We start from the raw sequence: 121,896 nt of genomic DNA on the forward strand, positions 1-121,896 counted from the left end.
ACGTGAAGGAAACCTATAAAACACATAGTCGTTCCGCTGGCCAGGCGCAAACTCACGACTAAGTACATGTGTTTAACGGTTTTATCCACTTAGCCATTGGTGTGCAGTTGACTATTGATTAATTTTTTTCATAATTGATGCTTAGTATAACTGATTGCCTCAAAATTTACTTCCTAATAAACCTTTAAAATCGATTAACTGATTCTAAAAATGAACTGTAAATCGATTTTAAGTGTTTTAAATTTGTATTTAATGTGTAAAACAATTAAAATTAATTATTTTAGGTGTTAGTCCACTCTAAACTATTCGATTTTTTAAAATTTTTACAGTGTATTTTATAGCATTACAAGGACATAAAAAGCATTATAAAAGACGTCTATTGTCGGGGCTAATTATTTTGTTAGGTGTCACCAAGGTAAGAGTCCAATACTTTTTGGAGTGGCATCCTCATCCTTCAGCAATTTTCAGACTCGTTACAGACTTCAAGAGAATAAATGATAAATTGAGGTAAAATTATTTAATGTATAGGCTTAATAATCTGTTTAATAATTATACAGTGCATAGATTTTACAATGATTTTTCTATATCGTTGTTTCAGAATGCATTAAAATTAATTATGAGTGTGTGATAATGATTTAAAATGTTTACCTTCCACTTTCTGTTAGTAGAATGAATCAAATAAAAATGTCAAACTTAATTAAACTATAGGATATTTCATGGTAATAAAATCATAATTTATTGTTTGAAATATGTTTATTCTTATAAATTACTCATTATTTCATGAAGGAATTTTTAAAATTCAAAACTGCTCACAGTTATGGAAGACGTGAGTCAATATAATGGACAGATTCCCAGAGTAGCACCAGCCTGACACTGGAGATCCGGGTTCGAGTGCAGATCTGTTAATAAATTTTCACGAACGCATAGACAATCTGCCAAGGGAAGACTTTTATGGGAATTTGTCTCCTGTTCAGGTGTTAGACGTGTGAAAAATCCCAAAAAACTTTACGTGACCACCACCCCGTTGGGGAGACACGACCCGCGACCAACTGTGTTCGGTGATTTTTACCCACTAAATCACTGGTGGGCGCAAAAATGACCAAAGTGAATTATTTCTTCGTATCATAATACTTTTAAAGTTCTATTTTTATTTTATTAAGGATTGATAAAACCGAATCAATAACTGAGATTTTAAGTGAAAGCTCAATTTTACAATCCCTGAAGGTCTTTTGTATTATTTTATAACTAGGATGATATTTTATCACTAGAATTTCTGCATCACGTATCAGCTGTCTGATAATTTTATACCTAAATATTTCTCTTTATTTTCTGAAATAAAGTAGTTTCTGTCCTATATTTATACTCCATACAAAGGAAAAATTCAGAGTTCAAATTATTTATCAAAGGAATAAAGGTCATAAAACCAAATAAAGACTCATCTAGTACACTCTTCCGTTAAATTTATTATTAAAATGTAAAAAATTTATTAATTATAATTAAACTTTATTACGATTAGTTATAATTAGTTAAATATTAATGTTGTAAATAATTTTTATTCTAATTATTTATTAATTAATTTATTTATAAATTTTATAAACACATTTAAACTAGTAAACAATAGCATTTTTTCCTATCAGTAAAGTATTTTGTACAAAATTTTATATTATTATTTATATATTTAATTTATGTACAGTACAAGATTAAATAAGGTATAAGTACTGATCTTATATATACAATAATTGTCATAATTTGAATAAATTTCAAGTATATATTTGTTAATCAATCCAGAGAGTGGCCCAAAGTCAGGTAAGCATAGAAAATAGTTCGGTCTTTTACAATGGTTAAATGATTTTTGGATTACTTACATTTAAATTAATATATAATTTGGGATATTAACATTAGGAACTATTTAAAATATAAACTATAGGTGTATAGATTTTTATAGTTATAAAATGTACTGTAAAGTATATATTTAATTTTTTATATATAGATCTTCAAGTGATTAAATAAGATATAAATTAAGTTATTAATGTAATAAATGCAGTCATTTATATAACTGAATAAAATTATTTGCTATTTATTTAAATTATGTACAGTTCTCTTTACACTTAATCATGGTCATACACAGGTTTGGACTTGGACTTGTTGGCCCTAAGTTATAATATATAACCGGCCCTTCTCTTCCACCTAAGCTATAGAATCATAGAGAACCTAAGCTGCAGCTTGTTTAGCTTATGTACAGTACAGATCCGGTTTTGATCATACAGTTTGTATAGGATTCTATTTAACACAATTACATTCTTTTACGTTTAAATTTAAATATAAAATAATTGAAACTAAATTCATAAATACAATCGAACCTCGTTTATACGTTTTTCAAAGAAAACCAAGAAAAGTACAAGTGAAACTACTTTCGAATTGATATCAGAGTGAGAGCGGTACAAATTAACACTGTACAACTGAATTTCTAAACAATAACAATAAAGTTTTAATTTACTATGCAGTATGTGCCACACTGTAGGATACATTTGAACAACATATAAAAGGGTGTGAAATTGAATCATATACACTATAAAAATTCATAAAATTTTGCTTGTTTCCTGTAATTTTCGATGGACTCGTCACATACTGGTAGCCTATGTAACACCAGTTGTCTCCTCCCGCCGAGACTCCAGTCACGTGAAAGAATGGATCCATTCTAAAGGTTAACTCACATTGACCGCTGTAAGGTGAGCCAACGATTTTTATTCTCTCAGTGAAATCGGTTTACACTACAAAACGTAAAAAGCGAAAATTTTCAAGGCGTTGGTGTGGCAGAGCGATTTGCTAAACAGGAAAATTTTCTGGAAACTGAGTCGCGTGTTACTTATTATTATGCTTTTTGCTGGCAATTCGCTGTCAGCATGGAACGGAAATAAATACATAATTTGCATAATTTACAAGATATTTAACGTATACCGGCTAGAAACGTACAACCGAGAAATGTATAAACGGAATTCGACTATAATAACCAATATTCTTCGTACGAATTCGTAACGCATTTGGCAAATATCCGATCGAAAACAAAACAAAAAAAATTATTATAATAATAAATTAAGTTTACTACAAATTTCTATTTAGAAGCTTCAAATCAAACTGACAGAAATCAAGAAAATAAACAAGAACTTTTTAAGAAAAACGGTAATTGTTACGCTGGGTCAAGTCAATAGAAGAACCAGTAAGAAGGAAACTTCAAAAATAAAAAAAGGGGGAGCGTTGCCATCTAGTGGTTGGTTTGATTGAATTAAGTATCTGGACAACGTTTACGAACCAAACAGCTGCAATATTTTCTTTTTCGTCAAACTGAACACGGCAAAGTAAACATCAATTTAGAAGAGGACAGCTAGAAGTGATAGTTTTTCATTCCTACCAGGATCCACTGATTTATTTTTATCAGATATTATTTATATATACATTATATAGTTCCTCGACTGTGAATAATATAAGAAAGATATATAACTCAGCACCAGTTTATGATTTACTTTGTCATTCTGAAGTTTTTCTTTTACAATTGTCGCATATTCCACAAGAGAAACTATGGAATAAAACTTGAATGACAAGACCAATAGTATGCCTGTTGAATATTCATTTACTTATTCGAGAATGTGATTCAAATTGTAATGTTGTTCACAAGATTATTGGACTGCAATTTGAAAAAATTGCAGATTTCTAAATTCTCACTTTTGTCCGTCCGTCTGTCTGTCTTTCCTTAATCTCGAGAACGGAGTTAGATAGATAAAAGATGAGACTATATTTCGAAACTTTGGGGACAGAAAGCCCCGATTAACTATATATTAACTTCCTATTTGTCTCAAAAGTCATGTTATTTCAATTCAAAGATTTTCTCTAAAAGAATAACCGGCACGACTCTGTTGTTAAAGGAAAAGTGTGATATACAGGAGCAAGCCACTACTAATTTGAAGTGGAGAGCATATATTTTAAATTAAATAAATTTAAAAAATATGATTAATAATTGCAGCCCGGCATTGTGACAATGTCACAATAAATAATTACTCGTTATCTAATTAAATATTTCGAGAATTTCACTCCCTCCAGATAAGCCCAATTAGACTTAATTGAGCTTTAAGTCCATTTCTGGAAAGATTTAACGATAATTTTAAAAAATTTTCTTGATTAATTTTTATTTAAGTTACACCCTAAACGTTTATTTAAGTATAGAAACAATACAACCCTCCTTGAATCTTCTACGTCCTCGAAGGAGCGCCCACTTTGAGAATCACTGATTTAGTCAAAGAAAACTTGCCTTACATTAAAATTTTTATGGATTTTTGGAGGTCAAAGTAAAAGATATAGCTTTCACCATCTCCAGGTATGCAGCAAACCACATTCTTTAGTAAGATCATAGAGTTTTGATACTTTAGTATAAGTATATCCATAATCCGGTCCAATGCGTTCTTAATCCTGTGGGTAAAATTATCCATTATTCTAAATTTCAGCTGGGAAACCCCCAGGAAACTTTTTAGCACATATATATATATATATAGAATATCCTGTGAATCAAGGCCGGATTCGCACACAACTAAACGCTAGGGCCTCTTATTGTCTTATTGTCACACGTATTATTATTTGGTGGAAGAGAAGGGTCTCTTATATGTTTAGGGCCACAATAAGTGTAAATCCAATCCTGCGTGCCACTTAACTTTTTGAGGCCTCACTATATTAAAAAAGAACAAATCAGCATTCAGAATATTGTATTGTATTTAAATAATAAAAATTTGACAAAAAAAAATAAAATAATTTTTATAATAGACACGAAATAGAATAATAAATATTTTGAGGCTCAGTAAATGTCGGGCTCGAAGCAGTGTGGTCTTATAGTAAACATATCACGTGACTAGATACACCCTAATTACAACACTACTAACAATTAACACACGACTGAATTTCTTATTTTTAGAAAAATATACCCACTAAAAATTGCAACACTAAAGAACTAAAGAAAGTATGAGATTCCACAAAATTAAGGCGATTTTCTTCTGTAAAGTAAGCTAATATAATTGACTTATTGAACCTGTTGCCTGCTTTATATCTTCACAAAATAACAGTTAACACCCTTAAGATCATTTAATAACGTTGTAGATTTTAAAAAGAAAAAGAAGTATTCTTTAATCTTACTCATTGCCTCGGTTCTGATATTACGTCATAACTCACTGTTTGCAATTTTCTTACTTCCGCTGCCGGAAGGAGATCGTCATTGGAGGGAAGTGATTCAATTAAGTACGCAGTTCGTCATTTCCTGTGACTTGTGGCGTGTTGGTCGTTATGTTTCCTCGATTTGTCAATTGTATCGTTTCTATCGTCACTCCATTCCATCTTTGTTTATTTTATTTACTTGTAACTGATGGAGTAATGAAGTCCCAAATTAGACCCAAAGATGAAATCCTTTGATAAACATTGCGGTTTGTGTAGTAACTTAACTAGAAATTTTAGCCCCATAAGGAAATTGTATTAAATGGCCCTCCCGTTCTAGGGTTCGTGGTAGTACAGGAATTTTAACATCTTTATAATAGTTATTTGTATAATAGTTAAATCTTTATAATAGTTAGTTGGCTTAATGATATATAATATAAACATACGTTCTAGTAGCGCGTTACAGCTTCATCGGGCTCAGGAAAAATTGAATTCGGGGACCCCATGCCCAGTGTTGACTTCAGACATTTCTCTTCGGGGGAATGTTTTCATATAAAAGATTGGTTTGAGATCTCCTGTTGATGGGGCCTCTGGAAATTGCCCTTTTTTTGCGCACAGGATAACACGCCACTGATATGCCCCATGTCCAACAAATAAAAAATTTCAAATTTATTATTTTTATCAAAGTATATCTCGTATAATCATGTCATTGGATAATATATTCTATATTCTGTTTCTACGGAATAATGTGTTGTTTCGTAAAACAGGAAGTGTTCCAGGAACAATGTATTATTCTGGGTACTGTTTCTACGGGTCTACGGGTCTGAAACAGTACCCAGGGCCTAACCTGGAGCCCTTTATTTATGGGCCCTTAAGCGTCACTTAACCGCTTAAGGACCCATGAATGACGTAACTACTTAACAGTGGTTACGTCATTGGGTTTGTGTTAAATTAAATGACGTTTAAATCGAAGACACGTGAAACTAATATTTATCATGTTTTATTAACCCAATAAAAATGTCCTTATATTTATTTTGGAATTAAATATTTTAGAAAAATAATATTTTAATGATAAAATTACTTGTAAAATAATGTTTATAAAAGAAAATATTACTCACAATTTATTACAAATGATTTCATTTATCTGCTATTTAAATGACCCATAATGTTTAGATAAAGAGAATAATAATTAATGTAACTTGTGTAAATAGGCCTAATTATTCCAATTATGATTTTGACATTATAACTAAATTACTTTCTTAAATACAACAACAGTATTTAATATATATTGTATATAGATCTAAAGACTTTTAGAAAAGCTATATACGTAGGCATGTATATATGTAATCCTATCTATTTTATATAATACTATGTATATAAATTTCTAAAGGTATTTTAATGTTTATTAAGCAAATATACTTTATATAAGTCTATATATATTGTGTAATATATAATATACATGTATTTGTGTGTGTACTTAAGGCCTCTCATCTGGACAAGTATTTTTCTGAAGTCCCTAACATATATACTAAAAAGAGAGAACAGAATGTAAAACTGCCTAAAAACTAGAATTTTTAGAAAATTCAATATACAAAAAAACACAACGGAAGTATAATTTCTAATAAATGTTCTTGAGTTTTTGGTAAATATGAATCCCAGGCCTCAATGACCTGCTTCTTCATCGTAGATGAACCAACAATGAAATTTCTCTCCTTACATTTTTAGAGCCTTATGATGGAGAACCAGCAGGATCCATTCCTTACATTTTTAAGGCCATATGCAGGTCTAAAGAGTAATATCACAGGCGAAAGGGTAAAGAGTAATATCACAGGCGAAAGGGTAAAGAGTAATATCACAAGTAAAATTACCTATCGCTAAAATGTCACTAGTTTTATATCTTATATCAAAGGAAACTAATTTAGCAGAGAATTTTTAATTAAATTGTTTATAGAATCAGCTAAACATATGTTAATTAGTTTATTTCTTCAAGAAAATATCCAATTAAAAAAAATTTATTTGAATTTTTTAAAATGGATATTTAAATTCCTCGTCATAAAAATACCATAAGATTCAAAATAAATAAATTAAAATCCATGAATTTAATTCCTTAAAAATTATGTTTATTATTTTATGTACCGGTACATAAAATAAATAAAATATAGGTTTTTGAAGTTCCTTAAAATAAAATATAGATTTTAAATATGGTTATAACATATAAGTGGCCTTAGTTTTTTATCATAATAATATAATAATAAATTGAAAAGTGTAAGGCCTTTAAGCACGAGGCCCTAACCTTTTGCTTATTGAGGTCTCTGATTGAGATTTAATCTATTGTAGTAGTAATAAATGAATTTATTTGTAAGTAAAATCAAGAAACCAAAGAAACATTTTAAAAAAAATAGTTTAAAAATCAATAAAATAATAATAATAAAATCGTTAAGTTTATTGAAATAAATAACCAATTTATTTTATTTTAAATTTATTTTTAAATTATGTAAACTTTTCTGGAGTACATATACATATTTATTTATTTTCTGGCTTTTTTAAAAATAAAAATATGAAAAAAATAGTAAAAAAATAAAAAAATAATACAATTTTTCTCTTTGGTCGAACTTTATCGGTTCTTACGATATCTTGAGAATATTTTATAACATACAAAAATATTTAAAATTTTCGAGGAGTGTTCCTGCAAAAGAATTTCTGTTCTAATCTATTAAATTTTCTATTTCTATTCTACAAAAATAGAAAACTTAAAAGTTTAGTTGTTCGATCTGCCATTTTATGCAGAACTCATATTTTTTTTCTATTTGAATATTTTTAAAGAAAACTTTTAAAAAAAGAAATAAAGAATAAAATTTTTGAATAAATTATACATTAAAGTTTTAAATAATTTATTTAATTTCACCATAAACTCATTAATTATTTTCTTTGCTTATCGGGCAGAAATTATCGAATTGCTGGCCCATACATTTTTATGTCGTTCACCTGTCTGATATCTGTCCTTCGTCAACCTCGAGACGGAGTTAGATAGGTGAAAATCGAGACCGGATATGAAAAGCGTCTGCTTTCTTTTCCGGAAGTCACGTGATTTCAATTCAAAAATTTTCCCCCGAAAGGTTTTAGGTAGATGATCGTCACGGCTCTATTGTCAAAGGAAAAGTATGATTTACAGGGGCAAGACAATTGATAGCATTAAAATTGAGAGCATATATTTTAATTTATTAATCGCGATCATATATTTTATTTATTATGACGATGTCACAATAAATGATTGCTCGTTATTGTTGTTTGTGTTCCCTTTAAGAAGAAATTATAAAATTTAATTCCAATAGTAGTTATTTTTTAGAAAAACCTAAAAATTCTGACTCTCTAAAGAAATAGGTTATTAAAATAAATATAATTCATTAATAAAATCGATGTTTTACATAGGAAACAGCTTTTATTTAATAATTCGTGCCACTATTAATCTAAATATTATTGGAATGGTTTCAAAATTTATAATTGTCTCTTGAATACAATGGTGACATATTAAAGTTACATAATATTGCATCTCTATACTTTCAGGATCATCTGAAGATATTTATTCAGGGTTTACAATAAACATTGGAAACCTAATCAAAATATCTATTCAGATAAATAGTTTAAATTACACTCTATTAAAGTAACAAAGTGTAATTTTCACTATTTATTATTTGGTGTGAATGAGAATGTAGCACGATTTTGTTTACCCATTTTAAAGCTTAATAACTCTTGTGCCTTTTGTCGAAGATTTGTGAAATCTCACAAGGTGGTTCGTGTATTAGGGCATTGCTTCTGTTAAATTTTGGTGATTAAAGGTCAAGAGGGTGGGGAGATAGAGAGAGTCGTATCGTAGCTTAATGAAGATTTTACTCGTTATTAGCATTTGCAATTTTTTATAACTCTTCTCTACCTTCAAAATTAAGCTTTTTGCTATTTTATAATAATTATTAATATAAAATATTTTTCAGATATGTTCATAGAAGGCCCTAAGCTGTAACATGCATGTTATATATAGTGAGCCACCATATACAATTATAATAATACGTGTTATATAGTGGAAGTAGTGTATATATATATATATATATATATATATATAACTTATATATATAATTATAGTGTATATATGTATTAAATATTATACACATAAAATTATATGTCTATTATATTATATACGTGTGTATGTATGTGATGGAGTCTCTCATATATATGAGACTCTCCATGACATATATCAATAATACTTAAACGCATAAGGTCCTAAACTTATTGCCTGTACACCATACATTTCCTGTTAACAGTATAGTCATGATGGTTATCTATGTAACACTATTATGGAGAAAATATTTGAATTTAAATAATATGACTTAAGGTCTAAATTAGAAGTTCGATTATACCTTGTAGTTAATCGAACATCCTGTTCCCATGCTTTCCATATTTGGTCTCGACTTTCATCCATCAGATTTCGTTGTCGAGATTTAGGAAGGACAGACAGACAGACGCCAGTGAGAATTTGTCTGCAATTTTTGAAAATTAAACGTAATTCATACGATTTCTTATAACTTTAATAACGCGTAAGTGTTTCTATAATAATAAAAAAATAAAAGCAAATATCTTTCTGTTTACTTCATAGTATTTTACTTTTATGGTTTACTTTTATTAATTCATTTCTTTTTATTTTTCATTTTTCAAAATATTTACTTTAAACGGCTTCATTTTTATACAAAACAGATGAACTGTTTATGTTTTGTTTTCTTCAACAAATATATTAAATATACATCACATTTTTTGTTTTATTCCGTGTGTTAAATATAAAATAATAAAATATAACTTTATAAAACAATGTTTTCTTAATAATTCATTCCGTAGATTTGTAAAAAAGATGTTTTAAATTAATTAATAAGCGCAGTAAAGGGTGGCCCAAGAGTCAGTACCTCCGTATCACCTTATTCAACGTATGGCTAACCGACTTTTAGGCCACCCTGTATTTATTTGCTACTTCTATGTAATAAGCATACTTAAGAGTTTGAAATACTCTTCCATTTTAAACAATTTATGAAAATATGTAAATATAACAGATGTTTTTTATATCTATGTTTTCACTGTTGTAAATATACAGATTATTCATATCTAGACATTCAGTATTTTTGAAAGAACACACAAAGTTTTTAATGCATTTTTTATGCATGTCTTACAGCAACTTGCAACTCAAGCTACTTGTTAAAGTGCTTTCTTTCGGATAAATATTTAAGCTTTTACATAGTTACTACAACAAATATAATGTAAAAATCTATATGTATTTCTGAACGTGTACTTGTCTGTTCACTATAGAAATTAAAGGGAAACTGTCTACAAGACCAGAAAGGGGTCCAATAGACGTAACTTCTCTGATGCGATTTAAAATTACTGAAATGTCGCTTCTACCTTCCGGTCCGTGGGCAGCAAGAGGATCTTTTTAGCAAGCCTATTATAGGTTCGGCCAGGTCCACAATGAGTCGGCCGGATGATGAGATAGGGGTCTGACTAATCTGAAAAATTCTTGGGGTTTATCGACCTGTCAGTCTATAACCCATTAGTCTCTTGCAAATTGTAATGCAATACGCATATCCTTCTAGAAGCCTACAAAGGAAAGTCGGATTGGGTCGAAGAGTGGTGAAGACTAGGGTTTGAAGACTAGTGTATTTAGACAATACTTATGTGTCGATATTAACCAATGATAAGCCACGTAAAAAGTTTGCTTGCTTTCTTACTCGGGCAATGCCTGGGCTGTCTTCTCTTACAGTGATATAAAGCAGATCAACTGTTTTTCCCTTTTGCTGTGATATATTATGATTAAATTTGATAGAGAATTAATGGCTAAGCATTTCTATATTAATTACAATCAGTATATTATAAGAATAAATAAATGATGTTTAAAATTTTTACGTGTTAATGAATCGAATGATACGTTATTAAGTTTTGTACAAAGTTTCGGCTGTTAACCTCTAGCCACTAAAATTTGCTTGCTTTCTTACTCGGGCAATGCCTGGGCTGTCTTCTCTTACAGTGATATAAAGCAGATCAACTGTTTTTCCCTTTTGCTGTGATATATTATGATTAAATTTGATAGAGAATTAATGGCTAAGCATTTCTATATTAATTACAATCAGTATATTATAAGAATAAATAAATGATGTTTAAAATTTTTACGTGTTAATGAATCGAATGATACGTAAATTTAAAATATTCTTTAATTCTCCTAATAAAATAAGCTTAGTCGTTTGGCAGGCTCTCACAATTAAGGTGACCTTCTGGAGATTTTGGAGGAAAGTTATTAGTGGGACCCTAAAATTTTTACAAAAAATAATCTTTTTTATCGAATTTTCTTAGAAATTTGAAAGTGTGAGGCTCCTCTGAACTCGGGGCCTCGGTTCGAGGCCCGAAAAACCGACGTCTGAGCCGGGCCTGGTCTGAGTGTCAACAACTAATGTCATTACTGCTTACATTATTGTATCTGTATTACCACGTACAGTACGTTACTATCAAACTCTACGTTTACTAGAATCAGACAATAGAAAGCGATCACAGGCCCAAGAGCTACCTTCTGCGTCACCTATGCACTTAAAGTAGAAAAAATTAATTAAAATTTATTATACAAATTTTGGTTCGGACGCTGTACAGGCCGGAGTTACTTCCATTGTTTGAGATAGTTCAATTTAGCACCTCACTGGATTTAACGTGAATTTCAGAAGCCAAGAAATGGTAGCGCTAAATCAAAATTTGACTGTATTTTATAGGCAAATTTCCAAGTTTAAACATTTCTTTATAAATTTAATAACGTACGTTTTCATTTATTAATATTAATTAAATTTTCTAGTCTGTTGTCTGTCCTTTCTTAATCTCGAGAAGGGACTAGATCAAAGTCGAGACCAGACGTGGGAAGCTAAGGGGCAGGAGGACCGATTAACTATATACGAACTTCTGGTTTAGACCGGAAGCTACGTTAGTTTAATTCAAAAATTTTTCTCCTGAATGGAGTTACATAGATAACGGACACGACTCAATTGTTGCTGATGTACTGTACAAGAGCAAGACACTACTAAAATTGAGAGCATTGTGACGAAAAATTGCGGCCCGCCCTTCTGACGACGTCACAATAAATAACTCGTTCATTAAATAAACTTCTTTTTTATGCGAATTCCTTTAATTTTATAAATTTAAAATTAAATTTTCTCATTTTGAATTTCAAAAATATTTAATATAAATTTTATTACTTAAATTTAACAATTCTTACTAAAATTTTTTCATTTTTAACAATTTAATTTTAAAAATTTTATTGTTTTTTTAAATTTTAAATTAATTTTTAAAAATAATTCTTATTACAATTATTTTTTTCTAATTATTTTAAAAATTAAAAATATATACTGTATTAATAAGTATAATATATATATACATATACCGAGTATATGAAATAAAATGCATGATTATACTCGAACAAACGGACAGACAGTCATCAGTTCAATTTATTTATAAACTTTATCTTCATAACTTGATTAAATTATAAAATTATTTTTAAAAAATTAAACGCATTTTAATCGTTTTTATTTGTATATCCTGTGTCCGAAAAGCCTGTTAACCGAGAAATTTTTAAGAATGCTTAAAATCAGCTTGACTTTTGTACCCTTTGAATATATAAATGAACAACTATAGAATTTACGTAGTTTTGTATAATATTTTGTTTCTCTTTTAATAATTACGTGCAGTATATATCAGTTATAATTTTAGTCCGTTATTCAGTAATCAATTCAACTTTGACAGCTCGTGCGTTCTCAAAGAGTGTAACGGGTACTTGGCCCCTCCCCTGAAATCGAGAAAAACATTCCATATATTTTAACCGTAAAAGTGATTGAGATATGCAACCTTACACCCGGCCCTACGAAAGGGAGGTGCAGCCCGAGCGTATCTCCTGAGCCCACACGAGCTTTACGGGCCCATCAGAGGAAAAAAATTTTTAAATTGTCATTTTTATGATTATTTTTTCCGAATAATGAAACAACTTTGCCCGTGAGCTAATATTTATACTAGATTATTTTTACTTTTTATTTGTAAAAGCAGAATCTCCAAAAGGGGGCCCAAGATAGTAATTGCGCCGACAGGTCTGCATCTTCTCGGGCCCTGCTTACACAGCAGGGCCCTCGACATTCAGACGCTTAATCGTTTTTTTTGTATTAATACAATACTGTATTCTACAATCTACCTCTAAATAAAAAACACCAAAAAATGAAATAAAAATGGCTGCCCTTCCCCTTGAAAAATTTTCTGCAAACGCCGACGTTTGCCAGTATTTAACCCCTCAAATTCTTAGAAAATCTCACAAACAATACTATTATGGCCGTATTCACAACTAAGAATTTGAATTAGAAGTTAACCAATTATCATTCACTTTACTTTCGGTACGTGAAAGCTCATTGGTTAACTCGCAACTCTTAATTCTTGATTGCGAATACGGTCGCAATTTAATTACTTTTTAAAAAATTATATTGTTTTTTTAATACAAAACTATTGTTTGAAGAATAAACTTCCATTTTGTAATTGAATTTGATAATTTTATGTAATGCTCGGCCGGTTCACTCCATCAGAAGGAGAGCACACTCATCTTCAAGTATTAGTTTAAACCGGATAAGCGTAAATAACTTAGAGTTAATATATAAAATTAAGCAGAAAAGAAACAAAGAATCTCAATTATACAAAAGATTATTTCGTTTTACATATGAAGGTATTCATAATTCTTTTATATTTCATTTAAAATTTCATTGTTTAAACTTGTGCCTTTCCTATCAATACTGATAAACGAAGAGTGGAAGATAATACAAGTGCCCAAAATGCATTTTAAATTATGTATATAGAGGAAGAGAGAATTCTTTTACATTAAAAATTACTCTCATACCGGTCCAAAATTATAATTGATAATTATATACTAAACTCCAAATGTACCCAAAGAAGTATATGAAGCCATATAAGAGGATATATCAGAGCACCAAATTTGTCATGAATATTCTTTGATAAAGTAGAGAAATATTGTGAAATCTCCATCCCAACCACCCCTCTTAACTTAAGCTCGAGCAAGCTTTAACATAACACTAGTTTCATTATTGTAAATACACAGAAGTCAATAGGTCAATAAAATTACATTCTAGTTACTAAGACCGTTGTTGTTTTTATCACCCTTACCCAACGCAACCCTCAATTTTTCACCCACTTAAGGCCCCAGCAACATCAGGTACAAGCAGCTAGTGTATATATATATATATATAATCATTCAGTACATTTAGATAATTTCTACGAAAATAGATAAATTTTCATAACATTTAATTAATTAAATTCAAGCAATTCCATTAAAATTTTCTATAAAATTATATTAACAGCCTCTTCGTCTCTATCAATACATTAATTTAAATATTATTTTTTATAAATAATAATAATAGATATTTGATATTTAAATTTATTTTAATCACTTCTGGAAGTGAGTAATTGTCACTTCCATCCATTTCAATTTAAATCTTGTTACTAATTACCTTCATAATTACAACATTTGTCTTTCAGGCCATATGAATAATAACAGAACATAAATATTGAATTGAATCAATAAGCAAGTTAGAGCAGAGAGGAGGAAGAGAAAAAAATATTTTACTTTCCAACTAAATGAACCGTTTGTGTTATCGATAATTATCGATTTTGTTAAATATATTATTTAGTCGATAAAGATTTTTACACAAACAAAGCATCTTAAATTTCTTTTCTAGGAAATTCTATGGACAAATATATATTTTTCTTCTTGTATTCTCTTCCTTCAAACATCACTTGTCATACAAACCGATCGATCCTTATCTCTTGGTGTTTCTGCATTATCAATGAAGTAGTTTAACTGAAACAAGCTTTATCTTGCTTTGCTAATTTTTTTTTATTAATTCAAATAACATATTATTGGCCGCAATTTGAAAAATTGTAGACTTATAAATTTCCACTGTCCGTCCATTTGTCTGTCTTTCCTTAATTTCGAGAACGGAGTTAGATAGATAACGGAACGACTCTATTTCTAACAGGAAAAGTATGACGTACAGGGGCAAGTCACTAGTAATTTGAGGTGAAGAGCACATATTTTAAGTTAAATTAAAAATATGATTAAAAATTGCAGCCCGGAATTGTGACGATGTCACAATAAATAATTGTTCGTGTTTTTATTATTTATCTCTTTTTGACGATATAGAAATACGTAAGAATGTTTATCTTTATTAATAAATAGCAGTATTAAAGGTTTTACTTTTTGTAGTAAAAATAGATTTAATTTATGGGATAGGAACCACTACGAGGCCCTAAGTTTTCCCAGTTCCGGGGGAAAATGCTCAGATTCCTATGAAGGCTTTATCCACAGGGAAAAAAAAGTAAAGTATAAATATTGAAATTCTAAAAAGGTTCGTTCGGTACTACCTTATAAAACTCTAATTTCTTAAATCACTTTATCGGATGGATTTAAAAGATATATTAGATACTTGTACAATAAATCTTTTAATTTTTAATACAAAAAGTAGTATTTTGTTTTATTCTTAAATTTTTAAGATTTTATGATTAAAATATAATAACAAAAAATGGAAATTTTCATATCGAGAGTGTATGTTAAAGTCAGTTTACCAGTGTATGAACTGAACTGTTGTCTTATTCAAAATGCTGTACATTAACGCTTAATCATGTATTTTTTTTGCAGTTTTTCTATTAACTTTATAAAAGAAAAAAAAACATTATTTTAGACTCAATTCGTATCTATAAGTGTACCTGCAACATACCAAACACAGTTAACAGACTTTTGGGCCGCTCTTTATACCGGAAATTTCTTAGCATCTGCGGAATGCACACGCTATGATCAATTTCTGGGTGCCCATGTCATGGAAATACCAGAACATTAAACAACTTCATAAGAAAGGCCCATGACCATTGCTGCTGATCAGCGGTGACACTGATCAGCAGCAATGATCATGAGCCTTTCTTATGAAGTTGTTTAATGAAAAAAATGTCAATGCTTCTAGCGCGCTTCGAGTTACAACACTTTAAGAAAATGCTCCAAGTTTTTCTGCAGTTCTCAACACCATAAATTCTCTTAGTGATATATTTTTGGACTAAATTTGGCCTTTATATTCTAAACAGTTAACATTTCTAATAAAATTCTAAAAATAAATAAATAAATAACATATATTGATATACAAATTATATTTTTAAAAACTTGATAACGTGCCCAAGATATAAACTCGAAAGAACTGTGCTTAATGAAATGAAATTAATAATATAACAAAGAATTATGTATTGTGACATCGTCACAATAAATAATGCCGGGCTGCAATTTTTCGTCACAATACTCTCAATTTTAGTAGTTCCTTGCTCCTGTACATCATACTTTTCCTGTTAACAATATAGTCATGCCGGCAATCTGTGAAAATTTTGAATTGAAATAATATGACTTTTGGTCTAAAGTGGAAGTTCGTATATAGTTAATCTGGCCTCCTGCCCTTAGCTTTCCATATCTGATCTCGACTTTCATCTATCTAATTCCGTTCTCGAGATTAAAGAAGGACAGACAGATTGACAACCACCAGTGGGAATTTATAGATCTGCAATTTTTTAAAATTGCAGCCCAATAAGCAGAGAATAGAACCACTTTATGGTAACTAAGAGGACATAATCATAACACATCATGGATCTGGTCAGATTCACAATGGGACAGCCACGTGATGGAAGACGAGGTCCAACATAACAGGTATAGTCCACATCTCGAAAAATCCCGAAACACCAAACCGAATGTAAAACAAGAAGGCAATATCCCGATCTCCGTGCCTAGTTAGAACTAATTAGAAATAATACCCGGGAGGAACACACATCTACAAAGGGTTAAAGTTACATGACAGCCATATTCCAATAATTTAATTGCTTTCGGTGTTATTATTATTTTATTCTTTATTTTTATTTTTTGGCAATATTTTTGAAATAGCTCCTTAACAATCGTACAAAGAATTTTTTACTTTCCTGGCTATTATATGTAACAGAGGGAAAGTATGACGTTAGATCAAAAAATGACTCTCCCCAAGATTTTTACATTTTTGGACTCGGACAGACTTTGAAACGTTGAGAAATGAAAAAAATTGAATATTATATATATATATATGATGTTTGTGTGTGGATGGCACGATTTTGTTCACCCACCTTCAAGCTTAATAACTGCTATGTCTTTTGTCGAAAATTTCTGAAAGTTTGCAGGAAACTTTCTGTATTAGGAGCATTGAGGCTATTAAATTTTGGTGGTTAAAAGTTGAGGGAATGAGAAGATAGATGAAAGTCAAGTGTTATATCTCCATTGGGATCGGACTTAAATAATTTTACTCGTTATTAGAATTTACAACTTTTTAAATATAAAACTCGTCTCTACCCTAAAAACTAAACTTTTTGTCATTTTATAATAATTAACAACATAAAAAGTTTTTCAGAATAAAATCTCATAACAGATAGTGCAAAACAAAATTTTTATCTTTATTGTCTTGTTGCTGGATTTTTGAATCTTGTTTGCCATTCATTCTATGAATATATTTTTTATTTGTCATTTTTAATCAATATTCTCTCTTGTTTTACTATTTTTAATCTAGATATTATCCTTAATTCCCTTCACATATATATTTATATATAATATTGATATATATATACTTTAACATTTTGCTACACCCGATCTATAAATATGTCTTTCTGACTTGCCAACCCTGGTCAATATATTCTCTCCATCTTCCATCTTTATTCTACAGACCATGAAGTATAAATATCCACAAATAAGTTAGACAAACTGTATGCACCAACAGAGACAAACAGAAAAATATATTTTCCTATTTATTCATTCCTTATCTATACAAATTGCCTAAGTTGTCTGTACATATTTATTCTTCTTGGCTACTTCTTTCTTCTTACGGTGTCATTGACTCTATGTTATTTTAAATTAATTTGATAATTAACGAAGTAAGTAGAATTAAACATCAATAAATAATTCAATTTATTATTATTATTATGATTATGACTTATTTTCTGTAATTATAAATTTAAAAAATTACAAATAAAATAAACCCGCGTGTAAATCTCGTTAAACACCAGCTTTAATTGTATTTAATGGTATAGATTTTAATTATTAATTCGTACCGAATAAATTGGATAGAGATATAAAGTACAGCTTTAAAAATCTCTCGAGTGTTTCACAGTATACACAGTATATAAATGTATATAACACAATATTATAGAGAGATAAGCTTAAAGCTGGTTAATTTAGAAGCTCGCTTATCGTTCTGTTCTCTGACAGTGCAATCAAGGAACCTCTTCATGATTAAATTGAATTTATTAAATGGAATATTTTCTGGGTAAAGATTAGTACAATGTTGATTTAATATTTGGAATTGCAGAAAGCCCATTACAATATAATTAATCTTTATCTGTTTTGATAATTAAGATAAATGAGTGAATAGAAATTAAATAATCTAAAGGTTGTGTGGAATTGTATAAAATTGTTTATGATAATCGGTTGGGATGCATTTTTTTTAAATTTTTAAAAAAGTGTGTATTTTTCAGGTTTTTTCATCTGTAGTTTGGGAATTCCGAACGTGTTCATTAGACTTGCATGCCCCATCTCTGAAACTAGGCCCCTGCGATAGGATCTGTGACCTTTCTCGTAATGTAAGCTGGATAGTTTATGATTTAGTCTCGTTGCTACTCTGTGATAGGGCCTGTAACACGTTTTGTAACATGTAAGAAGTGTTTCTGAGGCCCTGGTATATAAGGAGCATCAAATCAGCTTCTATCAGTGGCGCGTTATCCTATGGGCAAAAAGGGCAATTGCCTGCGGCCCCCACCAACTTAGGGGGTCCTAAGAAAATAGTTTCCTCAAAAAATTTTCTAGAAGAAAAACGTTTGAAGTCAACCCTACGAGGGGGTCCCAAATTTAAATTTGCCTGGTCCCCATAAAGCTATAACTCACCACTGCCTTCTATTAGGATCAACATTCTTTTTGTGTCTTAAGAGAGAAACCCTTTATATTTTTGTTAAATTTTACTATTTATAAATACAGTACAACTTTTTAATGCTTATATTATTATTATTTTTTATTTTTTTATTTTTTAAACCTGTAAACTGACCTGTAATGACTTGTAAATATATCTATGTTAATTAAATATAAATTATGAAAATTCTGCAAAATTTAACTTTAGAAAATGAACGAAACTTTTCTAAATTAAGGAATGTCAAATTCCTTATTTTATTAGAATTTGACATTTCCTTAATTTATGATTATTCACGTTGTTACATTTCTTGTTTTATTATTAAATAAATAGTTTCTTGATCATCTTATATCGATAATAAATTATGTGTATGAATTTTGCCAACTAATAAAGTTATGATTGATAGCAGTAATATATTTTTATTAATAAACTAAAACAAGAAATTCAATCGATGGATTTCATTCTTTGTGAAAATTATTGTGAATATTTTTATCTTGTAATTATATTAACTTAAATAACATTAGAGAATTTTATACAGTTTTTACATTATAAAAAATATAAAAAAGTTTATATAACTTTCTAAGATCAAATTAAACAATTTTTATACTTAGTAGACATTAAATTATTTACAAATATTTGAAAATTATATCGAATACTTTACAAAAAATTACAATTGCCCACCGGTAGTCGAGTGAATAAAACCACTAAACCCCGATAGATAGTCATGGGTTCGTGTGGAGTTTCGTGGGTTCTCTTAATATGTGTAGGAGCCAATTTCCATAAGTTTCCAGGTTTTATTCACGTATGAAGGAGCCAATTGCCCATAAGTTTTCAGGTGTCTAATACCTAAATAGGGACCAGTTTCCCATTGAATTCCGCCCGGCAGATCTACCATGTCTGTTAGTTGCATTATCTCATTAATCTGATCTGATATATAAATAGTTTGTTCAAATTTTAAACGAATATTTCTTACGAATTTCTTATAATATTGAAAAATTGTTTTTGCATTATTCCTTTTCATAAAGTTGATCATTAATGACCTTATCTTGAACAATTAATTATAATTATAGTATAATTACAAAACAAATTAAATGTATTCTTAATTAAAAAAACAACATTTGAAATGTAGCTTTTTGCATAAAAACCATAAATCAATTGAAGGAAAAAACTAAAATTCTTAAAAAACTATGCTCGTGACATTTGAGCCAATTACTTTCATTACAAATAAGATCCTTCCGTTCTGGTTCTGAGGGATCCGGGATCATATCACGGGAATTTTTTTTAGGGAATTTTTTGTCTTGGTCTGTCCAGTGCCGCCATTATGAGTGAGCCTGGATGATGGGCATAATTAAAAAGGCCCTCTTCGTGATCATATAATAAAAAAGCGAAAAATATTAATTGGAAACAATTCTACTTTTTATTGTTTCAAGATTAACATTAAATAAAATTTCAATTATTTTTTAATTATTAATAATTATTATTTTAATTATTAACATTAAATAAAATTTTAATTGTTTTTTTATTTTCTTGGCTATATTTTAAAATCAAATTATATTTATTTTTATAATAAGCCATTATAACAGATATAGAAATTAATTAAGAATAAGTAAGAGTATTTTTATTGTTTTTTATTGATTTTGAAAATAATTTCTATACAACGTTTCGTACATAGCAACGAAGAACCGAATTTATCCAAACTTCTATGCGAATTTACGTATAATTTATTATTATTATTATATTTTTTTAAAAAATTCTTGAAAAATATGATATTTTGCTGTTTTTTTAACTGGAAATTCATGTAACAGACCCTTGTTAGAGAGAAGACAGAATACAAAACTGTTGATGCCAAAAAAAAAAAGAAAAAATTGTGTACATATTTTAATGTTTTAGCCGTTTGGAAGGTGGAGATAGGAAGCTTCGACCTTTTATTTTCTTCCAAAAATAAATTAAATAGAAGTTTCACACTCCTCTTACTTTTAAATAATCATTTATCTAAGTCAGTTTCAAATCTCTCTGACACAGCTTAGTGAACACAAATTCTACAATTAGGCCTTATACCATTTGTAACTTTGCTTACTTTAAACATTTATAACTTTCCTTACTTATAATTCATTGCTTTATTTTTATTTATAGGCATACAATTTTAGAAATTCTATTTTCTTGCAAGTTACTAAGCTTTCAGTAATTTATTTTTGTCATCTGTTGATTCTAAATATCGCCTTAAAATATATTACAGGGTATATAAATTCTTATAATTTCTTTCTTTCTTTCTTTGTAAAGTGATTTGTAATATTTTGAATCGATTTGTTAAGAAGTTACAAAAACATAACAAGAATTTACAACATTTTAAACGTGTTTTTAACAATAAATTGAATTTTAATTTTTAAAGAAGTTACAAATACGTACAAACTTTATTTATTCTTGAAAACAAATTATAAAAGTTGCAAAATCTTGAAATTTCTTTATCCTCTTTGCGAGTTTCCACCTGTGGTGAGTGGATAAAAGCACTGAAAACTGGCAGTTCGTCGCGGGTTCGTGCCACGTGAAAATTTTTCGGGTTTTCTTCACGTGCCTAACGTCTAAATATGGGCCAGTTTTCATAGAAAGTCCTCACGAGAGGCACCCCATTGGCAGATCGCTCATAGTTATGTTGCCATCTCACGTGTCTAACACCTAAATATGGGCAAGTTTCCATAAAAGTTCTTATGGCAGACATCTTTTCTTAGGAGATGACCCATCAATTCAATCCAACATTCGAAATCATTCCAATTTGCAACTTTATAGCAAATTAAACATTGAAAATATGCCACAAAACTTGTAAATTATCGTAAATGTTCACCTTTATAAATTCATTTTCAACATTTGAAATTATCATCTCTTAACAAACTAACATTATTTATTTACTCAAATAAAGAAAATTAAGTCTTTGATGAGTGATAATTTTTGGAAAAATAGAGAAAATTCTTAAAATTCAAATGGTTTAATTTTGAATAATTATTCATTAGTTTATTCGAAAATAAATATTCCTTTTAATTTATTTAATTTAAATTTAATGTTAAAAGTTTTTAGTTTACAAATGATTAATTTGACATCAGTGAAATTAATTAATGAGAGTAATTTAAATTACACAATTTATAAGCAAAATTTTACTGGGAATGAGAAATTGTTAATTATTTTATAAAGCTAATATCTTAAGTTATAATTATTTATAATTTTTATTTAATATTTTAAGCCTTAGGACTGAATAATAAGGCTCATTAATCTGGCCTTAAGAATAAGGTCTAGCCGAATAAAGCATGAATGTTGGATAAGGTAAGACGACTTCGGTCTAACATCTGATTTGATACGTCTTAAGCTTGATAAATTAGACGTTAAAAAAATTAATAAAGAGTTAAGTCTGATTAATCAATATTAAGACAAAGTTAAACAATCAGGGCAAAAAAAGACCTAAAAAACGTTATTCAAAGGCTGAACAATCTTGGATTAGAAAACGATAGCCTAAAATCTAATGAATCAGGCCTTAGGCTAACATATCTAATCCAAACTCATTTTGGCAGAATGCCTGGAAGCTAATTAATCATTTTACAGGCCTTATTAATCAGACTCTATTAAAATTGATTATAAATACAATCAAATCTCGATTCAGCGCCCTTCTAAATAACGCAACTCTCGTAAAGCCAACAATGAAAATACACTTAAAATGAATCTTACCCTAAATATTAAATAGAGAATCCTCCAATATGTGTAAATTGCTAAACAATGGGCACGTCACCTCTTTCTTATACAGCTGTATTATTTCAAAGTTATTGTGATTGAAGTTATGTGATCAAATCACATCTTTCAAACTCTCAAATTTGACCCTATATACAGTTACTATACATAATTATTACTGTTCGAGATACTTCAGTTTAGCGCTATACTCGATTGAGTGCCAGTTTTAGAGGCGAACAAATAAATGGCTTAGATTTATTTACATTATTTAGGAAATATATAAGAAAAAAATTTATGTGATGTTTGTGAATTATCCTCGTGAATTTTTATCGGGTTTTTTCCCTCTTCTATTTTTATTAATGGTTTGGTCAGATCATTTAAACTATAAAATGATGAGCAAAAAATCAATAGATGCAGGAATGAAGAAAATTATTGAAGTCAACCCTCAATTCTCTTAGGCCAATTTTTAAACTCGGCTGAATTATTTTTCCAATACAAGAGTAAAATTAAGAATAGAAGTCTAATAACTTTGTTATTTTTCTTTCCTTTTTTTTCCTTACAATTTGTTTTTTTTGTGTGTGTGTGTGTGTGTTCACTCTAAAATAATGCTTTTTTTTTTATTTAACTATAAATAAATAAAACATGCTTCTATTTAAATCAAAGAATTTCTGTTTATTTAATTTTTAAGAAAATTTTGAATATGGAAGTAATAATTATTATATATTAAATACATTTACACGGTTAAACTACCAAACAATATCCATTGACGAAGCATAACCTTCAAACAACAGCTCTAATGGGAACATAACCTCCAAATAACGGCTCTGACGGGAACATAACTTCAAAACGACGGCCATTTTTTATTTTGTGTGTATTTTTGTTTTAAAAAGGTTTTGAAAAACTGAAAGCTGTTTAGAGGTGGCTGCTATTGGAGGTTCGACTGTATGCAAGTTTTGCTTTTAGAATGATTTACTAATATCAAATTTTTTAGTTAGTTAATATTATATTAATTTGTATATATTGACGATATGCAATGTTATTGTCTGTAAAATATACAAAAAAATATTCAAATTATAGCAAAAATTCCAAAAAATTCAAAAAGTAACATTTTTTTTCATTTATTTTTTTCTAGAAAGTTTTATTAAACTTTACTCATAAAAATAAAATTAGCTATTAAATGTGAAAATAAATTAAAATTACTAAAAAAAACTCAAATAAATTATAAATTTTATTTAAAAAATAAAATTTTAATATATTTTCTATTAAATTTAAAATTTTCTGTTAACATGATTTTATGGAAAATTATAAATTCTTATGAAGTTATAATTAATTTTTAAGGAAACAATATTAAATTATTTATTATCTTATATAAAATTTATTAAATAAAAATTTAACTTATATTTATTTTTTAATATTTATTCTTTTTATAATAATTTATAATAATTTTAATCAAAATATATAAATTATTTTAAAATTAAAGTCGGATTTTTTATATTTTCGGCAGACTTTCAATATCAAAAAATGTACTTTTTTACTATTTTTTGTATTAAACTTTGCCATTTAAAAAGTATTTACATTTTTATATATTTACAACATATTTTAAGGCAATATTTTAAAAGAATATATTAATTTATTGAATTCTAATAACTTTTCTTAAGAAATTTTTTGACTGAAAGTTCCTTAACATTAATTAAGATAATTTCAAAATTTTAATTTATTGATTAATTTTGAAATGAAAACATTAATAAATTCTGCTGTTTTATGATGCCGATTACGTTGAATTGATTGAAAAGAGATGCGACCAATCAATTGTCTACAGGTACGCCTATTTCTGTTTTCAGCCAATCAGAAGAGCAGAAATAATTAACTTTTCAACTGCCCAAACTAAACGTAGAAATCCACAACCGAAAAACTTCGAATAAAGCTAAATAATTATTTTTAATAATGTTTCACGTCTCAAAACATGGCATTCAATTCTGTTACGTCATTTATATCAATTTTTATTAAAATAATTCCGTAATATACAATCAAACATCTGGACAACGTTCACTGAAGGGAAAATGAAAATATGGCCGCCATTTACAGGTTTCACTATATTAAAATTAATATTTACTTTAAAACATTTTATAATTTTACAAGCTTTTTACCATTAAATTTTTATGATTATTTGAAGCCATGCAGGGTTTTTTATTATTAAAATACCATAAAGTATATTTAAAAATTAATAAGAATTATTATTATTTGATATATTTTCGTAAGATAAAGGTTATATTTTACGTATAAAATCACATTTGAAGATTTAAAAATTTAATAGTGATATAAATTCTCTTTCATTAGATTTTTCAGTCACAGAAAAATTTAATTTGTAAGAGAGAATTCCTTCTTTCAATTTTACTTTCATTATCTACTTGACTCGAGTATTGCAATTAAAAGTTTGCATTTCTGAAATTGTGTAAAGTTTAAAACTAAAGAATTAAAGAATCTTCCAGTCATTTAATGATACTAATGACTAATAATGAGTATTAGTCTTTAAATTTCTGATACTAAGATATAATTATTTCACTTAACATATAAGATGTAACTATAATAGAATTACTGTTCTGTATTTAACGCGACTTGTGACTTCTAAATCCACAGTTTTCCAATATTCTTTAAATCTTTTATTGTTTACAACTGGTGACGAGTGGTTGAAACTACTGAACACTGGTAGTTTCAGTAGTCGTGGGTTCGCACCCGAGAAGAGCCAGTCACTTGCAGTTTTTCGAGTTATCTTCGCGTGTCTAAAATCTATATAGGAGTCAGTTTCCCATAGAAATATTTTTTCCCCTTTGGTAGATCGTTCATATGTTGCGTTGCCGTATACCATTAATTCAATCCAGTTCGATTACTTTTCAACTTGTTTACTGGATTATTCTGGCCAGGAACGAAGGGTCAAAGTAATCTGAAACCACGTAACTCGGAAGGTACATAAAAGAACAATAAAAAGTCACAATCTTTAGAAACTTCCTCATATTTTTATAACTTTGACAAGTTAAAAAAAAAATCTGATTTTTTAATCGAATATCAGAAAATTTTTGTATATAAGAGGAAATATAGGGCAGACGTTTATTAATTAGTTTGATTTTATTTGTATAAGTACACTTGGGCGATGCCTCCTGGGAGGTCTTCTATGGAAAAGTGCACCTTATTCATATTTTACTAACGTGAAGAAAACCCGAAAAATACCACGTGGCCAAGCTCTTTGGAGAGGGTCGAGCCCACGACCATCTCCAAAGTGATTTTATCCACTCGACCACTAGGCCAGAAGAATTTTGAATCGTTGTCCAGCGGTAGCGCATTATAGCTTCATGAGAACCCAGACAAATTTGAATTAGTGGTCTCATTGTAGTGTTGACTTCAAGCATTTTTTTTCCGAGGGAATTTTTGGGGAATCTCCCTGACATGCCAGTTCTGCGCTGTGACAATGCACCACATTGGCAATCTAAAGTCCCAGATATGGCCCAACATTAAGTTTCGATATTTCTACTACAGTAATGTATTTATAAAAGATTGGTTTGGGGTCTCCTGTTAGTGGGATCCCAGGCAATTGCTCTTTTTTGCCCATAGGATAACATGCCACTGTTGTTCATTTTGTCTCAATCCTCCTGATTCTAGCTATTAATAAATAAGTAGGAAAATGACTCATAAATGAATATACATATTTCTATATTTAAATAATTGGAAATATATAAAATTATATAAGTTATCTAAAGAAATATTTAATAACCATGAATTCAATTTAGATATTAGTATTTGAAATACAGTTTTATCTTTGAATTCTTTCCCTTCTTCAGTCGCTAAGAGGGCCTTTTTTCATATCCAACATTGATGTGGTCAACATCACAATAAAAATGAAGAGTAGTAGAGAGGAAGGGCTTACACATTTAGGGTTCACTTATAAAAGTTTCTAAACCGACCTAGACTCGAATCCGAGTCCTGCAGAGTAGCAGACTGATGACTTTACCGCCTCGTCCATTCGGCCATCATCGAAGTTTTGCATTATATATTGTAATATTAAATATGGCATAGTTATATTTCTTCTGTTTATATTATTTCTTCGATGTTTTATCAGATGCAAATTAGACAAAAGATAACATTTTCTCCAGTGGTCGAGTGGATTAAACCATGAACACTGAAAGTTGATTGCGGTTTCGCGCGCCTGACTATCGGCTAGCCATTGTGCCCTTTCGTGTGCCTAGACCATGTAGAAATTTCCGGGTTTTCTCGATCTATCAAACACCTAAATACCATAGATTTCTCGGGTTTTTTTTTTTCGCTTGTCAAACACCCAAGTAGAAGCCAATTTTCCATAGAAAGTCCATCAGGGAGACATCAAATGTTGCGTTACTTAATTCCATCAATTCATTTCAATCCAGACAAAAGATACATTTTATGTTTATGTTAATTATGTATTTTGTATGAACTAATTAAGTACGTAATTGTGTCTCTGGTCATCTCGTTTTAATTATTGATATAAGTTTGTATTTCATTGATTTTATTAATAGTATCGAATCAACCTAAGCATTCCCAGACCTTAAAATACGTGGCAATATTATTATATAATAAGTTAATTGACTTGTTAGTTAATAATGAAACTAAAATAGACTCGGTAAACAATTAAAAATTATACAAAAATACTATTTTATTTTCTCTGCTTAAAAAGAAATTTTTTTAAATAAATAAAAAGAATAAAAATAAATTTATAAAAATAAAAACGTGTATTTCTTCAGGATAAGAGCGATTATCAAAGACAATAATTTTTCTACTTCGAAGATTTATTTGTCTCCAGTTTTAGGAAGGACAAAATTTACGTTTCGAAAAATATTGATTGAGCAAATAAAATTCAAGCAACGAATTTTTTTCTGTTATTTTGTACACTTGTACAACGGTTTAATACATTTTGTACAGAGTTTAAAACAATTGTAGTGTCTTATAGTAGACACTAAGCAAATTCGTAATTATTTTACGTTTCTTTATTAAAATACTTAATTATTTATGCTATAGAATTAAATCTAATTATTCTAGATATAAATGATTCTGTATGAAGAGGTGAATATAACTTACAAATTAGTTTGTTAGTAAGCTCTTTCAAGTTTTTACGTATTCTATTTTGTACTCATTACACATCATATATTGTCATGTATTGAAGTGAGAAAAAAAGAGGAATAATATATATCATACACTTTCCTCCTCTTCCTGTTGATATATAGGCCTATATATATATTAGAATTTAAAAATTGTTTATTGATTTCTATTCTAATTGATTATCTTAACTCATTTTTTCACCCTAAAGTTCCGAATTTGCTCTTTGTTTTAGGACAGATCACAGGTGATTAATGATATCAGAGGTTGATAGACTAGTGTATGAGATGCTCATGAGTCTGGAAATTATATCTGCTCTATGTTTGTATAAATTCAACGTGTTCAACGAAGACACTGAGTTAACGTGTTCTTACCCCAAAGCTTTTAATCGCTAATATACACTATATTTTACAATATACTGGTATTTTATTATGACACTTTCATTCCAATGTTCTATAACAACAGCTCTCAACCTTTCTTCACTCGCGTACCACCCGAATATCTGTGTAAAGATTTGTAGCACTAACGAATCCTTCTTGCGTACCCCCAGAACCACTGATTGGTACACGTACCATCAGTTGAGAACTTCCGTTCTGTAAAGGAAATAAATACGAATTTTTCTTAATCTTCACATGCAAATTGTATATTTTCATTAAATGAGCCATCAAATTAACCATAACTGAGTTATGAAGTAAGACAATTGCACATATTAACATAATTAATTAAAATATAATTCCTGTTTAATTTTCTAGTACTTAAAAAAATATATTAGCTAGCAATAAACTTCATTAGAGTTTTATTCATTACTTTCAGTTCATTTTTGGATCTATTAATTACCAACTCATTCTTTTTAAATAACCTGAATAATGAAAATAGATTTCAAATGTAATTTAACTGGTTTTTATCTTTATCTATTCATTCATCCATTTATCCCGGATCCACAGGGGCAGAAATCTACTCCTCCTGTCTTTCGAACAAGTTTTTTACTTCATCTTCATCACCAGTCCAAGTGTAATTAGTTATTTTCCAACTGGTTTTAGGTCTATCCCCTTTCCTTGTTCCCTCTGGCATCCTCCCAGAGGGAACGAAGAAACTGGGTAGACGGGTCTTTAATCGGGCACGTGCAGTTTATTGTCTTAATGCCCCTTTATTCCCCTTATTTTTAATGCTCCATTAAAATATGTGTTAAAAAAATCATTATTTACTAAATTTAATAATGAAAATATGCTTTATTAATTGGTTTTTAATTATTAACATAAAAGTTATAATTTGAAATAAATATTTAATAATTAAAATACAGTAAATTGTCTAAACCGAAACGCGATGATACTGATCAGAATTTTCCGTTTTGGCAGGTTTCCATTTTATAGAGTTTTTACTAATGCATAAATGAGAAAAGTAAAAAAAAAAAAAAATGTTACATTTAATATTTAGTTCTGCTTTTCCAACAATGTAAGTGGATTTAATAGGATTAATGGAATAAGGCAACGCAACGCAACACATGGGCAATGTGCCAAGGGGTGTGCCTCCCAAGAGGACTTTTAATGAGAAACTGGGCCCTATTTAGGTGTTATACACGCGAAGAAAACCCGGTAAACTCCACGTGGCAGTCCGTTGGTCAGGCGCGAACAGATGTGCGACTACCAGAATCGAGTGATTTTTATCCACTAGGCACTGGAGGACACAACGCTATCGATGTTTTAGGTTTCAAAGACACGTTTAAAACACTGAAACGTGTACACGTGTACGCGTATGCGATGCACAGAATAAAAATCTGCGTAAAAACCCAAAATCCTTGGAATTTTTTAAAATTATAATTTAGAATTTGGGTTCTGTAACGCAGTAAACTTCCGCTTTATTCGTGTTATGTTATACAATCGGTATCAAAAACAAGAAAAACAAATTTCCGTTTCCGTGTTAGACAGAGTTCAGGCTTATGACGTTTTTTTTACACGTCATAAGCCAGAAATCTGTCTAACACGGAAGTTCCGTTTCGAGATTTATTTTTCATATAGTCACGTTTCCGTTTTATACAGTGTCTGTTATAGACAAGTTTTACAGTATTATAGTAAATCATTTATATACATAATATTTTAATCGGTCAAATTTTGACCCTCTGGAGTTTATTTGCCTGTATTTCTCGAGGTTTTCAGATATCTGATTTGAAAAATATTAAAAAAAAAAAGAGTAAAACAATTCTATTTGTGTGCGTGTATTAGTGTATTAGCCTATATTTTGCTCTAAATCTTCGGTTTCATGGACCAAAGATTTTGAAATTTGGCAGGAATATATGTGGCATTGACTGTATGTATGTACGGAGCATTTTGGAGGTTATAAGACAAGAGGGAGATGGGGTAGAGGTCATATCTTGAGTGGGATCAGACTTGAGGAAAATTTTACTCGTAATTGATATTTACAATTCAAAAAAATCTTACCCTTACCCCAAAATAAGGCTTTTCCTTATTTAATACTTGAAACACAATTACAATAAAATCATATTTTATTTTAATTATGTTTTAATGAATCTTGTTTTGTAACAGTACATTTGATCAATAATTGTGGTAGGATAAAAATGTTAAAAACACTTCAAAAATAAATGAACTAATACACTTTTTATTTAAAGTATGTTAATTTGATAGGAGTAGGCAAGGCAACACACGCCTCTCAAGAAGACTTTCTATTGTAAACTGACCCCTATTTAACATTTTACCTCTGCCCACACCAACTTGAACTTTTAAAATATCTTCTTGCACCCTCCAAGAGGTCTCATTTTCTCAGGTGAATTTACTCTAACTTTAGATACATCTATACTTAAATAGCATGAAGATTTAGGCTAGAGATTACAAAGAAAAAACACGTAATTATGCATTTAAATTTGGTACTGATACATTTTAATTAAGATTTTATTTTTAAAAATGCCCAGTTCTCAATAAAATAGGCAAAGAAAAGATTTTAAAAGTTAAATTTTTTTTCTTTACCTATTACCAATAAAAAACTTTTATCCTCTAGAAAAAGTATCTGGAGAAGTCTTACACCCCGGGGGTTCGTGTATTCCATGTTGAAGTACAAGTGGATAAGAAGTCTTCGCAAACAGGAGTTAGAATTTCTTAGATTTAATGAAAAATAAAACAATTAGAATTTCGAAATCTACGAAAAACTATAATTGAGTTTAAATATTAAAAGCAATTCGTCTGATGATAATGTAATTTGTAAAAATTTATAAATCATATTTTATTGTGATGAAATAATTTGAATTACAAAGGTTATACAAGTTCGAGTCCTTATTTCTTTATTTTCTTTCCTTTATTCCGATCAGGAACCACCATGCAACTTGAAGTCAAAAAAACTTCTAAAATTAACGAACAAAACACTATTAGACGACATACAACACAATTAAAAAAGATCTTCGGCGCCGACCTGTCTTTATAGGCTACGGCGTCTACAAAGCATTAAAAACTGTTAGTCTTCCACAATAGTATCCGTGTTATACAATTGCTTTTAGTTGCGGGCCCTCTGGCGGATTCGAGTAGTCTCAAAAAATTTACATATTTTCGTAAAAAACTCGGGAATTAAAGTTCTTTAATTCTTTAACTTTAACTTTAATTCTCGAGTTTTGTACGAAAATGTGATGAAATAGTAGGATCTTATTTTTACATGATTATCCAAGTTAGAAGTCAGAGATGTTGTTATCCATGCTTGAGTGAGGTACAAATGGGTGAGCCTCGATACCTTTTAATGTTGATATTTACCTAATTATTCTATGAACTATTCAAGAAAATGAATATTACATTCCATATTCTATGAAGTAATCAAGGAAATGAATATTTGTCTAGACTTTCGCTGAATTACAGTCCAGATGTTGTATTACTTTGCATAAAAATTAAGAAATAGATATATGAGTGATAGAGTACAATACCTCTTCCTCTTAAAACTTATAGTGACTACAATGTACCAATGTGTGTTGGATTTTGCTTATTAGATCAATATGTAATTGATACATCTAACACGTTTGTTGGGCTGAAATTTGAAAAAATTGTAGACATAAATTCCCACTGTCGTCCGTCTGTTGTCTGTCATTCCTTACTCTCGAGCACGGTGTTAGATAAATGAAATCCAAGAAAAGATATAAAAACATAGGGGCAGAAGGCCCCGATTAACTATACATAAACTTCCGATTTGCCTCGAAAGTCACGTTATTTCAATTCAATCATTTGCCCTAAAATAGAGTCGTGCCGGTCGTCTACCGGCACGACTCTATTGCTAAAGGAAAAGTATGATGTACAGGAGCAAGCCACTAATAATTGCAGGTGAAGAGCATATATTTCAAATTAAATAAATTTTAAAAAAATATGATTAAAGATTATAGTCCGGCAATGTGACGATGTCACAATAAATAATTGCTTGTTTTATTTGTATATGGGCGATCTTCCGAGGAGAAATGCCTCCCGGGAGAAATTTTTAAGGGAAACTGGCCCCTATTTAGGTGTTACTAACGTGAAGAAAACCCAAAATCTTCCACTTGCCAGCCCGTTAGCCAAGGCGCAAACCCACGATCAGTGTTTAGTGGTTTTATCCACTCGGCAACTGGTGGGCACATCTAACACGTAAAAAGAAAGTAACGTACACTATTATCCAAATTTATATTTAAAAAAATAATATAATATTTTCATCAGAAGTAAATTTATAGTGGAAACTTTATGTTGTACGCATTCCTTGTGCTTTAGTCTCTCCGCCCCGTGGACATTAAGAAGGTCTTTTTTTTATACCAGTGGCGTGCCGTGACATTTGATGATAGGGAAACTGTGTTTCCATAAAATTTTTAAATACTGGAAATGACAAAATTGTATATTCGAATATACAATAGCCATCTTATCGTTGTTTTTCGCGTGTATAGAAATTTGTAATAAAACACATAATTCGGTTATAATAAAATATAAATTTTAAGTAATTCAAAGTACGATAAAATATTAAAATAATCGCACCATATGTATTTATATTTTAAAAAATAAGGCGTTTCCACAGCTTTCATGGACGGCACGACACTGTTTTATACTAATTTTGGGTTCGGTCAGGCCCACAATGTGGGAATCAGGCAGTGAGGGACATGTCCCGACATATTTGGGACGACCACCCATAAAAAATTTGACAATCATTCCGACGTACTGAGCATTTTGGCTAGTGAAAAATGTTCTCACCAATCTGAAGCTCTGTGAATTCCGGGACGTCACAGAAGTGACGTCAAAGAGGGGGAATTTCGAGATGGCTGCGATAAAGTTTACGCGTTCAATCTATAATGTTTTACGGAGATGAACAAAGCTCCATTTCTGTTTGATAAACACGACATTCCGGATTATTATAAAGGCGTTGGTTTAAAGGAAAATCGATGGGAATTGATCGCCCAACGATGTCATTTTACTTCGAATATTTTTAAAAAATTTTAAATTTATTATATTTTAATACGTTTATGCTGCTATATATATAAAACAAGATGATGGCTGACAAGAGCGAGTTGATGTTAACTTCTCAACTTCTCGTATTTATTTAAATACACTAATGTTAAAGTTAATATAAGTCACAATTAAAATATATTCATATATATATATATTTCATACAATTCAATAACTAACATTAATGTACCATGTTAAGTAGCGCGCTCTAAAAATCCTGGAAATATTCTCACTTTAACGAATATCATTGCAAAAAATATTAATTTAACATAACATAATTTCGTTTATTTATGGGAAAATATAATAAACGTAGCAATTTTTTCTTTTCTAATGTTAATCTGTTAGACTTAATTGACAGTGTCAACATTCCTTTTGCTCAGCTATTTTATTTGTCAATTATTCACCTTCTATTTGTCAGTTTGTCCTCTTCCATTATTTTCTCAGTAAAATTTGATTCTAACCTGTTGTTCCCACTCTTTAATTTAATTATCAATCTAAATTCCATTTCCCAGTTGAAGTTGTTAGGTACATTTTAATAAATCGTATTGAAATGAATATTAAGAACGACATTTTGATTTAACCAATAACAGAATATGAAATTCTGGCCTCATGGAGTTTTCCGGGTTTTCTTCATGATAATAACACTTAAATAAGGGCCAGTTTCCCATAAAAGATCTCCCGGGAAGCACCCCACTCGGCGGATCGCCCATGTGTACGAGTAAAACCAAACAAAACCTGAATAGTGTACCTTATTCAGATAAAACGAATACGATAAAATATACAATATGTTTATATTTAGTTTAATCTTCGTGCCAATTTGTATTTATCTTTCTTTAATTTTATATTCTTGAAGATAATAATAATAAGTAATCGAATGCGGAATCCATTATCAAAGAATATGTGTCATTTTCTAAATGTCTTAATGGATAGGCATCATTTTAGATATCAATTGAGATATTATGTTTATATAATACTCTGGTTGTTGTCACATGCCAGTTACATTTATCCATTCATAAATGCAATTAGACAATTATGCATTATATACAAACCGGATTTATAATATTCGTGTAATATTCCATAATGAAATCATAAGGATCTAACACAATGAATTGTCGTGACCCACTAAACTGTGAAATTTCCTATCATTAAACATTATACTAAAATTTATTTTACAGGTAAAAAGTGTGGCATGTTTATGTAAATTCCCCGTTTGATAATTAGCAATAAATTATCTTTTTTTAATTATTAAAAAAATTAAATTTAAAAAATATTTATAAGATAACACAAATGGGCATGAAATTGCTTTCAGAATGAATATGTTTTAAGAATATGCAAAGTCTAATGGCGGTTAAGGCGTCAGCCTATCACTCTGGAGGACCCGGATTCAAAGCCTGCGGAGTTGAAAGATCCACAAGATTTTTTTAAATTTAAAGAGACAGGGTCTTGCCGAATCCACGAAGGGCATGCGGAAGAAGAATCTCTTAGTGTCCACAGGATGGAAAGAATCAAAACTGAAAAAAATATACTCTCAACGAAGATTTTCCTTACACGCCATGGTAATTGAAATCATGGCAGTTGGTTTTGGAAACTATTGGTCTCGTAGAACTTTTGTGAACTGTTGCCTTTTCTGATGTAGAAATAATTCGAATCTTATTTATGCATAACTGCTAGAAGACCACTTTTCGTTTTAAAAAACTAAAAATATTATGTTCAGGTTTGCATTTATGTTATATTCTTTAATTGCCCTAGAAACATAAAGACGGTAACAGAAATTGTGTTGTATTTTCGGAATTTCTTTTGTCAATATCTTTCTTTGTTATTAAGTTTCGTCTACCGTTTTGTAAGAAAAGTATCGAAATCTCTTTTGATTACTGAAAGGAAATTCTTTATAGCTGTAAAGACTTTTTCTTTGCAAATACAAAATACGAACAAACAAAAATTAGCATATTGCAAGAAATTTTAGCGTAAACCATTAAATTCTTAATAAAATTAAAAATATTGAACAAACATTTATGGATGCCATCAATAACCATTAGAAATTTCACCAAAGTGCTAATTCGTAATTTCAGCAACTAAAATTTGGCAGTAATAGTGAGAAAGGACGACAGTTATTTCCGTAAAACCCACGTTACTTTTAACGGCTAGGTGCACTGTTTAAGGAACATTTCAGCCATTGAAAATTTGCCATTGCTTCCGGAATTCATTGTCACTTTATTGACTACTTTCAGAATTTACTATCGTTTCATTGACTTTAAAGAAGTGATAATATACGTTTAAAGTTTGATTCGATTGAATTGAAATCATTTCAAACTGGCTAAAGTTTGGACGTTTCTTATTGATTCTTCTTTCTTATGATAACAAAGCTTCTAAGCCAATGCAATTTCTAGTAGAATCAATTTCTAAATTTTACCATTGAATATTAATCAATTCCATCTTTTGCTATGGGATTTGTCTAGAAGCTATAGGGTTTAAACCGTTTAGTAAATGAATTTCATCAATTGCCATTTATTTTCGTTGATTCATTAAGATCGATTCAAACTTCTCCAGAATGGAAAAGAGAACTTGTCTGTCCTCTTTTCCACTATTCTCTTGTCACATGCATTCATAAATCGAAAGAATGAGGAAAAAAAAAACCTGCAAGCCCTAACATCTAGATGGCGAGATGGTTATGGCGTTAGCCTACCGCTCTGGGGATTCGGGAGAAAAATTCCCAAGGATTTTTCATGGGTGATCTTTCCCGGATATATTGGGCCTGTATCTAAATACCAGGTTCGGCTCACTGCTACCCTTGCCGAATTCAAAGAAAAAAATGGCTTCTTTGTGTCCACAGAGAGAAGAGAGCCAAAAATGAAATATACAAAAATTTCAATAACTAAATTTGATTCGATCAGCATATTTTCTATATAAATATTAATGCTAGAATATTTTATAATCGCAGAATATTAGCGAATACATTTAGTTAATAAAGACTATAAGATTACAGAAAAAGGTTTACACATAGATAATCTGCCTCCCGAAAGGAATTTCTAGTGAAACTGGCACCTATTTAGGTGTTAGAGCCGTGAAGAAAACCTGAAAACTCCCATTGGTCAAGCTCGAACCCACGACCTAAAATCTAATGGATGAAACCTCTCAAACGAGTGTTCAGTAATTTTATTCATTCGGCCACAGATGGGTTAGGTAATACGGTAAAACGTCAAATTAAAAATAAAATTTCCCAGTATTTCTAACAAAAGTCAAAAATTTGTCAAGTAATTGACCAAGGAATCAAACTCAGATGTTTTGTAATAGATATTCTTAATTAATATTTGAAGGGTTCGGGCGTGAAAGATGGTAAGCTTATGCCGTAATGAAAGTTTACAGAAAATGGAAAACTTAAATGTCTTAAGAGATTTTCTGTTTTGTTTCCTTTAATCAGAATAAAAAGCATGTTACAAGTACATATAATATTTAAATTGGATTGCATTGTTATTTAGTTGGTAGCACGCATTATAATGTACTAATAGTAATGGCACTTACCGGAATCCTCCATTTATAAAGCTTCACATGAAGTAAAAATTGTTAAAAATTACAATAAAATATTATTTAAAAGAAATAAAACTTCAATATCTTTCGTTTCAAAGTAGTCTAGACACGTTTTTAAGAGTCAATTTTTAAAAAAATCAGTTAAAGTTTTAACTTTGTTAAGTCTTTTATTTTTATGTCGACGATGTCTACCACCTTTACAAGACTTTAGAATCTAATTTTCAAATAAAATGACTCCTTTAAAACTTTTCTAATTTGCTTTAACAACTTTAATTAGAATTAAATAAAGATTTTGGACTTTCTTCTACAACATTTTGAAGCTTTTATAACTTACGGCTTTATATTTTAAAATAAATTTACAAAGTGTATTATAAAATAATTTCTAGAATTTATTCGAAGTTATTATTGTTTATTCGGAATAATCATAATATATATTATGAATAAATTAAAATAAATATTATACAGAATTCTGCATCATTTAGTAGTTTATTTATTTATTTTTTTAAAAATAATTTAAACCGAAGGTATCCAACCTGATCACCCCAGAGATCAATTTATTTATCCGGGGATCAGTAAATTAATAGGAGTCGTTTAGGGAGTAGAAATAATAAATTATCAAGGCCATAGGTAGTCTGGAAAACTCAAATTTTAATATACTGGAAGTGGTATAACTAAGTTTTACTCTGGGGGTGATCTGGGGGAAAAGCACTATTAGAATTAAGGGAAATTAAGTGTTTCTTTTTTCATATTTTTTTAATTAATTTAATTTAAAATATATGCTTTCCACCTCAAATTACTAGTGGCTCACCCCTGTACGTCATACTTTTCCTGTTAGCAATAGAGCCAGGAGGGTCGTCTATTTCAGTGTTTCTCAAACTTTTTGGTCCGCGACCCCCTTTTGCACTTAAAAATCTCAAAGGACCCCCGAAGAATGACTATGTGTAGGAAAACATCTCGGAGGAAGGGGTTAATTTCATTTGGGGGAAGCTTTAAATTGAAATAACATGACTTCCGGTTTGCATCGGAAGTTCGTATATAGTTAATCATGCCTCCTGCCCTAAGCTTTCTATACCTGGTCTCTGATTTCATCTATCTAACACCGTTCTCCAGATTAAGGACGGACAGACAGCCAAACGGACGGACGGAAATTTATGTTTACAATTTTTTCAAATTTCAAATTTCGTTGATGGATAGTATGAAAGTCAATGGAAACTGATATGCAGTAGACACTCGATTATCTGGGACGAATGAGAAACATATCATCCCAATTAATAAAAATCTTGGTTAGTCTGACACCATTTAAATCTTCTACACCATAAACCTAACAGGTGCATTTTCGAAAAAACGCGAAGAGGACAACAAATTTAACGAAGTGGACACTTTAGCATAGTGTATCACTGCCCTTCCACCTCCTTCTGGCCTTTAATGGCTCGTCCGCAGGTAATTTTGCCATCCCGGTAATCGAGAATCTATTGCACCTTTAGATTTTAGTAAAGTAAAACGAGGGTTTGAATTTTGATTTATGTTTTTATTAGTAATTCCCATTTGACTTTCCATTTCATCGTATCTATGATTCTTGTTTTAATACAAAATGGGCGAATTAAAATCTAATTTTTGAAAGGTCCTACAAGCAAAAAACAAAACAAACAAACAAAAAAATAATGGTTAAAGACACTATAAAGCAATTTTTAAAATAATTTAACTTAATTATTTATTTTTAATTATTTATAAAAATAGTATTTAAAAAATCCATTCGACTCATTTTTATATTCGAAACCTGGTACATATATTTTCTATAAAATATAAATTATATAAAATTTTTATGTAGCACAAGTGGAAAGGAATTTATTAAATTTATGAAAGCATTGCCTCAATTTTTAAAAATTTAAATGCCTCAATTTTTAAAAATAACATAAATTGATGTAAATTAATGTAAATTTTAAAATTTTCATTTGTAAAACGCGTAGAGACTTATCAAGTTATATTCAATGGGATCTTTCTGTGAATTGTAAAGTGTCAATAGAATTCTACTTGAAAGAAATTTTAAAAATATTTAAATTAAATAATAAAGAAATGTTTTCATGTGCAGCAGAACCTGGGTTTGGCGTACATTCTTGGAACCAAAGACTTTGTCCGCTTAGAACAGGTGACCGTTATATTTTACAATATCTCGAGGTTTTTAAACGTTTAATGCATGCTTTTTTTGTAAAATATGTAATAAGACCAGTAGAGCTGTTATAACTTCAAAGGGCCCAGGCAAATTTCAATTAGAAGGCTCCGTGTCAATGTTGACTTCAGACGTTTTTCTTCGAGGAAATATTTTTTTATAAAAGATTGGTTTGAGGCGTTCTGTTGGTGGGCCCCTCAGCAAATGCCCATAGGATAACGCGCCACCGAATAAGACAGAATTCAGCAACAGCCAAACAATTGTATATTTATTTTACGCGGTAATTAATTAAGATAATTTGGTACTAGAAGTGTTAAGCGCCATTATATATTAAATTCAATAATTATAAATTAATGATTAATTTAGTTTGGAGAAATCTAGAAGAAAAGATCTGGCCCGGAGTGAGACAAAACCGCAAACATTGCATGCTAAGGAGGCAACACAACCGATTACGCTATCAAGTCTTCACAAGTAGGATGTTTGCCAATTTTTCTCTACACGATTCATTTGATTAATTCTTCTTCAATTATTCTTTCTTTCTTCAAATTCTCTGAGTTTCTTAATGTCTCCTTTCCGTTATGCAGAAGGAGAAATGTCTGTGCCAATCTACCGATGAGTATCAGAATATTATCTGAAAATTGAACTGTTAAAATTTCGTTTGACAGGTTTTATGACACAAAAAAATCCCATGAAATTGCACCAAGAGTAGGCCTAAGAATGGCATGCTTTAAATCATAAGCCCATGGGAAGCATACAGGTCTAATCCATTGCACTGTACTTTTCACTTAACGGAAGTTTTTGGAGAATAGGAAGAATAGGAAATTTTTGTTACTGTGTAATTCATGATAGCTTTGTCCGTCTAAGACAGTGCACACTTAATAATATATATCAATATTCCCGTTACTGCGCTGGGACCGGACGTTTTGTCTGCTAAATCCAATGTCCGCTACACGCAGGTTTCACTTTATACATCTATAAATAAAGTTATGAATTAAATTTATAAACACTTTTGAATTAAAGCTAACTCCATATTTGAATTTAAAATATTATTGATAAATGTAAAATTTACTAGGCAATTAAGAAATATACAATAAAACCTGTGTAAACCGGAATCTCGCGGTTTCGAATGTTTTTTCCGGTTTGGTAGGTTTTCCTTTTTTTATTCAGGTTCCGTTTTAGACAGGTTTTACTGTATTAGAAATAAATTTACCTTAAATTATGTATTCGTGAAATTTTGTTTGCGAATTTCGTGAATATTTGCGAATTTTATAACTTAATTAATTAATCAATTTTTAACTAATTTTTTTAAAATTCTATATTAAATTAATTTTTTTATTTAATTAAGATGTTAATTTTTGGATAGCCTAAATTATATTCTATAGATTCATTTATTTTATGATTTAGTTACATTCAATTTACTTTATGAAAGAGATAATACTTTACTGTATTATATAAAAGCATAAATCAAATTAATTTTTGTAATATTGCTTAATTTATTAATTAAAACTTTTATATTTAAACATAAACTATCTTCCTAATTTACTATTTCAAAATTTTTGGAGTATAAATGGTATATAACACACCTAAAAAACCCTTATAGCGTAGCTCTATAAGTATTTTATTTAAATACTTAAAGCCCTGGGAGTGTCATTTGGAATTACAAAGTGCCACGAGCCTCCCACCTCATAGGACTTCTGATACACCTTTGAAATGTCCCAATTGTTTTAAGGAAATTAACACTAAGTAGGTAAATTGTGGAGTTTGTAATGACTTCAAATGCATTTCTACACTCTTGCAACAATAGTAACAATTGAGATCCTCCCACAATTTTTCTAATTAGAGCAAACTTTTTAAAAAATTGGGACATTCATATTTAAATAATTATTTAATTTTAAAATTACAAAAGATATTATTATTATTATTATATACTATTAAATCCTTAATAAGTGAAAGGACATAACAAGTTGATAAAAATAAGTACTGCTTAATGTTTTGAAGTGTTTTAAGGAATATTAATCCAAAGATTTCTTTCCAATTATAAAATTAATAGAAATAAAAATTTAATTGCATTTTCTAAATATGTTTTTATTACCTTTTATAAAAATTTTATAAAAATTAAAAGGAAAATGTGTTTATTAAAAACACCAAATTAAAAAGGAAACTTTTATCTAATCTAAAATATAAAATTGCAAAAAATATTTTTTAATAAAATAAAATTTTATTAAATCATTTTAATATATTTTTAAATGTGTTAAGCATTTCAGTAGGAAAAAAATAAATTAAAATAAATCATAAATTATTAATGATTTTTATTTTTAAATAAATAATAAGAGATCTTGTTAATTTTAATGCATTGATTTATCCAAATATTTTTATTTAGGAATCTAATATTAAAGGAAGAAAGAATTTAGAATGATGTATTCAAAATAAAATACAAATCTATTCATTTATTTTTATAAATTGAAGCCAAAAAAACGTTAATAAATATTAAATATTTTATTTTTGTATAATTATATTAAGTGCATTTTGTGAATAATTTATTAATGATTTAATTTAAAAAGATAGAAATAAAATTCTATATATTCTTAGCCTATTGTTAGGAATATTGTATTGAAGCTTATAACTTATCTGAGTGAACTTTAAAAGTTTACATTAAATAATCTTTGAAAAATAAAATTCTTATATAAAAATATGAAAAAAAATTGTTTTCTGATCTTCCACAATGTTATTTATAATATACAAAGCTTTACATATATATACAATGGCGCATTATCCCATGGAAAAAAGGGCAATTGCCTGGGGCCACCATCAACAGGGGCCACAAACTAGTCTTTTATAAGAAAATATTTCCCCAAAAATTTCCCGAAGAAAAATGTCTGAAGTAAACACTGTATATGGGGCATCCTAATTCAAAATTGCCTGAGCCCCATGAACCTATAATGCGTCATTGTGTTGTATGAAGTAACTAAGATTTTACTCTGGGGATGTTCTGGGGATGATCTAGAAAGTATAATCAGTACAATGCATTTAATACCGAATATATATATATTTTCCCGGTTTGTCGGGTTTCCGTTTTGAACAGTTTTTTTTTTTTAACACAGAAAACGCTCTAGTCCTAAGAATATTTCCCGTTTAGGCAGGTTTCCGTTTCATTCAGGTTCTGTTTTATACAGGTTTTACAGTATATATAGGTGATTTATTTTCAATTTATTCTACTTTATAAACACATCGATTGTATTGTGTAGTTAGATAAAACATTATTAAGGACACATTTAATCATGCATAATGTATAGATAAATATTGTCTTTATTTTTATTAAAAGAAAAAATTAAATTGTAACTTGTCATAAATAAAAATTTTACATATTAAAAAGAAAAGAAAAATAGAGAATTTAGGTCACGCTAATTTATATTCTACACAATATTTTTTTTATTTTAATAATAAAAATTGTTATTTTTTTGGTATTTTTATTTTTCTAATTTGGACAAAAACTTAAATAAATAAATAAATAAGATAAATAATCTTATTTAGGTTATCTCTTAGCTTAGTCGTAAAGAGCATCGGATATTTATTGGAACGTCCGGTCTATAATCGTGTTAGATAACGACTATCGATAAATCCAGACAAAGAAATAATCCAACACAACTTGTCTCTGCTACAAATCTCCGTTTTCTTGAATGTTACTAACAAAAAAATAAAAAAAATAAAACTCAATAGTTACTTGGATTTTATCAATTTTAACGAAGCATTTATTTACTTTTTATTTAATGATGCTAACAGAAAAAAACAGGGTCTAAATGATATTTTGGAGGCCAAATGGGTCCAAATAAATAAATAAAAAACACTATATTTTTCCTCTAAACTGTGTTTGAATACAGCAAATAACATGCATGCACGTAAAATTAGGCTAACTTTATATGTACTGTGAAACTTGTAAACCGGACTCGTACGGCATTGAATACTTTTTTCGGTTTGGCAGGTTTCCGTTTTAAACAGGTTTTTTTAAACACGGAAAATCGCCGCGTTGTTAGAATTTTTTTCCGTTTTATTAAGATTTTACTTTGGACAGGTTTTACTGTATGTATATGTATACAGTAAAACCTGTGTAAACCGGAATTATGCTCTACCGAATATTTCTTCCGGTTTGTACAGGTTTATTTTTTTAACACACAGAATCGCTTCGTTTCAAAGATTTTACCAGTTTAGGCAGGTTCCGTTTTGCACAGGTTTATTGTACAGTACATAAAGTTAGCTTCGACATATTTTTATAAGCACGTGAAGTTAATTATATTCAACGACATATTTAATTACATACACATAAAGTACTTTACTCTGAATTTAATTTACATATAAAATTAGTTGCATTCGATGTGTTTGTTTGTGTGTTTATGTATAAATTCATCACCATTTACGCTATTTGCAGGGTAGGTTTTACGTATAAGCTAGTTAAGGGACTTCACCTTAAATTTTTTTTCGGTCTAAGATAATTTTTAGGGAATTTCCTCAGTATTTTTCCGCTTAGAGGGCCGCAGTATACGTAAGTCCCTCTGTTTGTATGCGTAATATAATATACATGTATGTCCGATAACTTGCCAAAATGTAAATAAGTTTTCTGTAATGAAAACTTATGTAATAAATGTAAATCTTTAAACATAATTTGCGTTTAAATCAATTTAAAGAATTCCAAAAATTCAAGAAACTATTCTAGAAATTCGTTTACATTGTTTTATTATAGTAATTAATTTTTATTAGAATAAAATGAATTTAATAGCATAAAAAACAAAATACATTTTCCATTCATTTTATTCTGTCATAAATATTTAATACAACGAAAACTTGCGGAAATACTACTACAAATTTAATTTATAATTGAGCTTACTCATTATCTATTCCTGTGTAATAAAAACTACATTTACATACAGTAAAACCTGTCCAAAACGGAACCAGAGTAAAACGGAAACCTGTCTAAATGAAGAGAAAATCTTCGGATGTGAGCCATTCTCTATGTTAAAAAAGAAACCTGTGCAAACGGAAACCTGCCAAAACCGGTTTTACTAGTAAAACCTGCGTAAACCGGAATATTTGCAGGTTTTTTTTTTTGTTTTAAGTTTCCGTCTTAAATAGGTTTTACTGTATCTCAAAAAATAAATAATTAATTAAAAATATTATTTAAAAGCAAAATCTGTTAATCAACATAATGAATTAGTAAAATATTCAATAAATTTTAATTAAGCAAAATCGAATTTCTGAAAATAACAAGGCATTTAAATTTGTTATTCTCTTAATTATAATTTAAATGTCTGTTTCTAAATTTGTAACAGAATATTTATATACGTTACCTGAATATATAATTTTATACAATTGATAATTATTTATAAACTAAGCTGCTCTTCCAATTAGTTATTCTCGTTATTTGTTGTATGAACGTGTAATAAATTAAGTTACTTTAAACATAATTTACAATATATATATTTAAAATTAGCTATATTTTAAAGCAAAGTAAAACCTGCTTAAATCGGAAAAAACATTCGGTACGGATCGATTCCGATTTACACAGTTTTACTATATTATATTGTGCATGTAAAGTTATTTTTAATATATTTTTGTAAACTTATAAACTTTATTAAAGTTACCTGTGTAAACCGGAATCGCACTCGTACCGAATCCAGTAAAACCTGTCTAGAACGAAACCCAAATAAAGCGGAAACCTGCTTAAACGGAAAAAATTCTTCAGATAACGTTAAAAAAATGCCGAATCGGAAAAAATATTCGGTATCACGTGATTCCGGTTTACGCAGGTTTTACCGTATGCGCAGGTTGTTTTTTTCCCTTAACACAAAGAATCGCTCCGTTCCGAAGATTTTCCCGTTTAGGCAGCTTCCGTTTTACTCAGGTTCCGTTTCGGACAGGTTTTACTGTTAAAATAGTTATTTTTAATATATTTTACATTAAAATTAGTCATTCTTAGTATACTTTATACGTAAAATTAGTCACAATCGATACATCATAAGTAAATATAACACATAACACCGTAAACAATTTTAATGTTTATTAAACTTTAACTGTTGTAGACTAGATTTGAGCTTATACAAAACTCTTAACTTGTCAGATGAGTTTGTTGAGGACATTTCTCTTTAAAAGCTGCTGGCAGGCAGTGAAACGGCTCACACCCCTCGATAAAAGGAATGGTGCCTACCATATCCGGGTTCTTACCGGAACAAGTCAGTAGCCATTGAGACAGAGGAAGAGGAATTTGTATTAGAGATTTCAGTCGTAATCGAGCTTTTCTTCAATTTACAACCGAACAGAGACAATCACTTATGAATATAGATAATAATTGAAAGGATAATTTACCATCCATTTCATTACAAAACGGTAAGGTTCTCTTATTGTTATGCCTAATATTAGGCTTAGCTTAGGGGTTGTGTTTTACTAAAGATCGAGATTTGTTTTTTTTCTGTTTGTTTTTTTGCCAATTTCATCGAGCTTTTCGTTTAAATTTGCCGATTATGGAATTTATTTACGTTTCCCCTCTCGTCCGAACTGGTTTTTATAAACGGGGGAAGGCCCGGTTTTACGTAAAATCGGAGTGAGTAACAATAGGAGTCGTTAATCCCGTGTACTTTACTGTGTTATAGGCGAGAAACTTTACTGTTTTGTATTTTTAAAAAAACACTACTTAAAGTCAAGTAATTCGATATAACGCTGTAATTTAATAAAATCCCGCGTTAAAATGGAGTAATTTCGAACTGTAAACGAAAACAATAGAAATTGTAGGTTTACGTTAATATTGTATTGTTGTAATTGATCCTTTACACATTTGAACTTCGGAACGTGGACGAAATTTTAAAAAATTGGAATTTTTGAGGAATAGTTTTGCTGTGTAGTCGAGTAATTAAAAGCTCATCTCTCTTTTCTGAAAATTATACCCCGTGTCAGATAATGTGTTTAAATGGCATCATTTTCTTTTTTGATTCTTCTCAATCTGAATAAAGATTTAAGTACATTAGCATATACTAGATAGTCAATGGAAAACTATCTTGATACGTAACCAACTTTTCGTAATTACGTTACAGGGCGTGTCGTTTTTCGAATCATTACGTTTTTGGCCATTTATTTTCGCTCGATTCTTCCTAATTGTCGTCATTTACTTTTAGTCTTTCGCCATTCTTTACATCAACATATACCGAATACATTTATGCAGCAAGTGAAGAAAAAAAAAAGTTATTCCTTCTTGTTTACATATCGTATATACTGTGGTTGCTTCGATTCTGACAGGTGGTGTGTTTTCATAAATTATTCAGAAGTTAGCTCTGAATTGTCGAATCATCAGTTAATCATTAATACATTTATAACAACTAAAATAAGTATTTTTCATATACACATAAGTTACAGCTGGAAAAAAAAAACCTATTGTTAGTGTTTCCTAACTTAAACTTATTTTCCATTGAAATTCTCTTAAAAGTTTCTGTCCAACAGAAATTTTCATGTTTCTGTCTGGTTTTAGTGTTTCCTAAATTCTACCCATTATTTTCCATGTGAAATTCTGTCTAAAATTTTCATTATATTCAAATTTCTTATAATGAAATATCCAATTATATATTTTTAATTAATAATTAAAAAATGAAGTATTTAGCTCATAAAGTTTATGACTTAAATCTGTTATTTAAACAGTACTTGAATGGATCTTGCCCTATAAATTTATCAGTGCTTCAGCACTATATTAAATATATTTTTCTTTATTATATTTTTGTAAATAGAGACTAATAAGTTATTTTTATCTTTATGAAAAGTTTTCAAATAATGCTAGAAATTTACTCATGGGAAAGTCTGACAGTATCACGTATTCAAAGCCGCGTGCTTGAATTCTAAATTTTTGCTGGGTAATATAGCTTAATGTAGTTGAAAGATTTATGATCACATGTTTTGTACTTCATCTTTCCAATGTGAATTGTTCATTAGATTACATGACAGTCGACTGTACAAATTTTGAATTTATTAAGATTTATTTTCTGTATTTGTCAATCATTGATACCAGGGAAATATTAATATATAATAATTTTTTTTTTGTCTTCTAAGTTCGATAAGAAATGTTTTTTTTTTGTGTAATTAATTGTGCGGTTGTGTGTTCTCTAACCCAAAATAACGGATTAAATATATTATTTTTGATAAATTTGTAGAGGTAACTATTTTATTTATAACGTAATTAATTTAGTAATCCTTTTTAAGCTTCTGTCTCTACAAATAGATAAAGTATCGTATTGATGAATATTTCAACACAGAGCGATTAGCGATTGTAGTTTTGTTTTTATAATTCGTGCCAAATCATATTTATCACGTTGCATTTCTAATTTGTTCTCGTTACACAATATACCCATTCCCAAGCAATAATGCTGCAGTGTCGAAAGAGTCACAGCTGAATGAATCGTTTGTTGTTACAGATGGTCTTGCTTGTATTCGGTCGTGTTTTTGGACTTTGTGTTTTTCCCTTCAGCAAAAATTCAGAAATATATTATTCGAATTTCTCATGGCCTTATATAGTCTCGTAAAGTCGACCTTATCCGCTTGCTTATATTATGTCTTTTTAAAATGGAGCAAGGTATAAACGGGGATATAATTTTTTCCTTTACGGTCTGATTACTCGTTCGGTTAGATCACTTGTTTTCGATTGAAAGAAACCCGGAAATGATATGTTGACGTTGACCTTCTATATTTAAATGTGCTCTATTTAACGAACGATCTTAAAACTTAACAATGGTGTTTTTTTCCTTCTTGTTTTGTCTGTGATAAGATTTTATCTAAATAATATCGCGTTACAGTTATTAAAATATAAATACACGGGTGCATTAAAAATATTATTTTGGCTGCAGAATTTCCTTGTGTATACATTGTATTTTTGTGATGTAAGCTATTTTATATTAGTAAATGATAAAGATTATATAAAATATTTGTTGGATTGAAATGAATTATGAAATTACTTTTTTTTTCTTTTAGATTTCGGGTTTATCCATAAATTTTATTTTCAGTAGAAAACTTTATTTGAACACGATCCGTTTACAAATACTGTAAATCTTTGTTGTGTCTGTCACACTTGTGTAGTTTATTGTGCTTTTATTTGTAATTATATTTCAGTTTTTGATGTTTATCAATTCGCCTGATTTGTCTGCATGCTTGCAAACTAAAGATATATTTTAAAAATCTTGTGTCATAATTAGTTTTTAAGTTATATTGAGTTATATCACACACAACACACAAAGTGTAGATTTAAATGTATAACTTGAAGTAATTATCACGAAAATTGATTTTTTTTAAAAATATATTTTTAGTAATTAGTTTAAGTGATATAATATATATATATATATATATATAGTGTTGTTATAATAAACTTTATATGTTGTAATGCTAATAAATTAATAATTAATGGAAATTGATAAATTTTAATATAGTATGTGATTAATAATAGAATTTATTATATATAGTTTCTAAATTTATAAATCTTTACAGACTATTTTTATTATACTTATTAAAATTTACAAAATAATAAAATAAGTATAACGATTTTCTCAGAAACAGATTATATCATCGAACTGCATAAATATTGTCTAAATTTAGTAATATCGACCAAAAATGTTTTAATCTATATCATTAGTTAAAATTTATTAATATAGAAATAATCTAATATAAATTGAGTAAATGGTAGATTTATTTATTCATAGTTGTCATCGAATAATATATTTTCACGCGAAATTTATTTGATTCCATAATACTGCGATGATGACGCGTTAGATTAATTAATAAATGAGCCATTTTTTTCTAATAAAATCTTAATAAAAGTGTGAATTGCCCAGCAATTCACACTTTTATAAGTAGATTTTATATTGCTGGATTTATTAGAGCCGCCATTAAAATAAATTTTTCCTCAAAGTGAAAAGTAAACTTTTCACTTTAAGGACTTTTGAGGACAAATTTATAAAGACTTTTAGAAGTTTATTCTGAGGCAATTTCATGGGATCATTCTTGTTTTTCTAGAAAACTGTGTGATATCCTATGAGGCCAAGATTCCGGATCAATTGATATGAAAATTAAATGAATTAAAAGTAATTAAACTTGGCTGTCGTCTTGTTTCTTTCAAGAGAAATTTTGTTCAATAAATTGAATAATTATATTTATAAATTAAATCGAAAGGAATATTTTTGGCGTATCTTAATATATTTCTTAAACCGCGAAAAATCTCGTTCCTATAATTCAATATAACTTTGTATTATCGATATGGAAGGTTATCTTATATAATTTATTGTTAAGTACTGTTTTATAGCCTTTGTTCCATTATCTTCTAATCGAATCGAATTTTTTAGATGTTTTGGAAAAAATGTGACAAATGCTTTTAATGATCTACACTATTTTTGATGCTTTAAAATTACTTTTTTTCGTGGATTTTTTTCCCCTTCTCTTTTTGTCGATTTATAGTTGCAAATGAACAACGGGGAATAGATTCTTCAACACTAGAAGTAAATTATAATATGATCTTGCCGTATTTGGACAATATTTTCTGTCCGAAAACGGCGAATTTGGCGGGAAATGTTTTCATTTACTTGTTTATTTTTATTACCCGCAATTAACTGTTAAATATGGTCATTTACTGTACAACAAACGTGAAAGTTCAGCAAGAAATCTTTGACGAAATTAAAGTGATAAGTAATTTTTAATTTTTGAATAAGATTATTATTTTTTTGCATGGTAAATTGAACAATACAAATGTTTATCTCAATTGAGAAATAAGATTTTGTAAAATTACCCTCTCCTTCTTAATGCAAGTAGTGTTGTGTAGAACCACATACTATATTGAATAAATCTTTTAGTTTTACAATGATCACTGTAAAACAGTTTGAATTTTGTTTAATCATACTTTTATCAAGATGTAGAAACTGCTTCAAAATAAAAATCTTTTGTATTACAATCAATATGTGCATGCAATTTGCTCGAAATTCTTGATTTCTTTAAGTAGCTTTTGTTCAGTTGTAGATCAACATTGTGTTTAATAATAATAATTTTGAATGTCGAAGAATAAGTTTGAAAGTATTTATGAATAATAATTATATAGGACTAAAGTTTTTAAATTGAAATATTGTTTGCAAAAATTCATGGTAAGAAATTCAGATCTGAAGGGACGTTAATGACTTGAAAAGTTTTCTTCCATTATTTTCATAATTATATTGTAATCTACATAGTTTAAACATTGCATGTAGTACATTGCACAATACTGCGTATAAAATACAATATATTGTATGTAAATTTTAAGTGCCACTATGTTAGTTGTTTATCAAATTTTCAAGCGAGCATACTATATAGCAGAGGTGGCCAAATTTTGTCAGAAATCCTCATCTTATATTGGAGTGGTATTTTATATATAATATTATATACTGTATATATTGTATATTAAGGGTAGGGGTCCCATTTACGGAAGCTGCAATAAGGGTCCAGAAGAGCCGCAGTTTGGCCACCATGATTGTATAAGTTTTCCAGAATTTTGTTCTCACTCGTATAAACTTTTGCGTTGCTTGGATATTTATGAAATGTTTACGTTACAAATGTATATAATTAATTTGATTAATTTATATATATATATATATATATATTTCTCTCAGCATATCAAGAAAAATTCGCGATTTTTTATTTAAGAAATAGAATGTAAATAGAAATGTAAATAGATCATTTCTCATTAATGCAAAATGTATGATTTGTTTCGTCGTTTCATGTTTATATTTAATAATTCTCTGCTAAATTTACAGTTAATATTAGTGTCGATCGGGCTGTTTGCACGAATAGCATCGACGTATTCGTAAATCTAATTTAAAAGTCTAGAAAAATTTTTATTAATAATATAGGATGGTAAAGTTTGGTAATCAAGAATAAATTTTTGGAAGCAAAATATTTATTAAGATTTATCTTGTTTATTCCAGAATTAAGTTTTGACTTCAGCACTATGAAATAAGTAGGTTCGTAGAAAATACAAGATGGCTCAAAAAATCAGCATTCAAAATTTCTACTGCTTTCAATATTTATTATTTAATTATTTAATTATTTTAAAGAAGTTACTATATAATTTATCAATTATATAATTGATATAATGTAAATATTTACATATTTGTATCAATTTTCATTTTAATATTTCATCGTTGGTACTTAACTAAGTGGGGGGGAGGAATCGTTCAGTATTGTGACATCGTTGCAATCCGGGCTGCAATTTTTTAACCAAATTTTGTTTATAAAATGACGTAATTTCCGTCCAGACCGGAAGTTCGTATATAGTTAATCGGGGTCTAAGCTTTCCATATCTAGTCCCGATTTCCCATTTAAGGAAGGATGAGAGTGGGAACCTGTTTGCAATTTGAAAATTTTGCAGCCCAAAAATCCAAAAATGGAAGATATAAAATTTCCATTTATATATAGGCCTATATATAGTCAGATGAATATATAGTATTTTGTATTATATACTAAGGCTACTTTATTTTCGATGCTACCTACAGTTGAAGCCGAATCTAGATGACAAGGAATAATTTACCTTCTTCTATACTTAACTTTCATCTTATCAAAAATTTACAGCTTACTTTAATTGTATTCCGAATGTTATATTAAACATTTATTAGGTATTTAATAAATATTTAATTTACCGATAATGTTATAACTTTGCCGTCCGTAACCTTCCCCCAACAATAAATTACGAAAGAATTGGAGTAAAAACCATTCGCTTTTGCAAGCAAAAATATTCATATTATTTGATTAGAATTTATTAAGATGTTAATGTTTATTTAACTAATAGTATAAATATTTAATTTAGTAAAAGATGATTTTATAATGTAAATTATTAATAAAATTTCGAATTACTGAATCACAAAGAATAAATAAACTGTTTACAGCTTTAAGGTGTGTTTTTTCCCCAAGTAATTTTCAAGGAAATAAATAAATAAATTTTTTTTTTCTTGGGAATTAGTAGCAAAAACATAATTTCGAATTGAAGTATTATAATTACATTTGTCGTTATCTTGTCTTTTTTTTCCCCTTTCCTGTAACCTTCATGACTTCTATTTAGTTCATGCTACTGAAATAACAAAAATTGCAAGATGACTTGCATTGATCACATTTCTCATTCTTTTTGATTCTCTGGAATAAGAAGCGATGATGTAATTTCATTCATCAATAGAAGTATTTATAATCAAATTATTTTTAATGGTTTTATTCTAAAATCTTTCTTTACTTGATCCATTATGAATCATCAGATGTAACTTATGTCCGATCGGGTTTCTTATATTAAGTTTTACGACTTTAATTATTAACTTGTACATAAATACAGACTTAATTTTTTTTAATGTATATAAAATTTATTTGTTAGTGAAAGTGGAATTTTTACGCCCCTCAATATAAAAATTACTCTTTGTTTAAGAAATTTATGAGCTTGTTTCTGATTTTTAAACCATATGAATAATTAAATTAATGCATTATTATTTTGAATAAGTAAAAAAAAAAATCTATGTTAAAAATTCGATGAATTGTAATTCTGAAATAAAAAAATAAAAATGGGACGAGTGGCATATGGCACATTGCAAATAGTGAATATGATATCTCGAAATATTGTATACAAAATGATTACTAACTGTCAATAAAAATAAAAATAAATGAAATATCTAGAAATGCATGATTATAAAGCACAGTATGTGAGCATTTATAATCACAGTATATTATTGTTCGTTTGCTTTGAATGTTATTGCTGTTGTATGGAAATATATTATGCGTATTACATAATTGTGGGACATTATATGTAATTTGCATATAATAATCTAACATTTAGTCACGAAAACGCGTACAATTCGAGAAAATTGATTCGTTAAATCTTAAAGTCGCTGAATAAAGATCTGATAAATCGAGGAGATATTATGTAGAATTTGTTTATTAGACTGGTGAGTTACATAATAAGAGCAAAAATTGCTACGTCTGAGTGCGTACAGGAGTACACACGTACTGTACTGTACATAAATTTTGCTCAAGAGGCAGTTAACTGCTCTTTGATTAGTTTGTATCCAGGTTTACAATGAACACGAATCATAAACCGAGTTTAGAACGTCAGTTTCTTTTATAAAATAAGTAGTTTGTAAGCAGTAAGGCAGCAATTTAGTATTTACAACGGTTAATTGGTTTTCGGGCCTATGTATGTATACATAATACAGAAAAAAACCACCTCAAAGTTTAACTTTTAGAAGTTAAAGTATGATTTACGTGTTTTGATGGTTCATATTATTCATGTTTCATTAATTAATTTTTTAATTGTTTTCATGCTTAATTGGTAAATTCAGATTGGCGAATTGTCTGTTCGTTTAAAAATTATTACAATTAAAATTTTTTTTTGTAAAGATCTGCCGAAAATATATGAAAGCAGACATATAATGCCATGCTACAAATTAGAATTATTTCTATAAATATTTATTGGTTTCTTATTAATTTGCATGGCTGATATATATTTTCGTTAGTCAAAAATGATATATGGTAATTTATCCACCGAATTTGTTTTTATTTATTCAAATTCTAAGTGAGGAAAATGCGAATCTTTGTTTTTTTGTTTTCTAATATCTGTGTTGTATAATTTACATACTGTAGAGGAAATTATAAAAATGGTGATAAATTCACAGTTAGGCTCAAGATTGATGATGATGATAAAATTTTCATTTAAATGAAATTTCGAAAGCATTTTTTCATAACACAAGCTTAATGTGTACGTAAAATTAACTCTAATTTATTAATTTCTGCGAGTTATAATTGGATTATAGAATATTAGAGATTCTAAGAGCGAAAGATTCGAATTATATAAAGCCATTGTTTACGAGAAATTAATTATTTAGTGTAATGATAGCATATATTTATTATGATAAATGATAATTTGTACCTTTTTATGGCATTTCATCGCCCGTCTGTCCGTCCGTCCGTCCGTCGTTAATCTCGAGAACGGAATTAGATGAAAGTCAATCGGAGCCTCCTGTCTGGTCTTGATTATCTATTCTAACTTCCGGTCTGGACCGGATGTTACGTGGTTTTTTAAAATTAAAATATGATAAAAAATTGTAGCCTGGCATTGTGACGATGTCACAATAATATATAACTAGTTTATATTTTAAATTGATTCGCTTGTAATAAAGTAAAAATAAATAAAATTTCTATTATTGATATTGGAATTCAAATTAAATTTTATCAGATTTACCGTAATTATTGTAAATTAAAAGAAATGTAATTTTATTCTGTTTATACAGTAAACACCGGAAAATCGAATATTTTAAACCGAGAGTACTTCTGTATTTTGGAAATTGTCGGATTAATGTTATAAATTTCTGCTAGTATATAATAATTTTTTTATTGCAAGAAGAAATATATTAGCTTCTTAAAATCTTTTTGATATTATTGGGTGATATGTCAATGCGTTTTACACGTATTTAAATGATAAAATCTTTAGTATACTGGTAAATGTAAAAGTAGTTGTTTTCCTTGTTTCGATACTTTCAAATACCTTGTCCGGAATTTTTATAGAAGTTATAAGGCATTAATATAAAAGAAATTAGTTGACTTAAGGTTTAGGCTCGATTTTGGCCGTTATGTATGCATTCAGATTTGACAAAATTGATCCACAATACAACTGCTTGTGTCTTTTTAAATAAGGCAACGCGACACGTGGGCGATCTGTCGAAGGGGAATTCCTCCCGGGATGTCTTTTATAGAAAATTGACTCTATTTAAGTGTCACTAACGTGAAGAAAACCGGGAAAACTCTTACGTGACCAGGCGCGAACCTACGACCTACCAGTGTTCAGTGGTTTTACCCACTGGGCCCCAGTGAGTTGTCCTCTTCTATTGGGCAAAACTGGGACTACAGATAAATATCTCGAAAATAATTGAATGTTTCATTGAAGACATTCTTATCAATTTTAAGAAGAATGACGAATCAAATTTTTAATTTATGCTTACAAAATTGTAAATGAATATTTATATGTCAGTACGAACTGTGATTTTATTCAATAATTGATGCCAATTGTCAGTATGTATATATATATATATACTGACAATTGGCTTCAAGATATTGAATAATTTAAGTGATTATATTCGTATAAATCCATCAATTTGTGAACCGTTAAAAGTTTGCCAATAAGTTTACGTTGTATGTTTAGCTACAGTAATAAGACTTTTACACTTATTGAATCGATTAATTAAACCTTCTACGTAGTTGATTCTCAAATTTCGATGAACGGTTTACCGTAATCAGGATTATGACATTGCAATCTATATTCCCTAAAATCTTACATGGATTAATTGTTTTCGGCAATGCGACACGCGGGTGATCTGTCGTGGGGGATGTTTGCCGGGAGGACTTTCAATGGGAAACTGACCCCTGTTTAGGCCTTGTAAATGTGAAGAAAATTCGGAAAATTTTGCGTGGAATTTTCCCGCGACAAACTATTAATGTTCGGTGCGAACCCACGACCAACTCAGTATTATCCACTTGGTCAGTGATTTAGTGTTGTACATTTTGAAAATCGTTTGGATATATTGGAGATTGAAGAACTTGGCTGTATGGTAGATAAAATTATTCATATTTTGAGAAAATATATTTTATATGATAGGTCTTTTAAGAAAAATACTCATTAGGATCAGAATTTTCTGAAAAAGTATTGACGTGGTGTCATTCGACGACTTACGTAGGTTTTAATGAATCAGATTTTTAAGCATAAATTAAAAACTCGATAAGAATGTTTTCTGAGAAACTTTCAGTTTCTTAAAAGATATATCACTGGCTGCAGTTTTTCCCGAGAGTTTACTCCACTTATAATTAAGAGGACTAATCACAGTGTATAGTGATCGGACGACGTGATAAGAAACAGGAAATTAACAAATTATTCATGAATTTTAAACCGAAGGTTTTTATGGTAATTTTATAAATAAATTTTAAAAATGTATTAATGCATAAACGAGCATTTGTATTATTTTTTTGTGTTAAAAAATTATTTTTAAAATATATTAATGTATGTCAAGTAATGTATTCATATAATAATATAAAGTAATTTATAGTTTTAAAATAAACAATTAAATTAAGATAAAAATTAACACCAATGTATATTATTAGCATTTATTGTAATTTGCTTCAAGGTTTACTTGGTTACAAAGGTTTACATGGCAACGCGAGACGTGGTCGATCTGCTGTGGGAATGGCTCCCCGGAGAACTTTTATGGGAAACTGGCCCCTGTTTAGGTGTTACTAACGTGAAGAAAACCGGAAAATTTCACGTGGCTAGCCCGTTGCCAGGCGCGAACCCACGACCAACTACCAGTATTCTGTGGTTTTATCCACTCGGACACTGATGGGCGCAATTTACTTCAAGATAGTGAATAGTTTAAGTGATTGTGTTTCATTATGAAAGTATGCTTAATAAAGAAGAGGCCCAAATTATTACATTGTATTATAGTTCCTTAATAATGATTTCGATTAATATAAACATTGAATTAAAAATGGCATGAAAAACAGTAGTAAATTCTTATTTCTCAAGTACTTGACTCGTAGTTGCTCTGTTTGCAGCGAATATAACGTTTTGCTTGAAGATTTTCAAGTTGTAAATTCAATACTTAATGAAATCCTTCAGCATTATTCTGCCATGAGGAAATACTGACATTTCATTTTCTATATTCTTGCTTCGATAGTAACGACCATTATTATTTTTGGAACAAGAACACAGTTCTATCATCGAAATGTTTGAAAAATCTTTTGTGCCCGCTAACATTTTAGCTAACAGACTATTATAAGAACTAATACCACGAACTAATTGAATCGAAAACATTCATAAGACTGTAATATAGGAGACATAAAAGAGTAAATAGAGGAAAGACACATATAGAAGAGGAAGTAAAATGAAAACATTTTATTGACTCTCTTATTCTCTAACAATTCTAGAAAGAGGTTAAATAATCTGGAAAGAAATCTAATTTTAAAAAAGGAAAGAAAGAAATAAAAAGAAATAAAGTTTTTTGCTTTATATTAAGAATTCTAATACTTTACAGTGCGTTTTATTTAGTAATAAATAATGCAATATTAAGTACTATTAAGCCCGCAGCTTAATCACGCTGCTAATATATACGTGATGTAATCTGAATTAAATTCCTTTTGTGCTTCATTGGGGATTGTATTTGTTTTCGTTACAGGTAAATAATTATAATGTTTTTTAGAAATATAAAGGAATCAGTCCATGAGTTCTTTAGAAATTTACAGGAATCAATCCATAAAGATCGTCCATATGTAACGTTATTTTTATTCTTTCAACTACCATCTCATCCCTTATAACACTCCATAATGTGTTGCACATACTCACCCTCAAAATTTACTTAACACACATTCTTAATTGTACCAAGGAATAATACGCTGCAGGGATACCGAACAGTTCAAATAACGCAATGACATCAACAATATTGTTCACTACGAAACTCTTCGGAAACAAATCATTCTGCTACCCAAGTGTTGTGAGACCCTAGCATTACGTAACGATTTTGTAACCACTCCAGCTCCCTTGTAAGGCATCGTAACGATTATCTGCTTACCCACCGACCCACGTGTGCGTTACGTAATTTATGAACACCCCTATGTTTATAAAACAAAGAAGGATTTAAAATTAATTGCGCCGATTGGTTATGCGCGAGACGGATACTTGGGATTAAAAAATTTATATAATGCAACAATTTTAATTAAAAATTTACTTTCTTAATATTTTAAAGGAAACTGGATCGCCGCCATTATCATCATCCTGAATAGGAATCGTTTTCGTCTCAAGTAACTATAAACACGAAATGAATTAGGAAAATATTTAACAGATATGTGCAGATTAAGATATACTTTTAAATAAAAATGTGCTGAAATTATCGATTAAATTTTCGAAGAGCGAGACAAATCATGACGGCACTTCCGGTTTGCTGGAGTGGCAGAATTTAGTCCACTTGCCTAGATGAAACTTTGATTCTGATTGGATATATGACTTTTTCCGATGCTTATTCCTTTATATATATATATTAAATTGAATGTATTAAAATGTACATATGAAGCTATGCTTTGATTAATCATTTATAACAGAATTTTCAATCACCATATTTAGAATTATGTGGAAATTTATGTAATGTTCGTTAGCATAAATTCGAAATTTACAGCGCTTATACGGGCCATATAATTCGTGATGTCATTATCGAAATCATAATTCCGAAGTGCGATTCTAGGATTCAAATTTTAAAACGTTAACTACATAAACATATATTGAATTATTTTCCTTTATTTTTCAGTATCATCATTAAATTAATGAAAGAAAACAAAGATGTTAATTTATCTGCAGCCATTTTCCTCCACTTTTGATATAATTAATGAGTATTATCTACCAAAATTCTGTTATCTTCTTGTTATATAACGAAATTATATCTAAGATAGCTCGGGTTTTTTAACATTAAAAAAATTAAGATGGATAGACTTTTAAATAAAATTTTATGATGGAAACATGATTTCTAGATAAAATTTATGATAAAAAATTTCTTGACGTATCCTGTTCAAAATCTTTTTACTAAAACCTTTATGATTTATTTTAAAACAAAAATTTGTTTGCTATAAAGTCAGGTATAGAATACACATACCGGCATACCTAACAGGTATACCTGAACAAGCGCGCCTGTTCGGTATACCTTAACGTGGGAACTGACGGTTCTGTCAACCACAGGGCACACTGTTCAAGTATTCTTGATAGGTTCGTCTGTATGCTATACTTGAACAGTGTGCCTGCCCTTAAAGCTGGTACACAGCTTTACGGACAGACTTTAAGAAAATAATTTATCACAAATTTATTGATCAATAAATTTGTAAGATCTGTGTAGCTATTTCTGAAAATGTAAAATTTATTTTAAAAGTATATATGTCTTTATTAATTATAAATCTGTAAAATTTGTATATCATTAGTTCGGTTTTTAATTTATTGTAGAATTATCCTTGTATAATCTACGATATTTAGATCTGAACTAATAAATTTCTATACAAAAAAAAATAATAATAATAAAAAAAATAAAAATAACATATTAAGAGAGAGAAAATTATCTCGTATTTAAATAGTAAGCATCATTTGTTACTTAAAAGGTGCCATAAAATATAATTTTGCACGCATTAATATAACCTTTATATAGATCTTTTATAATGGGATGATAGAGTTGCCAGAAGCTCATCATCATTGCATTATAAAGGATTTATTCCGTCATAAATAATGAGATCGTCGTCACTCTCTCATCTGAATATTTATACTGATGATATCGTATCGATTGTACTTACACGAATGTTTTTACAAAAGAAAAATTAATGGCCGTCACAAATATCGTAAAGAAGATAATTTTATCAACTGTCAAAAAATTGAAATTTTTATTCCACAGAAATTGAAGTAAATTAATGAGAGTTTCATTTGTAATTCCGAATCAATTTGGGGATAATTCTTATGTTTATTTCGAGCCATTTCTAAATTTTCTAAATTAAATTTCTTGATAAAATTTGGATATTTTAATAAATGATTCTGGATTGTAACTGGTATATATAAATGCGCTGCAGCTTTCAAATTGCAGACCCATAGATTCTCACTGTCGTCCGTCCTTCCTTAATCTCTAGAACGAAGTTAGATGAAAATAGAAACTAGGAAAGCTTAGGGACCAAAGGCTCCGATTAGCTGTATACTAATTTCCGGTCTGGACCGGAAGTCAAGTGATTTTTAAAATTAAAATATGACTAAAAATTGTGACGGTGTCACAATGATTTAGGATTAATTTTTCTATATTTAGTATACAAAGCGTGAAATTTTGGCTTAATAAGACGACGATCTTTGCGTAAAATAAGTTAAAATACGTTCGTAAATCGTAGCAAACGTAGTATTTACCTTACAAGAATAGTATCGGGTCTTACTAAATACGAAATTTTATACTTTGTATGCACGTTTTACGTCACAATTCTCTACCTAGATTTGTTCCACGATATCGATTTTAATATAAAATATTTATATATACGGGTGTTACGTAGTCTTCTCTCAAATTCTAAACACATTCGAACTATAATATTTTGCATATTAATCAGTTTTTTCCCGTAATTATGCATTCCTATCCACTTCTTTCGTATCTTATTATTATTATTTTTAATGTTATCTCGAACGTAATTTTGAATCAGGTCATTAAATTTCATTGAATTCAAGGACCTTTCTTTAACATACAACTTACAAAATTCGTAATTTTAGTAGCGATTTTATCTTAAGCCGTCTATATATATATATACATTTTAATACTATAATACACTGTATATTATAATTTTATTGTTTCTTATTTATTCCTTTACGTGCGGCCTTCTCTTATATTTATTCCTTTGATCCTAATTGTTAAAGTTATTATTTATGATTTATTGTGAAATAAAATTGGTATTTACGTCGAGAATCGTGACAGATTCCCAGCGAGGTTGGATCAACCATTATTATTCTATATTAGCTATTAGTTGACACCAATCGAAATTTATTCCTGGGGCTCAATTTTACAGAGTTTTTTTTTCCTTGTTTTTTTTTTATCTCCAGGCTCTTGCCACTTGAAAATTACTTTAAGTTGGATAAACTGGATTTTACTTTAATGGAAATTTATATATATATAGCCTATATATATTTAAAAAATGAATAATATACAGTAATAAAATATTATTTTGGTGTCCATGTTAAGAGGAATGTAGCAAGGAATTCATATTAATTAGCGGATTATTGTAAATGCTTACTGTTTAATTAGCAATTTCTGCATTTTTAATAAAATTTGAATCACTGATTTTTATAGTTAGTGATTCACGATATACATATAAAGGGTGGTCCAAAAATCTATTTTTTGTTTGGTGTATTCTAGACAAACATTTAAATATGAATAATAATATAAAAGTATAATAGGACATTGTTTGCATTAATTTTCTTTAGTTTCGAGTGAATCGCTTCTTTGTTTTTACTATTTCTGAAAATTCATTTTTAAAATAAAAATAAACATTGATTTCTTATTTAAAAATAAATTTTTAGAAACACTAAAACTTGAATTAATTACGTACAAAATAATATATATATATATTAAAACCTCAATACTTAAATATGCATTTAATCTTGCTTACGGTGTCGCTCTCTGAATGGAAAGTATTTAGTGTAATGGTATGTCTATGTGACGCTTCAAGTCTATATAAAACACACTTGAAGGGATGCATTTATGATTCATGTACAGGCATATTCAGACCTGTTAACATGAGTTTGCCATGTCAGGGATGTGTTTATACGCGCATTCAATTAAATGGCACCCACATAGATCATACGCTGCGATTTAGAAGTGACTGTATAATTAGTCCTTTGTCTCATATGGAGACTTTTATAATAATATAGCAGTGTATTGATTTTATTTTACTTGTTATGCAATAACTAATAATGTTAACAGTAAATAGATAAGTACTATATAAAGGGCGGTGTAAAAGTCAGTTAAGTGTGATTTCTTTGGTGTATTGTAGTGTTTTTTTTTCACAAAAAATGTGGTAGAAGCATGTAGAAAATGTCATTAGGTATTGGAATAAGATAGCAGCGTAGGCTTTACAATGATTAACAGACTTTTGGACTACCGATAGATTAGCAGTATAAACAGTGCAGCAAATACATATAGGTCTGTGTTTTTCTACTCTATAATAATTATTTTACGAAAAACTGAAGCAAAAGTTTTGTTTTATACATTATATAAATGATAATATAAAAATATATTCAGTTATTTATAAAGTGTTGATTATCTGCCAGAAGAAAGTACAAATAGTTTTGGGGAAAATGATTATGTATCGGGAAAAAAGAAATGAATTTTTTCCGTACCATCATTATATTTCGAGAAGCTAAACTATGAAAAATCCTTTCGAATGATCTTGTCATTCATATTTAAATTCAAAAGGCGAGAAAGCTTATGTCAGTTCTTCGAATGAAAAAGAATAGATCTATTTAAATAACAATTGAATATTTGTTACGTACACAAACAGGAAAGGAACTGTTTAAAATGAAGTTATGTAAATGCGTCTGGAAGAATTGTATGATCTGTTTTGACGAAAAATTATCCTAGACTTTATAAAAAAAAAAAAAAAAAAAAAAAAAAAAAAAAGAGAGAGAGAGAGAGAAAGAAAGTAAGAATCATTTTTGATGCTTACATGTAAAATATGTTCAGCGTAAATTCGATCATATTTTTAAATTAACAGAAGTTACAGACAGTGGCCGAAAGTCGGTTAACAAATTGTTGTAGACTATTACTCGCGTTTCCACCAAATTACGTTTTTATAACCCAGTTTAACATTTATATTCACAAATCTACACGAAATACGGTTAGCCGACTTTTGGGCAACCCCTTATACCAAAAAAAAAAAAAAAAAAAAAAAAGATTACCGAAGTTAAAAAGCAGCTGTTCTTATTTATATAGAGAAATTTATATTCAAATGTGCATCTCGGCATTGATTTATTGTTTCGAAAGGCAGAGATCAAACGGTTTTATTTCTTTTATTATCTAAAAAAAAAATCCGTATATTCTATCGAACTATTTATTATTATATTTCTTTTTATAAAGTGTCTTACGTTGTTATAAATAACTTAGAGTTGGGAAGTGTATAATAGCTGTAAATTGGATCCGTCGTAATACTTTACGATGAGTTTGAATTTAGCTTTTGACGTCTGGACCTTTATAAATGGTTCATAAATTTATTGGAGATTTATATCCGTTTGACGATAAACAGTAATATGGAATTGACTGCCGCCATCTATTCGAGGCTAGTAGTACTAGTTTACAACTAGTACTGGATAACAAGGTGTTACCGTATTACAAGTATGCGCGTGACATTGATTTTATTTGATATTAAAAACAGGAAACGGTTTTAATTTCTGTTAGACGCGCAGCATCTGTTTTCGAACAATTTTAACACTGAAATTTTATCGAATTTGTCATGAAATATTTCTGTGTACCGTGTAACTTTGTTATGTACCATAACTTATATAAATTATGGTACAGTAATAGATATCACAACTTATTTGTGTACTGTACCATAACTTTTCTATGTATTATACATAGTTGTATGTACTGTGACTTGTTTATGCACATAATTCTATGTACAATGTAATCTTGTTTTCTGTACTGTACATTGTTCTACTGATAATTCTTACAGAACATTGTAGATATCTAATAAAATTTTTATTTTTTTAACTGTTAAACAGAGTACTTATTTTAGACAATTCTTAAATTTTAACTAATGCTTAGAGTTTTTATTGATGTAACGATGGATAGAATTTTAAGAATTAGTCTTTTTTTTTTTAGTGTGTTATAAACATCTTCCTTTTCGTCGCGTCGCTTCCTAGCGCTCTAGGAAGCGACGCGCCCACACGAGGTCGTACACGTGGTGGTGATGAATATAGATAAAGATTGATAACGTACGTTAAGATTGCAGAACAAGTTTGTTATTATAATCTCGACTAGTTATTATCTTGCGAATTTTTTTTTTAAATTAAAAACATCTTATTAAATGCGATGCGTGTTATGTCGCGCGCGTCACGTTTAATCATTTTAATAATTGATTTAAATTAATTTATTCAGTTTCTTTTGTTAAAGAAACAAATTTATTATTTATGGTATTTGTTATTTTTCTCTTTTTTAAGAAACTTATTTTTAATTTATTAGAAAATGCTTTTTATTTAAGGATATTTGCTTGTAGCTGTTCATTGAGTTATTAAATTAAAACAGAAATAGAATTAATTTTATTTTGACAGGAAGAAAAATATCTAAAACTGAAAGCAATAATATCTCCATTGAAAAATGATGTTTTTGCCAAAATATTTTCTACAAATAAGCTTTTTTTCAAGTCATTTTATGGAGTAAATAATGCAAATAGTAAATTTTTCTTATTAGAGAGAGAAGGAAGTACAGTACATAAAGTAATTCATTAATTGAATAACATTAAACTATTTAAATTTTTTACTAAGAATGTGTTCAGAGATAAAGTTTATGTTAAAAAGTAGAGTAACAATTCATGTTTAATAATGTGTAAAAATTTGCTAAGTTGCTTATAAGAATCATGGCTGATAAATTTCATGGATAGTTAGTAGATTCAAGAGGACAATAGTCATGAACTTTCTCAATCTGTTCACAAAATGTTATGAATTTGGAAGAAATTCTATGCCAGATGTATTTGATAGGAATTGTATTTCATACCCATTATTATTATTACTGATTATTTATTTATTTTTTTTAAATATATATTAATAAATGTATGAAATAAATGTGTTTAAGATGTAAAGTTAGCTTATAAAGCAGAAAAAGTTTTTGTTAAAATGTTTGTTTTTATTAATTCTCCATTTGCTGGAAACTTAAAGATGATAGTAGATTCGTTTACCTACAGTTCCAGTTGTTTATACTTTGTTATTGTAATTTATTATTGTGTAGACACAGGCAAATTAGAAAATTTATTATGTTTAAATAAAATTTTAGTAGTGTGTTAGAAGAGAGAAAATTGTAACGAACATAGACTTAATTTGTGTGTTGTTATACTATAATTATTGTTGTTAAAAATAACACTTTTCAATAAACTTAATATTTTTGATACACACAAAATATGGTTTTCAGGAATGTTTTTTGAAATTTAGAACAAACAGATTATTGGATGTTTTATATATAAATTACTAACATAACTGCAATGTTTGACATTGTTTTTTTATTGTGGCCTGCTTACCATAATATATTGTAACAAATTTTTTATTTTATTGCAGTTTTGTAAAATTAGTTATTTTATATTGTTATAAAAATTGTAATTAATTATTTCTGTATATTTTCATGGTGCATGTGATTCTTTTTAATTTGAAAATGTTTGTTCAAAATTTCAAAAGCCATTCCTGAATACAATTGTCTGATTTATACAAAAAATATTTTAACATATAATTTTATTTATGCGTAAATTACAATATGCTTATACAAGGTAGATTTGTAATAACAACAATGTATTTGTTACATAAGTAATAGAATAACAAATACGGGTTTCGTACAACTAGAATATAAAAAATAAAGATGATTTTGGCTTTGTTAATAATTTTTGTTTATAAATTAAATTGGGAATAAATTGAGAAATAATTTTTTACTTCAGATATGTAAAATAGTAATGCAAAATTTAAAATTATAATGAACTAGTCAACCTGTGTATCTGTCTTCCATGTTAGTTTGCTGTTGTGCACGACAGCATGCACTCTGATAGATAACAGCATATACAAAAGAAATAACATTAATTATTATTATTATAAACTTTAAAAATAAAATAAAATTTTTTTAATATTAGCTTATGTATTTTTTTTACACAAATCTCATTAGTAAGGCTTGTTAATTACTGTATTTCTATTGAGTTTTTATAATTGTTTTTATAGTTGTAAAATATCAAAAATATCAATTAAAACAATTTCAATTTGAAATTTCTAATTTTTAACTGTAAGTTTCTTGTAATTCTTTATAAAAATGATGCTTGCTTAATTTAATAATTATTTTAAGTTAGTACCTGTATTTAAATATTTTTTTCAAATCATGTTATTATTATTTACTTTTTCTTCTTTGAGTAAAACTAGTTTTTGTTTTATCAGAATAATTCCGATATATAAATATATGAATAAAATTTTTACAAAAAGGAAGATGTTTTATATAGTTTATCCTTAGAATGTGAATATTTTATAATTAAGATTATTACATGACAGCTTTTTTGCTTAAAGTTTCTGTTGCATGAAATATTTTTTGAATAGATAATTATTTTGGATACTTTTATAAAAATGTTTCAGATATTACCTTCTGATATCATTCATCTTGATTTTTTTAATGGTAATGTTTATTTTCTATTTGAATAAATTCAATGTTATTCAGCTGTTTGCATTAACATTACTACATAAAGCTTCTTTGTTTATAGTGGTTGGATGTTCTTTTTGGATAAATAGCTTCTTTGAGCTTTTTTTATCATTGTTAAATTTTTGATTGGATTTGTTCTGTAGTTTTTTAAGAAATAAATCTTTTTTATGACTAAATATAATCTATTTATTTATAAAATTTGATGAAAAACATAGTTATATTTTAAACAAGAATGTAACAACATTCTGTTTTGATGGAAAAATATATGTATGTATTATATATATATATATATATATATATATATATTTTTTTTTTCCTTTCAGTGTTAAATAATAATATATTAGATATATATTTAAATTTAAAGTTTAAAAGTATATACTCACTAAGAATTATTAAATTTTCCTTCTTATTCTTGTTGTATAAAAGAAGTATAGGACTTTTTTAAGTTAAAAGAGAGTCTTTTTATTATGTCTTTCTGCAGAACCCATTTTGATCTAACATTAGTTCTTTTTTATGTGAAAATTTTTAGCACTTCTACATAAAGGATAAAATGGATATAGTAAATATCTTGGAGCATTCAATATTTATTTATAAAAATTGAATATAAAAACAAACATTTTCAGTTATTAAGTATCAGTAGCATAAGTAGCATCATCAAATTATAAATAGAAAGGAAAAACAATCTAATTCATAAATAGAAGAAAATATTTGAAATTTTATTTACAAATTTCTCAAATATAACATTTTATTTTTCATTTCAGTTAATAAAATTGTAGTAACAAGCTTTTAAGTATTTGCTAGTAAAGTATTTGGTTGTAAAATTATAGTAACAAGCTTGTATTTGGTTATTTAAGTACATACTGTATTTTATGGACTATAAGACGCACCTTAATCTTGCCGTCCGGACCCGAGTTAACTCGGGCAAGTTTCATAGCGTTACAAACAAAACGGTACTTTTGGCCCGGAAAAATTTTTTTTTTTTTTTTTTGCATCTTTGGAATGTTTTCTAAGTCTCCAAATTTTTTGAAAAATTTTTACCCGCGCGAAAAAATTTTATTGCGATTTTAATTAACCTTTAATGACGCACGATTAACGCTCAATTGTTTTTTTATGGGATTTTTTTATAAAACTTCATTCATCCTTCTAAAGTTCTAGAGCGCCGATTTTACTTCGGTAAAGTTATTTAAAGCTATTTTCTGTTGTCAAAAACAACATCCAATAGTTTTTAATTTTTTTAATTAATAGATTTTATTATATATACGTTTAATTAAGTCGGGGGGGTCGAAAATTTCAATTAAAATCGTAATTTTAAAAAAATATTTAGAAATATACCGCCATCTAGTATTCACCCTACTTTTTACCCTTCTCCTCCCGAGAGTTTCATGAGAATGTCCCGCGAAACACGACACCAGCTGTTCTCAAGGTCATCCAGCTGTGTAAACAATGACTCATCAGTGTCAAGTTTCGCACTAAGGCGAGAAAAAGGAAATTGTACTTTGAAGCTTTTTCTTCAAAATTAACACATTTCTTTCGTTTTTTTTCAGTTTTAAATATTTTTTATTGCTTTTAATATAAGGTTTCTAATACATATGTTATGCGACTATAAGACGCACCTTAATTTTTAAACAACTTTTTAAAAAAATACCTATAAGACGTAGCGTCATATAGGCATTTTTTTAAAAAGTTGTTTAAAAATTAAGGTGTGTCTTATAATCTGTACGGACTATAAGACGGACCTGAATTTTGGAGGCAATTTTTCGAAGAAAAAAGTGCATCTTATAGTCTGTAAAATACAATAAATCTGATAATACTTTCTGTGTATTTTTATTGTTTTATCTCAGCAGAGATGTTTTAACAGTGTCTTGAGCTCTAAATACAAAGGACAATTTGTGCCCCTCCCCTATATATCTCATAACTACCCATAACTAAATTTTAAGTGAAGCAATTGCATTTGCTATCAAGTCTAGTTTATTAAGATTTTTATTTACATTTGCAAATTACACATTTACCATACAGCAACATCTAAACAGATCAGAAAATGTGTTTTTGAGTTTTTATATTAACAAATTCTGTTGTTGTTTCATCAAAAGAAACTGTTTTGGTAACATTTTGTTTTGTGCCACACATGTAGTTTTCCACTCTTTGTAAAGCTGAAATGAGTTTTTTCTACTAGCTACATGAGATGGACATAAGATAAATATACAGCAAGATGAACAAGTTTATCTTTGGAACATGGATTCTAATTCAGTCTTTGATGCTCCCATATATGCATATAACTGGTATTGTTTTTTCAACTAATAAAGAAAGAAAAAGATGAGCTTGTACAATTTGACTGGGCTATAAGTTACTTTTTCTCCTCAAAACAAACTCTACAATACAAATTGCAAAAGTTCATCTTGAAATCCTTTTTCCAAGTCATTTTTGTAAATTGTTTTACAAAAATCTGACTGTATGAAGGGGTTATCACATGGATAATTTTCAGGAATGTGAAAGCACAGAAATATTAATTCTGGTTTCCCTACTGGGCTATCTGACAGGCTAAGAAATTTTTAATCTAAATGTAATTAAAATGTACAACAGAATTTCATTTACCATTTTATAAAAAGATTCAATTGATTTTCATAAAACAGTATTAGCCATATTTTTCCATTTCTTGAACTTTCATCAAATGCATAGTTTGCCTAATGCTTACATTAGGCAAAGTAAAACAGCACTATATCTCAGTTAAAATTAATTTTTTCCATTAAATAACTGCTGTGATAATTAAGAAAGGGTTTCGTTGTCTGACAAAGGCAAACACCCAGAAAAAACAACACACAAAGTAGAAGATAAAAAATAAAAGGAATTTAATTTGCATGATAATAAAGTACAGGCACAAAGGGATTCCAGCTGAAGGGGTTTTATTTACAGTCTCACCTGAAATCTGGTGGTTGGTAGCAAAATTAAAAATTATTGCAACTGGAACAAAAGGAACCTGACAATAATAATTACACAAATTTTCCTTAACATTAATTCTTAATACTAATTTATAACTAGAAGGAAATAGAAAGTAGGGAGCAAGAAGTAACAAAAATGGCAGATAGGATAGGAAAGAATACCTGGGTATTGTAAATATCATTCAGTTACTGTGAGGTCCACATGGCAGCTTCTTAAACACAAAATATTTGCTTCTGTCTTCCTTTTCTTCAGTTCTTGAGATTTTTTTTTGTATATTTGATCCCAGTAGCCTGTTGCATGTTTGGATTTGTTAAGCTGACATACTGACTTCAACACACTAACTTCAGCTGGGGAATTTTGAAGTTCTAGTCTCACCAGTCTCTCAGGCACCAGACACTAAAGTCTCTCTCCTTTTTGTGGTCTTCTATCCTTGAGCACCAGCCCAAAAGTGATCTTCCTTTGCCTTGTATGCCTCAGGTAACTTCATGCTTATTTTATGAGGACTCCAGGAAAAGAGAATTAAAAAGATTAGAAAGTTATAGAAGTTGGAATAAACAAAGAACAGGAAAAAATGTCAGAAGGACAAAAGCATACAATATTTCATACAACCACACTACTGCTAAATAGAGGAAAGCATCTGAATGTTGTAATATTAAGACAATTAATTTTTTCAAGATGTTATTGAACATCTCTGTAAAGAACATAATCATTATTTCTGACTTATAAAAAAATATAACTTACATTTTATTACAAAATTATCTAGAAGTGCAAAGATATTAACTTGTGTATTTCATACATATGATTTTACATTTGTGTTTTCATTCTGAAGCTAAATTTATGTACAAATACTAATTATAACCTGAGTTAAGAGTTAAATCTTTGTTAGTTACAGGATTTTGTAGATCCTGGAGGGTTATTTGTATCAATGAACTTTGTTGTTTCTATTAGATAATAAATTAACAGATTGTTCATGTGTGCTTTTCTTTTGTACACTGGCCTTGCTTTTTATATATTCAATGTAAGATAAGAGCAAAAGTTAAGTGAATATTATTTACTTTAAAATGTTAAGTGAGTCATCACTTAAGCATATTGTAAAAATTGGTTAAATTCTTAATATATTTCTTAAAATTTTGCACAAAACCTGATTATAATAATTTTTTGAATGCAACCAATTTAAAGAGACATGAATAAATGAATTATTTGTAACATAGAGGAAAGAAGAATCTTGGATTTTTTATATATCTATGTACTGTTAGATATATAAGAATTCAAAAATGCTAGTTTACACAAGCTCTAGTTCAAGCAAATAGCAATCAAGGATTGCTATACACTTCAACTACAGTAGTTCATTTGAACTGGTATTTTTGTAAATTTAGTATTTTTCAAGACTTATAAGATTAAAAAAATATCATTGTCTTAGTTCCAAAAAGTCTGATAAAAATTATCAGATTCACTTGAACTGATCCAAAAATAGTTAATTTACTTACCAATTATACATGATTGCAGCATAAAGTATAAAAAGGATAATAATTAATGATCATTGTCTGAAAGAGTTAATTATTTATTTATTTATTTATTAGCAATAAATCATGTAATTTATAAAAACAAGATTATAAATTTTTATTTTTAATCATCACAAAAATAAATGCAGTAATAAGTAAAAAAAATCATAAGAATAAAAACTTCTTGTCAATAAAGCACAACTGACATGGCAGGCAAAGATATTGCAATCAAAGCAATGACTTTAATAATGAAGTAAAATATCACCTGAATGTGCATAGTAAGATGTTGAATGTATGTGTGTGATCCTCAGGCTTGTAATTTGGTAAATATTGGATGCCACATATGCATCTTTGGCATTGAAAGTCTTAATTATGATTCTTGTTATTTTACTTCTACCTCATTATATAGTATCAATGCAATAGGTAGAAATATACTGTTGTTCTCGTTTATACTGATCTGGTTCTAAACAGATGGTGGCAAAAAATTATTACTGTTGAAGTTGATTAAAAATTAGTTAATATTGAACAGTCAAATATTTTTAATATAACATTATAAACATATTAATTAGTTTCTAGAAAAAACAATATATTAAACCTGTCAAATTACTAACTTGCAAAAAAATGGGCCAGATATTGAACTCCAATGGAAATATTTTGTTCTAAATACATTATTGGTCATCACATGGGATTAGGATATGTATGTAATTAGATTCAATATCTTTAGAATTTCATTTAGATTGAGCTATGAACTGCAGGAAGTCTTTAACGATACAGTTTCAGTTTTATTCTTTCAAAAGAGAATGATTGTAAAAATATAAAACAGTCAAAAACAGTAGCATATTTGGCATTTAGTAATAAAATATCTTGTAAGGTTTTAATCACTATTTTTGATTTAATATTCTAACTGCAGTGTCTCATAATTTACCAATAAGAATTTGTAAATATTTTTTTTTTTAACTGAAGAGTAAGTGACTTTTCAATAACTGAACATTTTCTGATTTAATGTTTGTTTTTTTTCAGCATTAAAAAATTGTCAAACTTTTACCAGTTTTTGACTAATAATTAATTAAATGGTTTTAAAATAATTGATACAAAGAATGAATTACAAACTATTGCCAATTTTTATGATTAAATAATTATCAAAATATTTGGAAAACTTGTTGGTGTAGTAAAGTATAATCTTTATTACTATATTTCATATTTTTAAATTGCTACACTTATCTATCATATACCATTTTAGTATAGATTTGATTTGTGACTGATGAGAGATTTAATTTGCGAAGATTACAGGTTTGATTTCTCTTGAAATCTTTCATTTCTCAAATTAATTAATTAATTAGAAAATTATTTAATATTAAAATTGTTAATTTGATGGAAACTTGTTTATGTAAGTATTAAATTCTTCGAATTGTTAAATTACTTAAGAATAATGCATATTTATATTTTCTAAGCTGGTATGACACATACAATCTAATAGTTTACACCTAGCATGGCACCAATATAACTTACACTTGTCAGGTTATAAACCCCACATTATGAAAAAAACAATTTTTTAAAACAGCTGAAAACAAAGACAAAAATGTCATGTTATTAAAGATATAAGAGCTTATATAATAATAAGATTTAAATGAAAAACAAAAGATTTATATTATGTTCAAAAAAATAAAACCGTTACTTTCAATAATCAATAGGTGTATAACCTGCTTTATGTAATTTTGTTCTGATGATATTCTCAATAAATACAAAACAATGCATTGTTTGCAGCATAAATGTAATGAAATCTGAATATAAAGAATTTTTTTGTAATATTTTGTTTTACATTACAGATATCAAAAATAATATAAATCTTAAAATTACTTATCTTTCTTAGATATTAATCAAGTAAAGTGTTTTGTGTGTGTGTTTATACATGCTATGAATTACAAGTGAAATATTTATGATAAAAATTATTCTATAATATATAGCTTATGAATTTCAACAATTTTTATTGTCAGTAATATATTTGAAATATTTTCAAATACATTATTTAAAAAGAACAAGTATGGTACAATCAATCAATCAGATTCTTACACTACTATGTTTAAGGAGAATAAAATACAGATTAGTTATTATGTTAATAACAGCATAACTTATTACTTGATTGTAGCTACATCAAGATGCAATATAATCTATTTTCTTGAATTTTCTAAAATTTCTTACATTTATATTATTTTTCAATACATGCAGATAACAGTTAAGTTTTCATTAAATTGTTTAAAGTTGCTGTTAAATCAAGATTTAAATAAATACATAAATTAAAAATATATTTAAATACTAATAATCTTTTCATTACGATCAGGAAGTTTTAAGAGTGTATAATTAATTTAAATTTGTTATGTAAAGAATTTATTTCTATATAAACTGAATAATTTAAATTATTTCTGACTATTATTAATGCAGCAAGATGTTTCAGAATTCACTTCTGTAATTTATATGCTTACAACATTATTTTACAACTTTCAGCTTGATAATAAATCATGACTGAAAATTGCACAAACTAAACTTATTACTGACTCTTTAATATTTGAATAGGTCACTTCTGAATGAGTAATGACTTTACTTGAGAAAATTATTTGTCCTTCAAAAAAGTTATTTTTTGAAGAACAAATCATTTTCTAAGTCAAAGATATAAAAGATGATAAACTTTTAATGAGTTTTTGATTAAATGAGTTTGCGTAGTCATTCAGGAGGAACTTGATCTGAATTAATTCAAAATTAGTAATAAGTCAATATACTTTTTGTTCAGCAAATTATTCTTTACAAAGTACCATTTTTTACAGCCTGTTAGATGCAACTTTTTTCTAAAGAAAAGGCTCAATAATGCTGCTTTGCATCTTTATATGTGAAGTTGCAATCCATAGGCTTATGAATTTTCCAAAAAATCTTCAATAGGCTACAGTTAACTTCTATATAGCCTGACTTTTGTATAAAAATGTTGTTATTTAATTAAATATAATTTTCTCCGTGTTGAAACCATGCCAGTGTCAACACTTCATGGTTTCTAAAAAACATAAACACAATAATTACATTTGTTACGTTTTATTACTCTAAAAATAGTACTACTTTTTTATAAACACGTGTGAAGTTTCATGTAGATCTGTCAACTCATTTCTATATTTGCAGCTGTTCAAAGTTGACGTGTCAGTGTATTTTTTTACAATGGAAAAAATTGAATATCGTGCAGTGATAAAATTCTTATTTTTGGAAGGTGTAGCACCAAAACAAATTCATGAACGATTGGTAAAAGTGTATAAGGACTCTTCACCTTCAATTAGAACAGTAGAAAGATGGGTTGCTGAATTTAAACGTGGCCGTACAAGTCTTGAAGACGATCCACGTGAAGGACGTCCAAAAAGTGCATCAACACCAGAAATCGTAGCAAAAATACAGCATATGGTTTTGGAAGATCGTCGATTAACTGAGAGAGATTTAGTAGAAGCCCTAGGGATCTCATTAGGCAGTGTGAGCAATATTTTGGCTGATGTTTTGGGTTACAGAAAGCTGTGTGCACAATGGGTGCCGCATTCGCTAACTATGGAGCAAAAACACATTCGAATGCAACTTTCTCAGCAACATTTGGAGCGTTTTAGAAAAAATAAAAAGGATTTTGTGCGTCGTTTCATTACTATGGATGAGACTTGGGTCTACCATCATGATCCTGAATCAAAACAAGAGGCTAAGGAGTGGTGTGAACCCAGTACTTCGGCTCCGAAGCGAGTTAGGGTCCAGAAATCGGCCAAGAAGGTGTTAGCATCAGTTTTTTGGGATGCAAAAGGAATTTTGTTCGTGGATTATCTCCAAACTGGTAAAACAATCAACTCAGACTATTATTGTAATCTTTTGGACCAGCTGGATATAAAAATTCGTGAGAAAAGACCTGGTTTACAGAAGAAAAAAATCATTTTTCATCAAGATAACGCACCCTCTCATACAGCTCAAAAAACCATCGCGAAAATCAGCGAATTAAAATACGAATTGTTGCAACATCCTCCCTATTCGCCAGATTTAGCTCCCTCTGACTTCTGGCTGTTCTCACATCTTAAAAAATTCATGCGTGGGAAACGATTTTCATCGAACGAAGAGGTAATAGCAGCCGTGGAAGCGTATTTCGACAGTCTTCCGGATTCTCACTTCAGGGATGGAATCCATAAATTAGAAGATCACTGGAACAAGTGTATTGAAGTTCAGGGAAATTATATTGAATAATAAAATGTATTTCAAACCATAAAATTGTGTTTTTTTTATCGAACGACAAAACTTATTGAACAACTGGTAAATATAATTTTCTCCGTGTTGAAACCATGCCAGTGTCAACACTTCATGGTTTCTAAAAAACATAAACACAATAATTACATTTGTTACGTTTTTTAAAAATTATTCCATGCCTTTGGCACTTGGTCCCAAAATCTTTTTTGCTGTATTCTGGTTTAAAAAGTAATACCGGTACTACTATTGCTACTTTTTAAATCAGAATATAGTAAAAAAATTTTGGGCTGAGTACCAAAGGCACAAGCTAGCTTAAATACACTAAATACTCTTTCCTAAATAGCAAGTCCAAATACCAAATGAAATAGCAGTGCATTTTACATGTGGTAAAATATGGTATATATTTAAACATGTGCAGCAGTCTGCAGTTTTTGGAGATCAAGACTAAAAATTTCACTTAAATGTTAATATCTTTTGAACTTTGCAGCTCATTCTCAGAGGGTCTCCAAAAAGCAAGAATTGTACATGTTTATTGTTTTAAGGAAACTGGAGAAATAAATTTTGGTATGATATTCGTAATAAAAATATAGCATGACCAGTTTTATGATCCAACATTTATGATCATGACATTGTGAATTATCAATGAAGTTTATCAAAAATCAAAATGTATGTATGTACTTGGTAGTAATATAGCACATTATGAACAGTAATTGGTATTGTAATGTCAAACACTTGTGAATTAAATAATTTTTATCAATATAGTTTTGATGTCCATTTTAATTTATTTCTAATTATGCCATTTAAATTAGTTAATGTTTACTATAAAATTATTTAATAAACTACAAAGATATGAAATCTCAATTTTCAGAAATTATTATATTGTTTTATGTCATGAATCTGACATTTATTTTTCCTTTTGTCATTTTCATAGTAATTAGTACACTAATTCAAATAATGGTTTTTATATGAGATAAAAATAGTTTATTTAATTTGATTAAATTTATCTGATATAATGACAGTTGAATCAACTACATTAACAAAATGTTTGCTATCTGCAGTATGAATTATAACAAATTATTCTATAATTATCATTAGATTTTAATTCTTCAAATTCTTAAAAAGTTTAATTATCATATTGTAATCAACTTGTCTAGAATACTATCAAATGAAAATTTCCATTTTGTCAATTTCCAGTATAATTTGATTAATTCAGGATTTTTAAATTCAATATCCATCTTAATTTTACACAAGCATCAGTGCCTAGCATAAGTAATATAACTATCTTAACTAGGTTTAAATTGATAATGCTAACAATAATTTATTTCAAAATTTTCTGATATTAATGACTAATTTTATAAGAAATAAAGGAATAAAATATTTATTAATGCTTTTGAATACAAGTATTAATTATTTTTGGTGATAGAAACAATGTTGTATTTCACTAATGGATCAGTTTCTTGTGTATGTAAACAATAGCCATCATAAATGTTCTTCAGTTACATGTCATTCAGCAAATATTTGATCATATATGTTTCCTATCTTAACAGGAAATGTCCAAATCTTTTGTATAAATAACTTTTATTTTTCATTTTGGCTTAGGAGTATTAATTTTGGTATATATATTCAGCTTAAAGATGTAATGCTAAATTTTTATTGCATTGAGACCTTTACATTTTCACAGAATATTATGAAATTTAATTAGTTGAATTTATTATCTACATATTACAGAATTTCTATTTATAATTATTTGGTTGATGAAAAGGAATTGTTAATTATTTTTAAACTGCAAGCTGCATTTGTATCATTTTTATAATCAGCTTTTTTAATTAGTTTGAATATTTATTTTAACTATGGATCTAATTTTTTTAACGTAAACAAACTTTATAATTAGTTTTTATAAATTTTTTTTATTATTTTCACTAGTATAATTTCTAAAATAAATATTTTGATTTTATTTTCAGATATTTTGTTTTTGCATATGAAGCAGTCCTAGTAATATATTGAATATTGTCAAGGTAAGAATAATGAATATATCATTAAATACTACAATGAATAATACAGCTATATTATTATTATTTATTTATTTTTAATTAATGCTTTTAATAATTTTCTTTCTAAACACAAATTATCTATAAACATTATAAGCAACTTAACTTTTTATAACTTCTATGAAATTTAATATTTTATTGGTCAGCTTCATCCGTGAAGCAACAGCATTGTTTTAAAATTTAATATATAAATGATCATAGTAACACATATGTTTGAAAAAAGATTATTTTTAAAAATAATATTTTTTAAAATTTCTATAATAATAGTAGTAATAATAAAGTCAGTCTAAAAGTCAAAGATGAAAATTGCATAACATTTTTAAGATTGTATTTCAACTTCAATTTAAATTTATAATAGGAAATATAGATTAACAGGATCAAATTATATTCAAAAACAAATACTACATACAAATTAATGTATAAATAAAATTTTTAATATGTTTACACACACATGCAGCTTGAAAACAAATTTCAGAGAATAAAATTTAGACAATTAAAATTAATATATTTAAATTCAGAATAATCTTAAAAACAATGGTGATATAAACTTTAAGATCAATAATATAAGCTTGTATTAAACACAAGGCTAATAAAGTACCTAAGAATAGAAAAATCCTCATTATAAATGAGCATACATATGCATGTTATTAATAAAAGGTTTAGGTGGTAGTTAGCAAATAAAATCATAATTATAAGAAAAATTTGTTAGAAATCATCATCTGATTCATGAAAAAAGTTACTTATACAGTTCAATTATATGATGATTCCAAATTATATATATGTATGAAGGCAAAGTTGGGAATGAAGTTTTGGATAGCATAACTGTAATCCATCTAACAGGAGTTACAGTTTGAGCTTCACTCTGTTTTGATTGTTTTTTTCCAGTCTTAAATTTCTCATTAAATTAATTCTGCTCATTAAAGATTTATTACAAGAAACAGTATTGCATATTTTTAATGCTAAATTATTTGATAATATAATCAAATTTTAGTTATAAAAACAGCTTATAAATTCCAGCTATTTAGCTATACAATATTAGGATATGGTTTCTCATTTTTGACTTTCTGCCTATGTGTACTAAGAGAACCATTATTCCAGACCCATCATGGTTCAGGGCTAAACATATCCAGGTCAGACCACACCAAGAAATTTCTGAGGTTGCTTGTATTCAACCTTGGCTTCTTTAGAGAAGTAATTCTTTTTAAGTTACATTCACTTCTAATTATTATCAAATGTTTTTCCTAAAAATCTTTTAAAATTCAGCATGCATTTGAATATGAGAATGTCTTAAATTGTCCACATGTTGTTATTTCTCATAATTGTGTAGAAATTTTATTATTCATTCCAATTTATTTATTTTGATTAATTTTTGTGATGTGGTCTTTTATTTCTTTAATGTTTTAAGTAATTTGTTTGCTATATTATTTTTCATTCTCATTTGTTCTTACATTCATTAACTTTAATATGTAAAAATTTGATTTACATTTTTATATATATTGTTATGTTGTTCAATTGTTTGTTTTTTAAATGTTCTATTCCTAGCATATTATTTTATTCTATTATCTAATGAGCAGTCTTAAGTGAGTTCATTGAAAGTAGTTGTTCATTTTTAACAAATTGCTTTAAATTTAATTATATTAACGACCATCTTGAGATATTCTTTTATAAATTGCCATTGTTGGACCAATGCTAAAAAATTTAAAATTGAAATTCAACACATTCGTTCTCAGAATAATTTTTTTTTTGTAAAAAAAGCTATCAGAATTTAATCAGTTATGATTTTCAAGTTTTGAGTTTATATAGACCCATAAGTAAAGTTGTCTGACCCGTTTTAGATTTACAAAATATTATTGTCATAGAATTTAATACATACGATTTATTGAAAGATTGTTATTTTGAAAGGAGCTATTTGATCCAAGAAATATTCATTTTAAACAATGTATTTCCTATCATGGATGGTTGAGTTTATAATTGTTAATATGACTTGATTTGTCTGTTTCCTCAATTTTAAAAATCTTATATAATTCCCATTTTTTGCTATCTGGAGAATTTTATCATTGATAAAAGGAAAGAGGAATACCATTTGATTTTGCAATGGTAATTTTATTGATCTATGGCAGAATTTGTTGATAATAATAATAATCCACAAACATAATAATATTAAGTAATTTGACTGGAGATAGGTGGCCTAACTGCCTACCTCTAGTCAAATTACTTTATTGGCTTCTGAAGAGTGTATTGATCTTCCCAAGATCAAGGAAAGAAAATTAAATAGAAATGAGAAGAGAGAGTCTGTTTGCATTAAACCAAGGAACAAATTATTTTATATCTAATTATGAAATTAGCCATATTATAGCCTGATAATTTGGCAAATTGTTTGAATTTATGTTCTAGCATTAAATGTGAGGTCTACATCTTCAAACATTTTTGCTATAAGTTGTCAGTCTTATTATATGGAATATAACAGTGTGTGAAATCACTTTTATCTCATTTCCAAGTGCAGGACTGATATTAAAACATGATTAAACATTACTCTCGTACATATAGTTTTGGACATTTATTTATATTCGCCCTTTTATTTTATGTTTATCAAATATTAACTTTCCTATGAATACAAAAAAGAACAAAGGAAAACTTCTTTTTTCTTTTTCTTTTTTTATATTAATTATTTCTATAACTTTTTAAATATGAGAGATTTCTTCTGTTATGCATTGTTTTTTTATGTATGTGTTATGCATAATTTTATTTTTAGAAAGATTACAAAAAGAAATGAATACATCTGGAATGTAAAAATGTTTGTAAAAAATGCTGCCTTGAAACATTAAGCTTGAATATAGAAAATAGAATTTTATCAATGCAATCAAATGTTTGAAGTCATTCCTCACCAAAGACAAGAAAATTATATATCTTTTAAATAACAATAAAAATTTTCACAAATTGATGAAAAAGTTCCACAAACACTGAGGCGTGCACCTCATAACACATCTACAGACCTTTCTAATACGCTAGTTCTGGAGTTGGGAGATTTTATCCTTTCTAGAGTCGACTTCTGTCAGAAAGGGAAAGATCTGTTGTGATGTATGCGTTTCATTGTTTATGGAACTTTTTCATTAATTTATGAACATTTTTATTGTTCTTTAAAATATTTGTTTTGAAAATAAAATGTGATGAAACCCTTTTGCAAAAATTTTTAAGGAATTTTGTAATTTTTACTATTTTACATTTCAGCATACACTCAAACTCATGAGGAGTAAAATAAAGTTAAACTAGTAAAATGATTCACATCAATAAGGTGTATATGTTATATAATTTTTAGTATTAAAGACAAAGCATTGTTTAACATTGTCTTTTGATTAGCCAAACTAGTTACTTATTTACATCTGGTGCATAATCACAATCATCATTATTAATCATAATCAATAGTTAGGATAAGATCATTGTAGTAAAAAACAAAGAGAGATTTAAACAAAGCAGTTTATTTTACTATATATTTAGCATGGTATTTAATAATAAATTTAATTTTCATATAGGCAGTCTCTGAGATTAAATGGGGAACTGTAAAAGATGCTTCTAATTTAGGACTACTACATTCAGATATGAATCTGAAGTTCTCTGGAATAAAGCTTCAGTAATCATCATTGCTAATATTTTTAAATATTTTAAATACTTGATTTCAGGTTTTGATAATCTCTACTGATTAAGTATGATTATTAAAATATTTTAACATATTAGTACTACTGCAACAGATATTTCACAAAATTTTTGAATTTTTTAAAATGCTAATTGATTATATATATTAAAATAAAAAATGGAAAATATTAACAGCATATTTTTATCAGCAGCTAAAAAAATTCTGTTAAAATGAAATAAAATACAAAATATTAAATATAAAAAAATTAAAATAATGGTGTGAGATCAAACATCTGCATATTTTTTCAAAATTCTTTACTATTAAATAAATTTTTAATTTTTCTTTACTCTTTTCATAATTGATTAAAATGATATAATATTAATTAATTGTTTTTATAAATTTAATGTCTTCAATAAATTTTTCTGTTATTTCTATATAGTGATGTTTTCTGAATACAAACATTTTTAAAAAAAAATATCCTAACCTAACACATAATTCTCATTTTCTGTGTACTGTGTACAGGTTAGAATAATGGTGCCCAGCCAAATATTAATATAGGCCAGATTAATGTGTGGTCCAGGCAGAGATGTATTAATCTGGCCAATATTAATTTTTAACTCAGGGACTGTAGTTTGGGCTTCACTGGAATTAGACCATTCCCCCTAATCTATTATATTCTGAAAAAAATTTTGAAACTATACAGAACAGTGCATTTAGAATTTTAGCCTCTATTATTTAATTGGAAATCATTAACATACACAGTTCCAAATTTCTTCAGATAACATTCCTTTTTATTATATTTACCAGTATTTTGTTTTAAATTTTTTATATCATTGTTATATTAGTATCCCTATGAAGATAATATGAGTAATAATCTGAAAATGAGAAGCAAGCGTCCAATTAAATGTTGCTTTTTATTGTCATTGTTAATTTTTTCTTAGGTATAATATTTGAAAATGTTAATTCAATCCAATTCAATTCAACTCAATTAAACCTTTATTTGTAATAGGCCCTAGCCTGTTACATAGGGAGTTATTATTGATACATAACGTTATAATAGGTCAAGTAGTTAATGATTCCCAACTGGTCACAACAAATTTATTAACATAATTATATAATTTATATATTGTTTCTATCTTAGCAGAATGAAAAAAACTATACATTGATTTTTCCAAAGTAAAATCACTTAAAAAATGAAGACCATATCTCTGTCTTAATCCTTTAGCCTTTTCACAACTACAGATCAAATGAAATTTTGAAAAATTAGCATTAAATCTCAGACATACAATATTAGAGTACACATAAAATTTGTTATTAATCAGTATAACATCTGTGTTAAGTCTAAGTTAAATAAAGAATTTTTTGATGTTAAATGGTAAGTTTGTCAATATATAGTTATTAATGTAAGGATATTCCAATATTGTGCTGTACCAATCCGGCGATTTACATATATGAATATCTTCAATATCTTGAGATAACGAACTTTCCAATACATTCTGGATTAATTGAGTATTTAATTCTTCACTTATCTCCAGTGCATCTATAAACAGCCATATGGAAAACCCAAAACTATTAAACACTCTAGCCTGTTGACTCACCCAATTTCTCTTCGATTCATTTATCAATGATTTATGATATAATTGTCTTAGTAGAATGGATGAAAGCCTCCCACTGTCCCTCAACGTCGTAAGGAATCTAACACATCTTTTTATAAATATAGTATTTAGTCTAAATCTACTCAGCTCCAACCTAAGTGCACTACCAGGCACATTAAACTCCAATGAAAATATTTTATGTATAAATCTATTCTGAATTACTTCCAATTTCTGATATTTAGAGAGATACCAGATTGGAGATGTGTAACACACTGAGTTCACTATAATAAAGTTAAACAGCTTGAACTAAACTTGAATATTTTTTAGTTTAATCCTTGAAAACAACTTCATCACATTATTAATTAGCTTGTTTGCTTTAATCATGTTTATCAAAGGATAGAATGGGAGTTAAATTAATCCCCAAAAACTTAACTTCATTCACCATCTTTAGCTCTTCCCCATTAATATAAAAAGACATATTCTTCCTGGGAAGTCTGGCCCCATTTCTAAAAGTCATTATAAATGATTTATTAAGGCTAATTTTTAATTTTAACTCCGTAAAATATGTCATTAGTGCTTGAATTTTTCTACGTAATGCCACTGCAGTAGGAGCTATTATCACAATATCGTCAGCATAGGAGATTGTGTGTACAATATAATCATCAAATGTGAACCCATTGTCATCTCTATCAAAACAATTGTTTATATCGAAAGTGTAGAAATTAAAATGATGGTGGGGCCCATGGGTCTTCTTGTAGCAGACCCTGATTTATATCAAAAGGTGGCCACTGCTTGCTGTCTTGCTTAATAATCGCCTCATAGTGACCAAATAATGAGCCTATAATTTCCACCATTTGAGTCTCAGCCTGATATTGACACATGTTATTTTGGAAGTCTGTAAAACTGTCTGAAAATGTTAATAATTGTAATATGATTGATCATTTTTTCTTTTGGTTAATTGACTAGAATGTTAAAAATTTTTTAAATTTTATAGAGAATATTCTGTGACATTTGATCATATCTTCAGGATTAGATTGCTTATCTGAAGATAAGTTAAAAAGGTCATATGAATATTTACTCAAATTATAACCATTACTTCAACTACACACAATAGTGCTTGATCAGCAACCAAGTAGCCAGAAAGTAATTTTAATTTCAATTGAAACATGACATATGCTGTTTTGAACATTTGTTATAACCTCCTGGTACTTCATCTCATTGTCTGTTTTAATTTTATCACTAAAACACAATGCATTTGTCTACATATTTTTGTGAAACATCCTTTCTTGTCATCTCAGTTTTGCATTTAAAAGTTACATAGCAGCATTATTATTGTAGTCTAATAAATACAGTTTTGTCTCATCACATCTCATAATATTAAATAACTTAACAGCATATTTATTAATATTTAGTTTTAAAATAATTTTTTAGCATATAGCCTTTTTACTATTATTTTATTTTATGCATTTTTTGAATTCTTACAATTTATGTTCTTTCAATAATAAATTTCATTAATTTAAATAATTTCAATCTGTTTTTTTTTTTAATTGCATCATCACAAACAGATGTAGATGGAATGGCATGTGTCATCCAGTATTTAAATATCAACATTATAGATTGGGATGAAATATAGTCATACATCAGACTGTCTACATATTCAGAATTTTAATATCAATTGTTGTTAAAATGGCTTTTACGTGGGATTTCACTTGCATATTCAGGTATGTTTCTTAGTATTATCTCAAATGAATATTTTATCCTCAAATAATTATTGATCAAACTATTTTTTTACTTGGAAATTTTTAGAAAAAGTTATCACAGTAAAGATGATAAAAAAAATTGAACATCTCTCTCAATATTGAATAATAATAATTATATAAGAAGAAAATGTTCAAAGCTATGAAAGATTTGTCAAAGAAACAAAATTTACATTTGTCTAATAGACTTTCCCATATTTGAAAATTTTTTTTTTTTTTCAATTTTAGGCAATGTTAATGTTGAAGTTTATATATACACTCAAACCTGTTTTTGCGCGGTCTTTTTTTGTGCGATTTTTTATACGTGCAATGTGTTTTGTGCAATTATTTTTGTGCAGTATACCAATTTGATTGAAATTCATATACCGCACACAAAAAATCACACAAAACAAATCGCACAAATAAAAAATTGCACAAAAAAAGACCGCACAAAAACAGGTTTGAGTGTATGTACCTACTTCAATATTGATGCTGTTAAATAGTAATTTTAAATATTTTTGAGAAATGGCTTAGAGTCTGTACGCATTCAATACTGATGAATTATGTCTACGATTTCACTAAAACAGCCAATTGCTAATCAAGCTAACTCTATAGAATGTATAGATAAAAAATTGGGATGAATATCCAAAGTAGTGTTTTACAAATTCTAATTTTCTTTGAGTTCACATGTTGATTTTAAATTCATGTTTGATTCATCCTTTATGCAAACCATATTTATAAGTTATCTGCTATATGATATACATTCATTATATTTTATATTGCAATACATAGGCAAAGAAAAGAATTTATCGTTAATTTATCACTGATTAACACTTCACATAAATTCTCAGTTATAATTTTATTTTAATAAAACCATTGGTATGTTTATAGTATATGTAATAAAAGCATTTAATCTTTCAATAATGTAAATATGATTGAAGTATAAAATGAACTTTTTATGGTTGATATTTGCACAAAATACAAAAAATAATACAATATTAGTATTTATTTTATTTACAAAAATACAGGGTAATGCTGAGAAAAGACAATGGATGACTGTCCTCCATATATAACAACAATAAAAAATAATAATCCAGAAAATAAAATACACATGAGAAAAAAAGATAAAATAGATGTGACAAAAAACAAACAAAATAATCAGTAAAACTGTACTCAAAATTGCAAAATAAAATAAATTCAAAATCAGACGTAGCATTTATGGTACTCAGACAAAAAGATCACATAGATAAATTAAGACATAGAAAAGGCTGAGCACAACATGAATTATTCCTAGTAATTCTATTTGGACATCCAATAAAACAAACAGAAACATTTAAAGTGATTTAATTCTACAAATTGGAATTTAAAAAGTTTAATCTAGCTAAAAATTTAATACAGATTATAAAAGTAAACCAAAATAGAAAAATTCACATAATAATTCTTTGCAGTATACAGTAATTTGAACTGTTGTACAAGGTAATGTATTAACATGTACAGTGAATGCAAGCTGTTTGCAGTAGGGTTCATCTAAATATGTACAGTATAATACTAAATGGAATTATTTAGTATCATAGACAGAATTAATGCTGCAATGGAATCATGCATCCACAAACTTAATCTAACTTTAATCGAATCAATTTGTTTATGAAATGACAGTAAATATTTTATTTAAATATTGTATTTCAACAGGATAATTCAGAATAAAATCATCCAAGAGTCAAAAAAATTGTTAGTAATTTTACTGGATTTTACATTGAGCTCATCAATATTTTTTATTTTTTTTTTGTTCTTGTTGAGTGCTGCAAGTGATGTATCAGGTGATTTTGACCAATCATCACTAATTTATATAGTTATATTTTAAAGAATTCTAATAAGTCAACTCCCCCCCTGAAAAATGAGTTCACACCACACAGCCTATTGTACAGTGTGAACTCATTTTTTCGGGAGGGGAGTTGACTTATCAGATGTCAAAAAAGTGTGAAACAGAAAAAGTATGTTGATTTATTCAGTGGTGACAAGTTAAACGATGTCGAGTAAACCGAGTTTTTTAACATTAATAACATTATTGCCTATGTAAGTCGGCCGGTACCACGAAAACTGACTACACTCAAACCTGTTTTTGTGCAGTTTTTTTTCGTGCAATTTTTTATTTGTGCGATTTTTTTTTGTGCAGTATATGAATTTCAATCAAATTGGTATACCACAGAAAAAAAAATTGCACAAAACAAATCGCACAAATAAAAAGTCACACAAAATAAGACCGCACAAAAACAGGTTTGAGTGTAATTAACCTACGGTGATGAGTTATCCGTGTGTCAACTTATGCGAAGTTGACTGTATTTATATATCTGATAAAGATACACTATTTGAAAATTATAGTAATATATTTTGTAATGAATTAACCTACTAATTGAATGAAAGTAAGACTTCTTTATGTTGTTTAATTTGAATCAAAGGTAAAAACCTGCTAGTTTATCAATAGCTTAAACTAAGAAGTAATATAGGTACAGAATTATTAACATCAGTCTCAATTGTATATTTAACTTACTTTATTTTCATTTTTACAATCTTAGCAACATCAAAGTGTTTGATGTTAATGCTTGTAACTATCAAATATTGACAGCCATTTTATTAAGCAGAGTAATCCTCTTGAAAAGCAATAGCATTTTGGTATTTAGTAATTGAAAGCATTCTATAGCAATTTAGTTCAATTTCATTTCAAGTACTTTAAACAAAATGTTGAGTTTAGGAATTTGGGGTTTTCTCATTCTGTTGGCCACAAAAATGGAGATAAATGTTACTTTAGAACATTACCTTAGCTACTTAAGTGAAATGGTCATTTAAAGTGGTCACCAATACGGAGCTTGATTTATATTAAAATTTGTGCAGTTTTACAAGAGAATTTCAGGGCCATATAAGCAAGGTGGCACAAAGCAAGGCTTTAATTTATTTCTTTTATTAAATACAGTAATATTAATTACATTAATTAATTAAAATCAAGTATTTTTTAAATTCTGATTTCTCATTGCTGTTACAACTTCTTAACATTGTTTTTGTAAGGAGTTATGATCATTTAATTATAAAGAACTTTTATATCAAATAATCACATATTAAAAATTCAATGATTAATTATTAATTTTAGTATTATTTTTGAACAAATTGAGAATTCATAAAATACTTGCTACCATTTAATGCTATTCTCAAAATAGCTATAGCTATGTATATAGTATATACGGGTGTTTCAAAAAATATCGACACTGATATGCAAATAACTCATTATTCTAGATTGTAGTGACAGATTGTCTTCTACTTAGTTCTCCATCATGTGCAAGAAGTCACAATCCAATTGTGGAGTTTTTAAATTTTTATTAAATCATTTTATTATTAGATACTTTGCCATATCTTTGGTCATGGTTTTTCTGAAATGCTATCTTTGATAATATTCCAATAAGATAAAAATTGCAAGTTTTACATTTTAAATTCATTTATGATTACAAAAATTATTCTGCTTTTTTAACTACCTTTGCTTTTTTTTAATAAATTAATGTATATCAATAAGAATTCTTATGATAAATAAAGACTCATCATTCTCTACGGAATATCGAGTGATAGAAAAATAAAGATAATTAAAAGGAAATTAGTTAGGTTTAAGTAATATTCATGAATTATTTTTTAATTTATTACTATTACCAAATAGTTGCTGCCAAGAAAATAATTTAGAGGAGTATTATATGGTAAATTTGATGAAACAAAGATAGTTTCTGATAAGTCGTTTTCTAAATATAGAATTTCAGGAATGGATGCTTTGCAAAAATGTCATATTTATAAGAATATATCAGACTGTTCAGCCAAAACATGGAATAGCAGGAAAAATAAGAATTATACAGAAATTCATAAACTGATACTAGGAGAATAGTTTTGTTTATATTAAAAAAAAAATTTAATATTTTTAGCAATATCTTCAATTTTTCTAACTCAAAACTGAATGTTATTAACCAGTACAATTAGATTCTTTATAAAAACTTCTTCAAAGATATTTGTTTAGACATTTTTTTTAATATTAAACGATTATTGTGTGTGTGTTTATTTTTAAATTTAATTATTCTTTTATTATACCTAAATTATAAAACTACTAAACTGATGGAATGATTACAATACATGTAATATTGTACCAATAATTTACAAATTTCATAATTAACTAATTTTTTTCTAAAACATTTAAAATAAGAATTTAAATAAAGTATAATTTATTTGTGTCTAATTTAAAATAATGCATTTTTCTGTAAATATTTTATATTATTAAATAAAATATTCTATTGACGTAGATTTCTCAAAAACATTAATTCTTCTCTACTCTACTCTTAGGTATGCAATGCAACTTTTCACATATTAGAAAGTACAATGCCGTGGATGCAATTCCATGGGAGGTAGCAGTGGTTCCTGCCAATATATATGGGTTGTGTAGGTTGGTTATCAAAAATGAGAAGGAGGCGATTAAATACGGCTGTTATTGTTGTAATATGTGGATTTCCAGTATTAATGATTTTATACTTAGCAACAACTGAGCAAGGTAAGTGATGATAATGACAATAGTAGTGAAATGTTTCAAATTTACTTCTGTTATACAGTAAAAACAACTTCTAATTTATTTTTAGTTGACAAATTTTTATATAAGTATTGATTTTAATTGTTTGTTTAATTCAGTATAATTTCCATCTCTTACTTTAATATCAAATCATATTTAAGAATTAAAGCTTTAATTAAAACTATAATTAAAATTAATTAGTAAAGCCTTTAACATGATTTAGAACCAAAGAAAAAGTTTAAAGCAAACATTTATTTATTTATTTATTTTATTTCATTCTTTTTAGATTAATACCAGAAATTTATTCTTAATTAAATAAGTATATTAGTAATTTAATAACATAACTTTAAGTAACTTTTATAAAGAATATAATGTAAAAACTTAGCTTTGAAAAGGTTGCTATACAAAATATTCTAGAAGAAACCATCTAAATCTCTTTAAAACATTGCATGTTGAATTAATGCGAAATTAAAATTATAGATTAAATTTACATAAATCACACCCTTTAATAATTTAGGATATAAAAATATCCGTTTTCATGAAATTATTAGTCTCACTAACTCAACTTAATGTGGACTGAGCCAGTGATGAGATTTATGGTATAACGATGATACTAGTCTAGTTAGCAGAATTTTCATAAAGGTATTATATATGCAAGTTCATATACATATGTTAACTATGTACCAATAGTGACTATTTCTATTTGTCATTAAATTTTAATTAAAAAAAAATATAATACTGGCTATTCAGTGGCTGCTTTTGAGTTAGTGACATCTGCATCATGGTGTTTTGCAGTAGCATCTTGGAAAAGGGCAGATATTTTGTTAACATGTGGAATTGATGCTATTATCAAATGTCTTCAGTGAAGAATGATGACTTATTTGATCCTAATGTTAAGTTATAAAGATAAAAATTAGATTAAATGTTTCTTTTTTGGATGACTTGACAAGTTTTACCACTGAACAGTTCTTTACAGAATGTCGAGTTGTTGAGAGTCAAGTTTCTGGGACTCTACTGTATAAAATGGATTTCACATAAAATGGAAATTCTTGCCTAATCTGCAAAAATTTGTTTTATTTGAAGTTCCTTTTGTAAAAATGACTGTTTTGAATATGTGTCATATATATAATATTTTAAGCATTATTTACAAAATTTTATTAAAATCTTTTAACTTTTAAACTTTTAGATATTGCATCTGGTAATTTCTTGGGCTTCACACGTAGAGAGGCAAAATTAGCAGAACGTGTTCGAGAAGTTGAGGAACAAAATCAGTTATTGCGTCGACAGCTTAGGTTGTTGTATAAATTTTTTTTTTTTAATCTTACCTTAATACTTAAATATAAAATTAAAGTAAAACTGTGTCAAATTTTATTTGCTAATTTTAAATATGTGATGTGCTATTTAAATAAAAGTATTATTTAAGTAAATATCATAATTAAAAGTATGAATGTATTATTTTTTATTTTAAAAAAGAGCAAATTTTTAAAATTGCAATTTGATTTTTTGTATGTACATAATATATAAATTTTATTTTTATATAAAAACGGTTTTTAGATGTGAAATAATAATTATTCAATGCTGTTTTCTTTCTTTTTATTATGATTATTATTACTATTTTTATTTTTTAATTGAGTAAAAATTCAGGTTAAAACAATACAAAATAATATAGACATTAACATAATGAAATCTTCTCTAAAAGTTTTATTTTATCTTCTGTCTTTCCTTTTATTAAAGGAAAATGTTTCTAATTCTACATACATATAGTTATGCATTTTAAATTTTTATTACATACAGGGCAATAATTCACACAAAACTTTTCAACTGAATGAGAGAGAAATAAAATTCAAAAAGTACTATATAGTACAATATTTACATTTTTGTTGTCGATTGATTAATGTTGACAGTCATTTTTAAAATGGTAACATTCACTTTAGAACAACAAGTTTATTGTAAAGAATTATCATCAAAATTCTAATTTTTCAATTGGTATGCTATCAGTACTAACAGAGTTATTGGACCATTTGTCTTCAAAAAGAACATTACTTCTGCTGCATATGTTGAATTATTGGAAAAGAAGTTTTATCCCAAAATAACGTGATTGGTTTATTCAAGGCCCCATCACGCGAAGCAAGTGTTCTAAAGCCTTTATAGTATATTTGAGAAGTGTGTAATTGGATTAGATTATGAAAAATATGCTGGAGGTGGTGTGGAGTAGTTGCCTTATAGCCCCAACTTAAACAAATGTGGTTTCTTTTCATGGGGTTATCTTAAAGACAGAGTATATCACAATGCTCCTACAAACTGTTGGTGTTGATAGACACAAATAAAAAAGAAATAATGGTGATTCCAATAAAGACCTTTATTACCGTTATTGAATGTTTCAAAAATCAGTTAAAAACCATTATTGTGAGCAAAGGTGGTCATTTTGAAATCCTAATTCATTAAATGGCAATAAATTCTGTATAATATGCTTTTTGAACTTCTTTTTTATCTCATTTAATTGAAAAGTTATTAAAGTTTAAAGTTTTGCCTGAATTAAAAATCACCCTGTATTTGTTAATAAAATGTTTTAGTGGAAGTCTTTTTTATCTTAAAGAAAGACTTTTTCTTTAAGATAAAAAAGCTTAAATTTGCTAAAGAAAAAAATATTACTTTTTTTTTTAATAATTTATAGTCTGAAGTACATATTAGCTTAAACCAATTATGATAATGCATTCATTTAATGCTACAATACTGTAGATAAATTTTTATTTTATCATTTTTCACAAAAAATATTACTGTAATGCTATTTATTTTTATATCACTAACAATGTGCATGATTTTGTATCCTTTTAATTAAGATAACTGAAAAAGAATAATTTATAAATAATTTGTTCAAAACATATTTTGCAGTCAAACTACTTTCATTTTCAAATTCTAAATGGATTTTGATTGTCTTCACTTACATATACTATTTTTAAATTAACATTTTTTGGAGTAGATTGATTATTGTTTGAATAGATATTGAGTGTTCATTTTTTATACTAAAATGGACTTTTTCCCTACTTTAATGAAATAACAAATATAATAATTACTTTTTATTGTAATTTTCTAAATTTATTCTATGAAAAATTTATATTAAAACATAGCAATCTATTCCAAAAAAATGTATAACAACATATATTAAATAATTTTGTTTATTTCATATTAAGAATTTTAATTGTTTAATATATTAATATGATCAACAAAATCAAATTTTACTTAAGTTTAATAAATAAATTATTTAAGCAGAATATTTAAGTATACACAGCTTGATAGGGAAAAAATTACTTTATTTTATGACTTCTCATTTTTTTTAATTACAATCTTCTACTCATTTTACTTTATGCAGTTGATATTAGTATTAATTAAATTTGTTAGGATGATTCAATTTAAATAAGTAAATAATAATTACATTTTTAGTTTTCTCTAAAAGAATAACATGGCTAAAGCTTGTTCATTTAAAAAATATCGATAATTTTTTGTGATTGCAATAAATATTTTAATACTTGTTCTAATAATCTGTGTTATTTATCTATATGCAATTTTTATTACAGTTTGTCTCAAACACATCTTCTTAACATTATGTCAGAAGCTCAGCAATCTGATGATAATGCATCTGAAAGTGGAAACAGACATCCTACAGTTAATCAAAAATCAATTCTCTGCTTAAATCAAGAACCAGAAGTACCAAAATGCGAAATTATACATATAGCCATTGTCTGTGCAGGCTACAATTCCAGTCGTTCAGTTGTGACTCTTATTAAAAGTATTCTTTTTTATAGGAAAAATCCTTTGCATTTTCATTTTATTTCTGATTCTGTGGCTCAGTTAATTCTACAAACACTGTTTAATACCTGGGGTGTACCTGGAGGTTTGTAATATATATATATATATTTTTTTTTAATATTTAAAACTTATTAAAATTTTCTATATACTTGCAAACGTGTAAAAGATCTTTTGGCTAGATTTGAATAACAGCTGATTCAAATTCAGAAAGTTATTTGCATAAATGTATCAAATGTCAATCATTCTTGGAATAAACATTTGAAATGTTTTTCACGTTCATGAATTTATTTTTAAAAATTTAAATTTTTATATTCAAATTGAAGTGTAACAAAAATTCAAAAATACATTTAACTATCAGAAAAATAAAATGATAAATAATAATAATTTACAAATATTCTTTCTACAATAGTCTGTAAGCTAGAAGATTTTTTATTTTAAATTTTCTAGAATTTAAATTGTGTTGTCAAGTAGAAATTTATCATTTACTACAATTCTTACTGAATTTCAAAGATTTTATTTTACATTTTTCTTTTTTATTTTTCTAGTGGAAGTAAGCTTCTATTTAGCAGATAATTTACAAAATGAAGTTTCTTGGATACCAAATAAGCATTATTCTGGTGTTTATGGCCTAATGAAGCTGGTTCTTCCCAAGGCTCTACCAGATTTTCTTGAAAAAGTAAGTATAAATTTTTTTAAAAAGTAGCATATAATTTACATTATTATAATCCTTGATTATTATTATTAATAATTAAGGATTATAAATGATTTAAATGATTAAGCCAAATAATCTTGATGAAATTATTAATTAAATTAATTTTGGAAAGATAGTTTGGCTTAATTAGTTAAAATTGGGTTATGAGTTGTTGTTTATATATATTTTAGATGATATAAATATATAATCTCAATACAGATAATTATTATTTAAATTTAATAATAATAAATTTATTGACACTTTAATTTAATAGATTATCAATTATTATAATATTAATACATGAAAACACAAATTAAAAACTTGCATCGGTATGCAACTTCACTTATGACAATATAATAAAATTGACATAATATGAAATGAAATACTTAGTAATTGAAATATCACTCATATTTTTTACAAAAAAGGGCATATATTAAAAAATTAAAATGTTTTCAAATTATGTAGAGTTCAGTTTCAGAAGACTTACTTACAATAAAAGAATAAATTGTTTAAAAGATGTTAATTCTTTTATACAGTTCAATGTATAAACTTTTAATATGTATTTTTCTCTTCAAAAGGAAAGCTAAACTTAGATTATTATTTGTTAGAAAATCAAAATATGGAAATAAAATACTAGTTACATTGATATTTTACTTTAAATTTTAATAATAAAATATATTATGCTTTATTGTGGAAAATATGATTATTCAAAGTGCAATAAATTATTGAAAATCTGGGCTAATTGAGACTGGGCCTATCTGGATTTTCAGTTTGTCCAGATTTTCAAATATAAATGTAAATTAATATTGATTTTTCAATGGTCAAATTTAGATTTTTCATGTTCAGATTTTCAATGCTATAATATGCACTATAATATGAAAAAAAAAGAAGTATGAATTTTCTGAAATAATTTGTTGTTACAAATTCAAACTGATCATTCAAATATAATGACTGTTAGAAGAGAAAGAATTGAAAAAAAATTACATTATAATTATATGTATATATAGATTATTAATATAATAAAAGTTACATTGGCCTCATTTGATTGCTTACTCATTCACTGATATCAAATGTTTGAGTGGAAGCAAAGTTCATACAAAAAACAAAATGGAATAGAAAGAACATTATTTGAAAATCCTAAATCTCTCAGGAAAGATATTACAGCAAAATTAGTAGATGACATTCTTGAGAACAATAACAATGTTTATTAAATAGAATTGATGAGACAAATAAGTAAAAATTAATTAAACTTTTAACTGCAAAAGAATGCACAAACAAAAGCAAGGACAGAGTTTTCAGTTTAAGAAAATTCTGGTATGGAATAGTTACACAAGCATTTGATTCTTCAAACAGTGTTTTTGAAATTATGCCATGATCTCATCTTATTAGTCAATGATCATTTAGACAGATATATTTTATGTATTATGAGGCATCTAAGTTTAACCTTTAACTCTTAAAGAAGAGTGCCTATTGCTCTTTAAAGGTATTTTGCTATTAATTTGCTATGAATTATTTTAAATTACAATGGTCTTATATTAATTATTTTTCATTAGAATATATCCTCTCTGCATGTTTTGTAAAGTGATGTGAAATATATAATTGAACACTGAAGACAGTTTAAATGGAGTTATGTTATATGTATTAATATTTATCCCTTAATAAAAATATTTTAAATAATAATTACTCTTACTTCATAACTTTTAGCATTTCAGATAAAATATATTGTATAATTTTTCTTTCAAAATCATTTTTATTTATTAAATTATATAATGATTTAATAACTGATATATACATGTCTGATAATTATTAATTCAAAGAAAAATGGATAACATAGCATATAAGTGAATATAAAATGTATCTATTTTATGGTATTATTACAATATTAAAAAGAAGAAGAAATTTAAACAACTGAAAACATGTTCAACATATTATCATCATGAAATGGAATCAAATAAAATAAGATATATTAAAATTAATTTATTAGCTGCAGTTGGTTGTTATTCATTTTTGTTATCTGTTGACAATAAGTTAAATTTGTTAAATTTTCATATAAATAAGTTTTCAAATATTTGTTTTAAATATTGTCTTTGTTTAAACTGTAATAAAATTATAATATGTATATATATAAAGTAATCTTTTCCCAGTTTTTTCTAGCATACCTGATTTAAATTTATTTTTATCAAAATGTTTTAAAATAATTTCTACTACTTTTTACTTTTCTGGCTGTTATACAGGGGGAAAGTATGGCAATCCAGCAAAAAGTGACCCCTGAGATTTTTACATTTTTGGACTTGGGATACCTTGAAACATTGAGAAATGCAAAAAGAAATTGTGGATAATTTCTGTGTAGGTTTGTACGTGTGTAGGGGCATGATTTTATTCACTCTGTTTGAAATTTAATAACTCTTGTGCTTTTTATTGAAAACTTCCGTAATTTTGCAGGGAGGTTTGTTCATTAGGGGATTGATGCTATTAAATTTTGGTGGTTAAAGGTCAAGGGGTGGCGATATAACGGGTCTTGTCTATCTCCAGTAGAGTCGGACTTAATGACGATTTTACTTGTTATTAACATTTACAATTTTTTTTATAAAACTCATCCCTGAAAATTTAGCTTTCTGCCATTATACAATAGTTAAAAATATAACAAAATTTTTAATAAAATATGATAACAGATGATGCAACCAAAATTTTAAATGTTGCCAGGGAAGTTGAGCAACTTGTTGCTGGTTTATTAAATCTCCTTTTATTTTGGGATTACTTTTATAAAAGACAAAGTTCCAAATTATATTTACTGTAACGAACTACAGCATCTGAAAGTAAAATGACATCTAGTTAGTTTGTTATTACTTTGAAATTTAATGGATTTTTATGAATTCTTTATACATCAACTACATGTTATGCTTATATATAAATTCTTAAATTTAATTCAGTGTGTTTTATTTTTCAGGTAATTGTCTTAGATACTGATGTAACATTTGCAACTGATGTAGCTGAATTATGGAGAATTTTTCATAAATTTTCATCAAAACAAGTATGAATTTGTCTTATTTCATTTAATGTATAGTGTAAAAAACTTCAAACATTAAACTTAACAAAACAGACCCTATTAATATGATTAATTTGTTTAAGTTTCTAATTGTTAATTTATATAAAATTCAGTGAATTCTTTGTATATAAACTCTATCATTAATTAATCTTCTTCAATGATTGACATTTTTAACTGTTTTTAGTAACTGTAATAATTCAACTAAATTGTCTATAATCAGCAATGCAATAAAAATTTTGCATTTTTTTAAATCAGTATACTGTAGAAATACCACAATGTTCAAATTACAAAAACGTAATTTTCAAGTTTTTTTTAAATCATATTTTAGCATCTAAAATGTTTTTTTCAATTGGTTTGTTTTAAAGGCTTAAATCTGTGCTTAAATTAATAAATAATTTAATTTTAATATTTATTTTTATACAATTCATGCAATAATTTTTCCCTAGGCAATTGGACTTGTTGAAAATCAAAGTGATTGGTATTTAGGGAAACTTTGGAAAAATCATAGACCTTGGCCAGCATTAGTAAGTATTATTGCTTTATTTAAAATTGTTATGTCATTATATGTTTATCTGTTAATTTATAGCTAAATGATAGCAGCCTGAAAATTTTCAGTTTAAATTTTCTATTAATGTATATTTTGTTTTCTTATTCTAGTTGATTTTGAATGAAGAAATTCCTTTTCATATATTAATTAATCATAAATGAGTATAATATAAAAGCATAGCTAAACTTAACAGTAATTCCTTGTAAATAGCATGATTCTTGTAAAGTGCCAATGATTGTTTGTGAATGGATTTTCATGTAAATATTAAATAGAGAATCATGGAAAAAATTATTTTTTCCATTTTAATTATTAAAATTTAATTGTACATCATAACCAAATCACATGATTATCAAACATTCAAACTCAAACTTGTAGGTAACCTGATTACTATATATAATTCTTATTGTTTGAAGTTTCTCAGTTTAGTGCCATGCTTAATCTAGTGCCAATTTCAGAAACACAAATAGTAGTTCTAAATTAAAGTGGGACTGTAATTAACACTTTCATTTTCAATCTTGATTAATATCTTCTAATTAATTTTATTAATCTACATTTAAAGCAATATCCTTTTTCACTTTTGATATTTATTTAACAGTAGGACATAATAAGTTTAAGTGCAAATTAAAATTTGTAATTTATATTTCTTTTAGGTAAGATTTAAACTGATGATTTTTTTTAAATATGAATTTAAATACTGTTTTATTGAGTAAGATATCAATTTTACTTTAATTAAAATTATATCAATTATTTTATAGATTTTTCTAAATATAAATAAATACATATAGAGTTAAGTCTCATTTTTTGTATTTAATAGGGACGAGGTTTTAATACTGGAGTAATTCTTCTTCACTTGCAATTGTTAAGAGAATTAGGATGGATGCATACATGGAGAATGACTGCTGAAAAAGAACTTTTTAGCATGTTATCTACATCGTTAGCTGATCAGGTTAAATTTTTTTTGTTTGTTTTCTATATGTTAACATTAGCATTTTTAAACTTAATATAAGTGATTTTAAAATCTTGTTTAATTAATGAAATTAAATTAATACACTTTTTAATGTCATTGCACATATTTAATAATAATTATAACAATTACAAATGTTCAACTTGGAAAAAACTAATAGAATGTTTCACAACAGTGTTTTTCAACTTTTTTCATGTCATGGCACACTTGAACCTATAATTAAGTTTCTGTGGCACACTTAAATTATAATGATTAAAAAAAGAGTAAAAAGAAAGATTATATTTTTCATTATTTATTTATTAACACAAAGCCATTTACTAAAATTTCTAATAAATGGATAATAGTTAAAATTCTAAGTCTTATTTATTTTTTAGTTTATTATAATTGAACATTTAATGAGATATCTGATCTAAGAAAAGCAATTAACACTAAGACTTAATTTGCATTTAAAAGTAGCATGAAAATTGCATTTATAAACCTGCTCACATCCCACTATTTCCAAGTTAAAATAATTTGAACTAAACATATTAGATTATATATACAATTATGGATAAATTTTTCATTTAAAAAAAATTTTCATTTTAAATGAAATAACCTGGTGTTATGCACATATAATTTTGCTTATGAGTATATATTTTTTACTACATTACATATACATTTATTTATTATAACAATGAAAAACTCATATAATCAATTTAAAGAAGTTTTAATTTTTGACATGTACATTTATTGTTCTTTGGGCTTCTTTTGAAAATAATTTATTTAATAAACCTTCAAAAATTTTTGTGACACACCAGTTGAAAATTGCCATTTTACAAGATGAAGCAGATAATACATTTTAGGTGTCATATATTCATCTTTTACAGGTCATTCCATCTTCTAAAAAAGTTTTAATTAAATATCAGTCATGGTTGAATGTGTTAAACTGAAGTAAAGGAATGTATAAACAATATTATGAAAGAAAAACATTATTTGTTTTGTTCACTGCTGATATTTTCCCCCGTCTAAAGTATGGTATATAGCTTTTTTCACTTTATAGTATAGTCTATTTTCTTCTATTTTGAAGGTGGAATTCTAATGATTCTAAAGATTTTTTTCAAAGAACATTTTTTTTAAACAATTGTATTGTATTAAAACAATTGTCAAAATATTCCCGTAAAAATAATTATTTCAATATATTATCATTTTTAACATAAGAAATTGTCTCATTAATAAGTTATTTTACAGGATGGTGTGGTTAAAATATATTCAATAACTGTTTGTCATCACAAGAATGCTAATTAGTTCTAACAAGAATATTCAGAAATTCAAAACTTTTTATACTTAAGTAATGAATAAATTAAACTTTTTAAAAATATACTTAAGGCATATACAAAGTGTTGAATGTAAATACATATACAGAAATGCATGCATGTTTTATATATAATCAACTGCTTATAAAGAATATTACTGAATAAACTCCGTGCTTTTGAGCTAAAGCTCACCTTCAGACCAGATTCCAACATTTTAGTCTTTTAAGCCGTATTTTGAGATATAAAACTAGAGACTAGTTTTAGAGGTGTTCTAAACCAAAATTTTGATATCAATATTAGGCTTGATATCGAGAGTCCTTCAATGTATCAATATTTCAGGTGTTTGGATATTGATATACAGTAAAACCTGTCCAAAACAGAACCTGAATGAAATGGAAACCCGACCAAATGGGAAAAATTCTTAGGAACACAACAATTTTCTGTATTAAAAACAACCTGTTTAAAATGGAAACAATGTTTGATACTGTATGATTCTGGTTTACACAGGTTTCACTGTAGATATTGTAAAGATATATTGATAGTGCTGTGCCAATAACCATCTATCAAACCAATAACTAGTTTTAACTGATCCAACCTCTAAAATAATTCTAAATATTACAAAAAGCTTTATTTTTCTTTTTATTATCCACAAATATTACTCCTTTAAAGGAGTTTATTATATATTTATTTTTGTATTTTATATGCATAATCATCTGTTTTCCACATTCTTCATTGATGCTTTATGATTTGCATTCATTCCATAAATTAGTTATTTGATGAAACAGATGACTTATTTATTTAACTACTCTATTTTATACTTTTTAAAATTCTCCTACAATATTAATTGTCTTACTGTCCTCTGAACTTATTAGTAATATTAAATTCCCAATGGTATTTGAATAACAGTTTTCCTTACATTGTTACTGTAATGCATAATTTATTGATTTAATTTAATTTTATATATGTATTGTTAATATATACTCTAACATATTCATTTATATTTTAGGATATATTTAATGCTGTTTTGAAGCAACATCCTTATTTAATATATCGTCTACCATGTCAATGGAATGTTCAACTTAGTGATAATACTCTGAGTGAGGTATGAAAATTATTAATTCATTATTTTTGATGTCATTTTAAGTTTCTAAATATATTTAATAATGAATATAAATAAATAAATTATTTATAATCATTATTAAAAATCCAAATTAGTGTTTAAAAAAGAGCTATTAAGCATTCATCACTTTAGAAACAACTAAAAGAATTTGATAGAATTAGAAGGATAGCAATTTTGCATTGTTTTACAAGGAAAGTAATTGAAAATTTAATTAAATTATACTTAAACCTCTTGGATAGAATATCTAAAGCATTAAGGTGAGAGTGTGATAGAAAAAAGCAAAAATTTTATTAGTTACAGGAAAATATTTAGCTTCTATTATTAGACTATTTATAAAAGATACAGATTTCAGATTATGCATTAGATTTCTATCAGTTGTGACTATGTTGAGAGCTGTTAAAGACAAATTAGATTTGATAAAATAAAGGAATGCATTGAAGCTATTTAACTGAATTGACAAATAAGAAAGCTTTTATTATAAAGAATTTACTTACTATTCATTAGATAAGAGGATTAAAGAACCTACTATTTAGTGACTAAGAACAAGGAGCCATCTACTTCTTCAAGACAATGAGTAATAGATATGAAAATTAGAGTTGCAGATTAGATCTAGAATAGCTTATGAATTTTTTAATTAGATTATTAGAACAATTATACAGTTGATTCCTGTATATATGTTTCTGGAATTACCATTTTCCCATAATTTGTCATATTTTTCTGCTCCCAATTTTACTTTTCCCAGCTGTTATATATAAGGGAAAATAGTAGAATTGTATCAGATTTGACCCTCTGAGTCTTTTTGCAAATCTCCACGTTTTGAGACCTCCTGAATCCAAAAAAGTCAAAAAACAGCAAAAAAATTTCCACGGAAATGTGTGAAATATATTAAGAAATGAAATTTGGTATGGTGGTTTGCATATGATGGGCATTGATGCTATTAACTTTTTGGGGTAAAAGGTCAAGAGGGTGGGTCATGTATCTTGAGAGGGGGTAGGACATAATGAGGATTTTATTCATTATTAGCATTTACACTTTTTACATAAAACTCATCCCTCAAAATTAAGCTTTTTGCCATTTTATAGTAACTAGTTAAGTAATGCTGTATCAGCGTGTAGTCGGAGCGAGGCTGCTTGCACCTTCATTTTCTAGATTGTGAGGGAAAAAAGATAGAAAGAATCATTCGTTCTCAACAATATATTTGATTTTTATTGTATCATTTAAAGGTACAAATATAAGATCAAAATAAGCCATTAATTAATTGCTATGCCAATGTATCATAAAATTCTGTCTATCACTATGGGCCTTGGACTTACAGATTGACTCGTAGCAATCTTTATTGTAACTGTTTAAAAATACTGTCAGTTATTTTTTTCACTTGGCTGAATGCAACATAGGTAAGACCGATAGCTGTCTCTTTTTCCCCTATATCTATTTTGATTTTTGGAAGAGTTAATCCCTGTGATTTATGTATAGTCATTGAGTATGCTAAGGTAAGGGGAAACTGTCTACGAGATCACATTTATTATATTAAATTATAATAAAAGTATTACGATAATATACTGCCATTGTTTGAAGAGCGTGATATGGGGTTTATTGGCAACAGATTACCATAGATGAAAGGTCCCTTATAGCTATCGAATTCCACTAAAAGAAAGAGAGGAAGAGCTGGAGGGCAAGCATTTGGAGCATATATAATGTAACGTATAGTTCCTAGTGAACCATTGATGAGACCTCCTTGCACCCATAAGTTGACTCTCAGCGTGATTCTGGCATTAACTGAGAGATTAAAATACTTGGAGAGACCAAGAGCTGAGTCATCTTTGGACGAAGGCAGGGCAATATCTGGAGTTTTTCAGATGCTGTGTAAGCAACAAGGCACCCAGTTGACTGCAAGTAGTCTTCATTGCTTTGTTTAACTTGCTCGTTTGTTGGATATAATTCTACTGCCATTTGGAACTGATCAAGTTCATCTCTGGATAAATAGGCTCGATAAATAGACGCTGGACGCAAAATGAGTTGATTAAGGCATGTAGGACATAGCCTTAATCAACTCATTTTGACCTCTAATACTGAAGAAAAATGCGACCTTCGCTTTGACCCCTATCTGCAGTTCTAAAAAAATGGATCATTTTTGAGAGCTGAAATTTTAAATGGTTCATCCTTGAGTGATGATGAGTCGTCCTGGAAAATTTCATCAAGATTGGACAACTCATTCTAGAGTTATGATGTTGACAAGGGATGCATGAAGTCAAGTGTTAGTCGTCACTTAGCTTCACCTCTCTTCAACAATTAAAAAATATAAAAACTTTTAACAGAATCTGATAACAAATGGTGCCACATACAATTTTATTTTTTGCTTAATAATGTAAAAGTTGTTTTTTAAATAAAAACTCATAACAGCTGGGAAAGTTACAAAACTTGTTGCTAGATTTTTTTCCAGTTAGTTTACATATAAATTTTCCCATAGATTAAATTTCAGTGTTTTTTATTGAACAACAATTAAATTTCATGTTTTTACATTTTCTGCAACTTGCATGTTTTTATTGCTAAATCTGTAATTTTAAAATACTTTCAATAGCATGAAATAAAGTTAATGTTTATAGTATTGGTGATGCTACTGTCGCCAATCTGTCAGCTTTTTACAGTTTTGATAATGTTAGTGTGAAGTTTCACTGTGCATTTGTATGCTTTGATTCTTTTTCCTCTTTCCAAATGGTTTACTGTCTTTTTAATACTGTATTTAACATTTTTTTATTTATTATTTTTCTAACTCAAAAAAATTTACATAGGATTAAAGCTATAGTATTCAGTAGTATACAGTATATTAAGTAAAAACAAAATGCATTATACATATGCCCTTACTTTGTAGAGGTTCAATTGTATATCATACTTATCTAAACATATAAAGATAATTATTTCATACAATTTAAAGATTTATTTAGTTTTATGCTAAAAAAATAGTTAAGAGTTTTGAAGAGAGTTAATGAATATTGCACAAGTAAGAAAATTTCTACATAGCTTAAGTTTTTTTCAGTTTTCTTCATTTATGTTTTGATGTTCAAAGTAACAATTTGTATAAATAATACTATTTTCCATATTTAAAACTATATTGGATTGCTTTTATCAAAAATAGATTAAGTGAATTAATAGTAATAATGATAATTGTCTTTTTCTATGAATGTCTTGTAATTAAAACTAATTTTTTTTACTTCCTTCATCTTTTTTTAGTTATGTTATACAGAGGTTCAAGATTTAAAAGTGAGTATAAATCTATTATTTGTAATACTTTTATTATAATTTAATATAATTAAATTACAATAAAATATATTATATAATATTAATTAATGTTGTAATATAATTAAGAACATTTTAAAATATTTATAAAAGATTTAAATAAAACATATTAATTTAACAGATATATATATATATTTATATATATAGACAGATATATATAAATATATATCTGTCTGTTAAATTAACTTGTTCTATATATTTATATATATAATATGTATAAATTAGGATATTAAGATTTTTGTTTATCTGCTATGTGTCAATCATCCATTCAATATAAAATCCACTTAGCAGCTTTTAGCTATTAACTTACAGTGTAAATTTTAAGCATGTACTGATACACATTTAAAGTGCCAAAAAAATAAAAAAGAAGAAATATGAATTGTACTACACAAAAATGTCAGGTTTCATGTATAACCATGAACTATCATAAAAATGACCCTGTTCTTATAACTTGACATATGTAAACAAAGGGTAATTAACAATGACAATATTATTTGTGATGTCTTTACATTTCCAAGTTATACTGTGAAAAATACTTTTTTCTCCTATTAAAGTCAAGTTGCTACATCTAAAGACTCGTAAGGACTGATATTTTTTAGAACAGTATTTTCCTTAAATTAATAAATTTGTTTTAAATTTCTTTTGTATAAACCTGGGTAATGCATGGTATAACAAACTATATACCCTGCATTACAAGTTAATTTAACAGATATTTATATATCTGTTAAATTAACTTGTATCTATGTATTCATAGCTTTTAACTTATATATACAGTTTAACCTGATTATAATGTTATCCATGGGACCAGCAACTTTTTGACATTATATTTGAGTGTTGTTATCTGTGGGGGTCATAATTTCAGTCCCACAAAAAGTAAAAAGTGTGTTTAAGAACCTATTATAAATTCCATTCTAATTTAACATCGTATGTATTATTGTAAAATTATTTCTTAATAGTAATATACTGTATCTATTATGATGATGATGATAATTTATTATTGTATGTATAAAAATGCAAATTACTTGTTTAAATCAACTTTATTTACATTATTATGTCTAAGTTTACATCAATGTAATTAAAAATTTCAAAAATTACCTTTTATAAGTAATTTCTATGTGTCTTAAGTTTCAATAATGGCGAAACTTCTAGTTTTGAGAATAATGTTGCAACGAAAGGTCAAACTAATGTATGCCAATTAAAAATAATTCAATTATTTCTTTATAAACTATTTGATATAATATGTTATATTAAAAATAATAGAATATTTAACAATTTAGCATAAAGTAATTTAAAAATGAGTACATAATAACAGATCATCGTGCCATTTAAAAGTCAGGCAAACCTCACTCCACCGAAGTCAGGTGGTGAGAGTACCACCCACAGTCATTCTATGAAGTGGACTCTGACCCTAAGTTTGAACACGTAGTATTTTCTTTGTTAGATGAAATTTGTAATCTAATGTTGTGAATTTGGGAGTGCTTCAAATATGACGTTAAAACAGAGTTTTATGTCATTACAAGTGGGTTTTTTAACATTATCTAGTATAGTAAAATCGTGGGACCAATAAAGATTTGACATTATATTAGGGTTGTCATTACATCTGATGACGTTATAAATCGGGTTTAACTGTATGTGTGTTGTTTAAGAAATCTTATTTATCGAGACATTGGAATGAAAAGTAATATATATATGTATATATATTCAAAATCTGTAGCTTATATTACAAATTCAATATACTTAATCAAAACACATTTGTGAAACATTTTAGTCACTTAATTAATAGAAGGTATTCATGAATGTTTTTGGATTAAATTTTAAAATCTGATTTAAGATTGAGAGACAGGCGATTCAATGGGTGTCAAAAAATGAATATTTTTGTAAATAAAATAATATCAAAGTATTCTTGTAATGTGTAGTTAAATTAAGATATAAACCAATAAACCAAAAAAAAAAAAAGGTTTTTCAAGTAAAAAACATGAACTGCGAAAATATTTTATGGTAGTTTTAAGAAAATCGTTTGAAGTTTCTTGATATAATTAATAGCTGAAACAATAAAACCTGTAAAAGTGAATAAATAGTGGTGGGTAGTGGAGAATAATGAAGTATGTAATTATTATAATGAAACAGTTCCAAGATTCAGTATCATTTAATCCATTTCTATTTATTTCATTACTTTTGTATCTTAAAAAGTAAATGTTGTTGACTACAGTTTTAATGTATTTAAAACAGATTTTTTGTTTACACATTCTGCAGTTCTTGGAAATTTGATTTGTATTGAAATTTTGAAAAAATTGGCTCTTTTCACATAAAAGGCTGCCATTCTTAGTGTTGAAGTTTTTATCATAACTTAACTCTGATATCCGACATATCCAGCAAGAAAGGCTTTAATGCTAACATTTTCAGTCATATTCAGTGATCATCATCAAGCCATAACATTGTAAAGTACTATTTTTAGTATCTTAGGAAACCGACACTAACTGCGGTTGGTAAAACTTCCGTTAACCTAACGGGTACTTTACGCAGATTTGAGATTAGTTTGCCAGGCCTGGGCTTTTAAGCGTGCACCGAAAAATTAGTAATAATAACGATAAATATCAAGTCAAATCAAAAGTTCAAATATATTTAATTAGTACTAGAATTTACGACATACAAATGTCTATAATCCAAACAAAATTTATTTACGAAATCAACAAGTCAACCCAACAATAAACTCAGCTACTTAGCTTAACTTAATGTTAATTCCCCTTTGAAAATTCGACAAATCAAATACTTAGAAACTATGAACAAAATCTCTTACTAATTAAACGTCTATCCGTCACCTCACTATACGAAGAACCTATTTCCTCAATCCTTTCGATATCTTCAAATCGTCAATCGAACTCCTCTTTAACACCTTGGATCGTCCAATTATCAATCTGGACTTCTATCAGAATATCACCTCACTTTCGAATTCACCTCGCTCTGCACATCACCTCAATTTGGAATTCACCTCCTCCTTCTTCGGTTAACTTACGGGTTTTATACTGTGAGGTGACGTCACACTTCAGTTGGGTTACTCCCCTTATTTACATACTTAGTTGCTAACATTAATTTTCTTTTCTGGCAGCTTTAAGTTTCTGACAAGGCTTATAAACCGTTTACAAAGTAGTTATCATAATTTTCTGGGATGTTAAGACGGTTTATCAAGTATTTCTTTACTAGTGAGTGTGGGGACTCCCCTTCCATTTTTTTTTTCTGCGGACCGTTTACGTCCGCTGGGCAGCGCAAGTGCGCCAGATTTTTCCTACGGCGCTTATTTTTTTTGTTAGTTGTTTTTATCTTCTTTTTTCATTACTAATAAGAGAGTGGTGGGGAACCTTCGTCCTAAATAAACATAAGCCCCAAACAAAATACAATAAAACGAAAAAATAATAATAAAATAAAAATAACGCTCGGACTCAGTTCCTTACAACGTAAAAAGGAATGAGTATCGAATACATTATAAAAATTATCAAATGAATGTTTCATAAATAAAAATATAAAATAATATAATAAAAATTAAAATAATCCAACTAGAAGTTTTCCTATTAATATTTAAACTTTAATGAATATAAATTATTGAGACCTGTTTCAAAATAATTAAGTGTGATAAAAGTTGAAATAATGATCAATTATTTCTGCACATTATAAATTTGAACTCAAAGTGTCTTATTGTTTGTTTGTTAGAATATTTTAGTGGATTAACATTGGGTACTTTGATTATGCTATACACATTTAATATAAGTTAATAAGAATAATTAAGAAATTTCTTAAATAATAGATGAAAAAAGCTTTGAGAAATCTTTAGAAGCAATTTTCCTCAAAGATATTGTAAAATATCATTATTCTATATAATCTTTTTAATTAACGAACAATATTTCTTATAACATTTTTCCTGAAATATAATTTTGTGAAATACAAATAATATTTTATATTTAACTTCATTGAATATCTTACTTTCATAAACTGTCATTGTAATTACATCTTTAGTATTTTTCCGTAATTATGTCTTTTTAAAACATTACAAGAGAAATTGAATATCTTTTAAATGCTTAACTATAAGTAAGGCTACTTCCATAAATAGTGCGTACAGTCAACTACTAATTAGTGAGGTAATGGTGGGTTTACGGATTTTGAATTCTACAGTAAACTTTCAAATTATTTGAAGTTAACTGTGTATACAATACTAGGCGCTCTACTATGTTTTAACATGTCATACAGGAACTAAACAAAGTAAAATGTACAATACAATATGAATTATATAGCTCATTACTAACCACAAAAACTTTACTCATTTAAAAACTACATAATAGCATTTTAAATGAAAATTATGGTTAGTTATATTACTTAACTATGAAAATTATAAAAAGTACAGTAATTAATCCAAAAAAAATCAACATTATTAAATTTAACAACTAGACACTATTGAGAACAATGCAGCAACTACTATGCACGTGCTTTCCTGCAGTTGTTGCCACGATAAATCTGCACCAGTAAATTAGGAGTTGACTGTATATCAGCCATTAGTAAATGCAATTAAATTCTGCAGATAAAAAATCAAAATGCATTAAATAAATCAGTTTATCGGTTAAAATTAAAATTTTTCATAACGTAAAATAACTATTCATTTGTATTAGCTAATAATTTATTATTAATTAAGATATGTTTAACCAAAGTTATTTAAATTTTGGGAACAAGGAAAGCTAAATGCTTGTTTAGAAATTTAAGACTTTAAAAAGAAATTGTTAAAAGCTAATTTAGGGTATATATACTACATATTATAAAATCTAATTTTTACTATATATAAATTCAACCAATAAAAATTATTTCTTTTGTAGGTTATTCATTGGAATTCTCCTAAAAAATTAAAAGTAAAGAATAAACACGTTGAATTTTTTCGTAACCTCTACCTCACCTTTTTAGAGTATGATGGTAATTTATTGAGAAGAGAACTTATTGGCTGCAATAACACCAAAGTCACTCATGTACAAGAAGCTGTAAGAAAAATTATAATTATCTTTTATTCATTTTGTGTGTAAATAATACATCAGTTAACTTTTTTAAATTTTATAATTATAGAACTATTTTATTTTACCATATGAAAGTTTATAAATTTCTATTTTAACTGAATAAACTAATGAAATGAAGAAATACTTTTATCTAGAAAATGGAAAAAATATATAGTTTTTTTTCTTCTTCACAATAAATTAATAACATGAATATTGTAAAATATTAAATTAGTTAATTAGTGAGTAGCAAATTAAGTTAGTTATTTCTGGTTAAGTGCCAGAAATATGCTCAAATACCTTATTACTTTGAATTAAAACCACAGTTTTTGTTCCAGTTTTTAAGATGTAAAATTAGGGTGTGTCTTAAATTCAAAATGAATATTTTAACTTTTTATTTCTGCCAATCTTCCACTCCAACGTTGGGTCTTTGCTTTACGCTCTATGCATACACATAGTATTATGATCGTTGATAGCAGTTTATTCAATGATTTTCCATTTTCACTTTTCTGATTTAATCCAGTTGCTGTTTGATAGCAGCTGCTTAGAATTGAATTTTAAATATTTTTATTACCCATACTCACTAATAATGGAAAAACAGTTTAGATATGATGCTGAATTTGAAAGAAACGTTAAATAAATTGGAAATCGTGCGACTGGTAAAAGATTTATGGTTAACGAAAATAATGCGCGTTGTTGGAGAGCCATGAAGGAAAAATTAGTGTAAAAAAAGACTGAAAATTATTCTTGGGACCTAAAAAAGGAAGATACCCAGCAATTGACATGGCTGCAATTGATGCAAATCATATATATAAAATCATTTTTATTTTTTTTTTATTTTTTCCAATTTTTCAATTTTAAACTCCTACTGTGGCTTAAATTTCGAGGGTGGCTTACATTCAAAGTGATACAGTATTTATATTTTAATACTTATTTATATATATTTATTTATAACATTCCATTTGAAGAAATATTATAAAACAATTGTTTCATTAAATATAAATCAAATATGTAATTTGTGAAAGAATAAGTACTTCTAATTATCATAAATTATGAGAATTAGATTTTGTCACTTATCAAATGGAATTTATATTATTAAAAAATTGCTATTTTTACCAGTTAAATTCCATTGATGAAGATGATGCCTGTTATGAATTCAGACGTGCAAGGGTTGTTCAACATCGTACTCATCTTTACTACATAGAATACGATTATGAACCGGTAAGATGATTAATAATTTAAAAATTATTAGGATTTTAAAATAAAACATAATAAATACAGTTCTAATTATGGAGTCATTAAGTTTTCATTTAATATTTTAATAAAAATTTAATTATATTTTAATCATATATAACAAACCAGTTTATTTGTAAAATTATGATTTGATATAATTGTACAGTAAGACCCTGCTTGATGCTGCCTCGCTTAATGCTGATTCGATATAACACAGTCTGCTCAAAGCCTTAAAAAAAGCTCAAAATTTACATCAATTTAAATTATCATGGCATTTCATTGATTCGTATATAATACGATTATTTACGAACACAAACTAATCAGAAAAAGATGGAAAAAAGTTTAAATCTATTTTTGTTCGGTGCAATTTTAGAAAAAATATAATATCGTGGATGCCATAGGCAATATCAGCTTGGCTTGGCAAGAATTAACTCATAAATACACAAACGAAGATATCCAAGAATTCTCAACGAGAAGAGCCTACTGCTGTGTCGTTAGGTTGACCAAACTCAACCTAATCAATACAGAAGGACTAAGAGATGTAGACGAGCAGGATATTGAGGAATTACTGCAGGTTTCTGGTGAGAGCCTTACCAACGACAACCTTCAAGTACTGGCGGAACAAGGAATTCGTGTAGAACTGGAAAATAGAGATTCTGAAAACAAAGAACCCAAAAAATTTCTCTACAGATTTTCTTAGTAAAAGTTTGGTAACAATAACCGAAATCGTTGATCAAATTGTAGCGAATGATCCAGATTTTGAAAGGAGTGCAAAAGCAAAACAAGGCGTTTTGGATGCGATCTTCTGCTATTGACATTTGCTTAAGGAAAGAAAAAAGAGACAAATGAAAAGACAAGAATTTCAGAAAAGTCAGGACCTTCATCACAAAAAATGAACTTTACATTTCTGTGTGCATATGTTTGTGTTACTTAATGTATATTATTATACAAATTAATATAAAAATAACTTAAAATTAAAGTAAAATTTGTTTATTTTCAGTCGCGTGTTCCCCTATCCCTATTTACTCTGTTAAAATGACCTCGTTTAATGCTGTTTCATTTAGCACTTCGTCGTCTAGGAACACATTCCCCCCCATGTTAAAATTTAGATACAGTAAGACCCCGCTTATGTTTACGTACAGATGTAAAATTCAAAATTCAAATGTTTCTAATATTATATGATGATTTTCAGAAAATTGTTCTAGAAGTTCAAAACAAATTCATACAAAACATCAGAATTGTCATGTATTTTTTTAAAATAAAAATCTATAAGAAATTATTACAGAAAATAAAAATCATGAGATTACTACAAATGAATTTATATCAAACTGAACTGATTTGAAGATTTATGCATTTGACATAAATGCAAATGAGTAGTTTTTATTATAAAGAAATAATAAAAACTGTTAAACTATATTCTAAGTGAACTCTTATTTTAATCATAAGTGGTTCAAAAAATTTATAATTCCATTTGTACCACATCTGCTTACATTGAATACTTTTAAATATCATGTTCAATTCAATGTTGTGCTTCTTATGACATTTTATTTTTAACAAAACTGTACTTTTTGATTTTATAACTATGTAAACATAAAAATTATCAAGAAATGTAAACTGTTAATTTTTATTTAAAAATAAATAACTGTATAATTATTTAGGCTGCCGAAGGAAATGATGTGACATTGATAGCACAGCTTTCGATGGATCGTTTACAAATGGTTGAAGCATTGTGCAAACATTGGGAAGGTTTGTTGTTTTTATAAATTCTAATATGTGAAAAGAAATTAACCGTTTTATGTTTTGAATTTTTAATTGCCTTTTGTACATAATGCAATGCATCAAATAATATTTTTTTATAGTATTCTACATAATTCTCATCTAAACACATCTTGGTTAATAAAATACATATGAGTCAAATTAACTTGAAACTGGTTTTTTCTTCACATTATCATTCTGGGGTGTAACTACAGTCGTTTCCTTTAGAGTATTTTCTTGGAATACATTTCTGCTAGTTCTTGAAAATGTGTTGTAAATCTTTGATTCTGAAAAATATCAAGTTTTATGCTTTAAGTACTAGAAGTGTGAGTAAGAAATGGGTTTCCTGTATTTATCACTGGGCTGGGAATAGGAAAAAGTTGCTGGGTGCCAAATCTACCCTGCATGATGAACATAGGACGAATGAGGTGCTTTTATTGGCCAAAAAAACATCATTAATTATATTAGTAATGTACAGTAAAGGCGTGCATTGTCATAGTGCAGCTTCCAATTTTATTGTATGCAATGATACAACAAGTTGCTACATTAGCCCATGACAAAGAAGAAAATTTGTTCTGCAATTTTTTTTGACCAAATAAAGCTTCATAGTTCCATGCAATTGTTTGGACAGATGTATTGATAACTAATCTCTAAAGCAGGCCTGGCTAACCTGCGGCCTGTCACGTTAAATTGTGTGGTCCGCTAAGCAATATTATATATCTATTAAAACTTTTGTTTCCCGTTATGTGTATACCAAAACAATTAAATAAATGAAAATTTGCGTGTGTCATTGTTATAATGCGCAAGTGCAAGTACGAACTCTTGGTATAACAATAAAATCTTATTCATTTTGTATTTGTTTACTTTTTTGAAAGCATGTTTGCCTAAATTGTGGCCCACCGTAATGTTACGCATGATCAAAGTGGCCCGCAAAACAATTTGGGTTGGCCAGGCCTGCTTTAAAGTGACGTTAAAAAGAAGACACAAGGTTTTGTGATTGCTTCTGTGAATTTCAATATTTAAAGGAAAACTTTAGTCTGTTTGTTTTGACTCATCCACATAAAAGACGTTTATACATTTTTTAGTGATTTAAATCATATAGATAAGACATGAAATTGGGAATTAATATTTATAATAAGTGTAAAATGAGTTTGTTTATTTTCATTTTGTAAATTTAACATAGAAATGTGTTATACGTTATACACCCCGGTGTGTATGAGGAAGATATGTTGTTATACGTTATTTTTATGAAAGTGATTTTGTTACAAAGTTATTTGAGATTTGCATTTTTGATTAATTTTAATCTGTTACCTTCTAAAATCAGTTTTAGTATATTTAATTATTTTAATTTTTGTTTATCTTTTTTAATATAAATAATTTTTACATTTGAAAATACAAATTAGATGATGATGAATTTTACTATATTTTTTGTTCTTTTTTAGGTCCAGTAAGTTTAGCACTTTATATGTCTGATTCTGAAGTTCAACAATTCCTTAGTTATACTCTTACATCAGAAGTATTAAGAAAAAGAAAAAATGTGGGATATCATATTGTGTATAGAGATGGTGTAAGTTTTAATCATACTTATTATTCAATATGTATAATTATCTGTATATATATAAATGAAGATGTTGGTTTGCAATTTGTAGCAATTGGTTGAATGGCCTAGGAGTATAGGCCATTTGACCAATTGCTACAAAACTTGGCAGTCAAATTCACATACTTCTAACTTAGATAATATCATACATATAAATCAGTTAATTTCTATCTACATTTCCTTTGCTGATTTACACACAGTGCCATCTATTGGCAAAAAATTTAACAAAATGATAAACTAAATATAATTTTTATAAAAAAGAATATAATTTTAAGAAATATATATTATATTGACTTAATTACTGTGACAACAATATAGCACAAAATACATGCAAAATACATCATTACTGAGACAGGTAGCACTTGCCTGTGTGGAATCAAAAGTGTTATCCTATTAAAATTCTATAAGTATTTAATTTTCCACATCTAATGACTCGGGTTTTTTCATTTCTGAATGCTACTTTCTTAATTCTAATAAGTGCCCTCCAGTAACTGAGTAGATAAAACCACCAAACTCTGGTAGTTAGTTAGTTGTGAGTTTTGACATGGCCACTGGGCTGGCCACAGAAGGCCTGATTAAACCACTTTGGGGTGCTAGACATTTTCTTCTTATCAGCCCCCCTTCCTCTCCCACAAGAAATAGAGCACACGAAAATATAAAATAATAAATAAAACAAAATTAAATAATGTGAAAAACTAAAACAAATCTTAAATTTTTATTAATTAAAAATATTTAATATACAACAATACAATTTAGGTTTTCTAGAAAAGTTTGAACAGTTTGTTTATAAATTTAAAAAAATTTAAATTTATTTTATTAAATGTCTAACAAAAGTTGTTATACAATAACAATATTACTTTAAAATATTAATTGTTTAATTTAAACTATCTTGGCTTTTATTTAAATAAAGTATATAAATATGAATAAACTTTATTAAAAATTATTACTTTATTTAAAAATTCTGTTTTCTAGTCTTTAATTCAGCAAAATTATCAATTATTTCCTCATAATTAATAATATCCAAAGCATTTTGTTCAATATATAAAACAGCTAAAGAATTTAATTTTGATTCACTCAGTGAGTTTCATAAATAATTTTTTACACATTTTAAAACTGAGAATGACCTTTCACCAGACGCATTTGCTATAGGTAAAGTTAAATATATTTGCAATAATATTTCTACACAGATATACCTCGAGTTATGTCGTTCTTGATTATACATTGTTTGTCAAAAAAGTATATGGAAAAATAAAAATCAAGTTTAAGTCATTTTATTCAACTTTACATCCGTCCACCACAAATATTGAAGTCGTAATATCACTAGAAAAGCATTAAAAAGCACAAAACCATATTAAAATATGTACATTTACAGTAAATGTTAATATAATCATCATAAATCCTAGAGAACGAAACATGAAAACATCTGTGTTTCTGTGTTGTCATCTTATTTAGTGGTCTTTAAGTGCACATTATTGGCGTTTTTGCAGGGTAGTTCCAATATCTATCATTTGGCATTGTTGTCAGCATCACTTAATATTGGTAAATTTAACATAAATTAGTTTATTTTCTACTACCGCAAAATAATTTTGATAACTGTATTTGTTATTTAACCTTAAAAAATCATCTTATTTTATAATGTCTTAGAGAAACCACATTCCCAAATAAAGAGTCCACGATGTACTGTAAACATCACCAAATTGTAAACATGTACATTTACAACAAGTATGTACTGTACGTACATGTATTCGTAAATTTAGATTACTTTTTTTCTGTACTATATTAAAAACTAAATTTATTTGACTTATTTGTTTGTAAGCTTAAAATAGATTCTTATCAACCATATACTATTAAAAATGCATTTATAAATAAAATACAGAACTGAGAATGGTGGTTTAGCCTAGTGACAAGTAAATTTCACTTACATCGTTTTTTGACTTCCTATTAAACCAGCATTATGGTGGCATTCAAATAGGAAAATTACAAAATATAAGGTAACTGGCAAGCACAAAATATGTTTTAAGTGGTTTTTGAGGATGCTGAGTTTAAATATTTGTTCTGTTTTATGTGAAATTTGATTGGCTGGCAGATTACCATTTGATATTCGACTGTGAATGGTACAGTTTCTTAGAGTTAACATTAGGAAAAAATATAATATGTTAAAAATTTAAGAGAGATTTTCAATTGGTGTCTACTTGACCAATGAAATTGTGCCATTTTGTACCATCGTAGTATTGTGATAAATATGACATTAGTAGGCTGAAATAACCAAACTATTTATATTGTTTTCATTTTAATGTCTGTTATATTGAATTTTAAATATGAAATATTATAGACAATACAGTAGACAGAAGCATATATATAATAATGTATTTAAATAACTTATAATTTTGTATATTTTATTATATGAACAAAACTTATATTTAAATAATTAGATTTTTGTGTAAATAAGAAGAAAAAATAATAATAATGTAGTTTAAGTTTAACTTTTGAATTATTATTTCATTATTTTGTGTAATTGACAGAATTGTTTTAAAACATTTAAAAATAATAATAATTATTTAAACTACTTTAACAACAATTGCATTAGAAATAACTAAATTTCCACTAATGAAATATACTAAGGTTACGGTTCAGAATTATTTGTGTTTGTGTTGCATTCAGAACTAGTGTAATTTGTTTTATTTATCAAACATATTTTTTGTTGCTAAAACATCATTTTATTATAAAAATATTTGTTATTTTTATAATAAAATGATAAATATATAAAAATCTTTGACATTAATTAAAAATTGGGTTTATGGATTTATTGTTTATATAAAGTTAGTGATATTTAGATTATGTTAGAAAATGTGTTTTATATTCATCAATTGATTTGCATTCATATTGCAAATGATGTATTTGATTATTCTTTCCTGCAGCCTTTTTATCCAGTAAACTTATTAAGAAATGTCGCTTTACAACAAGTGACGACACCTTTCGTGTTCCTCACAGACATTGATTTTTTACCAATGTATGGACTCTATGAGTACCTAAAGAAGTCAGTGGCTGCTATGGGTTTAGAATCATCAAAAAAGGTAAAATTCCTATATCTATTAATTTTGATTTAAAAATTGTAGATTATTAAAAAGTATAGTAATTCGAAAGTATTTAGAATAATTAAAAATTACTGAAAAGTCGTCATCAATAAATTTTGATCTATCTAACTCGGTTCTTGAGATTAACGAAGGACAGATGGATGGACAGACAATGGTGGGAATATATGTCTGTGATGTGAAAATTGCAGCCTAACCATCAAGTAGCTGACATAAATTACATACACATGCATCTGGAAGATAAAATTCTGCATGAATTAAAAATTAAACAACTTTCCTTTAATAAAAAGAAACAATACTTCCAAAAAAATGAAAATACAATTATTATAATAAATAGAATCAAACTATCAGATGATTATTAAGTATTATTCTCTAATTTAAAATATTTTATAACAGGCATTAATAGTTCCAGCATTTGAAACTCAACGGTATAGACTTACCTTTCCCAAATCAAAAGCCGAACTATTATCCATGCTGGACATGGGTACACTTTTTACATTTAGGTTTGTATATCATATTTTTCTAATGTAATTCTTAAAATAACAGTATGACATTTTAAAACAGGAAATATTTTTAATAGATATCATGTTTGGACTCGAGGTCACGCACCTACAAATTATGGAAAATGGCGTACTGCGACGACTCCGTATCGTGTTCAGTGGGAGCCAGATTTTGAACCCTACATTGTCGTACGACGTGACATTCCTGAGTATGATAGGAGATTTGTTGGATTCGGTTGGAATAAAGTATCACATGTTATGGAACTCTATGCTCAGGGGTAATCTTTGTTGTGTCAATATTATTTTATTTTAATAACTTTATTTATTATTAATTTGATTTTAATATTTTTAACTGACTCATATGACTCATTTGACTCTATTTTAGGAGTCAAGTTATGATTTATTTCAGAGAAATATTTTTGAAATTCTTAATTTCAGCTTTAAATCTATCAAAATTAAAATCAAATCATAAAACAAACAAAAGAACATTAACAAGCTGCCTGAAAAATTTTAAAATTTGTGTCAATGATTGACACATCAATATACAGGATGTTTCAAAATGAATATTGGGATTTTAAGGCTTTGTAGTATTTATTACATTTAAGTTACAATTATAAATAATGCATCAAATGAAAGAGGCAACTCAAACGGTTTTGTTGGGTACACTTGTGATGCACTGTTTCCTCTGTCTTCTGTTAGAAAGCGCTAGTAGCAAAGATGGCGACTAGCGAACAGAAAGCTTTTTGTGTTTTACAGTTTGCAAGGACTGAATCTGTAGTTACAGTGCAATGTGCATTCCATATTAAGTTCCATTGTAATCCTTCAAGTAATAATAACATCCTTAGATGGTATCATCAGTTTGAAGACACCAGCTGTCTTTGTAAAGGGAAGATTACGGGACAACCAAGAGTGACTGAAGAATGTGTTGAACGAGTGAGAGAGTCTTTCACATATAGCCCCAAGAAATAGTGTGGAAGGCTAGTCGTGAATTAGCAGTTGTTGCAACAATTACTCCAGACACACTGATCGAGGTTTGGGAAGAACTTGCCTATCGACTGGATGTGTGCCCTGTGATGAATGGTGCTCACGTTGAACACTTGTAGGAAAAACTGTTTGAATTGCTCTTTCATTTGATGTATTATTTATAATTGTAACTTAAATGTAATAAATACTACAAAGCCTTAAAACCCCAATATTCATTTTGAAACACCCTGTATAATATTAATTTAACATGAAGTAAAGAAATTTAAATTTAAATAAAATTAAATACAAATATACAAAATGAAATTGAATTAATATCTCACATCATCTGTTGATGACATGCTTGTGTTTGCAAACACAAGCATGTCATCAACAGATTTCTTAATGCTAATATTTGAAGATCTAAAATGTCTTTCTTTTACTTCAGTTAGAACTCTTGTAGTGTTGAAATTAATAACTCTGAAATAAGCATCACTATGGATAACAGGACATTTGGATATGTAAATTTTTTAGGATCAAACAAAAATAACATATCTTTAGATGAAACTTTGATAAAATTGTCATCTTTCTACTGTTACGTATATTCATTTCTATCTTTTTTTTAGTCTGATCGACACTAGGCAATATATAGTTTAAAGCATTTTCTTGTTTTTTTCTTTATCTTCTTCATTGAAAATAATCTTATACATTACTAATGCTTTTAAAGCCTCCATGTCCATTGTTTCTCATTCCTTAGCATATAAAATATTGTAGACTATCTTAGCATCACTATTTGTTGATTTAAACCCCCCCCATATGGCTACAAACAATTTTAGTTCCAAACAATCCAAAGACAAAGATTTTTTTGGGAAGCCTTCATTTCTTTTTGGATTGTCTGGTTCTTCTTTCAGTGTAGCTTCAAAGATATTCTCAATCAGTCTTGCTCTGTCTGTTTAATAATTAACATCTAATTCTCCGAAACTTCTTGTATTTATGAGAATATCTCCCTCCAGATTCAACTTCTAAAGTTTGATGTCTCATATAAGAAATCTTATGACATTGCTTAGATGTACAAAGACATTGTCATGGGCTTCCTATATAAACTTATTTTGATTTGAAGGTTTCTTTCTTTAATCAAAAATATCTATATCCAAATAATGCATAGATCTTTTGTTCACTCAATCCACCTCTAAAATTATTCCCACTGGTTCAAATTAATCATGTCTATAAACTAAATCTTCCATTCTGATTCCATAGAATGAGCAGATTGTCTGTCAAACGGAACAAAGCCAAGAAGCATTTTTTCAATTGTTCAAAGATGTGAAATTTCATACATTTCTAGACATAAATCTGTGAAATTACCATATACTGATGATCTAACAGGAGTTTTCCTGGTCTGTAAAATATTCCCCTAAACATGAAGTAAGAAGAATTGACAATTAGTTAAAATTAGAAGATTTCAGTTTATACATAATTGCTTATAAAATGTGATTTTTACTTATTTAATGTTTTCTTAGTTTTATTGGGCATTCACTAGGAAGGAAGTTACAGATTTTTTGATTTTTTTTAAAGATTTGATTGATTTTTATCTTGAATTTAATTTACTGTTACTTACTATTCAAATGTAGTCTAAAAATATTTAAATAAAAATAGCGGCTCAATAAAATTAATCGCAAGATTTATTGAAGATGTAGAATCAGAATAGTAAACAGTTTCAGATTTTTTTTAAGGAGAAAAATAATATAGAAATTAAAAAATTTTTATTGTTTTTCAGATATGAATTTATTGTGCTTCCAAATGCCTTTATTGTCCACATGCCCCATGCACCAAGTTTTGATATTGCTAAATTCAGATCAAGTTCACAGTACAGAAAGTAAGATTTGTTACATTAAAATTTAGTTAATATTTAATACACTTTTAGTAGTCATATCTTATAGTTTAAAGATTGCATTTTCATAAGAAATTACTTGTTTCTTCTCAAACATTTATGTAAATGAGTGTTTGCTATGGGAAGAAAATTCTATTCTCTATATTTCTAATATATCACAATATAGACTAAAAAATATACAAAAATATATTTATAATGTACTTAGAATTAAAATTTAATAATTATGTGTAATCTTAAAGAACTTGGTGTATTAAATTTTTTCAGAATTATTCAACTTCATTCTTAGAAGATCATTTTAATGAAATAAAAGTTCAAAATTAATTTTAAGTTTTTACCTCTTACTTAACATTTAAAAATTTTTTTAATGAAAACTTTAAAAGAGGAAAGTGTAAAAAAAATATCAAATTTTTTTTTGTACAAATGCACCTCTAAATGTCTTAGCAGTTGGGATCTTATCAGAAGAGCTGTAGGCCATACCCACAGTAGTAAAAAAGTCAAAGGAACCAATGATCTAGATATGACATAGCCCCCAAAATCAGCCGTAATGGAAATTTAAGACCCTCAAAATTAGGTAAAATTTAAAAGTAGAAAAATCTGTAAGTATTTTTTGATACAATACTGAAAATCAACTGCTTTTTACTTTACTAAAGATGGCTAAAAACTCATAAAACAAGAAATGCCATTGCATCCATTACTTCCGGGGTACAATAGGTTTAACAGGGCTGTATGCTCTGTTAAGCTGATCTCATGTTTGACAAGTAACCCAGCACAAAAACTTTCAAGTCAAATATCTCATCAAGGGTCACAATTAGAGATAACAGTTTCTATGACTTTGTTTTGGTCTCCCAAATTTGGGGGATCCCTTCATTTAGAACTGAAATTTTACCTGTTTTTTTTTTTAATTATCTGAATACCTTTTGTTAAGTAAAATTTTTAGGTCTATTTAAAAATACTTCTGATACAAGCTTTACTTTTAAGGTAAATGAAAAAAATATTGTCTGAGTTCTGAAAATAATCTAAAATAGGGTGTCTCTTATATTTTTAATTTAGAAATATGTTTTTTAATTTTATATTTAAATATTTGATTCAAAATAATTCCAATTAATGACGACAATAAAAGAATTTAATTTGTTTTTCAGATGCTTGAAAATACTTAAAGCCGAATTTGTGAAAGATTTATCCAGGAGATACGGAAAACAATTTACGATCGAAAAGAAAAAACTTAAAAGGTAGCAACAGTGACAAAACTTTGTGAGATAAAATTAAATTAAATCAAGATGCAGAACGTCACAATCAATGTTCAGTGATGACGATGATAATAAGTCAGAGTTTTCTTCTGACGAGAAACTGTTGTGCCATCGGAAACATCATCTGGAATTCGATCTACGATCGCTCATCTCATTTCTGTCCGTCCTATAAGCATAGGACATCAAAGAAACATTTGTGCCAATGCCAAATTTGGACTAAAAAGTTTCGAAGAGAAATGCCTTTCACTGTGGTTTTTTTTCGACCCGATAGTTTTTCCAAAACGCAGCTACTTATTTCTATAACTGCCAGACCGACGTTAAACTTATGACTGTTATCCAATACCGAAGTATTCCTTTTAGGAGTGAAATATTTAATTTATAGCAAGTTAATTTTATTCTCGATTTTACAATAATAAGTAATTTTATTCCTCTTGCAGTACGTTCTCGGTGGTTAATTTATGTATTCCAACGGAACGATTTCCACGAAAAATCAAATTTGGAGTTTTATTTGAATTACTTAGTATATCTCTTATCTGTGGTCTAATGGTTTCCAAGGTTTTACTGCGTTGTATGGCATATACATGCTAAATATAACAATCGATATCCTTTTTCTTTTATTTTCATTTGAATGCTGTAAATTAAAATTTGGGAAATTCGTATAATCGTGTTCTCTGTAATTAAATAACACGGTAAAAATATCGAAAGCTTCTTTATCCTTTTCAAAATCCTCGTTTCGTTAGAAAAATATCATAATTAAAAGAAGTACAAGCTTGAAAAAACTTATATGCACCAATAAAACTAGTCTCGCTATTAGTGATTCTTTTTTATATTGATTTAAAATTTTTCTTCTTTATAAATATTTTTATTACTCGTATTTATTTTGTCAATTTTATTCACTTCATTCCTCGAGTCTTTCTAGGACATAATCTTAATTAGCAGAATGAAATTTTCTATTGTTATATTTAAAAATGTAATTGTATATTAATTAACCAAAATTAATATAAATGATTTTTTTATCAGGAGGTGACATCTGTGATGTCAATCACAAATTAGGAGCAGTATCAATTTTAAATGAATGCAACTATAATATTTATGTAATCAGATCAAACTGGTGTCATCAAGTAGGCATTAAACAAACATTTTCTGATAATTTGATTTGTCATTTGTTTAATTATACAAAAAAATAACACACCTTTATACATTGCAAAAATATTGAATTTTATGGCCAAACTGCAGCTCTTTTGGGCTCTTATTACAGCTCTCATATAGTTACACAATTCCTTTTTATAAACGCTAGACGTGCTACTTATACAATATTACATAGGTGTGATTATACGAGATTGGCAGTAAGGGTCTAGAAG

General features: G+C 27.7%; 1 protein-coding gene and 1 long non-coding RNA gene across 2 annotated transcripts in view; one reads left to right on the top strand and one right to left on the bottom strand.

The window, feature by feature from the left end:
* Window positions 1-5,153, bottom strand: part of LOC136989315 (uncharacterized) — an 8,141-nt gene extending 2,988 nt beyond the window's left edge. Inside the window, exon 1 of the long non-coding RNA XR_010882892.1 lies at window positions 4,972-5,153. This is a non-coding gene — a long non-coding RNA (uncharacterized lncRNA). The remainder of the gene's footprint in view (window positions 1-4,971) is intronic.
* Window positions 5,154-45,356: 40,203 nt separating this feature from the next.
* On the top strand, window positions 45,357-121,685 carry LOC136989323 (xylosyl- and glucuronyltransferase LARGE1-like). Its single transcript, XM_067287447.1, has 21 exons — window positions 45,357-45,602; window positions 76,845-76,898; window positions 83,723-83,878; window positions 88,259-88,463; window positions 89,665-89,770; window positions 92,054-92,370; window positions 92,831-92,961; window positions 95,924-96,007; window positions 96,469-96,546; window positions 97,384-97,515; window positions 99,832-99,927; window positions 103,174-103,203; window positions 108,096-108,254; window positions 109,383-109,484; window positions 111,155-111,242; window positions 112,694-112,818; window positions 115,767-115,922; window positions 116,337-116,443; window positions 116,521-116,718; window positions 119,175-119,273; window positions 120,428-121,685. Exons 4-21 carry the CDS (start codon window positions 88,346-88,348, stop codon window positions 120,519-120,521), a joined length of 2,220 nt encoding a protein of 739 aa, XP_067143548.1. The 5' UTR covers window positions 45,357-45,602; window positions 76,845-76,898; window positions 83,723-83,878; window positions 88,259-88,345; the 3' UTR covers window positions 120,522-121,685.
* The last annotated feature ends 211 nt before the right edge of the window (window positions 121,686-121,896 follow it).

The sequence above is a fragment of the Centruroides vittatus genome, unplaced genomic scaffold, assembly GCF_030686945.1.
Source record: "Centruroides vittatus isolate TY-2023 unplaced genomic scaffold, ASM3068694v2 scaffold_464, whole genome shotgun sequence".
NCBI classification, from domain to species: Eukaryota; Metazoa; Arthropoda; class Arachnida; order Scorpiones; family Buthidae; genus Centruroides; species Centruroides vittatus.

Excerpts from the sequence above, each read along its gene's own strand:
- LOC136989323 (XM_067287447.1), top strand. The coding sequence starts at position 88,346 with ATGGGTTGTGTAGGTTGGTTATCAAAAATGAGAAGGAGGCGATTAAAT. Across the intron at positions 96,008-96,468 it reads ATAAATTTTCATCAAAACAA|GCAATTGGACTTGTTGAAAA; the intron begins GTATGAATTTGT and ends ATTTTTCCCTAG. Across the intron at positions 103,204-108,095 it reads CAGAGGTTCAAGATTTAAAA|GTTATTCATTGGAATTCTCC; the intron begins GTGAGTATAAAT and ends TTTCTTTTGTAG.